The sequence below is a fragment of the Heterodontus francisci genome, chromosome 9, assembly GCF_036365525.1.
Source record: "Heterodontus francisci isolate sHetFra1 chromosome 9, sHetFra1.hap1, whole genome shotgun sequence".
Taxonomy (NCBI): domain Eukaryota; kingdom Metazoa; phylum Chordata; class Chondrichthyes; order Heterodontiformes; family Heterodontidae; genus Heterodontus; species Heterodontus francisci.
In genome coordinates, this window is record NC_090379.1 from 78880072 (window position 1) to 79024250 (window position 144179).

A 144179-nucleotide genomic window follows, 5' to 3' on the forward strand; every position below is an offset into this window, starting at 1 on the left:
TGTATTGGAAGACTATGGGTTGAATTTTGCTGTTATTGGGGATGTCCCACCATTGGGGTCAAAAGTGGGAGGTGACCGTGGTTCAGGTAGTGGCAGGACCCGGGGTGCCTTTAAAAAATGTTTTCACTGGATGTGGGCGTCGCTGGCTAGGCCAGCATTTATTGTCCATCCCTAATTGCCCTCGAGAAGGATTTGCTGCCACCAGGGCCACTGTCCAATGAAGCATGCCGGTCCGCCCCCAAGAGCTGCCAGCTCAGCAGCGCCACCACTAGCAGTGGCCATTGCTGAAGCTGCAGCTCCAGGGAGAGGGCACCTCAATGGTGGGGCACCCTCGAAGACAGATAAGTTGGGTTGGGGTATGCCGGGGCCAGGCAGACATGCTCTCGTGATCAGGGTTGAGGGGTGGTCAATGGGCGCTGGTGGCGCCATTCCTGCAAGGATGGCTATTGCCACTGGGGGTGGCCCCTCCATGGGCCATGAGGTACCAATTAAGGAGGGCCCCCCCCCCGCTCCCCACAACTGGAACCCGCTGGGAGGTCTGCCAGGTTTCATTCGGCAGTCTGCCCATGCAACAGCAGGCCCTCTTGATGCAGACAAAATGCCTGCGGAGGCAGGACGTGGCTCTTAATTGACCACTTAAGTGGCTCAATTGGCCTCTGATGGGCATCTGCACTGCCAACATTCCCACCTCTGGCAATATGGCATGGTGGTGGGAAGGCGTCAGTTCCCCTCCCGAAGCCTTACTCCGCCATTTTGCCAGCCCTCCAGTCTACCCAATAAGTGCCCAGAAAATGCAGCCCTATGCTTTTCTTAGATTTGGTCTTAGCCTCCAGTGTCAGTGAGGACCATGCCCTTGAAGTAGAGATGTTTAATTAATCTGTTATTGGAGGACAGCAATGTTCCATTTTCACTGGTTTTGACTGGAAGTAGTGTCGACATTTTTTCACTCCTCCTCTGCAATAAAAATAAATAAGGAATCTAAGGATAGGTGTCCTCTCTATTCTGGGTGCAGTGAAATTATAAATATGTTATCAAAAAAACCTTTATGATTTTCCTACAGTTAATGCACTAAGATAACTTCCCCATTGTTTCCTCCACATTGGTATGAAGTATTAAAGATTACCTTATGGTCTGCATGGTTTAGTGCTACAAAGTTTATTTTTAGCAGAGAAAATAAACTTGAAAGGGGTTATGATCTAATTATAGTGCTGAAAGGTGTGGACAACATAGAAAGAAGTGACAGCACCTCCGATTCTCACAAACATCAGAAGGACCAGAACAGCAAGATCATGGGAACAGCATCACCTACAAGTTCCCCCCATGTAACACATTCTCCTGACTTGGATGTGTGCCATTATTACATCATTGTTGCTAGATAAAAGTTCTGACACCATCATGAGAGCACCATCCTCACAAGGACTGTAGTGGTTCAAGGAGAAGGGATTGGCAGCATTGCTTACATCCCATGAACAAATACAGTTAGAATAATGTAGAATTTACAGCATAGAAATGGGCCATTTGACCCAATGGGTTTATGCTCCACATGAGCCTCCTCCCACCTTACTTCATTCACCCTGTCAACATATCCTTCTATTCCTTTCTCCCTCATGTACTTATCTTGCTTTCCCTTAAATGCATCAGTCACTCCATGTGGTAACGAGTTTCATATTGTCATCAATCTCTGAGTAAAGAAGTTTCTTCTAAATTCCCTGTTGAATATATTACTGAATAACTTATATTTATGGTACCTAGTTCTGAACACTCCCACAAGTGGAAACAATGAGCCTGGTATTTACCAGGGCAGCATTTCCAAGCTGAGGCTGGGAAGGAGTTCTGATAAACACAGTTGAGTTTTAACTCCATGGCATGCATGCTCTTTTCAATAGACCTCTTGCCCTGAAATCAGCCTGATTGGTAGGATTGGCTCCCTGTCAGGTGGGGAATGCTGTAGAAGAGGCCACAGCCCAGGAATAGGTAAATTCGTGCTGCTCGGGCTAGAGATCTCGAGGTGAGGGGTGAGTACAGTGCGTTCTGGAAGGTTGGAGAATGATTGTGAGGGGTCGGAGAGAGATCGGGGGAGAGATTGCAGGAGGGATTGGTGAGAGAATGGAAGGAGAAATTAAAGGAAGAGATGAAGGGGTTGGAGAGATTGAAGGAGAGATGGTGGGTTGGGGAGAGATTGGAGGGTCAGAGGTTGGAGAGAGAGATGGGGGGTGGGGGGGAGGCTGGAGTGGAGAGTTGGTGATTGCAGTGTGGGGGGGTGGGGGGGAGGTGGGATCCAAGTGCTGGGGTTGTTCAGGTTTGCTTTTTGGGCCGGGGGAAGCACTCCTGCTCCTCCTAGCCTATCGGGAGTGTTGGAAAAACTCTTAACTGTTCCATGCAGTGGTCCTTGTCTCACCTTAGTTGGCAGGTGGCGCAATGCCTGGGAAACCTGGCCAGCCAAAGTTAAACCTGAGACACAAATAAAATCTTCGGCATACAACCTCAACAGAATATTTAAATGAGTGACCCACTCCCTGGGAGCGGGTTGATCACTCACCCTCATCTGTCCCATCTCCATCAAAACTGGACGTGGGTTTGAGATTTTTTTTTACATTTTTACTTCCCATTCAACCTGAACCAACCCACTTTTGGGAGGGTTAAAATTTCCCCCATCTTTTCTATGGCTACTGTATCGAACCCCTTCATCTTTTTAAAGACCTCTATCAGGTCATGTTAGATTATAGACTGCAAGAAACAATACACATACATTTCCAGCCCGGTCACTCATCTCCAACAGGACATTAAATAATTATTGGGCTTGGTGGGCAAATTGATTTTTATATTTTTTTCTGATGAATAAATGTGTGCTTGATGAAGGGAATGGGACGAGTGTAGTCCTGACACTTTCAAGATTTTAAAAAGCTGGTGCATTAGGGAGTCTTCCACTGTAGTGTTTCCACAGACTGTCAAAGTTGCACACTACCTCCAGCTCTTTTGAAACATGAAGCTAAGTAATGACAATTAAATGAAAAAAAAACTGGGTGGCTTCTCTCTTATCTGTTCATAATTTAACAGTTGGGTAGTTCCTTTAATACATCTTGTCTGTTGTACCATTCACAAGTGAGACAATAGGGATCTGCCATCCTTTTACACAGGGAGACTTTGCTAAGACACATAAGCTTATGATCATAGTTCTCTCTAACAATGACAGAGAGCAACTAATGGTACTCAAGGCAATAAGATTACAAGTAAATTTACTCAATAAGCAGGCATTTTAAAAGGGGATTTGTGACCCTGCCTTATCTATAAACGTGAGCGAGTTTAACAATAGGTCCCAAGAGTGTTTTCCATGAAATATGCATCATGATTCTGTGCAATAAATTTAGCTCTGGCCTTTTACCACCAAAAACAATTGCAATTAACTCATTGTTTTTCTCAAAGTCCCTTCACAGAATTCTCCTCTGAATTGTTGTATTGCATGGTTTTGATGTTAGGTATAATGATGGGCAAGAGCAGTCACATTGGAATTTTACAGCATGATGCCCATGACCAGGAATATACAAGATCTACTGATCAGCATCAAAGTGTCTTGTGTGTCAGGTATTTTACTGTAAAGGAAGCTAGCAATTAAGGGTTGAATTTTCAGGTCATGCCGGGGGCAGGAACGGGGATGGGCAAGGGATGAAAATACCGATGCCAGCTGGCGTGCCAGTTTCCCAGTGCCGTTCCTGGCACCGGCAAATTTCAGCAGGGCGAGAGGGAGGGCAGCCCTCAGATCCCACTCAGTCCATTAACTAGGGCAATTAAGATTGTTAAAGAGCTCATTCAGGGACATGTTCTGATTTCGACAGGGGCGCACGAGCTGCACATGCTATCTGGGGCAGACCGGGTGCATGGGGATGGACACACAGCAGGGAGCCAGTCATCGCCATCCCAGGGAAATTAGCTGGGCCCCATAAAAGGGTGAATGGTGCAGAGTGGGCTCAGCCATTGGCTTGGTGTCACGGGTCCATAAGAGGAGGGGGCAAGGCTGCCAAACACAATTGGGAGACCACCTGAGCGCTCGGAAGGCAGCAGCTGGCAATGGGGGTGTGACTCTCAGATTTTGGGTCCAGTGGCAATGAGGAGCAACACCTTCTACAGGAAGGGAACAGCCGCACGCATCAGGAGGGCAGAGGAGAGTGACAAGGGGCAGGAAGGAGATGGAAGCCATACCCTCAGCATAGGATCTACTGGTGAAGAAGGAGCTGCCTTGAGGTGACCGAAAACTGCGGCACTCCAGGCAGATGCCCACAGAGATCTGCATCCTCTTTGCCAAATACCTCACACCTCGCAGAACTGCTCGCCATGCCCTGCCTGTAGCATCATAGAATCACAGAAAGTTTAAGGCACAGAAGGAGGCCACTTGGCCCAACGTGTCCGCGCCAGCTGAAAAATGAGCCACCCAGTTTCAACCCACCTTCCAGAATTTGGTCCGTGGCCCTGCAGGTTACAGCACTTGAGATGCATATCCAGACACCTTTCAAATGAGTTGAGGGCTTCTACCTCTACTACCCTTTCGGGCATTCGGGCAATGAGTTCCAGACCCCTACCACCCTCTGGGTGAAAATATTTTTCCTCATCTCCCCTCTAATCTTTTATCAATCACTTTAAATTTATGCCCCATTATCATTGACCTCTCTACTAAGGTAAATAGGCCCTTCACATCCACTCTATCCAGGCCCCTCACAATTTTGTACACTTCAATCAAATCTTCCCTCAGCCTCCTCTGTTCCAAGGCGAACAACCCCAGTCTATCCAATCTTTCCTCATAGCTGCAATTTTCTAGTCCTAGCAACATCCTCATAATTCTCCTCTGTACCCTCTCTAGTGCAATCACATCCTTCCTGTAATGAGGTGACCCGAACTGCACAGAGTACTCAAGTTGTGGCCTAAATAATGATATATACAGTTTCAGCAAAACCTCCCTGCTCTTATACTCTATACCTCAGCTAATAAAGGAAAGGATCCCATATGCCTTCTTAACCATTTTATCGAACTGGCCTGCTAACATCATGGGCCTGTAGCTATACACTCCTAGGTCCCTCACTTCTCCTACACCTCTCAGTATTCTCCCACTCATTGTATATTCCTTTGCCTTGTGCCCAAATGCATCACTTTACACTTCTCTGGGTTGAATTCCATTTGCCACTTTTCTGCCCACCCTGACCAGCCGTTGATGTCTTCCTGCAGTTTACAGCTATCCTCCTCGCCATCAACCACATAGCCAATTTTTGTGTTGTCTGCAAACTTCTTGATCATGGCCCTACATTTACATTCAAGTCGTTAATATATAGCACAAAAAACAGGGGACCTAGTACTGAGCCCTGCGGAACGCCACTGGAAACAACCTTCCAGTCGCAAAAACACCTGTCAACAATTAGCCCTTGTTTCCTGCCACTGAGCCAATTGTGTATCCAGCTTGCTACATTTCCCTGGACCACATGGGCTTTTTTTCACCAGTCTGCCATATGGGACCTTGTCAAAAGCCTTGCCAAAATCCATGTAGACCTTCATCAATCCTCCTTGTTACTTCTTCAAAAAATTCAATCAAGTTAGTCAGACAAGATGTTCCCTGAACAAATCTATGCTGACTATCCTTGATTAATCTGTGCCCTTCCATGTGACAGATTATCCTGTCGCTCAGAACTGGTTCCAATAATTTGCCCACTACTAAGGTTAGACTGACTGAACTGTAAATATTTGGTCTATCCCTTGCTCCCTTTTTAGACAAAGATGCAACATTCACAGTCCTCCAATCCCCTGGCACCACATTTGCTATTTCCTCCCTGGCTTCTTTTAACAGCCTGGGGTACATTTCATCTGGCCCTGGTTATTTATCCACTTTCAAGGATGCTAATCCCATTAATACTTCCTTTCTCCCTGTGTTTAATCACATCCAATAGTTCACACTCCTCCTAAAGTACAATATCTGCATTGTCCCCCTTTTTTGTGAAGACAGACACAAAGTATTCATTAAGAACAATACCAACATCTTCCGCCCCTGCACATAGGTTACCTTTTTGGTCTTTTATGGGCCCTACTCTTTCCTTAGTTATCCTCTTACTCTTAATGTATTGATAAAACATCTTCGGGTTTGCCTTGATATTGCTTGCCAATATTCTTTCATGCCCTCTCTTTGCTTTCCTAATTTTCTTTTTGATTTCACCCCTCCACTTTCTATACTCCTCTCAGCTTTCTGTAGTATTGAGTTCTTGGTGTCGGGCATAAGCTTTCCTTTTCTGCCTTATCTTACCTTGTAAGCTCCTTGACATCCAGGGAGCTCCAGATTTGCCTTTCCCACTCTTTTATATATGGGAACATGTTTACTCTGAACCCCTTGAATCTCCCCTTTAGATGCCTCCCACTGCTCCGACACTGATTTACCTTCAAGTAGCTGTCTCCAGTCCACTTCTGCTAAATCACTCCTCAGCTTAGTAGAATTGGCCATGCCCCAGTTGAGAACTCTAACTCCTGTTCTACCTTTGTCCTCAAGGATGTACATGCATTGGAGGCAGTACAGAGAAGGCTTACTAGACTAATACCTGGAATAGGCGGGCTGTCTTACGAAGAAAGATTGGACAGGCTAGGCTTGTATCCGCTGGAATTTAGAAGAGTAAGAGGCGACTTGATTGAAACATTCAAGATGCTCATTTAAGACAATTAAGAGATGAGAAGAAGTTTTTTCTCTCAGAGGGTCGTGAGTCTTTGGAATTTTCTCCCTCAAAAGGCGATGGAAGCAGAGTCTTTGAATATTTTTAAGGCAGAGGTAGATAGATTCTTGATAAGCAAGGGGGTGGAAGGTTATCGGCGGTGGGTGGAAATGTGGAGTAATCAGTTCAGCCATGAACTTATTGAATGGCAGAGCAGGCTCGAAGGGCCGAGTGGCCTACTCCTGCTCCTAATTTGTATGTTCGTATGTATGTTTGTATGTTTTCCATAATTATGTTGAAACTGACTGAATTATGATCACTACCACCAAAATGCTCTCCCACTGCCGCTCCTTTCACCTGCCCAACTTAATGTCCTAAATCTAAGTCCAAAACTGTGTCCTCTCTTGTTGGACTTGTTACATACTGGCCAAAAAAGTTCTCCTGAATGAACCTCAAGAATTCAGCTCCCTTAATTCCTTTCACACTAATAACTACTTGCAGGTTGATAGGTAAATTGGCCATTAGCAATTGCCCCTAGTATAGGTAGGTAGTAGGGAAATATAGGGACAGGTGGGGATGTGGCAGGGATATGGGATTAGTGTAGGCTTATTATAAATGGGTGGTTGATGGTCGGCACAGACTCGGTGGGCCGAAGGGCCTGTTTCAGTGCTGTATCTCTAAACTAAAAACTAAACTAAACTATCACAATTAATATTGGAGTAGTTAAAATCCCTACTATTACTGCCCTATTGTTTTTGCACTTCTCAGAGATTTGCCTACATATTTGCTCTTCTATCTCTCTCTGACTGTTTGGGGGTCTATAGTACACTCCCAGCAGTGTCAAATTCACTGTGGACTTGAACTTCTTTCCTTCTGGCTCTTGCAAAGAATCAGTTGCAGATCTTGGTTGTAGCTCGCAAATAGCTGCACAACACTTCATCTCGTAGGTCACTGATGCCCTATTTGCGAGAGCTGGACAAACCTTCAATTCCAAATGGATGCACCCTTGCAGACACAGAGGGCAGTGGATTTCTCCTTGATCACTGGATTCCCTCAGGTGCAGGGCATCATTGATTGCACCCATGTGGCCATGAAGGCACCCAGTGACCAGCCAGTGGCCTTCATCCACAGCAAGGGCTTCCGTTTCATCTAAATTCAACTGGCCTGCAACCACAACAAGAGTTTCCTCCATTTGTGCGCACATTTTACTCGCAGCTGCCATGACTCCATCAGCAGTAGCAGAATTGTACTCAACCACAGTCTGTAACCTCATGGCCCAGCATATCCCTCACTCTACCATTACCAGCAGCTGGGGATCCACCCTGGTTCAATGAGGAGTGCAGGAGAGCATGGCAGTAGCAGCACCACACATACCTAAAAATGATGTGCCAATGTGGTGAAGCTACAACACAGGGCTACGTGCAGGCTAAGCAGAGGAAGCAGCATGCAATAGAGCGAAGCGATCCACAACCAACTGATCAGATCAAAGCTCTGCAGTCCTGCCACATCCAGCCATGAATGATGGTGGGCAGTTAAGCAACTAACTGGAGGAGGAAGCGCCACAAACATCCCCATCCTCAATGAAGGGAGAGCCCAGCACATCAGTGCAAAAGACAAGACTGAGACATTTGCAACCATCTTCAGGTAGTAATGCTAAGTGGAAGTCAATCTGAGGTACCTGTGCTAACACATCCATTCAAGATGCAGCCTGAAACAGCTAAACTCTTATCGCCAATGAAGGACACGCATCTGCCCAGAGGCTTTGCCCTCACCATGGAGGAACCTTTGATCTCCTTCACCACCTCATACCACTTTTCTTGTCATGCCAGTAATAAAAGGAGTCTCGGACATGTGGCTTAAAGTGTCATTATTTATATCATGATAAGAAACGGAAATAGTCCGCAGGGACAGTAAGAAGACAACCCAGTGACTCATTCAGAAGGCCGAGGATGATGAAGGCGCCCCGTGAGGGATTGCACCCTCATTTTCATCGGTGACTGCCTCAGCCTTTTTCTGGTGCTCCAGATGGCTGGAGAGGAGCTCCAACTGGGGCAGAACTGGCATCCCCAACAGACATCTATATGCCATCAGCGTCAGTGACTGGTCAAGGCTACATAGTGTGGCTTGCATCTTGTGTATGTCAGTGCACTGTTCCTACACATGCTCCAAGTGTTGCCACATGTGGCTCTCCATGAGATTGGCCATGCTCTCAATGGAGAAGCTCATGCGCTCAAAGCTGTGAACCATGGTGGCGCATATGAGCTGGATGGATTCCTCCAGCAGGGCTGTTTCTGTCCTCCATTCTCTGAGGGGGACTTCCCACAGCTGCCTTTCTCACCTCCAGCACACTAGTGCTGTGCTCTTCACCCAGTACAATGCTATCTAACCATGTGTGAGGACCCACTGAGGTGACAGTATCTACGCTGGTGAAGGGTGGACTTGTAATGTGTGACAGTGCTTGTTCTAGGGTCTGCTCTGGCTTCACTTGGCCTGGTGATGGTGCAGGGGTCAGCCGTTGCTGCTGGACATTGAACCCGTGGGAGACACAAGAGAGATCATGAGAACTAGCCTTGGAGAGCAGAAGCCTCTGCAGTGCTGAGGTTTTCCAATGCTTCTGAGTCTTTGGCATGCTGTCGGATGCAGTGGAGTGAACTGTGCCCCCTTTGTGTGCACATTCCAGTTTGTATTCACCCTCTCCACTACGGATGCCCATTTTGCCTTGCCTGACTTCCTCATGGCCCATGACCCTAGCAATGTCCATAGCTCCCTCCTCCATGGTGGTGATAATGTGCAGATATGGATCCCGTCCTGCTATCTGGGCTCTCTCATGGGCATTATGACTCCATTTCTCCTGCAAGGACAAAAGAGAGTGAAATAAAGCACTGCTGTCTTCTATGGCAAATGCCAACTCCTCCTATTCATTAGAAGCTGCATGTTTCAGTGCTGACAGATCCTCAGCAGCACTATGGCTCTGAGCCATTCTGACGGGTCAGTGAATGCCCTGGGCACTTACTCCTCCCATGTTCAGAAGCAGCATGTGCCCTCAGTTGGTGTGTATACTGGAGTTTGAATACCCAGAGGCCTCCCCTGAGGGTTCAGCATTGCATTCACCTTGTCAGACCGAATAAGCTCATCGAACCTCTTCCTATACCGGACCCTATTTCTGCACACCACACTCCATCTGCTGATTGTGTCAGCTACCTCCTTCCAGGCCTGCTTGGTGTGGGAGGGTGGCCTCCTCCTGCCACCCTCTGGGAATAAGACCTTTCTCCTCTTCCCAAGGACCTCCAGGTCTCCATTCACGAATAGAGTAGCTGCCCTGCCATGGGTTCCAGACCTCTGTCTCTCCTGAGATATCTTTCCAATGGTGGATAATGCTATGAAATGGCAGCCACAGTAATGGCTGCCGTGATCTGCTTAAATCAGGCCTGCACTTGTACAGTCCTGCCTCTGTTCCCACCCCCACAGCTGCTAATTGGCCACCTATCGCATCTCTAAGCAAACAAAAGGGGTACCCCATCAAAATCAGGGCAGTGACTGATTCCCCCACCCTGGGAGCCGGAAACAGTCTTTTTCCCCTTCCCAGAAGGAAAATCTTGCCCTACGTGTGAAATCCTGTAAAGAAACTGAAAGTTTATTGAGGAAATGCCATTCTGACAAGTGAAATGGCATTTTGATTATTTTCTCATTTTTATTGCCTGTAATACGTGTATCTGGAGGAGAACTGGAAAACAATCAGTCCTATGTTTTACTGAAAATGTCTCTTTTTGTGTAGCAAATGAAATTAGTGTGAAATACTTAAAGGCATAAATCATTCTTCTAGTTCAGAGGAAGGCTCTGATTTAAAGCTTTAGCTGTCAGCCTGGTTATTCAAGTAGAACCTTTTAGCAATACTAAATGTTTTCTTTGGTTTTATATTTTGCGTTCCTAGCTCAGGTATTAAATAGCTAGGATAGTCTGCCTTTCTGGATTCTAATGAACTCTTGAAAACATTTTTAAATAAAAAATATATTCTTATTGTATGTGTGACTGGGTTTATTGAATCATAAACCACAGAACAAGGCTATTTGGCCATCATGCCTACGCTGACTATTTGAAAGAGCTAGCCAATTAGTCCCACTCCCCTAATCTTTTCCTATTGCCCTGCAAATTTTTCCTTTTAAGTATTTATCCAATTCCCTTGTGCAGGTTACTTACACCACTCTTTCAGGCAGTGAATTCCAGATCATAACGGCCCGCTATATAAAAACATTTCTCCTCATCTGCCCTCTGGTTCTTTTGCCAATTATCTTCAATCTGTGTCCTCTGGTTATTGACCTTGCAATCAGTGGAAATAGTTTCTCCCTATGTATGCTATCCAAACACCTCATAATTTTCAACATACCTATTAACTCTCCCCTTAACCTCCTCTGCTCTAATGAAAACAATCCCAGCTTCACTAGTCTCTCAATATCACTGTGGTCTCTCATCCCTGGTATCATTCTTGTAATTCTCCTCCGTACCCTCTTCAAAGCCTTGATATCCCTGAATTATTACCTGAGCCATGAGCAAATTGGTGTAGGATAAATAAGATTAGAGAGTTAAATGCGTGGCTCAAAGATTGGTGTGGGAGAAATGGGTTTTGATTCATGGGGCACTGGGAAAGTGGCAGCTGTACCGTTGGGACAGTCTTCACCTGAACCGTGGTGGGATTAGTGTTCTGGTGAGTTGTATAACTAGGGCGGTAGAGAGGGCTTTAAACTAAATATTGGGGGTGAGGCATCAAGTGAGGGAAGATGGGCGGCACAGTGGCGCAGTGGTTAGCACCGCAGCCTCACAGCTCCAGCAACCCGGGTTCAATTCTGGGTACTGCCTGTGTGGAGTTTGCAAGTTCTCCCTGTGTCTGCGTGGGTTTCCTCCGGGTGCTCCGGTTTCCTCCCACAGCCAAAAGACTTGCAGGTTGATAGGTAAATTGGCCATTATAAATTGCCCCAATTTTAGGTAGGTGGTAGGGGAATATAGGGACAGGTGAGGATGTGGTAGGAATATGGGATTAGTGTAGGATTAGTATAAATGGGTGGTTAATGGTCGGCACAGACTCGGTGGGCTGAAGGGCCTGTTTCAGTGCTGTATCTCTAAATCTAAATCTAAAAAATCTAAATGTGATAATTTAAAGAGAGAGGAGAAGGCGAGAGAGCAAGGTAGCACGAAGGGTAATGACAATCAGAGTGTGGCAGGAAGGGAGAGAACGTACAAACTTAAGAGTGCACCAGTTATTAAAGTAATAAAAAGACAGAATTAAAGGCACACTATCTGAATGCACACAGCGTTCACAACAAGTTAGATGAATTTACAGCACAAATAGAAGTAAACAGGTATGATCTAATTGCCATTACGGAGATGTGGCTGCAGGGTGACCAAGGCTGGAACTGAATGTTCAAAGGTATTTGACATTTAGGAGGGATAGGCAAAAAGGAAAAGATGGGGTAGCGCTGTTAATAAAGGATGAGATCAGTACATTAGTGATAGAGGATCTTAGATTGAAAGATCAAGATGTAGAATCAGTTTGGGTGGAGCTAAGAAATAGCATGGGGCAGCAAACATTGGTAGGAGAGAGAAAATGGGGAACTACAGACCTGTTAGCCTGACATCTGTAACCGAGAAAATGCTAGAATCTATTATAAAAGATGTGATAACTGGACACTTAGAAAATAATGGTAGGATTGGGCAGAGTCAACATGGATTTATGAAAGGGAAATCATGTTTGACAAAACTGTTAAGGTTTTTTGAGGATGTAACTAGCAGAATAGATAAGGAGGGACCAGTGGATGTGGTGTAGTTGGATTTTCAGAAGGCTTTTGATAAGGTTCCACACAGTGGTTAGGAAGCAAAATTAGAACACATGGGATTGGGGGTAATTTACTGGCATGGATTGAGAATTGGTTAACAGACAGAAGACAGGAGAGTAGGAATAAATGGGTCATTCTCAGGTTGGCAAACTGTGGCTAGTTGGGTAGTAGTTCCTAAATGGTGAGAGATTAGGATGTGTTGATGTCCAAAGGGACCTGGGTCTCCTTGGTCATAAGTCACTGAAAGCTAACATGTAGGTGCAGCAAGCAATTAGGGAGGCAAATGGTATGTTGGCCTTTATTGCAAGATGATTTGCATACAGGAGTAAAGAAGTCTTGCTGCAATTCTATAGCGCCTTGGTGAGACCGCACCTGGAGTATTGTGTACAGTTTTGGTCTCCTTACTTAAGGAAGGATATACTTGCCATAGAGGGAGTGCAACGAAGGATCACCAGACTGATTCCTGGGATGGTGTGATTGGCCTATGAGGAAAGATTAAGGAGACTGGGCTTGTTTTCAATAGAATTTAGAAGAATGAGAGGTGATCTCATTGAAGAATAAAAAATTCTTACAGGGCTTGACAGGGTTGATGCGAGAAGGATGCTTCCCCTGGCTGGGGGCTCAGAATAAGAGGTAGGCCATTTAGGACTGAGATGAGAAGCAATTTCTTTACTCAGAGGGTGGTGAATCTTCGGAATTCTCTACCCCAGAGGGCTGTGGAGGCTCAGTCAATGTATATGTTCAAGACAGAGATTGATAGAATTCTAGATATTGAAGATATCGAGAGATATGGGGATAGTGGGGAAAATGACGTTGAGGTAGAAGATCTGCCATGATTTGGTTGAATGGCAGAGCAGGCTTGTGGGGCCGAATGGCCTACTCCTGCTTCTAGTTCCTATGTTCTATCCTTCCTAAAGTATGGTGCCCAGAATTAGACACAATGGTCCAGCTGCAGCCTAACCAATGATTTAGAAAGGTTGAGCATAACTTTCTTGCTTTTGTTCTCCTTTATTTATAAAGCTCAGGATCTCATTTTTTTTTAACAGTCTGATCAAATTGCCCTGCCATTTTTAAGGATTTGCATGTGCAAACCCCCAGATCTTTCTGTTCTTGCACCCTCTTTAAAATTGTGCCATTTAATTTTCATTCTTGAAAAAAATGAGTATTTTCTAGATGTAACAGACTGCTATTCTAGCTGGGAGTACTGGCCTGACCTTGAAGAAACTACCCACTGATTCTGAAGCCCGTTTGCATGAAGGAGAGCAAGAGATGGATGTGCTTACACACTTGAAAAAAAATCAAAGAACTACTGAAACTCAACAGAATACCAATGCAGAAGACTAAGCACTCATCTTTTGAGATACAAAGTCAAAAGTTCCTTTTCCTCCAGTAGCATTGACTAAGATCAACATTGACATCAAATAAAGTTATCCAAAGCAACAGTGAGATGTGCCAAGATTATGAATGAGCATCTGCACACATGTAAAGCTAACAGCAAACACAATAGCACATAAAATACTTTCCAGGATTAACAGTAATGCATTAAAATAATTGGTAGCTCTGTGTGGTGTCATTACAGGAAAAGATCTCTGTTTGATTATAATTTCTAATGTACTAATCCTGGCAGAGATATCCCTTTTGATCAACAAGAAAGAGGGCTCTAAAATTCTGTGGGGATTCTATTAGCCTCCATTCATAGCTTGTTTTCAGCCATTTACACAGTTTCCTGGGGTTCCACTAGAATTACGTGGAAGACCAGTTGAACCCTGAAAAGTCACATGGCCAGGAGGACTAATCTTGCAGCCAATTTCAGCAAATTCGCAAGGTTAACAATTTCACCTTTGTGTGACCTGTGTCTTTTTCAGTATTCTTTATGTTGAACGTGTTTCTAACAGTTGAAATGTGCAACCAAGGTGAAGAAGAGGATTTGTATATTGTTCCAGAAATGCTTCAGTAATGTGTACTCCTTTGCATGCTTTATGGCAGAAATCTGTTGATCTTGTCATGAAATCTGCACTCTGCAGAACCCGTGGGAGAATGCATGCAAGCTATTGTCTGAACAGATAACTTGTCAAATGTTCTGTAGTGCACAGACCCTGGTTGCAAAGTTTTTTTTTTGAGAAAGACTGTGAGGAACTGAAACAGACTGTGAGAAACTGGGACGGAATGTCCTAACAGAAACTGAAACAAAAACTTCAGGTTTCTGGGGAAACTGAAACTTGCTGGAACCAGTACAAAAAGGACACAGAGCCATCAGAGCTCAGATGGTTGGAGGGGGCAGTGCAGGCAGGTTAAACAAAATGAAAGCTGGATGCAGGAGCTGTTTCTGTTACTTAGAGTAACTTATTAACCAGACCCAGCCATACAGTCCACAAGGTTGTCACTGAAAGGTTTGGATAAAGGTAGTACTGGTGGGTCCAAGCCATCAAGTCTGTCATGCACATAGCTGAACAGGTTTTGGAGAAGTGCCCCATTTTGGGTGAAGACTGTACCCGTGGTGTTAAGGCTGTCAGATGAGAATCGGTTGGAAGAAAGGAGCTAGAGATCTACCTGGGGAAGTTCAGAGCTTTGAAGAGGCTTGTGGCTGTAATTGGTGTCATATATGCTGAGTGGACTTCCCAGTAAATCTATGAGATCTATCTTTGCTGTATCCGATAGTTACGGTGTAATTTGTAATAGATATATATTGACTGTGATTTGTCTATTAATTCCTGTTTAATTTATGTTGATTTTGGTTTGATTATTAAAGCAAAAGTTATAAAAATGAAATCTTTTCCCTTTGTTTTTTTTCTATTTGGTATCGTTCAGTAAGTTTGGTTTTTTTTGTTAGTTGATCTCCACGGGGATCATAACAACCTGTTCTATTTTCTTACTGTTTGCTACTATTCAGTGGTAGGTGGAGAAGTGAAATAAAAGGAGCATCACAAGAACATTCATCATATTGTAATGTGTGAATGATACATTTAATATTTTCATTGCTGTATTTTTCCACCCCCCTGATGACTGCTACGAATAACAATGCAGCAGTATCTTTGCTCTTCCATTAATCTTGCTATGGGTAATACCATTTTCAGTTATAGTTGCAAGGTTATGGGTTATTATTGGCTCCATTTGCTCGCACTCGTTTGGGGTGGGTATCCTTACACCTTGCAATTTAAATTGCAGATGGTCAGACTGCAAAGGATGGGATGGGTTAAGTCTCCTGCTCCATTTTAACTACACCCCTCCCCACGTAGTTTCCAGCAGGCAGGGGAGTTTAAAACTGAGGCCACTGATTTTCATAATTAATGAAAAGAAAAATCGTTGAGGACTACAGACTGCAATGTTTACATCAAACTTTAATTTCATAGTTTGCCTAAAGTGTATCCGTGGAAAGCTAAAATTTTTTAATGAGGAATCTCATTTAATTGAGCTGATTGTGGCCCTGCAGCTTTTTAATATGAGGACAGCTTTGTCGAAGTATTTGTAAGAATGCTGAGGTATTCATAGGCCACTGATTGAAGCAGAACAATCGTCTGCAGACAGGATTGTTTTTGGCAATAAAGTGAACAAAGTCCTGAAACAGCATAAATTAATACAATAGTGTTCATCCCCACAAAAATACATTGAGAGAGATTTTCAATTGCATCCTGCCTGTTTATTGCCTGTAAAACTGACAGCCAGCAGTGGAAGATTGGGTTGTGGGGGTGAGGCGGGTGGGTGGGGGGGTGGGGGGGTGGTGGGGTGGAGGGTAGATATTTGATGCCCAAGGCCCACCTGATACAATTTTCAACTGGCGGAGGAGATACAAATTGGCATCCTATGCTGTTTGTAGGACGCTGTCTGCAATTTTCATCCCTATTTACCTCTATTTCTAACTCTATTCCTAACTCTTTTTCTATCTCGAACTTTAACTTTAACTCTATCTCTCACTCAAATTTCGAGAGCTACCTCTAGCTTAAAAGATTGCTTGAAGAATTTTGAGAACTAAATTCCAAAATCACTTTGCTGCTGGAGTCAGCTTACAGTTGTACTCAATCAAATTCCATTTGGACGTTTTGTTGCTGCTACATAAATATCCTGAACATGCCGATGAACTCCAGTTCAGAGACATAAAGATTAGGTGAATGGTTTATTTGCTTCAGCGTATGGGTTAGGAAGCATTATACTGACGAAAAACTGTTCCTAGCTAAAAGCAACTTTTTGCTTCATAAGAATCTGCTATTTGAATGGACTCTGTTGGATCTTTTCTTCATAAATGCAATCATTTTGATACAATAACATGGAAATGTTAGCCCTAATAACTTGAATAACAGAGATTACCCTGGCATGGTAATGACATTTTATTTCTTACCAAGGGCATTTATTGGTGGTAATGTGAATAAATAGTTGATATCGATCAAAAACTGGATGACAATTCTCACCTGTCTCCAAATTGAAATCAGGTTGTTGTTTCTCAAGTATCTAAAGCAGGGAGTGACTTTAATGACAAGTTTATTGCTGTCAGAACATTAAATACCTTTTCTTGAAGTGGCGGAAAATACATTGGCCCAGTGTCATGTGACAGCTGAATGACAGTCTTAACTAACAATAGGGAAGCTTGCTGCCCTTTCTCAAGAGCAGCAGAATGTGGGTCAAAATTAAAATAGTACAAAAAAAATTAAAAACTGATGAAGACTTTTCCACCAATGATTGCACTAGTAATATTAATATGCTGTTACACAAGAATTTTACTGAATTTTGGAGAATTATTACATTTTAGCATTTTATTTCATTTTATTTTATTATCTGTGTTTAGATGTATTGTACAACATGGTTCCATTAAATATGATACCGTTTATCTTACATTGAGGGCATACCATGAGGGTGTTAGGGCTTAATTACTCTTAACTACCCTAATGATGAGAGTAATAAAGCGATCACCCAAGCTGCATTCAGTCTGCAAGCATGACCCTGAGCTTCTGGTCGCTTGCTATTTTAATTCTACATCTCACTTCCATTAGGTCCTCTCTGTCCTTGGTCTCCTAAACTATTCCAATGAAGCTAAACGCAAGCTTCAGAAAGAGCACTTTGCCTTTCTACTTGTCACTTTCCAGCCATCCTGTCTTCAAACTGGAGTTAACAACTTTAGACCTTAAACGCAAATCCCATTTTCTCTAAGACAGCAGGTGCTAATAATGAAGGATGGCTGCACCAGAGGCATGGGAGTGCAGAATGCATGTGATGGTGGCATTATGTGCTACCTTGTCCTGCAAGAGAGAGGAAAGAATGTCATTGATTTTGTTGTATTGGGTTTGTGTGATTTGCCTGCCATAGCTGAATAGCTGGAGGTATCTGCAGGTAGCAAGAGGTCAGTGTGAGGCTGGCAGCAATGGTAGGTGTGAGGGTGAGGTGGAGTATCTGGATGTTAGGTGTGAGTCCTGAGTGCCAGGAGCTGTTGTTGGGTGAGATGGGGGTGTGGCACATTGAACAGCGTGAGAGGCTAGTGGTGTGTTGGGTAGGAGATGTCATGTGAAGAGGCATTTACTGATCTTCATCACCCCCATGAGGTCATTCAACTTCTTGTGGCACTGCTGCCAGGCCCTCAGGTCCAGAAGCTGGGAATTAACCTCCCTGGCCACCTGCTGCCACTCCCTTCTGAGTGTTGTCCTTGCGGGCCTTCTGACTCCCTGTGGAACCATAGTGTGTCTCCTCCTGCCCACCTCCAGGGCTGCATTCCTGATCCTGGAGCCCTCTGTCGGCCCTAGTGTTCCATTTTCCTTGTGTACAACTGCAGCAATTGTATTCAATAGCATCCTCCTGTCATTCAGTGCAGCTTCCCTTTAAGAGGGACAGACTATCTTTAAGAACAAAAGGCTGGCAGCGCCACATGATATTAGCTGCTTGGCCCCCTGCTGAGCACAGAGGCAGCCAACAGCATGGGAGCCTAACGCTACTATTAGGTAAATGAGGTGGCAGGACCAAATTTGCGTATTGCCTACCTCCACTGAAACCAGTGTGGGTAGGTCACGACTCGCAGCCCCTGCGTCGGATAACAGCATGAACCAATTTTTAGCCCTTTTCCTTAAACCAACAGCCACAAAATTGGGTTCCGTGGTTCCTGTAGTCTCGCCTTTGAGTGCCAAAGGGTCTTGTTTGAGTGCCAAAATGGCATTTGCACCATGCAGGCACACTTTAGGCATGGCCAAACACCACTTTGGTGAGGGCATTTGCTGGCCATTGGGAGCATATGCCAGAAGTAGGCAGAGTCAGAGATTGTGATGTCAGGCAGCATGTAGCATTGATTTGATGCCAGCATTGCCATTTTCAACCTCACTACTCCAGCTAATGCCTTCTCTTAAACACACACAGCTGAGCATGCGTTCAGCAGCAGGAAGGACCCACCAATAGCACTATTTAAAGGGACCATCAACAAATTGAAGGTTAATTGCTGATTATTAATTGCTGATTACTTTCTACTGGCTCTGTTTGTGTTTGTGGAAGGACAGGGTGTTTTAAGGAGTTGGTTACAGTTGGTGAATACTGCAGGGACCACTTGTTCCCAGTCAAGGGTGCTATGATTGCAATTCTCTGGTTGAAGCATAAGAGGGAAATGGTGCAGTGGCAATAAAGGGGACAAGCTTTTTTTTATTCATTCATGGGATGTGGGCGTCACTGGCTATGCCAGCATTTATTGCCCATCCCTAATTGCCCTTGAGAAGGTGGTGGTGAACTGCCTTCTTGAACCGCTGCAGTCCATGTGAGGTAGGTACACCCACAGTGCTGTTAGGAAGGGAGTTCCAGGATTTTGACCCCGTGACAGTGAAGGAATGGCGATATAGTTCCAAGTCAGGATGGTGTGAGACTTGGATGGGAACTTGCAGGTGGTGATGTTCCCATGCATCTGCTGCTCTTGTCCTTCGAGGTGGTAGAGGTCGCGGGTTTGGAAGGTGCTGTCTAAGGAACCTTGGTGCGTTGCTGCAGTGCATCTTGTAGTTGATACACACTGCTGCCACTGTGCGTTGGTGGTGGAGGGAGTGAATGTTTGTGCATGGTGTGCCAATCAAGTGGGCTGCTTTGTTCTGGATGGTGTCGAGCTTCTTGAGTGTTGTTGGAGCTGCACCCATCCAAGCAAGTGGAGAGTATTCCATCTCACTCCTGACTTGTGCCTTGTAGATGGTGAACAGGCTTTGGGGAGTCAGGAGATGAATTACTTGCCGCAGGATTCCTAGCCTCTGACCTGCTCTTGTAGCCATGGTATTTATATGGCTGCTTGCAGACAGAGGAGAAGGAGAGCGAGAAGTACTCTCAAAAGGAGGCCTTATCCACCCAGCGTCTTCCAGGAGCACTTCTCTTACCCCCAACTAAGCCAGGAGCAGTGTCATCTGCACTCTACAAAGGAGGTGCTCCCAAAACTCTGCCACCTCTTGGACCTGCAGCTTCACAGCAGGGCAATAACATGCTGCCAATGGTTGTGATGGTGACTGCGGCCCTACATTTCTTTGCGTCGGATCCTTCCAGGCTGGAGCAACTGACATATCTAACATCTCTCGGTTTTCCGCCCACTGCTTCGTTAGAGGTAGCAGACACTCTTTATGCCAGGAGAGGGGAGTTCATTGTGCTCTCGCTGAACAGAGAGAAGCAGGTGGAGCATGCATGTACCTTCACCAGAGTAATAGGCGTCCCCATGGTGCAGGGTGCCATTGACTGCACACACGCCTTTGTGGTCACTGCATATCAATGCTGACTAGTACCCCAACCGCAAAGGTCACGACTTGTCGAATGTGCAGTTGGTGTATGACTATGCTCAGCACATCTGGGGCTGGCAGCAGTCATGATGCTTTTATTCAGCACCAAGCCATTGTTTCCACAATCTTCAGGCACAACATCAAACCAGAGGGTGGCTGCTGAGCGAGGGCTATTTGCTTAAAACTTGGCTCATGGCTCTGCTCTGCAACCCAAACACACATGGTCAGCATGCATACAATGAGTCACACTGCCATAATAAACAATACTGAGCAGACCATTGGGATGCTGAAGCAACGGATCTGCTGCCTCGACTTCTGCAGAGGAGCCCTCCAGTATTCACCAGAGCAGATGTCCTGATTCATGGTGATCTGCTGTATCCTCCACAAGCTGGGTATCGTGATGGTACAGCCCTTGCCACCAGGGATTCAGCTCAGGAGGAGGACTAGGAGGAAGGGATGAGGCAGCAGGTACATCCACGTTCTGACTGGGTTGGCCATGAGCGTCTCATTCAACTCCAGTTTTCGTGAATACAACCTCAAATCCCCATTCACCAACAGTCCCACACCTTACCTTCCCTCTGTCACTGATCATCATATTGTGCTCTTGGCCACAATGCTGAAATAAAAGACTCTACAAAACAACCATTCCATGGCACCATCCAACAAAACATCCAATATTCCTCACAAAACTCAACTAATCACCCTTGTGCATTCTCTTAGTGCTTGTCTTACTTGTGCCTTTGCCTGTCCTAGTGCTCCTTGGCAGGGCTACACCAGTGGCTGCAGAACGGCTGGTAAAAGGCTGCTGACTTTCACTGCGGGAGACTGCAGATAGTGTTGGAAGATGCTCTCAAGCAGCTCTGGGCCTGGAAGGCCTGGCTTCGGACTGGACCACCTTGGCAAGGGCTGCAGCAAGCTGGACTGGCGAGCTGACAGGCAACAGCAAGGTCACTGGCACTGGTGAGAGCATGAATGCTGTCATCCTGAGAGAAAACAGCAGCTTTGTGCACCACCAAGCCACTGCCATTCACCCAGGTGGCGCCTCCACAATCGGAGTAATCTGTTGGAGCACAGATTGCTGGACTGCTGTGAGACCCCGAACGCCCCTTTGATCACTGGTATTTGTAGTCATGATAGCAGCAGTCTGAGCCTGCATGGCAACAAGCTGAAATTTCATGACCTCTGTCTGAACTTCTACTGCAGCACTTAGACTTTGGATGGTTTCTGCTTTTGCAACAATGGAAGCTGAGAAGATGAGTGTGAGCCTTATACAAACTTGGGTCCCTGCTTAGCTATGTAGCCAATCAACAATGTGTTTAACACTGGGCTGCATACCACTATCATTTAAATTAGCAAGCAGCACAAGATTTTTTTGCATCATGATCCGTGTGCCTGTTTTCTGGAACTGTTGAATTTTAAGTCCACAGTTCATTGGAAAGAAAGACCGTTACTTGTACCTAATGACATAATGTGTTCCAGTATCAAAGAAGTATCCTGAATTTTTCTATATAAGTCTATGTAATAACAATATCCTCAGTAATAAATCAAACTTGAATGAAATGGATGCAGTAATTGCATCCATTAAATATACAATTAAAGCCAAGATTAACTGAAATTAAAATTGGTAATCAAGAGATTAATTGTGAATAATTTTTCAATGTTTGACAGCCCTAATATATACACAAATAAAAATGTAGTGCGGACACAATATTTCAAAGACATTACATAGTGTGATAGGGCCACCTAAAGCAAAAATAGTTAACATCATAATTAATGGAGTAGAAGCCCTTATGAAGGTATTGGGCTCATCTGAAGGAGCCTGAAGTATGACATGGGTGTTGCCCTGGAATTGGGGGAATCCTGCAATGGGCCTAATCTTGCTACTTGCAGATATCCATGAAGAAAGTGTTTACTCTGGCAAGCATAGCGTCAGTCACCTGCTTAATTCAAGCATGAACTGCAGGCTGACTGAAGTTGCTGATATTCCCTCAGGCAAACTTGAAAGAACTGAAGGTAAAGCAGTGACTACAGAGGGTTACAGTGACCTTGACAGCAACAGGCAATGGTGTGCTAGCTCTTGCAGAAGGTGACATAACCCTGCCACAGATTCCCCAGAGAAGCACAATCCCCTATATCCTGCTCCTCAGAGAAATGTAGGTACATTATCCTGGGCCTTTAAATTCTGGGTGAGCAAGGATTCACTAAGATCAGTAAAGTGTTATCATCTGTTTAATGCAGTACCTTTGTCAATACTCCTATAACATTTTCCCCCAATCTTCAAGTAACTATCATATCCTTCAATCCAGTACTCATCCTACAACATCACATCACAACAGACCTCTGTGGCCCTACATGACCATGCAAATCTTAATCATCTGATTGAATAGGTCAGCATGAAATAAGTACACCCTTACCTGTATGAAATTATTACCATGAATAACAAAACATGCCATAAGTGAACATTGCTGCTGGGGAGGTGGCAACACAGACTGTAAGTGAAAAACAGAAAAAGCTCAAAATAACTCAGCAGGTCTGGCATCATCTGTGGGAGAAAAACAGAGTTAACGATTCAGGTCAATGGTCTTTTATCAGAAGTGGAAAAAGTTAGAGATGTAACTGGTTTTAAGCAAATACAGAGGCAGGGAAAGGCGTTGGGATAGAACAAAAGGGAAGGTCTGTGATAGAGTGGTGGGAAGGACAGATTCAATGACAAAAGGGGTGATGGTGCAAAGCAAAAGGAGAGGGTAAAGGAACAAGTAGAGAAACAAAAGATGGGTATAGAGGAGGTGTAAATGGGATTAGGAGAATAATTATCAACAACTGCAGTCTACAAAGATGGGTGCATATGTTATGATTTTAAATTGTTGAACTCAATTTTGAGTCTGGAAGATTATAAAGTGCCTAATTCAAAGATGAGGTGCTGTTCCTCGAGTTTATGTTGAGCTTCATTGGAACAGTGTAGGAGACCGAGGACAGAGAGGTCAGAGGGTCAGAGTGGGAGTGGGGCAGAGAATTAAATTGACAGTGACCAGAAGCTGGGAGTCATGTTTGAACGGAGGTGTTCCACAAAGCAATCATGCAATCTGCATTTGGTCTCTCCAATATAGAGGAGTCTGCAGCATGAGCAGCGAATAGTGTACACTAGATTGAAAAAAGCACAAGTAAATCGCTGTTTCACCTGGAAGGATCATTTGGGACTCTGGATGGTGGGAAGGGAGGAGGTAAAATAGCAGGTATTACATCTCCTGCAATTGGATGAGAAGGTGCCATAGGAAGGGGCGAGGGTGTTGGGAGTGATTGAGGAGTGGACCAGGGTATCGCAGAGGGAAAGGTCACTTTGGAATGCTGAAAGGGGAGGAGAAGGAAGTTGAAGATGTGTTTGTTGGTGGCCTCACACTGGACGATGGAAATGGTGGAGGATGATCTGTTGAATGTGAAGGCTAGTAGAGTGGAAGGTAATGACAAGGGGAACCCTATTGTGGTTCTGAGCGGGAGGGGAAAGGGTGAGAGCAGAAATTCAGGAAATGGAACAGACGCAGTTGAGGGCCCTGACAACTATGGTGGGGGAATCTTCATTGAAGAAAAAGAAATACAAGTTGGAAGCACTGGTGTGGAAGATGACATAATCGGAACAGATACAACGGAGATGGACAAACTGGGAAAATGGAATTCAATCTTTACAGGAAGAGGGGTGGGAGGAAGTGTAGTCAAGGTAGCTGTGGGGATCAATGGGCTTATAGTGGATATTGGTCGCTAGCCTATCCCCAGAAATGGAGACAGTGAAGTTGAGAAAGTGATAGGAAGATTCAGAGATGGACCATGTGGAGACGAGAGAAGCAAAGAAATCAGAAGCAAAGTTAGTGGAACTTTCTATCTGGGGTCAGAGGAAGCAGGAAATGGCAATGTACTAGAAAAACAGTTGAGGGAGGAGATCTGAGTCAGACTGGAACAAAGAATGTTCCACATATCCACGAAAAGGCAGGCATAGCAAGGACCCATAAGGATTCCTATAGCAACACCTTTATTTGGAGAAAGTGAGTGGAGTTGAAGGAAAAGTTGTTTAATGTGAGAACAAGAGGGTGGTGATGGATGGAAACTGGTTGGGCCTCCATTCAAGGAGAAGTGTAGAACTCTCACACCATCCTGATGGGGAGTGGAAGTGTAGAGGGATTGAACATCCATAGTGAAAAGAAGATGTTTAGGGCCAGGAAACTGGAAAATGTTAAAGTGGCAGAAAGTGTCGAAAAAGCTGTGGATGTGGTTGGATGAGACTGTACCAGGGAAGAAAAATAGATAGGAAATCAGTTCCTTGGGGCAAGAACAAGTTGAAACAATTGATATAACCAGGCAGGCCTGTTTGCAGAAGGAGAAAAAAGCAGCCTGTTCGGGGCTGGGGGACTGTGAGCCTGGGGACCGTGGAGGGAAGATCTCCAGAGGAGGTGATTTCAGCGACTGTCTTAGAAATGATGGCTTGATGTTCGGTGATGGGGTCGTAGACCAGTGGAAAGGAAGATTAGGTGTCGGAGAGTTGACGTTCAGGCTCTGGACGAAAGCAGAAAGGGTCGGCTGTGCAGGGGGAATACTCCTGGGCAATGAAGAGAACGCAGAAGAGAAGGCAATAGAAAAAGAGCTCAGCGTTGTGCCAAGCTGGAAATTTATTGAGGTGGGGGTATAAGAGGATGAAGTTGAGGCCTTAGCTGAGAATCGACATTTAGGGGTTTGTTACGGTCAAGTGAGTAGGGGTCGAAGGGCTTTCCTCTTTTCCCTCTCCTTGTTTGACCACAACTAGTTGAATTCTTTCTTAAACTGGATGTACTGGCTAGTTCAGTAGCTGTTTGATCACTTACTTGCTTTGATCATAACAAGAACCAATCAGACATGTTTTCTTGAGTTTAACAAAGAAAGAGGTTAACCTGATTGTACCTAAACCGAACTAATGAAAATAATAAACTACGCACCAATTTTCACTCACACACACATACATTAGAGATTTATATATACACAAATAAGTTACAGAGTGGGAAAAGGTAGATTGATTGAGTTAGAGTCCATAGAAAGAAGGGGTATACAGTCTGTGGGGTTTGGTGATTCGCTGGCTTCTAGCTGTATTCGGTGGTCCTGAGGTTTTTAGTTTGAAGAGTTAGATGACTGGTTTGGTGAGTTTCTTGAAGACAGCAATATGGATGATTTCCTCCAATGGGGTTTCTGATTGGAGCTGGAGTATGCAAAGGTGATCAGTCAACAGGCAGTGTTTGAAGATTGTAAGCTGAAATGGAGAGAGGGAAAGAGAAGAACCCTCCACTTGGGTCTGCACATGTCAGAGTCCAGAAGTTTCTCCTTGCTGCTGCAGAAAAACACAAGCTGGAAACTACAGATGGGAGGGCCTTGTCACATGACAGTCACCCAGTGATTCAAACATGGTAACAGTTTTTCTCTTCTTTCTAAAAAGAACAGGTAGTTCCCTTAAACTTCCTGGGTCTTGGTTTTTGCTGGGATGAGCAGCCATTTCATCTCCACCTCACAGGCCTTGCAATGAAGATTAAGTTGCAAATTAGGTAGCCATCCTAAGCTCCCAGAAAAGTCATCCTTCATCTGTTTTCTCTTAAATTTCTTCAAAAAATATAAATTCAGATTTTGAGTCAGTGGATTAAAGAAAATTATCATTCAACCAAGCAATTGGCGTGATAGGTCAGAGAGGAAAAGGTCAGTGGGGAAGATGAAAGAGATGAGATTGGAAGAAGGGACAGGATCAATGGAAAGTGAAGGAGAAGAAGGATCCGGAGGGGCATTGGTATTTAACAGTTGTTGAAGCTTGCAATGCTTGACCCCTGAAGGGAAGAAAAAAAGTTTTTTTTATTAAAGTGCAAGGTGAGGAAAAGGATGAAATGGAACTGCGGACCAGGGCAGCTTCGAGCTAGAGTCGGTGCTACTGAAACAGAGAGTGGGACCATGCGTACATCCTGTAAGATTCCAGGTTAGTGCCTCTCATAGTCAGAATGCAGTGTGAAGGATAGTTGTGCAACTATTTATTTTAGACAATGAGCAGTGTATTGCTGACTGAGTGTCTACGGAAGAAAAGGGGAAGTGTCCAGTCTGTTACTTTGCCTGTCCTGATCAAAGGATTGAATTTCTTGGTCCATGGTTTCAACTGGTAAGAGAAGTTGCACTCAATGCTGCCTCCTCCACTAATCAAATTAGTGAGACACGACCTCCCCTTCACAAAACCATGCTGCCTCTCGCTAATAAGTTTGTTTGTTTCCAAATGGGAGTAAATCCTGTCCTGAAGAATCCTCTCTAATAATTTCCCTCCCACTGACATAAGGCTCACCTGCCTATAATTTCCTGGATTATCCTTGCTACCCTTCTTAAACAAAGGAACAACATTGGCTATTCTCCAGTCCTCTGGGACCTCACCTGTAGCCAATGAGGATGCAAAGATTTCTGTCAAGGCCCCAGCAATTTCTTCCCTTGCCTCCCTTAGTATTCTGGGGTGGATCCCATCAGGTCCTGGGGACTTATCTACCTTAATGCTTTGCAAGACACCCAACACCTCCTGCTTTTTGATAATGAGATGACTGATTATCTACGCTCCCTTCCCTAGGCTCATCATCCACCAAGTCCTTCTCTTTGGTGAATACTGATGCAAAGTACTCACTTAGTACCTCGCTCATTTCCTCTGGCTCCACACGTAGTTTCCCTCCTCTGTCCTTGAGTGGGCCAACCCTTTCCCTAGTTACCCTCTTGCTGTTTATATATGTATAAAAAGCCTTGGGATTATCCTTAATCCTGTTTGCCAATGACATTTCATGACCCCTTTTAGCCCTCCTGACTCCTTGCTTGCTTGCTCATGTAACCTCATGACCTGGCATATCTACCACTCTATCATTACTATCAAGCCAGGGGACCAACCCTGGTTCAATGAAGAGTACATGCCAGGAACAGCACCAGGCATACCTCAAAATGAGGTGTCAGCCTGGTGAAGCTACAACACAGGACTACATGCATGCCAAACAGTGGAAGCAGCATGTGCATGACAGGGCTAAGCAATACCATAACCAATGGATCAGATCTAAGCTCTGCAGTCCTGCCACATCCAGTCATGAACAATTAAACAACTAACTGGAGGAGGTGGCTCCACAAATATCCCCATCCTCAACGATGGGGGAGCCCAGCACATTAGTGCAAAAGACAAGGCTGAAGCATTTGAATCCATCTTCAGCCTGAAGTGCCAAGTGGATGATTCATCTTGCCCTCCTCCTGAGGTTCCCAGCATCACAGATGCCAGTCATCAACCAATCCGATTCACTCCACGTGATATCAAGAAACAGCTGAAGGCACAGGATACTGCAAAGGCAATGGGCGCTGACAACATTCCAGTAATAGTACTGAAGACTCGTGCTCCAGAACTAGCCGTGCCTCTAGCTAAGCTGTTCCAGTACAGCTACACACTGGCATTTGCCCGGTAATGTGGAAATTTCCCAAGTATGTCCCGTACACAAAAAACAGGACATATCCAACCTGGGCAAATAATGCTCTATCAGTCTACTCTTGATCATCAGCAAAGAGATGAAAGGGGTCGTCAACAGTGCTATCAAGTGGCACTTGCTCAGCAATAACCTGCTCACTGAATCTGCCAGGGTCACTCAGCTCTTGACCTCATTGCAGCCTTGGTCCAAACATGGACAAAAGGGCTGGACTCCAGAGGTGAGGTGAGAGTGACATCAAGGCAGTATTTGACCGAGTATGCCATCAAAGAGCCCTAACAAAACTGGAGTCAATGGGAATCGGGGGGGGAAACTCTCCGCTGATTGGAGCTACACCTATTACAAAGGAAGATGGTTGTGGTTGTTGGTGGTCAATCATCTCAGTCCCAGGACATCACTGCAGGAGTTCCTCAGGGTAGTGTCCTCGGCCCAACCATCTTGAGCTGCTTCATCAATGACCTTCCCTCCATCATAAAGTCAGAAGTGGGATGTCCGGTGATGATTGCACAATGTTCAGCACCATTCATGACTCCTTATAAGCTGAAGCAGTCTGTGTCCAGATGCAGCAAGACCTGGACAACATCTAGGGTTGGGCTGATAAGTGGCAAGTAACATTCGTGCCACACAAGTGCCAGGCAATGACCATCTCAAACAAGAGAGAATCTAACCATCTCCCCTTAATGTTCAATGATGTAACCATCGTGGAATCCCCCATTATCAACATCCTTGGGATTATCATTGACCAGAAACTGAACTGGAGCAGCCACATAAGTACTGTGACTACAAGAGCAGGTCAGAGGCTGGGTATTCTGCGGTGAGTCACTCACCTCCTGGCTCCCTAATGCCTGTCCACCATCTACAAGACACATGTCAGGAGTGCGATGGAATGATCTCCACTTGTCTGGATGGATGCAGCTCCAACAACACTCCAGAAGCTCAATACCATCCAGGACAAAACTGCCTGCTTGACTGACATCTCATCCACCACCTTCAACATTCACTCCTTTCACCACCGACGTACAGTAGCAGCAGAATGTACCATCTACAAGATGCACTCCAACAGCTCACCAAGGCTCCTTTGACAGCACCTTGCAAACCCGTGAACTCTACCAACTAGAAAGACAAGGACAGCAGATGCATGGGAACACCACCACCTACAAGTTCCCCTTCAAGCTGCACACCATCCTGACTTAGAACTTTAGTTCCTTCACTGTCACTGGGTCAAAATCCTGGAACTCCCTTCCTAACAGCACTGTGGATGTACCTACCCCCAAGGACTGCAGCAGTTCAAGAAGGCAGCTCACCACCACTTTCTCAAGGGCAATTAGGGATGGGCAATAAATGCTGGCCTAGCCAGCGACAGCCACATCCCATGAACAAATAAAAAAAAACTTCCAAGGAAAACATTTGCATCAATGAAGACAGCATTTTCGATCAAACTCCAATTATTTCCAAACTTTTTAACATCTTTTGTAAGAGGTTTCTAACCCAGGGATTTTTTATTTTTTATACAACTAGGATAATTCCAAAGTCCAATTCACAGCAATCAGTTAAAATTCAAAACTGCCAATGTTATATGTGCGAGCCTTATATCCGGAATTAAAGACTCCCTCATAACATGACATGATAACTTGAATGTTCATTGTGGCCACTAATGAAATTCCAGTTTTCTGACCTGTTAACTTAACAGGTCAGTTAATCTTAATAACTTAAACTTAATTCAGATCAATACTCACTAACTATACACAGAACAGAATAGCTGTGCTTTTTTTTAAAAGAAAAGGTAAATTATGTAATTTTTCTTGTTCTTTCTTCAGGTGCCTTTTCAAATGACTGTAATAAAACTAAAAAGTTATTTAACATTCTTACAACAAACGACTTAACACCAGCCTCTTAAACAAACTTTAAACCAACACAATCTTTTCCATATCTCCTTTATTTATCCTTTGTCTCCCTTAAACCAATTTCCAATTCATGACCTTTACTACTAAAAAACAATGTGCAAGACATGTCTTTAAATTTAAACTGCAAAAAGCAATAACGATTTTAAACTTTGGTCTAATTAAAACAAAGTTTTTTTCAAATTTCAAATTGGATTTCTGCCAGACATCTTCAAGCCTTCAAGGCTGAAGCTTATCTCTTACAAAATTGTTCATTTGCCTGTCCACAATTGCAAAACCAACTTGTAAAGTAAAAATAAAACATTACACCAGCATCTTTAAATTAATATATAATTCAGTTTTTATATCCCATTTCTGAGTGCACAATCTGGAATTGAAATGAACACACTCAACAATCACATTCACACTTTTTAAATTCCAAACAACTTAGAAATATTGATTCCTGTAATGGATTATGAATTCGAAGTACCAAACATCTGTATTAAATTCCCTGTCCTGAGCCCAAGGAACACACAGGTTCAACTAGTTCACAACCAAAACATAACTCATAAATATAGAAATAATAGAACAAGTTACAGACACATGTTTTCAATATTAAAGCCAGACTACAAAGTGCTAACAACTGTTCGCTCTATATAACACAAGCTACACAGATAAGGACATTCATTTGTGGAAGCTTCCAACATTCATACAGACTCGAACAAAAGTCAGAGTAACTTGCTTTTACTCACTTTAAATTTCACTAAAAACATCTTGTTTAAGTTGTTCCTCTTTCCTCAACCTGATACCGCTCACATTCCCACTCCAGCTCTCCCCAATGTACGTTTCCATCACGTCCTCATAGAAGGCCAGGATAGTGCCTCCCACAGTTACTGCAGGCACAATTGCCTGTTGTTTCCTCAATCTTCCCTGCAGTTCCAAATCTTCTTTTAAACACTCATTCTCTTCCTTCTGTTACTTCAATTGACTTTCATTTTCCTGAGCATCAATCACGGCTGCACCACTGTTCAGGTTAGAGATATGTTGTCGTTTTAACAGAGTGGTACAGCTCCAAATCTTGAACCCGCTGGTACAGTCGCTCAACCTCTTTATCTTTATAAATAGTGGCCTCTTGGATTCGCTGAGTGCTGTAAGCCAGAAGGTATTTTTGCCTTCTCTATCCTTAACTCCTTCTGGCCTAACTAATCTTGTATGAACGCTATAACCTCCTTGTATTTCTGCTTGAAGACCCATTTAACATCTTTAGACAACATGACTTTATTTATTCTCTTCATATATTTCTCGTATAAGTGCCTTTGATCATTGGTGGATCTATGAAGATCAGATCTCCACACTCCCCAAAAGGGTTTTCACTCCCAAAACACATGTTGGCTGGTCTCAGGAACTCGAGATCCTTCCTTTCTCTCAAAAAGCATTCACAATGCGCCAAGTCCCATTTGGATTGCCAAATGTAAGATTTGATAAGATAGGTGTGTTTTATTCCCTCTTCTAAGGTGGGAACAGACTTGGCAGCACAAAGCTTGTTGTGAATCGACTTTATTGAGAAAAAGGTAAGGACAACTTTATTAAGTTTTCAGATAAACTATAGTCACAAACTCAGGCAGTGAATAATAGTCTAACACAGATATTACCCATATTAGAGACTGGACAGCAGAGCACACAACTCTTTCTCTTGCAGTTTTTGGTCTTCAAAGTTTTTGTTTGGTCTCTCTCTCTTGTCTCTTTTTGTTGTTCAAAAGTTCTCTGCTGTACAGTGTCAAAGACAAGACCTCTTTTATCCTGGCAGCGTTCCAATTAACCATCTCTTCTCCCTATCAGTGATTAGTCTTGTATTAAAGGATGCCTTTCTTAACCAACCAAGGATCATTTTGTGATGGTTGGTAACCTTTTGGATTTACATAAAGTAAGACCCTGTTCTGTTGACTACTTTATCTCAATGCTTTTACATTGCAAAGTTCCTTATCTCATTATGAGATAAATCTACACTTTGTTCTCTTGGAAGCTGTTTTCACTGTCTGTTCTCAAGGTCACTCTTTCTACTGCAAGTAAGCATTTTAAAACTTGACATAATCTCCCAGAATCCCTCTGCCTTGACATCTTGTCTGTACTGTGGTGGTGGCCACTGCTGGGGTTGCACACAGCCTGGACCGGCAGCATGGATGAGGCCCTGGAATGTAGGTAAGTGTGTGGGGTCTCGCCGGGGACAATCAGCTGGGCCGCAGCGAGACAGTGGGGGTCATTTGAGAGAGGGATGGGGGGTGGTCTAGTGGGGACGGCTTGTAACCGATCAGGAAGGGCCCCCCAAAGCCCGCAAGGAGGTCGCCAGGTTTTACTGAACAACCTTCTGAGCTATTGAACTGCCCGCCCGTCGCTGGTAATATGCCAGTGGCGGCAGGAGGAGGCCCTTAAGTGGCAATTAATTGGTCACTTAAGGGCTATAATTGGCCTGGGGTGACGTGAACAGCACCCCCAGCCTCCCACTCAATTTTACGCTATCCTTGCCTCCAGCCCGGTAGTACAGGTGCGGGGGGTGTAAAATTCTGGCCGCTGTCTTTCAGGCAAGATGTTAAACTAAGGCCCTGTCTGCCCTCTCAGGTGAATGTAAGGGAGTTAGCCTGGTGTCCTGGCAAATATTTATCCCTCAATCAACACCACAAAAAACAGATTATCTGGTCCTTATCACATTGATCTTTGTGGGAGTTTGCTGGCACAAATCAGCTGCCATGTTTCCTACATTACAACAGTGACTGCACTCCAAAAGTACTTCATTGACTGTAAAGTGCTTTGGGACATCCAGTGGTTGTGAAAGACACTATATAGTTGCAAATAATTCTTTCTTTCTGTAAAAACCCTTGAAAAACTTACACCTTGTTGAATAAGGTTTAAGCAGGTTTTTAACAGTGTACTAAATACATAGTTATTGCTAAATAGCCTTACTGGTCCTGAAAGAGTAATTTTATATTTGTTAAATGTCGAGTTTCTCCATGATAAAAAATTCTACATTTTTTAAAAGTTTGTTTAAAATATTTTAGCTTTGACCTTAATCCTATGTATATGTCCCAAACATTTATTTTGCTATTTAAAATTAAAAGTAAAGGGATTCAATGGTTTTAATTTCCTGACCATGAGAATACTTCAATGTGATTGGCTGCTTACCCTCCTTGATGTCATCACTGTTACTGTATTCCTGGTGATCCCCTTGATTTGGTGGCAGATTCAAACTGACGTCGGGAACGGGAAAATTCATGCCACAAAGATCACTAGATCTTGTGTGGGCAGCTTTTGTCCGTGTCGGCAGCAGGCGCTGTTTTGTCACCACTGACTGCAAAATCCAGCCCAGTATGTCCTCTGACTGACATTGAGCAATGTACTGAAATAAACTGCTTCATAGTACAATAATAATGTATATTTTTAACCAATGCTTATCTCAAATAATGATGTGTTAGACAACATGCTGAAGCATTCATAAAGTTGTTTCTTCATAGCGTTTTTGAAATATTTCAAATTAATTTTAATGGTACAGCAATTCTTTTATTAAATGCATGTTAGTTATTCATGGCAATGTCTTTTAGAGTGCAGCTTAATTCGTTGTTTTATATTTTTGGTATTGCAGGTTAAAAATTAAGTTATAATGAACATTTGCAATTCATAATGTTCCTGCTTTGCAGTGAATTTTAATATGCATCCATTTTAGCCTGAAATTGGGTATGAAATAAAGCAATGATATCGTCGTTGTACTGCCACAGTAAATCCAATTTGCTATTTCCACAACCTTGGGAGCAACTGTGATCTTATAACAATCCTTTTTACAAGGCCGTGGCATGAGTTCCGTTGTAGACAGTACAGCAAATGCCAAAGGTTAAGAAAATAATTAAATTTTCACCTATATACTGTATACTTGGTGTTTTGTTCACCTGGAGGTCAATTAGAATAACTAATAATTTTTCAGTAAGATATAACTTGATATAGTTTATTCCAATAACCTCTGAGGCTACATAGGATCAGGTAACAAGGAGCATTATGGAAACCAGATCAGCTAGTTGGCTGGACCATGCAACTCCCTCAGTTGGCACCATTCCAAGAGGTATGTCTGAAAGAGGAAGTGGTACATCCTCTTAAAAGAATTCATCTGAAAGAAGCAGAGAATCCATTTTAAAAAATATTTTGCTGAAGTGAGACAGCCACTTAAAGGTATTAAAAAGATAGTCACCATTCTATATACAGTATTTTTTTCCGCATTAGTAAACTGCAGTTTAATCCCACCCTGCCAATACATTATGCATTGATTAGTCTTATGTTTGATTCAGAAATCATGGCATTATGCATGAAATTTTTTTAACTCATGCTATTGATTCGGTTGCAGGTCAAAAATCGTAATTTAAATTGATGCAGTTTACTATGGAAAATATGAGCCTGACTAAAGTATGATGGGAGTTCAAGGTCCAATATTCCAATTATATGAACCAAATAAAAACAATAAAATCTTCTGAGTAATTCACAGTAAAAGACTTATGAAATATTACACAGCAGTCCCTATATACTGAGAGTAGAATCACACCATGAGTATGCAGGCTGAATGACTGTGTGGCATGAATTTGTAAAGGCTTTAATGATCTTAGTTGATGTAAAACACTTTCTGTTTAGCATTATAAATAATTTATAAAATTAACTGTGTGAAATGATGCCTGTCATTAGCAGTTTGCTCTTTTAGTTCTACTTATGGCAATCAACAGACTACTTTGAATGAATGACCGCCCTGTACTGATGTATAATTTTTATCCGGTCCACCTATCTAACTAGTGTTACTGTTTATTTTAGATATCCAGCAGCTATCCTTTCTTAATAAATCAAAGGATAAATGAACTGAGACTTCGAGTACCGGGACAGAGGCTGTAAACTTAGAAGGGGAGGGAGCTGGCATGCAAACAACGTGTCAGGTTAAAGAACCATTTTAGCTGTTAGAAGTACTAATATTCTTAAGATAATGAAACGTGTAATGCATTAAAGTGACTTGTCACGTAATTTAATTAATGTACTGATGTGCATTTTAAAAAAATCAAGTTCCATATTGTCCACTGAAGTTTAAAGGTAAACTATTAACCAGAATTTGACAAAACACAGAAAAATGCATTAAAATTACAGAACTCCAAAGAACATTTGCACAAGAAACATTTGCAAATAACACACATAGAAGAGACAAGCTAAAGAATAGTAGACTCATTTATCGCTTGATACATGTGCTACTATTGTTCAGAAGCTGAGTTATAGGTTTATTACTATTGAAAACATTACTGTATATCATGATCCAGCTATATAACTTCAACTCCAAATAGATAAATGTTGTTTTGCAATTGTTCCAGGTATTTTAAAATGAGTACTCTAAATTAGTAGAGTGCCATACTGCAGTGGTAACCCTAGTTGCACAATGTTTGACATCAGTTTAAAAGCTTTATGTAAGCTCATCAGATATAATGGCCTTGGCTTTCTGCCTGCCCCTGCTGATTTTTCAGCAGATCCGGGATAGGCAGAAGTACTCTGACATGTTATTGCTCTCCAATATTTTCCATCTGGCTTAAAATGCTCTCTCCTCACAGGAGTGGGACAGTGCCTGACTGCTGGTCTGTATTTCAATATCTCAATAGAGCAACATAAGTGATCAGTAATTTATACTGAGTTGGGTACATTCCTCAAGAAGAAGGGGAGATTCACCAAACTACCTTGGCTAAAATGTCACCATTAATGTTATCTCCCTCAGAGTGAATGGATGGATGAGGGATGTCCGAGCACAAACAGGTTGTGGTTCCCTTTATGGGTTTGAGACATGCTATAAGATCTGAATCGAAAAGTTTACGTCAGACTGTGAACATGGTAGGCAAAACAAATTAGTGGCTCTTGAACTATTTCAAGGGTCAATCACACAGCTTGGGAGGAATTTTATGCTCTGCCCCCCGTGGCGACTTTGGAGGCAGGGAGAGCATATAATCGGACGGGATAGTGGCGGGGGGGGACCCGCCACCTTCCTGCCTCCACCCAAATTAAGTCTGGGCAGGAAGGCTTGTGAACGATCTTCCCACCCCGCCGTCAATTGAGGGCCTTAAGTGGACAATTAAAGCCCAATTAAGGGCCTCATCCCGCCTCCGCTGGCATTAGTCCAGCAGCAGGCAGGCCTGTTGCCGCACAGAAGCATGGAAAGCAAACCTGAGCAGGTTGCTTACAGGCTCTGTGGGTCGGGGGGTGGGGGGGGGGGGTCCCTCATTAAAAGGCACAGTGCCTGAATGAGGGACCCAGTATTGGGAAGGGAAGGGCCCGCTGAGAGCCACCCGTAGGGCTGCTGACCCCCTGTGCCCCCTACATCCCCTCCCCCGTGACCCCCACCCCGCAAAACTCCTCCCACCCTGACTTACCTGTGGCCTGGGTCCCTTGGCGATCCACGATGACCAGTGGGTGCCTTACTGGCAGCAACCACCACCTCCGTGGCTGCGCTGCTCAGTAAAAGAGTTGCCGGCCTCTGATTGACTGGCAGCTCTCAGAGGACGGGACTTCTGTCGCCAGGATCCTTGATCCCGGGGAAGGCCCACCACTGTCCATTTAATTGCCTATTCAGCACTTGATTTGGTGGGCTTTCCCTAGAGGAGACGATGCAAGGCTTTTGCCGGCACTTTAGCCAGTGGTTGAGACACCCGTCACCCAGATAAAATCCTGGCCCATGTGTCTGTTGTTATTGTGGTTCTTTCAGCTTCCTTTACATTTATGATATCTTGAAGCCAATAATAATCTGAAATCATTCATAACTTGGTGAGTTGCCTTTTCACAATAATTCTTTGATGGGGCTTCCAGTTGAATGTTTCTAATTAGTTTTGTAATGTGGTCAAGGATAATTGGGTTCAGTGCGAAATACAACAGCAAATTAAATGACTTGTCAGCTATGATGGAACAATGGTAGCAAACAAAATTCCCTCTTCATTTGGTAAAGATGACGAATTTGCATTTATATTGCACTTTATTAGCTCCTCAGTATATTCCAAAATGCTATACTTTTCTTTGATACTGTTGATATGTAAGAAAACACAACAGCAATTTACACACAGAAAGGTTCCACAAACATGCAAATGTGAAAAAAGGGTAGGAAAAGCCCAGCTGGTCTATCGAGCTTATCCCGTCCTGGAATGGTCAACTTCCTCACACCATCATCCCCATTCCTCCCTCCAATGCAGTGAGGTAATTTTCTGGGAGAGGTTAAAAATAAGACAAAAATTGCTAGCAAAGTCCTCTTCGACACCCAAAGGTGATCAAGCAAGCTCCAAGAGACCATGATAACTTGGAGACACAACCTCCCACCCAATTTCTGTGGGCAGAGATATTCGCTACTCTCAGGAATTTTTTTCGGCTTCCTTTTCAATTCTTGTAGTGAATACCCAGTCACTGTGCAGAACTCTACAAAAAGGAGTACCTTCAAGATTCTAACCTCATTCACTGTTTTTATAACTTAGATATTATGTCCCTGTCCTGCTTAACATCTCTTGCTAAAATAACCTATCCACTTGGGCCAAGATTAATTCTATTATTAATTTAAAGACCTCAAGCTTATCATTTGAATTCTGCACTTTTCCAAAATAACAAAGCCCTACCCTCCTAATTGATAATTAAAGATCCTTAACATAGTGGCCCTCTTCTGAAACTTATCCGAGACCTACATATCCCATACCATTTGAGGGGACCAAAACTGAACACAATACACTAGATGTGGCCTGACCAAAGTCTTACAAAACAAGAAACACTGTTCATTGTACGTATATTTAATTGCCCTAGCAAAAAGTACTAACACCCGATTTACAGTCACAACAGCCTTGTGGCACTGGTTTACTGGATCATACACTAATGCCCTCAAATCCTTCTTCTGCTCAGTAGCCTTGAGAACATAGCCCTGCATAGTGTTCACATGCTTGGAGTTGCCCCCAACTCAAGTGCATCACACAATATTTGTCCATATTAAATGATATCTGGTAGATTTGAACCCATTCCCCATTGCATCTAAGATCCTCAAATGTGCATATCTTTGGGTCATCCACTAACTTGTGGATAGGCTGCTCAACATCTTCAACCTGATTGCTAATATAAATGAAGACCATTTTGTCTAAATCCATTCTCTGCAGGACTCTAATAGTGACCAGACCCAATACAGAAACTCTGCCTCCTGTCTACGCAAATGCAACCAGTTCCTTATCCAACCCAAAATCTGGCTACTAATCCTACTGGACGCAACTTGCTAATTTTGTGTTGCACTTTGTCAAAGACTTTTTGAAAATCTAGATATACAATGATATCTAGGCTTCCAATATCTAACAATTTTGTTATAGATGTTCAAAATATTTGTGCTGGGATTCCCAGTAATAACCCTATTCTTTTCAAGACGATTGTCTATCTCCACTGATACCTTTTAACAACTTGCCTCTAACTGAAGTCTAATGGGCCTAGTTTTTCTCGTTATTGCCAAATTACTGTTTTCAAATATTGGTATCACATGGGCCTCTCTTTAGTCCATGGGAACATCCCCAGAACTCAGCAAACTATTGAAATATAAGCAAGTCACTAGTAGAGGACAGCCCCAATTATATGGGTGAATGTCACTAAATCCATTTCAAAAGTACTAATTTTAACAAGAGCTATATCTGCATCAACTTTTACACATGACATTATAGCATCAAACCTAAGGTGTAATAGTAGTGAAGACCGATGTTAAAGTAGTCATTTCAAACCTCTGACATATCCTGGGACCAGTGTTCCCTTTAATTTTTTTTCCGGATTCTGCAGCTCCATTACACATCTTTGTGCAACTGTGCATGCAAGGTAATTTAAAGGGGCCGACTTGTGCGTGGCCTGCGTGGGGACTTTTGTGTTGCTGAGCAGCTGCATAGCTTAGAGGAAACATTGCCTGGGACTCTACTTGATCCTTCTTTCTGTAATTCTTCAACCTCTCTCTGACTCCTAATATATTTGAAAAAGACCTTGTTGTTCTCACCACATGTATACACTATCCTTCTCTCCAACACGTAATTACTTAAACAGAAGCAAAATACTGCTGATACTGGAAATCTGAAATAAAAACAGAAAATGCTGGAAATACTCTGTAGGTTAGGCAACATCTGTGGAGAGAGAAACAGAGTTAAGTTTTCAGGTTGCTGACCTTTCGCCAGAATCTGAAAAAAGTCAATGATGTAACAGATTTTAAGTACAGAGACAGAGAAAGGGCGAGGGGAGAAAAGAACAAAAGGAAAGGTCTGTACGGAAAGCAGGAGAGATTAAATGACAAAAGGGATGAGGACATGGTAATCGGACAAATAAAGAAACAAGAGATAGGGCTACAGCAGGTGCAAATTAGAATAAGAAAATTAATATCAACAGCTGCCATTCGAAAAGATGGGGGCAGAGGTTGTGATCTGAAACTTTGAACCTAGTGTTGAGTTGGAAAGACTGTAAAGTGTTTAATCAAAAGACGAGGTGCTGTTCATTGAGCTTGCATTGAGCTTCATTTGAACATGTAGGATGGTAAGGACAAAGAGGTCAGAGTGGGAGCGGGGTAGAGAATTAAAATGACTGGCGACTGGAAGCTCAGGGTCCTGCTTGTGGGCTGAACGGAGGTGTTCCGCAGAGAGTTACCCAATCTGCATTTGCATTGTGAGCAGTGAATACAAGATACTAAATTGAAGGAAGTACAAATAAATCACTGTTCAACCTGGAAGGATTGCTTGAGGCTATGAATGATGGGAGGGGAGGAGGTAAAAGGGCAGTGGTTGCATTTCCTGCGCTTGTAAGGGAAGGTGCATGGGAAAGGGAGGGAATGCTTGGGGGTTATAGAGGAGTTGACCAGGATGCCGCAGAGGGAATTGTCCCTTCAGAATGCTGAAAAGGAAAGGGAGGGGCAGATGTGTTTGGTGGTGGCATCACGAGGGAGGTGGGAGAAATGGTGGAGGATGATAAATTGAATACAGAGGCTGGTTGGGTGGAAGGTGAAGACAAGGGAAACCCTATCATAGTTCTGGGGGGTAGGGAGGCGAAATGGGTAAGAACAGAAGTACAAAAAATGGAACAAACATAGTTGATGGCTCTTCCAACCACGGTCGAAAGAAATCCTCAGTTGCGGAAAAAGGAAGACATATTGGAAGAACTGATATGGAAGGTGTCATCATCACAACAGATACGACAGACACGGAGAAACTGGGAGAATGGAATAGAGTAATTACAAGAAATGGGGTGTGAGGAAGTTGTTATGACCAGGTGAGAAGAGGTCTAGGGGTTCTCTTTCAGCCTTTGCCTGGTTTAACCGTAACAGGTTTTAATTTTAGAAACACCATGCTTTTAGTTCCCCCTCAGTGAATCCTTGTTCACTGCTGCAATTGTAAGGCAAAGAAATTAGACAGGTTTCCTTAGATTTAAACAAGAAAGGTGGAAGTTTATTAATCTTAAATTCTAATCTGGTTAACAACTACGACTATGCGACGGGACCACGTTAGCATGCATGCGCGATAAACACACACGCAGATAGAGAGAGAAAAAGTAGAAAAGAATAAAGGGGAAAAGTTTGAGGCAATATCTGTTAGATTTTTATTGTCCTTTGAGTTTGATGTGGAGCCTTTGGTTGCCGGTAAGTCCTGAAATTTGTTGGGGCCCACTTGATGCTTCAATTTGGTTCGATGTCGGAGTCTTTACTCTTGAGGTTCACATGTCTTCTGTGGGTCCGGTGGCTTGGGAGAAAGTCAGAGAGAGACAGCCAGGAGAGAGGCTTGTTTGTTCCAACTTCAGTTGCAAACTGCCTTCTGTTCCTTTCTCTGTGGCATAATTCAAAAAACCCAGGTTGCCCAGCAGATTAGTCATGTGACTAGCTCCTTATTTGGAACAGTCTCGCCTGCGAGGTTTGTGGATTGTATTATCTTAGCAGTCCCGGGAATGCGCTTCCTTACACCTTCAATGTCTGATGATCAAAATCCATTTGGGTTAACAAAGTGATTCCTGACAACGCAGCCAGCCACTGACGTCAGCAGGCTGCGCCAAGCTGCGCACATGCGCAGACGAGCTCCTGCTCTCTGCGCGTGCGCTGCATTCCAACTTGCCAGGACTGGTTAGCGCATGCGCCGATGACGTCATTGCGTGACGTGTGCATCTTTGGGAAATGCGCCTGGTCAGCCTCTGTGCATGCTCTTTACACGTACAGCAATGCAATGCCAACGGAAATTCATGCATGCGTCAAGCTCCGCTCCTCCCCCTCCGCTCTTTCAGCCACTCCGCGCTCCCCTCCCCCCCCTCGCTGCTCTCTCCGGCCACTCCGTCTCCCCCCTCGCTGCTCTCTCTGGCGGCTCAGCTCTTTTGGCAGCTCCGCTCCGCTCCCCCCCTCGTCCCCGGCCAGCTCAGCTCCCCTCCGGTCCGTCCCCGGCCCGCTCCACATCCCTTCGTCCCTGGCCCACTTGCCTCCTCCCCGTCCCCGGCCCACTCCGCTCCCCACCAGCCTGCTCCGCTCCCCTCCGCTCTGTCCCCGGCCCGCTCCACACCCCTCCGTCCCCGGCCCACTCTGCTCCACACCCATCCGTCCCCGGCCCGTTCCGCTCCACACCCTTCCGTCCCCGGCCCGCTTCGCTCCACACCCCTCCGTCCCCGGCCCGCTCCGCTCCCCACCGGCCTGCTCCGCTCCCCTCCGCTCCATCTCTGGCTCGCTCCACACCCCTCCGTCCCCGGCCCGCTCCGCTCCCCCACCATCCTCGGCCCGTTTGCCTCCTGCCCGTCCCAGGCCCTCTCCGCTCCCCGCCGTCCCCGACCCACTCGCCTCCCACCCCCACCATCCCCGACCCGCTCGCCTCCCCCCCCATCTCAGATGATGGTTAGTCTGTGGAAGTCTCTTCCCAAGCCGGCAGTGGAGGCAGGGTCATTGAATATTTTTAAGGCTGAGTTAGATAGATTTTTGATTGACAAGGGAGTCAAAGGGTATGGGGATAGACAGGAAAGTAGAGTTGAGGCCACAATCAGATCAGCCATGATCTTATCAAATGGCAGAGCAGCTCAAGGGGCCGAATGGCCGACTTCTGCACTTAATTTGTATGTTCGTATGTTCCCCGCCTCCATCCCACCAATAGGTCATTTTCCCAGAGATAGGATTGCTGTGGGGAGGGGGTGGGGGGTGGGGGGTTGCGGTGGTACGCAATTGAGGCACTTAAAAGCCTATTAAGGCCTATTGTCAGAGGCTGACTGGAATTTCGAGGGGGTCAGTGCAGCTGCCTGAAGGCAGCAAACCATGGGGTCTTGCTCGGCAGGCAGGTTTAAAGGCCCTCCCTTCCTTCCTGGGTTCAGCGGCAGCCACAGGCCGCCCTGTGGAGGTGTACCCACCTACAATTGTGGTCACCTGCAAAAAACATTTTTTTTGTGTTAAGTTTTAAAAAGTTGGAGAGAGGGAGCCTCCACCTTGTGGCACTCTCTCCCTCACTTACCTGCCTTGGCATTCTGCTGTTGCTTCAAAACTGGAAAGTCTCCTATTGGCCCTCCCAATTCGAGAGCCTGCCTATCGTCTTTAATTGGACAGTGAGCCCACCCTCTGACCCCTGATTGGCCAATGCAGGGAAAATCACAGGTGAGTGACTGTTCCCCACACATTGTGGGTTTCTGACCCCCATTTGAGTCTGACGATGGGGTTCTGCAGTCTGCAGGGAAAATGCTGCCCCGTGTATTTTTTACACCTATGCTAAAATTATAGCTACTGGTATGGAAAATTTTATTTTGAAGGAAAATTAGTGAAAGAAGAACAGATACAACAGTTCTTTCAACTCTCACAAGGTAAGTTAAGCTCTCGTTCTCACCCTGTACAACTTAGGTTGCTTTTTTTATGTCTATCCATTTCAATTAATGATACAGGTCCTATGGAGAACATTCTAAATATGCACCATCACTCTAATTCATGCAACTATTTAAGCAAAAGGCCAGAAAAAAATAATCTTTTGGCATTGAATTTGAAACAGACACATCATAATAAAGCATCAACAAAACACTGAGAATGTAATATCAGGATTGATGATAATAATAGTAATGTAATTTGGTTTGGATATTGTTATCACTTACTCTAAGGATCTCATTACTATTGCTCATTTCAGTTGGACTAATAATGAGTACCTCAAAGCTAGTAATCATAATGCCCCCCAAAATTAAGTCATTGCTATATTCATGACATTTCTAAGTTTATGAAATTGAAACAGTTGACATTTCCATAGTGTAAGGCTGAATATAGATCTGCCATTTAAAATTGACAGAATGATAGATCTAATCACGAATACTGGACTTCCATTGATTTTTTTTTTCACGGAACACAATCCATCACCTTAATTGGCAAGAATATTATCTAATATTTTACAATTTAATGAGCATATTATCATCTTCAAAAATGCCATTTTGCAAAATAATCTGCAATTTATTGTGAGTCACACAAAAACAATTTTTAATTTTAATTTGAAAATGTAATTTTCTTGATACCCCTGATTGTAAATACTCCATCGCTCAACTCCAGAACATTGGAGCCAGGCCCACGGTGAGGGGAGTGTTGCTTGCCTTTCCAATATTTCTATATATTTTACCTTCATATTTGTCCATAATTGAAATTAAAATTATTTTATTTTTGCAACACCCCAATGCAAATTTTTGCTTAGAAGAGTTAGTAACACTGGCAGGAGCTGTGAAGATAAAATCTAGACCTTAGTTTAAAATATCAGAAATTATGGAGTATCCACAATAACCCTCTGATGTAAATTGCCATCTAATAATTTTTTTTCTAGCAGATCCTATGAAAGCTAAATATTCTTATTGGAGTTGCTGGGTAAGATTTTCTCCATCAGAAATCTCTCTCCAATAATATTGATGAATCTGAAGTAAAATCACAAATCGACAGCAGGCCAGTAAATATCTGTAAAGAAGAACTTCTAAGAGCTGAATTATACAATGCCTGCTTTCATCATCTGGTCTTTGTCTTAGTGATTTTCTTGCCAATGAATGAACATTTGAAAAACAATAAATGTTTCCTTTCGTGAAAGGGCATGTGCAGACTTAAGAATATCGACCATACAAGTAAACATCAACAGTAACTTGTTAGGTCGTTGAATGAGTTAATGTGTTTGTTAGGTCTTTTATTGTTCTATAAACAGAAGTGACTTTATTTCTCTCCCAGGAGAACACTTAACTGAATTATCTCAAATAAAATTGACATACAACTTGTTGAAAATAGAAATATGTATTAATATAGGACAGAGACTGAGGAAATACACAGTAGAGTAGTATCAAGCATTATAATAATGTTGCCTGTTTTGTTTTCCATAAATTACCATTTCAAATGTATTCATGTATTCTCTTTGTGCAATACTGCATCCTATCCTCTTCAATACAATATATGTAATTCTATACTATTAAAGTACATCTTCGGCCTTTGGAGATGAATTTTCTGTTCTGCAGAAATGCACCCTACTTGCAATAACAATAAACTGCTGTTGTGATTTATTTGGACATCTTAGCATTCAACTTGAAGCCTTGAGTTAATTGCAGGGTATAATGGTATGGACACCAAGGGAGAACAAGCTTTGCTGGATTTACCTCCTCTTTGGACTCAATTGTAAAATAATAAATATACAACAAAAAGGAGATTTCTCAGGGACTCATTTGTTTGAATCTGTCAGTTTACAAGCAAGCACAGAATAACAAGTGTTCAAACTAATACCAAATGGAAAAAAAATTCCAAGTGTAGTTAATTTCCCAGTAGAAATAGAAATTAAATCTGTTTTAATGCATAATGCATGATAATATTAGTTAAAAAGGTGTGACATAAACTGTTCAAATCACCTTGTGCTTTGTTCGTGATGTAACCAATATAGCAAGTAATATTATAAAGAGAGAAACCTTTAAGTTGCAATGATGTGAAAGATGTTAATTTACATTAATAATAATGGGCTAGAATTTCCATAGGTATTTACCCTGGCATAACGTCAGCAGAAACCACAGAGAAATAATTGAAGTTACAGGGGAAGACCAAGAGGATACCTGTGGAAATTACAGGTGCATTTATTTATTTACTTTAATGACCATACAAATATTAGACCACCCTGAGATTTACAAGTTGTATAATTGATTTAAGTTTCAGTAGGTTGAATAAAGCTTCGCCCATTTTCAGTTTGCCACACACCATAGTATTGAGCAAAATAAAAGATGGGAATATTCATTCTACATGTCATGCCATTTACCTGTTAAGCTGTAATTTTGAATGGTCTAGAATATGCAAATCTAACACTGACCTTGAAATTAGACTATGTGGTATTGGCTGATGAATGCTTAACACGATCACATGAAATTATTGGCCCATCAATCCTTTTAATATGAATAAGTAGCACTTCCATTAACATAACAGATTTTCATATGAGCAACTGAAACATTTGTTTGCTAATAATGCACAACCAAAATTTAGGCTAAGCTTCAGGTATGAATTACTAGTTAAGGTCATTGAATAATGGAGTCATGGAGCTGCATTTTACAAGATGGCGGCCTACACACATGGGCTTTACACCACGGAACCGCCGTAATATTGAACGTGGTGGCTCATTTTCATGGCTGGTGCAGACCGCCCATCCCAATCGCGTGATTGGTGTGGGCATTCTGCCCCAGCAATGGCATCCGGCGCCACTGCGCTGTGGCTCCATAATGTGGTCCTCGCCTACTTCGGCGATGGAGTCTTAAAATGCAGCCCATTAAGTCTATATTGCCTCATCTGATCCCTTCTGCCAAAATGCAATACCTCACACATCTCTGTATTAAATTCCATCTGCCACTTGTCTGCCCATTCTGCTAGCCTATCTATGTCCTGTTGCAGGTGATTCATATCATCCTCACTGTTTGCCACTCCTCCTAGTTTGGTATCATCAGCAAATTTTTTAATTCTCCTGTGTTTTCAACTAATTTATATATGGTAAAGTGGTCCTAACACTAACCCTTGGGGAACATGACTGTCTACCACCCTCCAGTTGAAAAACAACCATTTAACATGACTCGCTGTTTTCTGTCCTTGAGACAATCTTTTATCCAATTGGACACAGATCCTCCTATTCCATGAGCCTCAATTTTGTTAACCACTCTTTTATGTGGTACTTTATCAATATATACAATATCGCATTCCCTTCATCAATCTTCTCTGTTACTTCATTTAAAAATTCAATTAGATTAGTCAGGTCTGATCTGCCTTTTACAAATCCATGCTGGCTATCCTTAATTAACTCAAACCTCTCCAAGTGCCAGTGATTTTTTTTCCTGATTATTGTTTCTGAAACCTTACCCACCACTGATGTTAAGAGAGCGGCGAAGTTTAAAAGACCGGGCCGGTGAGAGAGCAGAGCCAGAGAAACGGAGTTTAAAAAAGCAGGCCTCTGAGGGAGCAGAGCCAGAAAAACGGAGTTTAAAAGAGCGGGTCCTGTGATGGATAGTGTGTGGGTTTGGAGCTGACAAACAGCATTCTAAAGAAAATTAGGTGTGACATCAGTGGGAAACAGGTAAGTGATTGGTTGGTGAGTTTTTTTCCCCTTTTTTAAAAACTTTTTTCTCTTGAAACTCAGGTAGTCATTAGTAGAGGCAAAGTTTATTAACTAATAGATAGAGGAATGCTATGTGGGTACGCCATGACACTTCCTGTGTCCTGGATAACCATATGTGCATGAAGTATCGTCAGTTGCAAAAGAGCGAGTTCCGGGTTTCGGAACTTGAGCAACAGCTAGCATCACTGTGGCATATCCATGAGGTTGACAGCTTTGTGGATATCATGTTTATAGATGTGGTCGTCCTGCAGCTTAATTGTCTGCAGGGAAAGAAGGAATGGGTGACTGCCAGGCAGCCAAGAAGAAACAGGCAGGTAGTGCAGGAGACTCCTGAGTGCATCTCACTCTCCAAATGGTATTAATTTCTGAATACTGAGGAAAGTGATGGTTCACCTGGGGAATGCAACCAGAGCCAGGGCCATGGCACCATGGCTGGCTCAGCTGCATAGTGGGGCACAAAGAAGATTGATAGAGCAATAGTGATAGGAGATTTGAAAGTTAGGGGAATAGACAGGCATTTCTGTGGCCACAGACATGAATCCAGGATGGTGTGTTGCCTCCCTGGTGCCAGGGTCAAGGATATCATTGAATGGCTGCAGAGCACCATGAGGAGGGAGGGTAAACATCCAGCAATCGTGGTCCATATTGGTACAAGTGACATAGGTAGGAAGAGGGATGTCATCCTGCAGGCAGAGTTTAGGGATCTCAAAATTCAAAATCTCCAGATTACTCACAGGGTGATAAGAAAGGAAGGGGGAGAGTGGTAATTTTGATCAAAGAAATAATTACAGCCATGAGGAGGGATGATATGTTGTAAGGTTCATCAAATGAGGCCATATGGATTGAGCAAAGGAACAAAAAAGCGGCAATTGCACTGCTGGGAGTGTACTTTCGACCCCCAAACAGTCAGAGGGAGATAGAAGAGCAAATATGTAGGCAAATCTCTGAGAAGTGCCAGAACAATAGGGCAATAATAGTAGGGGATTTTAATTGCCCCAGTATTAACTGGGATAGTTTTAGTGTGAAAGGAATTGAGAGAACAGAATTCTTGAGCTGAATTCAGGAGAACCTTTTTGGCCAGTATCTAGCAAGTCCAACAAGAGATGGTGCAGTTTTCGACTTAGTTTTAGGAAATGAAGATGGGCAGGTGGAAGGAGGGGCAGTGGGCAAGCATTTTGGTGATAGTGATCATAATTCAGTAAGTTTTAACTTAATTACAGAAAAGGAAAAGATAGAACAGGAGTTAGAGTTCTCAATTGGGGCAAGGCCAATTTTACTAAGCTGAGGAGTCATTTAGTAAAAGTGGACTGGAAACAACTACTTGAAGGTAAATCAGTGTCATAACAGTGGGAAACATTTAAAGGGGAGATTCAAAGGGTTCAGAGTAAACATGTTCCCACAAGGAAAAAGGGTGGAACGGCCCAATTTATAGCCTCATGAATGTCAACGAGCTTACAGGGTAAGATAAGGCAGAAAAGGAAAGTTTATGTCCGACACCAAGAACTCAATACTACAGAAAGCTGAGAGGAGTATAGAAAGTGGAGGGGTGAAATCAAAAAGAAAATTAGGAAAGCAAAGAGAGGGCATGAAAGAATATTGGCAAGCAAAATCAAGGTGAACCCAAAGATGTTTTATCAATATATTAAGAGTAAGAGGTTGACGAAGGAAAGAGTAGGGCCCATAAAAGACCAAAAAGGTAACCTATGTGTCGGGGTTGAAGATGCTGGTATTGTTCTTAATGAATACTTTGTGTCTCTCTTCACAAAAGAGGGGGAGGATGCAAATATTGTAGTTAGGGAAGAGGTGTAAAGTATTGGATGTGATAAACATAGGGAGAGAGGAAGTATTAATGGGATTAGCATCCTTGAAAGTTGATAAATCACCAGGGCCGGATGAAATGTACCCCAGGCTGTTAAAAGAAGCAAGAAAGGAAATAGCAGAAGATCTGACCATCATTTTCCAGTGCTCACTAGGTACAGGTGTGGTGCTGGAGGATTGGAGAACTGCTAACATTGTACCTCTGTTTAAAAAGGGAGCGAGGGATAGACCGAATAATTACAGGCCAGTCAGTCTAACCTCAGTAGTGGGCAAATTATTGGAATCTATTCTGAGAGACAGGATAACTTAGAAGGGCACAGGTTAAGCAAGGATAGTCAGCATGGATATGTTAAGGGAACTGTTTTGGTGAAGATGGGACTTGTACAGGCCAGTTGGGTTGCACCTGAACAAAGCTGGGACAAATTTCCTTGCGGGGTGATTTGCTAGTGCTATGGGGTGGGTTTAAACTAACTTGGCAGGAATGTGGGAACCAGGAGAAAATTCAAGAGATGAACACCAAAGGTGTACAGAGAATTGGGAGAGACAGATTGCACTCGAGTATGGAATAATAAAGCATTAGATGGAGTCAGTGTAAGAGGGAAAGTAATAAAGTCTGAATCAGGGTTACTATGCATGTATGTGGAGGCACGGAGTGCGGTAAATAAGGTTGGTGAGCTGCAGGTGTATATAACCACGTGGAAGTCTGATAACGGAGACCTGGCTCAAAGAAGGGCAGGACTAAATATTTTTGAATACAAGGTGTTCAGGAAAGTTAGGTAAGGAAGGAAAGGGAAGGTATGCAATTTTGATTAAGGATAACATTGCAGTGCTGGAGGGAAAGGATGTCCCAGAAGGGTCAAGAACAGATTCTATTTGGCTGGAGCTGAGGAACAAAAAGGTGCAACTGCATTGCTTGGTGTCATATATAGGCCACCAACCAACAGGAAAAATGTAGAGAAACAAATTTGCAAGGAAATTACAGAGAGGTACAAGAATTATAAAGTGGTTATAATGAGGGACTTTTAATTATCCGAATATAGACTGGGATAGTAATAGTGTAAAGGGCAGAGAGGGGCAAGAGTTCCTAGAGTGTGTTCAGCAAAATTTTCTACAGCAGCATTTTCGCAGTCCAAAGGTTCGTGGGAATGAAATGGGCCAAGTGGATCAAGTGTCAGTCGGGGAACATTTAGGGGACAGTGATCGTTGTATCATATGGTTTAGGTTGATTATGGAAAAGGACAAGGAACAATCCAGAGTAAGAATAAATAACTGGGGGAAAACCAACTTCCCAACTGTCCCCTAAATGTTCCCCTACTGACACTTGATCCACTTAACCCACTTCATTCCCAAGAACCAGGTATAGCAGTGCCTCCTTTCTCTTTGGACTGAAAAATGCTGCTGCAGAAAATTCTCCTGAACACACGATAGGAACTCTTGCCCCTCTCTGCCCACTATTACTGTGACACATCAGGGAAGGGGAAAGTAACCTGGACACTTTGTACCAGGAGGAGGTCACACCCCTTAGGATAAGGAATTCTGATTTGGTCAGTGGTCAGGGACAGGTAGAGCTGCAGCTGAGGCAGGTAAGGGGACCCAGAGACCAGGACTGCAGGGGCCTCAGCCTTTGCGATTATCCAACACATGCGAGGTTCTGTCAGCTTGTTTGGATGAGAGTGGGAGCTGCAGGGGGATGAGCAAACTGAACATGGCACCATGGTACAAGAAGCCATTCAAATGGAGGGAGCAAAAAGAAATGTAGTGGTAATAGGGGACAATATAATTCGGGGGATTGACACTGTTCTCTGCAGGGAAGAGCAAGAGTCCAGAAGGCTGTGTTGCCTGCCCGGTGCCAGAGTTCGGGACATCTGCTCAGGACTGGACAGGAACTTACAGTGGGAGGGGAAGGATCCAGTCATCATGGTCCATGTAGGTACCAACGTAATAGGGAGGACAAGGAAAGAGGTTCTGCATTGTCAGTATGAGGAGCTAGGCACCAAATTAAGAAGCAGAACCTCACAGCTAATAATTTCTGGATTATTACCTGAGCTACATGCAAATTGGCATCGGGCAAATAGCATTAGAGAACTGAATGCGTGGCTCAAAGACTGGTGCTGTAGAAGTGGGTTCCAGTTCGTGGGGCACTGGTACCAGTACTGGAGAAAGTGGTGGTTGTAACGTTGGGACGGTCTACACCTGAACCGTGCTGGGGCTGGTGTTATAGTGAGTCGCATAACTAGGGAAGTAGAGAGGGTTTTAAGTTGAATAGTCGGGGCAAGGGATCAAATTTTGTAAGATATGGTAAATCAAGGAGTAGAGACAAGGCAAGAGAGAGAGGTATTAATATGAGAAATGATAAACAGACTGTGACAGGAAGGGACAGAGAGTACAAATCTAAGAGTAAATCAACAAATAAGGCTAGACGTTACAAAAGTAATAAAAGGACAAAACTAAAGGCTCTGTATCTGAATGCATGTAGCATTCGAAACAAAACAGATGAACTGAAAGTCCAAATAGAAATAAATAAGTAAGATCTGATAGCCATTACAGAGACATGATTACAGGATGACATAGATTGGGACCTGAATATTGAAGGGTACATGACATTTAGTAAGGATAGGAAGCTAGGAAAATGTGGAGGGGTGGCTCTGTTAATTAATGATGGTATTAGCGCAATCGAAAGGGGTGACCTAAGTTCAGGAAATCAGGATGTAGAAGCAGTTTGGGTAGAGATGAGAAATCATAAAGGCATGAAGTCACTTGTAAGAGTGGTGTACAGGCCACCTAACATTAATCACACTGCAGGACGGGGCATAAAGGATGAAATAATGGCAGCTTGTCAGAAAGGTACGGTGATAATTATGGGGGATTTTAATCTACATGTAGATTGGAAAAATCAGATGGTAAGTGGTAGCCTAGATGAGGAGTACATAGAATGTTTTTGGGATAATTTCTTGGAACAGTACGTTCTGGAGCCAATCAGAGTGCATGCTATACTAGACCTGGTATTGTGCAACGAGATAGGATTAATTCATGACTTCATAGTTAAGGCTCCCCTAGGCAGCAATGATCAAAATATGATTGAACTTTACATTCAGTTTGAGGGAGAGAAGAGTGGGTCCAAGACTAGTATTTTAAACTTAAATAAGGGCAAAAAATGAGGGCATGAAAGCAGAGCTAGCTAAAGTGAACTGGCAAATTAGGTTAAGGGATAGGTCAATAGAGATGCAGTGGCAGACATTTAAGGGGGCATTTCAGAATACACAGAATAGATGCATTCCAACAAGACAGAAAAATTCCAAGGGGGTACCCGCCATCTATGGTAAACTAAAAAAGTTAGAGATTATAGTATCAAAATTAAAGAAAAGGCATATATTTACACAAAGGTGGGTGGCAGGTCAGAAGATTGGACAGAATATAAAAAACAGCAAAGGATGACTGAAATATTGATCAGGAAGGTAAAATTAGAGTACGAGAGAAAGCTAACTAGAAATATAAAGACAGATAGTAAGAGTTTCTATAGATATTTTAAAAAGAGTTAACATAGTGAACGTTGGTCCTATAGAAAGTGAGTCTGGGGAATTAATAACGGACAATAAGGAGATAGTAGATGAATTGAACAGGTATTTTACATCGGTCTTCACCATAGAGGATACAAGTAACATCCCAGAATTAGCTGTAAGTCAGGAAATGGAAGGGAGGGAGGAACTCAAGGAAATTACAATCACCAGGGAAGTGGTACTAAGCAAATTGTTGGGCTGTGGGCTGACAAGTCCCCGGGTCCTGATGGACTTCATCCTAGGGTGTTAAAAGAAGCGGCTAGTGTGATATTTGATGCATTAGTTATAATTTTCCAAAATTCCCTAGATTCAGGGAAGGTTCCATTAGGTTGGAAAATAGCCAATGTAACTCCTTTATTCAAAAAGGGAGGGAGACAGAAAGCAGGAAACTACAGGCCAGTTAGCTTAACATCTGCCTCAGGTAAAATATTAGAAGCTATTATTAAAGACATTATAGCAGGGCACTTAGAAAAATTCAAGGTAATCAGGCGGAGTCAACATGGTTTTGTGAAAGAGAAATCATGTTTAACCAATTTATTGGAGTTCTTTGAGGGAGTTACATGTGTTGTGGATAAAGGGGAACCAGTGGATGTATTGTTCTTAGATTTTCAGAAGGCATTTGATAAGGTGCCACATCAAAGGTTATTGCAAAAAATAAAAGCTCATGGTGGAGAGGATAACGTATTGGTTTGGATAGAAGATTGGCTAGCTATCAGGAAACAGAGAGTCGCCATCAATGGGCCATTTTCTGGTTGGCAAGATGTAACGAGTGGTGTGCCACAGGGATCTGTGCTGGGGCCTCAACTTTTTACAATTTATATAAATGACTTAGATGAAGGGACCAAAGGTAGAGTTGCTAAATTTGCTGATGACACAAAGATCGGTTGAAAATAATTTGCGAAGAGGACATAAGGAGGCTACAAAGGGGTAAATATAGGTTAAGTGAGTGGGCAAAGATCTGGCAAATGGAGTATAATGTGGAAAAATGTGAAATTGTCCATTTTATTTATTTATTTTTATTTAGAGATACAGCACTGAAACAGGCCCTTCAGCCCACCGAGTCTGTGCCGACCATCAACCACCCATTTATACTAATCCTACACTAATCCCATATTCCTACCACATCCCCACATGTCCCTATATTTCCCTACCTATATTAGGGGCAATTTATAATGGCCAATTTACCTATCAACCTGCAAGTCTTTGGCATGTGGGAGGAAACCCACGCAGACACAGGGAGAACTTGCAAACTCCACACAGGCAGTACCCAGAATTGAACCCGGGCCACTGGAGCTGTGAGGCTGCGGTGCTAACCACTGCGCCACTGTGCCGCCCTATAACAGATAAAAAAAGAAGCATATTATCTAAATGGCGAGAGATTGCAGAGCTCTGAGATGCAGAGGGATCTGGGTGTCCTAGTGCATGAATCGCAAAAAGCTAGTATGCAGGTACAGCATGTAATTTGGAAAGCTAATAGAATGTTATCGTTTATCATGAGAGGAATTGAATACAAAAGTAGGGAAGTTATGCTTCAGCTACACAGGGCATTGGTGAGACCACATCTGGAGTACTGTGTACAGTATTGGTCTCCTTATTTAAGGAAGGATGAAAATGTGTTGGAAACAGTTCAGAGAAGGTTTACGAGACTAATACCAGGAATGGGCGGGCTGTCTTATGAGGAAGGATTGGACAGGCTAGGCATGTATCCGCTGGAACTTAAAAGTGTAAGAGGCCGCTTGATTGAAACATACAAGATCCTGAGGAGTCTTGACAGGGTGGACGTGGAAAGGCTGTTTCCCCTTGTGGGAGAATCTAGAACTAGGGGTCACTGTTTAAAAATAAGGGGTCGCCCATTAAAGACAGAGAAGAGGAGAAATTCTTTCTCTCAGAGGGTCGTGAGTCTTTGAAATTCTCTTCCTCAAAAGGCAGTGGAAACAGAGCCTTTAAAGATTTTTAAGGCAGAGGTAGATAGATTATTGATAAGCAAGCGGGTGGAAGGTTATCGGAGGTAGGTGGGAATATGGAGTAATCAGTTCAGGCATGAGCTTATTGAATGGCAGAGCAGGCTCAAGGGGCCGAGTGGCCTACTTCTGCTCCTAATTTGTATGCTCGTATGTTCGTAACTTCAATGGGGTAAGAATGGATCTGACCCAGATAAATTGGACTCAAAGGCTGGCAGGCAAAACGGTAACTGAAGAATGGGCTGTCTTTAAGGAAGAGATAGTTTGGGCATAGACAAGATATATTCCCACGAAGGGGAAAGGTAGGGCAAACAAATTCGGAGCTTCCCGGATGATGAAAGAGATAGTGATTAAGATGAAGAAGAAAAAGTGTGCTTATGATAGATGTCGGGTGTTTAACACAACTGAAAACCAGGCTGAATATAGAAGGTTCAGAGGGAAGGGAAAAAGCAAATAAGAGAAGCATAGAGAGTATGAAAAGAGACTAGTTGCTAATATAAAAGGGCATCCAAAAGTCTTCTATGGGCATATTAATAGTAAAAGGGTGATGAAAGGAGGAGTGGTTCTGATTAGGGACCAAAAAGGGGATTTACGCAAGAAGGCAGGGGGCATGGCTGAATTTTTAAATGAATACTTTGCATCTGTCTTTACCAAGAAAGAATGTTGATGAGGGCAATGCTATTGATGTGGTGTACATGGACTTCCAAAAAGTATTTGATAAAATGCTGTCCAACAGACTTGCGAGCAAAGTTACAGCTCATGGAATAAAAGGGACAATAACAACATGGATACAAAATTGGCTGAATGATAGGAAACAGAAAGTAGTGGTTTATGGATGTTTTTCAGACTGGAGGAAGGTTTGTAGTGAAGTTCCCCAGGGGTCTGTGTTAGGATGCCTGCTCTTCCATATATATATTATTGACCTAGACCTTGGTGTAACAGGGCACAGTTTCAAAATTTGTGGATGATATGAAACTTCAAAACATTGTGAAATGTGAGGAGGATAGTGCAGAACTTCAAAAGGACATAGACAAGTTAGTGGAACGGGCGGAGAGTTGGCAGATGAAGTTCAATGCAGAGAAGCATGAAGTGATTCATTTTGGTAAGGTGAACGTAGCGAGACAAGATAAAATAAAGGGTGCAATTCTAAAGGTGGTGCAGGAGTAGAAGAACCTGGGAGTATATGTGCATAAATCAATGAAGGTGGTGGGACAGGTTGAGACAGTGGTTAATAGAGCAAACAGCATCCTAGGTTTTATCAATAGGGGCATAGAGTACAAAGGCAGTGTTAAATTTGAATTGAACACTTGTTTGGCCTCAATTAGAGTATTGTGTCCAGTTCTGTGTGCCGCACTTTAGGAAAGATGTGAAGGCATTGGAGAGAGTGCAGAAAAGGTTCACGAGAATGGTTCCCAGTATGAAGAACTTCAGTTATAAGATGGATTGGAGAAGTTGGGACAGTTTTCCACAGAGAAGAGAAGGTTGAGAGGAGATTTGATAGAGGTGTTCAAAATCATGAGGGGGCTGGACAGAGTAGATAGGGAGAAACTGTTCCTTTTGGTGGGGGGATCAAGCACAAGTGCACAGATTTAAGTTAATCAGCAAAAGAAGCAATGGTGACATGAGCGAAAACATTTTCATGCAGCGAGTGGTTAGAATCCAAAATCCACAGCCTGAGAGTGTGGTGGAGGCAGGTTCAATTGAGGCATTCAAGAGGAAATTGGATTGTTATCTGAAAAGGAAGAATGTGCAGGGCTATGGGGAGAAGGCCAGGGAATGGCAGCAGGTAAACTGCCCTTTCAAAGAGCCAGTGCAGACACGATGGGCTAAATGGCCTTCGTCTGTACTGTAACAATTCTGTGATTCTGTGAACTGGCCTGTAGTTGCTTGGACTGTCCTTACACCCTTTCTTGAATAAGGGTGTCTCATTTGCCACTCTTCAATCCTTTGGCTCCTCCCCCCCATCTAGTGAAGATTGGGATATTATGGAAAGCTCTTCCACTAGCTCTACCCCTACTTCCTTTAGCAACCTGGGATGCAAGCCATCTGGACCAGATGACAACGTACTCTAAGTATAGCCAGCCTTTCCAGTACTTCCTCACGCAAAAGTTTTACCCTATCTATTTCCTCTACTCTCTCCGCTTCTTCTGGTATTTTGTCAGATTCCTGTTCTGCAGTAAACACTGATACAAAGCAATCATTAAGTATTCAAGCCTTGCCCGGTGCTTCTTTGTCCCTAATATGCACACTCCACCTCTTACTACCTGCCTACTATTTACATGTCGGTAGAAGATTTTTGGTTTCCCTTTTATGTTAACTGCCATTCTATTCTCATATTCTTTCTTTGCCAGTCTTACTTTCCTCTTCACCTCCCCTCTCAATTTATCATATTTGGCCTGGTTCTCACTTGTAGAATTCATCTGGCATGCATCAGACCCACGAGAGGTGGCAGCACAGTGATGTACAGTTGCCCTGGGAAACCTCAACATTGACTCTGGACCCCATGACATCTCATGGCATCAGGTCAAACATGGGCAAGGAAACTTCCTGCTGATTACACCTATCACCCTCCCTCAGCTGATGAATCAGTGTATCTCCATGTTGAACACTAATTGGAAGAAGCACTGAGGAGAGCAAGGGCACAAAATGTACTCTGGGTGGGGGACACCAACGTCCATCACCAAGAGTGGCTCAGTAGCACTACTACTGATCGCGTTGGCCTAGCCCTAAAGGACATAGCCGCTAGACTGGGTCTGTGACAGGTGGTGAGGGAACCAACAAGAGGGAAAAACATACGTGACCTCGCCCTCACCAATCTGCCTGTTGCAGATGCATCGGTCCATGATAGTATTGGTAGGAGTGACCACCGTACAGTCCTTGTGGAGATGAAGTCCCACCTTCACATTGAGGATACCCTCCATCGTTTTGTGTGCCACTACCACTATGCTAAATGGGATAGATTTTGAACAGATCTAGCAACTCAAAACTGGGAATCCATGAGGCACTGTGGACCATCAGCAGCAGCAGAACTGTATTCAACCACAATTTGTAACCTCATGGCCTGGCATATCCCCCACGCTACCATTACCATCAGGCCAGGGGACCAACCCTGATTCAATAAAGAGTGCAGGAGGGCATGCCAGAAGCAGCACCAGGCATACCTAAAAATGAGGTGTCAACCTAGTGAAGCTACAACACAGGACTACATGCATGCCAACTGTGGAAGCAGCCTGTGATAGACAGGGCTAAGTGACCCCACAACCAATGGATCAGATCTAAGCTCTGCAGTCCTAAGCATCCATTCGTGAATGGTGGAGGACTAACAGGAGGAGGAGGCTCCACAAATATCCCCATCCTCAACGATGGGCGAGCCCAGCACATCAGTGCAAAAGACAAGGCTGAAGCATTTGCATCCATCTTCAGCCAGAAGTGCCGAGTGGATGATCTATCTCGGCCTCCTGCTGAGGTGGCCAGCATCACAAATGCCAGTCTTCAGCCAATCCGATTCACTCCGCGTGATATCAAGAAACAGCTGAAGGCACTGGATACTGCAAAGATGTGGACCCTGACAACATTTGGACAATAGTTCTGAAGACTTGTGCTCCAGAACTAGCTGCGCCCCTAACCAAGCTGTTCCAGTATAGCTACAACACTGGCATCTACCCTGCAATGTGGAAAATTGCCCAGGTATGTCCTGTATACAAAAAGAGGCCAAATCCAACCCAGGAAATTACTGCCCTATCAGTCTGCACCCGATCATCACCAAAGTGATGGAAGGGGTTGTCGACAATGCTATCATGGAGCACTTGTTCAGCAATAACCTGCTCAGTGACGCTCAGTTTGGGTTCCACCAGGGCCACTCAGCTCCTGACCTTGGTTCAAACATGGACAAAAGAGCTGAACTCCAGAGGTGAGGTGAGAGTGACTTCCCTTGACATCAAGGCAGCATTTGACCGAATATGGCATCAGGAGCCCTAGCAAAACTGGAGTCAATGGGAACCAGGGGGAAAGCTATCCACTGGTTTGAGTCATTCCTAGCGCAAATGATGATGGTAGTGGTTGTTGGAGTCAATCATCTCAGTCCCAGGACATTACTACAGGAGTTCCTCAGCGGAGTGTCCTAGGCCCAACCATCTTCAACTGCTTCATCAATGACCTTCCCTCCATCATAAGGTCAGAAATGGGGATGTTTGCTGATGATTGCACAATGTGCAGGACCATTTGCAACTCCTCAGATAATGAAGCAGTCTGTGTCCATGTGCAGCAAGACCTGGACAACAATCATGCTCGGACTGATAAGTGGCAAGTAACATTCGAGCCACACAAGTGCCAGGCAATGACCATCTCAAACAAGAGAGAATCTAACCATCTCCCCTTGACATTCAATGGCATTACCATCACGGAATCCCCCACTATCAACATCCTGGGGTTACCATTGACCAGAAACTGAACTGGAGCAGCCACATAAACACTGTGGCTACAAAAGCAGGTCAGAGGCTGGGAATTCTGTGGCAAGTAACTCATCTCCTGACTCCCCAATGCCTATCCACCATCTACAAGGCACACGAGTGTGATGGAATATTCTCCACTTGACTGGATGGGTGCAGCTTCAAGAACACTCAAGAAGCTTGCAACATCCAGGACAAAGCAGCCCTCTTGACTGGCACCCCATCCACCACTTTCAACATTCACTCTCTTCACTACCGATGCACATTGGCAGCAATGTGTACCATCTACAAGATGTATTGCAGCATCTCACTAAGACTGCTTCGACAGCATCTTCCAAACCCATGACCTCTACCACCTATAAGGACAAGGGTAGCAGATGTATGAGAACCCCACCACCTGCAAGTTCCCCTCCAAGCCACACACCATCCTGACTTCAAACTATATCGCTGTTCCTTCACTGTCACTGGGTCAAAATCCTGGAACTCCCTTCCTAACAGCACTGTGGGTGTACCTACTTCCCAAGGACTGTAATGGTTTAAGGAGGCAGCTCACCCACCACCTTCCCATGGGAAATTAGGGATGAGCAATAAATGTTGGCCTAGCCAGCAATGCGCACATTCCATGAATGAATAAATAAAAAATAATACATCCTCATTTTCTGTTTCATCATAATTTCTATCTGCCTCGTCATCCAAGGAGCCCTGTTTTTGGTTCCCCTACCTTTCGCCCTCATTGGAATGTACCTAAGGCATCTCTTCCTTAAAGGTAATCCGTTGTTCTGTTACAGTTTTCCTGTCAGACTTTGGTTCCATTTTATCCTGGATAGATCCCTTCTCATTGCATTGAAACTAGCCCTCTTCCAATCTAGCCATCCTACCTTATATCATACCTTGCTTTTCTGCATGACGAGTCCAAACCTTATGATACGATGATCACTCTTACCTGAGTGCCCCCCCCCATCCCCCCCAGACACTTTGTCCACTTGGCCCACCTCCTTTCCTAGCACTAGATCCATCAATGCCTCCTTTCTAGTTGGGTTGAGAACATACTGATTAAGGAAGTTCTCCTGAACACATTTCTGAAATTCCTCCCCCTCCATTCTTTTTACTCTAAATTTATCCCAATCGATATTTGGGTAATTAAAGTCCCCCAGTATCACCACACTATAATTCTTACACATGTCTGTGATTATGCTGAGATTTGCTCCCCTATCTTTCTCTCACTATTTGGAGGCTTATAGAATACCCCTAGTAGCGTGATGATACACTTTTTGCTTCTCAACTCTAACGAAATGGATTCTGTCCTGCCCCCTCAACGACATCCCCTCTTTCCAACACTACAATGTCTTCTATAATCAGTACTGCCATTCTACTATGGTGCTTTCCCGCCGCTGACATAATCCAGAACTGACGTCACAACATCGGGATTCTGGGCGGACGGGTCCGATGTGATTCTTTGTCTGCCCATGTCCCCATTCCTGCTTTTAATAGCGGCTTTAAATACTTCTCCTGGAGATTAATCTTTCATTCCTGGAGACTCCAGGACAATCCTGGGGGGGTTGGCAACCTTACTCCTAAATGCCTCCATTGTTTTTCTGATATATGATTACAGTGCAGCATTGGTAGGGGCTGGCCTGCCTATCCTGTTACTTGGGGAGTACTACATGAGAACCTTACTAAAGAGAACAACATGCTCTCAAATGGGGAACGAGGGCTGATGCCTATAAAAACCTTGAACGGTAAAACATCTGCAGCTGTTTATTGTAACCAGTCCAGATTTCGTTACTTATAGGAAGACATGTTTGTAATTCTTGGTGGTCATTTTTCCATTTAGAGAAAAGCATGTATTTGCATAGTTTGTGGAAGCCCTTTTGCTTCAAACTGTGAAAAATAATGATTCTCAGAATAACTGTAGTAGAGTTCATGAATAAAATCTTTGAGACCTTCTCACACAGCATGTGGCTTAAGATAAGCTAGGCAGCTTTTGGATTTAGCAGTGTAACTGATCAATTCCACTTTGTAGCACTGGAATTCAAATTAAGTTAAATTTATAAATTAAACTATGTAGCATTATTCTGATGGCAGAACACAATTTCCCTTTTGATTAAATATTAACATTATTTGTCCTCTGCAACAGATTATATAATAGAAGCAAAAACAAAATGTAAATTAATGACTCAATATGGTTACAGTAAATTGTGGAAATTACGATCAATTGCAAATTATATGATTCTGATTCAGTTTGATAAGTTTTGCCAATACATGTTTGAAGCTGAGTTTTCAACCCTATGTCTGATCTATTGCTAGGGCTGCCACAATCTGCTGGCAGAACTTTGTTCACTGGAACTCCCACTACACCTGCTGAAACTATTCTCCATACCTTCATTGTCTGAAGAATTGATTTCTTAATGCTTTCTTTGCTGCCATTTACTGCTCCATAAGGTTCAGCTAATTTCGAACTCTATGGCCACTGAAATTTCCTGATCAAAGTCCTGGATACCTATCACCCCTTTCTCTACAAATTATGCCAACTCTCTGTGTCATAGGGCTGCATTTCGAGGAGGAGGTGGGGCTCCTGCCACCGGGCTGAAAAGGCGGAGGGAACACCATCTCGGCCTTGCTCTTGAATTCTGCTCTGAAATCTTACAACCTCTTTCTCTTCTTCAAAAATCTCTAAATAACATATCTCCCCAAACCCACCCCTGTCATGATTGCATGTGTGGGCTTCAATATTAGAGAGTATATGGTTCATGGAAGAGAAACTGGAAGTAACTTTGTGTTTTCGGGAAAGCACCTGACCTGGGGGTTGCTGTGAGATCACATAGGCATATGTAGCAGCAGTGAACAGAACGTTTTGTTAAATACATGTTAAATCTTTGTTAAAGTTAAATCTGTGACTTCAAGTGTGATTCTTTGAGCCTGAGATGTGACATTGGTGAAGAGGATATAAAGAGATACAATACAGAGGTAAATTCTGAGATAATCAGCTGATTGTCTGTGGTCCGGGGAATTCAACTGTTTGATGCCAGTTCCGTCAGTGTGAAGTGGTAAGCGTGGCTGGAGGAGTTTGAAGCATATGCTGATAGTCGCAGTTTGTTTTTGGATGGGTCGGCAGAGATGCAGAAAGCGCAGCAATGGGCCTTATTGCTGTTCAATGCGGGTGTGTCAGTGTTACGACCAGGTGAGAAAGAGGTCTAGGGTTCCCTTTCAGTCTTCACCTGGTCTTACTGTAACAGGGTTTAATTTTAAACACACCATGTTTTTAGCTCCCCCTTGGTGAATCCTTGTTCACTGTTTTCCAATTATAAGGCAAAGAAAACAGCACAACAGGTTTATTCAGGTTTAAAGAAGAAAAGTGAAATTTATTAAACTTAAACTTAAACTCTAATTCAGTTAACGCCTACGGATTCATGATGTGCCCATGCTAGCATGCATACGCACATGCAGATAGGGACAAAAAGATCAGAAGAAAAATAAAGTGGAGAAGTTTGAAGCAATCTCTGAAGAGGGTTTTTTGTTACTGTGCTTCGAGCTTGCTGTAGACTCCTTGATTGTAGGTTGATCTTCTTTTCATTGGGGCCCAGTATTCTTCTTAAACGTTGTTCACTGTCGGAGACTTTTCTCTCTTGGGGTTCATGTGTCTTCAGTGGATTTTGGCATTCCGTGAGAAAGAGATGGGAGCAGACAGGAGAGGTCTTTTCAGTCCAGGAGCAAACAGCTTTCTGCAGCCTCTCAGTTCAAACTGTACAATTCTGAAAAAAACTCAGACAGCACAGTAGGTTAGTCATGTGATCCACATCTGTGTGTGGATTGTATTGGAGCAGGGGATAGCTCCTTTGTTCCAAACACTGTCTGTTAATATGCAAAAATGTCTTTCCAGCCAGGGGCCTGGCAACCCCTTGTCTTCTCTTCTTCCCAACAACAATTTGAAATTTCATGTTCATGTGGCAAAATTAATGTGCCTCATTCTTAACTGGTGGAGGCCAGCATGACACCTAGGGGAATGAAATACGATTTGAGAAATGTGCACTTCATTAAAAGGGTTGAGAGAAAATATAAGATACAGAAAAGAACCATGCATTACTCTCATTCATTTCCATTCATTCATAAATCCTAAAGCTTATTAATATTGCCAGTCTTTTCTTGGTGCCATAGCTGCTTTAAATGCCATCTTTTTGGGACTTTCTCTCTGTGCTTTGCTGAGTCATGCAAAGGCTTTTGACTATAGCAGGATGAGTGGTTTTCTTTTTTCTGACTGCGGGGGAGGATTCTTTGCTAATCTCCCCTATGTCCTCTTGGACACTCCTGACTGCAGGTATTTGTGCAGGCTCTACTGCAGTCCCCTGTGGCACTTTGACTAGGTGAGGCATCACCCTCATGGTTTCTATGTCCCCTAGAGGTCTTTCTTTGTCTCTGCATGTTCCTGTAAATGCTGTTAGCAACTCTGGTGGGGTGCTTCTAGTCTCTGTATTTACATAGGAGGATGTGGAGTCTAACTTCTCACATTTTTCATGGTTGGCTGACCGGAAAGTAGGGGCATTCATTTGGGATTCCTCCTGGACTTCCTTTAACCTGCCCTCTGGGTCCCTTTTTCCTCTTCCCTGTCTAACCTTTTGCTAGCCTTGTGCCTGGCTGTCCCTTTTTGTTCTCGGCGGGGATCCCTTACAGTTCACCAGCCCTCTGCTGGAGGGTCCTCCTAACAGGGCTTAAGGGTGCAGGTTTCACTGTCGGTTGGTGCTTCCACTCAACCTGGCACATGTGGCAACTCCTGCAGTACTCCACCACATCTTTGTGGAGTTTTGGCCAGTCAAACTGCTGTCTTATGCGGGCTTTGGTCATTCGTATACTGGCATGTACAGTCACTGTAGTCCCGTGGGCCCTTCTTAATATTTCTTTCTAGTACCTCTGTGGCACCACTTGCTGGTGAATTACTGTCTACCACTTGTTCTCAGATCTGTGAGGAGAACTCCACTTCCTCATCAGTACCTCATTCTTAAAACAGTAGCAATCAGGGACTCCCTCTGCTTCACTTTCAGACTGGGCAGCCTGTGCTAACTCTCACAATACTGGGTCGGCTTGTTGAGCCTCCCCTAGGGAAACTCTATTTAATTCATTCCCTGGGTCTCCTAACTTTCCAAAGAAAGTCTTGGACAGACAGACCTCATGGTCATCTGCCTGCAGTGTCAATGCAGTCTCCTCTGGGGGAGCTGGTTTGATCATGGCCTGATCCACTACACATTCAGGATACTGCAGGGGTCCGTCTCCCAACACTTCCCTATCTCTCTGTCCTACTGTGTTCTTTCTTTCACTACTGGTGGGGGGGGGGCGGGGGGAGCTACCATATTCACACCTGCCAGATCATTACCTAGGAGCAGGTCAACTCGTCCAAAGGCAAACTAGAGACTATCCCTACGGTCACTGGACCCAAAACTAGGTCGCACTCCATGTGCATCCAGTGTACAAGTGCAGGCATACACGGCCCTCCAATACTATTCACCACCATTTTGGTGTTCATTGCACTCTCTGGGGAAAAGGTCAGACCTTATCCCAGTAAAAGGGATCTAGTGGTCCCTGTGTCCCTGGGAATCATTATGGGCTTGCTTGGCCCACTTGAGGGGTATGCAGCTACTTTCCCTTCGGACACAAAACCCTGATAGACTTCAGGAATCCTATTAAATTTTCCTGCACTTGCAGTAGTAAGCTTCTTGGATTTCACTCTTACTGCAGTTAAAGCCATAGCTTGTTCTGCTGTGCTTTCCATCAGTTTCACTTCTTCACTGAGCAGGTGTTCCCTGATTAACACTACAGGTTTTCCCTTTAGTTTCCAGCAGTCAGCTTTTAAATGTCCTGCTTTATTACAATAGAAGCACACAGGTCTCCGGGTCTCACTCTTGCTAACAGCACCTTCCTTTTTTGGCTAGAGGAGGGCCCCCTGTGTCTTCTGCTTTCCTTTCTCTCCCAGGACTGCTTGGGCTCCTATCACCTTCCCACCCTTCATCCTTTACATAGTTGTGGGAGTGATTAGGAAAGGTTCTCCCCTGGGAAACCGACTTATAAATTAAAGCAAACTCATCGGCCAGGACAGCCCTTTACCGGGCTCGCTAAACCCACTGCTCCTCTACATGGGTCTTTATGGAGAGTGGAAGAGAGTGTTTAAATTCCTCTAACAGAATTACTTCTCTGAGATTTTCATAGCTGAGCTGTATTTTAAGATTCCTCAGTCACTGGTCAAAAGCGAGCTGCTTACTTCTTTCAAACTCCAGATAAGTTTGATTAGCTTGCTTCTTGAGGGTTCTAGCTGCCTTGACAGTTTCTCAAAGGACACAAAAAATTCTTCTAAATCTTCCTCATTGAATTTTGGAATTAATTAAGCTAGTTTTAACAATTCTGTACCCAGCCCTGAATTATGCTCCTCCATATTGGCCATGCTTTCACTGGGGTTACTATGTCACCCACTACTTAACTCAAGCTGCTTCAGTTCTCTTTATTCACATTCCTTCTGGAATATGCTTTCTCTCTCCCTCTCCTGCCTTTCATTTTCTTCACGTTCCTTCTGGAAGGCTCTCTCTCCCTCTCTCTTTCCATAATTCAAGTTTCCTCTGTTCCAACTGTATCTTTGGTAGCAATACCCTGTCGGAGTCTGCTTTTAACCCTGTTTCTGCTTCTTCAGATTCAAGGGAAAAACGGCTGGCCACTAGTCTTAGGAGTTCAGACTTCCTAGTCTTGCCACGTACAGTGATCCCACACTGTACAGCCATTTTCCTCAGCTCCTCCATAGACAGTGCTTTTAACTTATCCCAAGTTACTTCAACCTGGATTGGGGAGATACTAGCTTCAGTTGCAGACATTCAAGCACACAGAACCACAAGAAAACCAGTATTGAAATCTTGCTCTTTTTTTTGATTGGGAACAATTTGGCTTTCCACTTCCAATTTCTCTATTTTGTCAATTCTGCTAGCACCCAAATTTCTGTTGCGACCTGGTGAGAAAGGTGTCTTGGGTTCCCTTTCAGCCTTCACCTGGTCTTACCGTAACAGGGTTTCATTTTAAACGCACCATGTTTTTAGCTCCCCGTTGGTGAATCCTTGTTCACCACATTCCAAGTATAAGGCAAAGCAGAAACAGGTTTTCTTAGGTTCAAAGAAGAAAAGTTGAAATTTATTAAACTTGAATTGCAACTCTAACTCAGTTGACGCCTATGCGCCCACACTAGCATGCATACGCGATACACACATGAAAATTGAGACAGAACAGAGCAGAAGAAAAACAAAGTGGAAAGGTTTGAGGCAATATCTGAAGAGTTTTTGTTGCAGTTCTTCGAGCTCACTGTAGAGTCCTTGATTGTAGGTAGATCTTGCTTTTCGTTGGGGCCCAGTATTATTCTTTAACCTTGTTCGCTGTAGGAGACTTTATTCTCTTGGGGTTCATGTGTCTTCAGTGGATTCAGAGGCTTTTGAGAAAGAGATGGGAGCAGACAGGAGAGAGATCTTCTCAGTCCAGGAGCAAACAGCTTTCTGCCTAAACTGTTTGTACAAATTCAAAAAACTCAGGCTGCCCAGCAGGTTAGTTATGTGACTAGCTAGTTTGACCATGTCCATTTGTGTATTCGGCCATCTTAGCAGTCAACCTGGAATGCGAGCTCCCCCACCTTCAAAAGTCCATTGTGGGTTGAATGTGTCAGGGAATGGCTGCTTTTTCCTTCCAAAAACTGTCTATTAATATGCAAATGTCTCTTCCAGGCTGATCTGTTTAACATGTCCTTTCTTCACTCCAGTAACAGTTTAAAATCAATGTTCATGACAAAATTAAGGTGCCTCATCCTTGGCAGGTGGGGGCCTAGCATGACAGTCGATGAGAGAGTCTTTCAAGATGTTGCCTGACACGGGAGAAAAGGCAGATTATGAACGTGCAGTGCAAGCTTTGAAGGACCTTTTATTGTTGACGCCAAATGCCACATTCCAAATGCATGTTTTCCATCAAATGAGACAAAAAGAGGGGGAAACAGTAGCCCAATGTGTTACTTGTTTAAGGAAGGCAGCAGATGGATGCAATTATGTTGTGACGGATCTGAATAACCAGATAATGAATCAGGTGGTCCATCATTGTAAGTCTGATAAGTTGAGGTGTAAGCTGCTGGAAAGAGGAGGTGAGTTAACATTGGACGACACTTGGAAAATAGCAGCTGCATTGGAAGCAGTGGAGGGATAAGTTCACAGCATGAAACTTGGTCCCAATTCTGGCACTGGCACGACAAAATCTGAGGTTAATCGAGTGACACAATGGAATCCAGGTACATGTAAAAGTAAACAACAAAAGTCTGAGAGCGAGTGTTTCAGATGTGGCAACTTGGGGCACTCTGGAAGAGATGTTGCTGCCCTGCCAAGGGAAAGATATGCAGAAAATGTGGGGGCAGAAACCATTTTGCCAAGAAGTGCAGAAGCAAAGCTGAACAGAGTGGGAAGCCTGGCAAAACATGTAAAGGAAAGAGAGATGGAAGTAGTACAACAGTTGAAGAAGATACAATGAGTGAGGAGATGAATAGCAATCGTGGATACATGTTTTCTGTCAATGGAAGCAACCATGAGAAAGTTCCAGTGATTGTTGGGGGTGCTGAAGTGAGCATTATTGTAGATTCAGGCAGTGACAGTAATGTCATCAGCAGAGTACTGTGGGAGGAACTGAAGACAAAAAGAATCAAGTGCACATCTCGAAAATGTGTCAAAAAGCTTTATTCTTATACATTTAAAACCCCACTTCAAACTGTTGGATGCTTCACTGGAGTGTGAGAGCTGGAGATCAGAATGTGAAGGCAGAATTCGTAGTGATTGAGGAGGATGGTGAGCCTCTTCTGAGAAGAGAAACTGGCCAAGCCTCGGGGGTGCTACACATTGGATTGAAGTGAATTCTGTGAAATCCTATGTGGAGTTTGGAGAGGAGTTTGGACCAGTGTTTCAAGGAATTGGGACGTTGCACAATCGCCAAGTGAGATTAACAATTGATGAGAACGTGAAGCCTGTAGCTCAGCTTGTACACAGAACACCTTTTGGTCTGAGAGAGAAAGTTTAGGCAAAGATCAAGGAACTGATTGACCAAAACATCATAGAGCCAGTTGAAGGACAAACACACAGATCTTCACTAGAGAAGGAAGCTGAATCATTCGTGCAGTTTGTGGCAGTTCATGGTACACCCAGAGCAATGACAACTAGAGAGATTGAAAGAGAGTCCGACAAAGATCCAGAATTAAATGACATCAGATAGAGAATCCAAGCTGGAATTTGGGAGAATTGCCCATTCAGAGCATACATTTTTAGGTGAGATGAACTGTGCACAACTGAGAAGTGTATTCTCTGAGGTATACGATTTAGAACCTTACTTATAATTTGTCCTTGGACCAGACAATAAGAATTTGAACAAGGAGACACCTAATGTTGTGATATCAGGATCACTGTGGCACAGTGGCGCAGTGGTTAGCACCTCAGCCTCATAGCTCCAGCGACCCGGTTTCAGTTCTGGGTACTGCCTGTGCAGAGTTTGCAAGTTCTCCCTGTGACCATGTGGGTTTCTGCTGGGTGCTCTGGTTTCCTCCCACAGCCAAAGACTTGCAGGTTGATACGTAAATTGGCCATTGTAAATTGCCCCTGGTGTAGGTAGGTGGTAGGAGAATGGGTGGGGATGTAGTAAGGAATATGGGATTAATGTAGGATTAGTATAAATGGGTGGTTGTTGGTCGGCACAGACTCGGTGGGCCGAAAGGCCTGTTTCAGTGCTGTATCTCTAAATAAATAAATTTATTAAGGCTAAAAGCAATACCAAACAAATCCAAGGCAGTCGATAAACTAGTCCAGATGGCCTTTACTCTCCACCGGCTCTAGTGGCACAGATGGCTCATGACTCCTCTTCTCTTGTCTCTCCCTCTGTCATCTTCAAATTTGTGCACTGAACCTCTCCAGATCTGTTCCTTTATTCTTTGTAGCCAGTGGCTCCTCCTGTGCACTGATTGGTTGGTTCATACATATCGCTGTTTCGATTGGTCCTGCCATTTCGTTTGTACATTAATCATGATCACATGCACAAAACAATGTGTACAAACAGTCCATTATAACCTTGAGATCCATTAGATCATACACTTCCAGCAAGACTCATCCGGCTTTTCTGTCACAACCAGTTACATAGTTTTCGACATCTTTTTTCCCTTTATCTGTTTGTTATTGGTCTGTATCACAAAATAATTTTGGTTGGCTCAAAGTGTGTAGGCAGCATTTTGTCCAGTAAGATACACAGCTAAAGTTAATTCATTTTACCAAGAGCTTGGACAAAACATATTTGGAAAGTACATAAAATACATAATACAAAAAAAGGCCAGTAAAAATGACAGAAGCCACTCTTCTTACAAAGGTAACAGACTTGTCGTGCCGCAAAAGCTTAGGCCTAGACTGATTATGTGAGCTCATGAGGATCACTTGGGAGTGGTTGACACTAAGCAAAACTTATGCACCAAAATATGGTGGCCAGGGATGGTGAAAGATGTGGAGAAGTTTGTCAAAACATGTCATATCATGGATGTCAAATTGTCAGTAGACCCAATCCACCAGAACCAGTACGCAGCACACTGTTACTGGCTGGACCATGGAGGATGTAGCAGTCGACTTCTTAGGCCCACTTCCATCAGGAAAGTCCATACTAGTGATACTTGACTATTCCAGCCATTATTATGAGTATGTGGTAATGAAGTCGACAACAGCAGAGAAAACGGTATTTGCATTGACTGAAATATTTGCATTGCATGGTCTACCAGTCACTTTGTATTCAGACAGTGGGCCACAATTCATTTCACAGGCCTTACCAGATTACATGTAAGTCACAGGCATTCACCATCACAGAGTAACACCTAAATGGCCACAGACAAATGGGGTAGTGGAAAGACAAAACCAATCCTTAGAGAAATGGATGAGGATTGCTCAGGCTGAGGGTAAAGACTGGAAGGAGATGTTGTTGTCATATGTGGCCATGTATAGAGCAACTACACACATAACAACGGTAAAGAGCCCAGCTGAGTTGTAATTTGGATGCAAAATACACACCAAGATACCAGAGCTGAGGGACATTAGAGTTGATCAGGAGGTTCGAGATCAGGACTCTGAGAAAAAGAGTGCTGCAAAGTTTTATGCAGACCACAGAAGGAGAGCTAGGTAGTCTGATGTGATGCCAGGTGATGAAATATTGCTGAGATGGGAGAGTCCGAGTAAGATGGATACACAATATTATTCCAAGCCGTACACGATTATTGCCAAGAAGGGAAACAGTGTGACTGTGCGGTCACCAGAAGGAGTACGGTATGACAGAAATTCTTCATGCATCAAAAGTATCATGGTGACAAAGACACAGCAGCAGGTGAACCAGATGTAAGACCTGAGGTGACGCTGACATTCAGCAATTCAGAAGTCCAAGCCAGTGATACTATTGGTAGGCAGACAGCTTGCTATCCAGAGGGAGAAACATCAGTTCCAGAGGGTCTGACAGCATTTCCTAATCCTGACGTGGTGGCCAGAATTCTTGAGACAATAGGCAGACTACGGCATGAGAGGAGACGACCAAAGCGATATGAAGATTTTGTGTTGTGATTATGTTCAAAACAAAAAGGGTGTACACTGAATGCTGCCCTTGAAAGCAAATGTAATTGAAGAAATTCCTTTACTCAGTGAGTTAGGAAAATAATGATTTGTTAAGTTTGGTTACAAATCAAATTGAAAGAGAAGGCATACAAAGTGGCCAAAAACAGCATGAAACTAGAAGATTGGGAAAACTTTAAAGGTCAACAGAAAGCCACAAAAAGAGCTATAAAGAAAAGTAAGATAGAACATGAGAAAAAACTAGCACAGAATATAAAGACAGATAGCAAAAGTTTCTATAAATATATAAAACGAAAAAGAGTGGCTAAAGTAAACGTTGGTCCTTTAGAGGATGAGAAGGGGAATTTAGTTATGGGATATGATGAAATGGCCGAGGCATTGCACAGGTATTTTGTATTGGTCTTCACAGTGGAGGACATTAATAACATGGCAGTAATTGACAAAGAGACGAACGTAGGTGAGGACCTGGAAACAGTCATTATTACGGAAGAGGTAGTGTTGGGCAAGCTAATGGAGCTAAGGATTGATAAGTCTCCTGGCCCTGATGGAATGCATCCCAGGATACTAAAAGAGATAGCAGGAGAAATAGCAGGTGCACTGGCGGTAATTTTCCAAAATTCACTGGACTCTGGGGTAGTCCCAGCAGATTGGAAAACAGCAGATGTGACGCCACTGTTTAAAAAGGGAGGTAGACAAAAGATAGGGAATTATAGACCGGTTAGCTTAACCTCTGTAGTGGGGAAGATGCTTGAGTCTATTATCAAGGAAGAAATAGCAGGGCATCTCGATAGAAATTGTCCCGTTGGGCAGACGCAGCATGGGTTCATGAAAGGCAGGTCATGCTTGACAAATCTTTTGGAATTCTATGATGACATTACGAGCAAGGTGGACAATGGGGACCCAGTGGATGTGGTGTACCTAGATTTCTAAAAGGCCTTCGACAAGGTGCCACACAAGAGGCTGCTGCATAAGATAAGGATGCATGGCGTTAGGGGTAAAGTATTAGCATGGATAGAGGATTGGTTGACTAACAGGAAGCAGAGAGTGGGGATAAATGAGTGCTATTCTGGTTGGCAATCAGTCACTAGTGGTGTGCCTCAGGGATCGGTGTTGGGACCGCAATTATTTACAATTTATATAGATGATTTGGAGTTGGGGACCACGTGTAGGTTGTCAAAGTTTGCAGATGACACTAAGATGAGTGGCAGAGCAAAGTGTGCAGATGACTGTGAAACTTTGCAGAGGAACATAGATACATTGAGTGAGTGGGCAAAGGTCTGGCAGATGGAATACAATGTTAATAAATGTGAAGTCATTCATTTCGGTAGGAGTAACAGTAAAAAGGATTATTACTTGAATGGTAAAAAGTTGCAGCATGCTGCTATGCAGAGGGACCTGGGTGGCCTTGTGCATGAATAGCAGAAGGTTGGTCTGCAGGTACAGCAACTAATTAGGAAGGCAAATGGAATTTTGTCCTTCATTGCTAAAGGGATTGAGTTTAAAAGCAGAGAGGTTATGTTGCAGCTGTATAAGGTACTGGTGAGGCCGCACCTGGAGTACTGTGTGCAGTTTTGGTCTCCTAACTTGAGAAAGGATATACTGGCACTGGAGAGGGTGCAGAGGAGGTTCACTAGGTTGATTCCGGCGTTGAGGGGGTTGGCTTATGAGGAGAGACTGAGTAGATTGGGATTATATTCATTGGAATTCAGAAGAATGAGGGGGGATCTTATAGAAACATATAAAATTATGAAGGGAATAGATAAGATACAAGTAGAGAGGATGTTTCCACTGGCAGGTGAAGCTAGGACAAGAGGGCATAGCCTCAAGATTAGAGGGAGCAGATTTAGGACTGAATTAAGAAGGAACTTCTTCACCCAGAGGGTTGTTAATCTATGGAATTCCTTGCCCAGTGAAGTAGTTGACGCTTCTTCAGTAAACGTTTTTAAAGCTAAGGTAGATATCTTTTTGAACAATAAAGGAATTAAGGGATATGGTGAGAGCGCGGGTAAGTGGATCTGAGTCCACGAAAAGATCAGCCATGATCTTATTGAATGGCGGAGCAGGCTCGAGGGGCCGGACGGCCTACTCCTGCTCCTAGTTCTTATGATATGATCTTATGATCTTATGAAAATTTATTACAGTATGTTTGGTAAGAGATAGAATTTAAGCAACATACGCTAATCAGGAAAATTATGGACATGTTTTAGTCTGATAAGTGTTACGACCAAGGCGAGAGTAATGCACTGTTAATTCAGTCCCACTACTCCACAGGTCATAGCATATCAAATGAAGTTTTCAACCAACCAAAGACTATCCAAATTAAACACTGTATTTCCCCCCCAGAATGAAGCACACCAAACCAGCTTTCTTTAAACAACAACAACATTAACTATTTATTAGAAAATAAATAATAGGTCTTAACTACCAACGAGATAAATCTATACATGAAAAAAACTTATTCCTTTAACTCTCAAGCACACACACATACATTCAAAAAGAAACAGTAAACTGGTTTCAAAAGGGAGTTTTGGATTATAACTGTTTCTTAGGAATAGAAAGGATAATGAAAAATAATTGAGATTCACGTTCTAGTTGGATGTTTTCAGTACGGTGAGGTGTCCCAGAGTCGAATAGTTGGATGCCACTCGAAGTCTCTCCAGGTGGGGTTGATGAACAGTCTGTGATGGGTAGGTGTTCATGGCAATTTAACTGCAGCAGGTGTCACATAGGTCTTCCATCAGGGGGTGTAGCAACAGGTCTGCTTGGGTTTTGAAGCAGCAGTCTAGCAGCAGAAGACTTCTTCAGATTTCAGGATTTTCTTAGAACACAGGAGGCAGCAGGAACCTCACTGGATGCAGAAATTCTTCAGAGACCAGAGGCAACAGGAATCTGATACCTTTCAAATGCAGAATTCCTTTTCAAGAGATGCGAGTCTCCGTTATTGAGAGAGGTAACACCTTTCTGGGTCTTGTCTCTCTAGCTCCAGGCAGGTCAAGCAAAGATTTCAAATGCCTGCTCTTTGTCCAATTCACAGGCTTTTAAAGGGTCCAAAGTGAAAAAAGCACCTTCCTGAACATGGTCACATGTCTAGACACAGTGTCTCCCCCTTCACTCAAGCTGCTCTGAAGAAAGGTCAAATCCCTGTTATTTCCTTGAAACTGTTGACCTTCCTGCCCTTTTACAAGTTTAACTTCCTTTCAAAACACCCATGAATTCAACTCTTTGTTCTGAACTTCCTTTCAAAACATAGCTGGAATTCCAATTATTTTTGCAGGTGTCCTTCACTGAGCAAAATCCTTCCTTTTTTTGAAACATATAGAAGTCCAAGATTTTAGCACAAAAAATAAAACCTTTTGTGACATAAGGGAGGAATGTCCTAATTGTATGTGTGGGCTTGAGTATTAGAGACTGTAGGGTACTTGGAAGAGAAACTGAAAGTAACTTTGTATTTTGGGGAAAACACCTTACTTGGGGGTTGTTGTTAGATCAGATAGACATATGTAGCAGCAGCAGACAGAACTTTTTATTAAACATTTGTTAAATCTTTGTTAAAGTTAAATCTGTGATTTCAAGTGTGATTCTTTGAGCCTGAGATGTGACAATCCCTAAATTCCTTCAGTTCCTGCTGAGAATGCTTCTAATTCTTCCTTCCTTGTAATATGCTTCCAGATGTTTACATATTTGAGGAGCAGTTTACAATTATAAAATGCTGTTGTGTTGAATTAAATTTTCACCATTCGTTTCTATACAAGTACATTCCCCATAAGAACAAACTGTGATACTAATGTACCTTTTTTTTAGTTGCAGTGTTCTGTCATCAATCCAACATGACCGTTTGCCCTTTTGTCCTGCAGCACGGACCATTAAGCAACTGTGAATTACTTTTAGTCACAGAACAAAAGAATGTAATAAATAATGTGTTTCCTAGATCTAAATGGGGCAAACAGCTGATCAGATAATACCATTCCAAATCAAGAGGACCTCATCAGCATACAGGAACACAGTTAAATTATCATTACCTTCCTGTAAATCAGGAGCATGCCATTAAAAATCTTTTACTGGTACCAAGAATAATACAAAAGGAGGGGGGTAGTGAAAGTTAAGAAGAAACTGAAAATTAATTGATAACAACAAAAAGCTATTAACAAAGCCTTCAATTTGCCAACTCAATTTCATGGTTGTTTATTTAAGGGTACAATGAAGAGCTTATTTAAATTATTACTACAGCAACTTGTGCATAGAGGTAAAAGCATTTTGTCCATAAATTACTAGCTATGTGGAACAGATTCCCAGCAGGAGTAGCTGAGGTTGAGCTGATGTTGCCTTTGAAAAAGAGGCTTGGTCAAAAGGTGGTTAAGAATAGCAATGAAACTGGTGGTAATAGGGTTTGGCCTAGATTGAGGTGGTCAAACGCTGTGTGGCATACAATCATTCTTGTGTTGTTCGGGCAGGAGCTGGGAGAGGTGAAAGATAAGGCAACGTTCAGCAAGGGATATCAGGCCAGGATTGAATAGTACAGATATAAAGATGGATGAATTCTGGAGATTTCCCTCACTATTAGTAACTTGAGACATGGCCTGTGGTAAGTGTAGAATACTTGAGAGGAAAATGGTGGCATTGAACTTATGGTTTCCAAAGCTCTCCACCATTGGGATTTTCCTCATCCCATTCTAATTGATAGATGATGATTGCTTTGATGAGCCAACAACTCTATTAGCGCCGTGTCGTGCAGCTATCAGGATGGTAGAATGCACATGAAATGGACCTTGGCCTTTTACCAGCTAGCAATTCCTATATTCCCATCACTGGGGAGTTGGAGAGTTTCTACACTGAACTTTTCCTTAGGAAATTAAATGGATTAAATTAGATCTATGATGCAGTAGATTGTAAATATGTTGTAGAAGGAGGGGACTTATATAGCCAGCTAGGCCTTATCTCATTCTATAATTTCTAATATTTCAGGATTGCAATGGCCTGGAAAACTAGTTTACATACTTGTACGCAATGGCTATCAATCTTTGAGTGCTCAGCCATTGGAAATTAAAACCATGGCTCTCAGTTTTACCTTTGCCGATCAGGTGCATTAGAGTTTATAGGAATAATTACAAAAGATTTCAAGTTGTTGCTTCTGGCAAGGCTTTTTTTAATAAGTGAAAATGTTCACTTGTTTTTCTGAATTAAACACAAAATAGATGCTTACCAGGGAAAGGAAGAGGTGGACAGTCCGTGACACAGCAGGTAGTTAGTATCCAATAAATGGATGGATTTTTAAATGGAATTTGATTTTCCTTTAAACAGCAGACTGCCAAATGAACTATTTCAATTTCAATACATTCTTCAAAGTAATAATCACACTGCATGACTGCATTAAAGTCTTTCAGTTTGCTTCAGCTACATTTTCATATGAAATCTATGCCTTAAAGAGGTAGTGTCATAACAGTAAAATCTGTTCAATGTGCTTCACCAGATTTATATATGGTGAATGGTGTGACAATGTATTTAATGTCATAAGGATATGCTCAAAGCACTACAAATATATTTTTTAAATCAAAATTAAAACATGGAAAGATGAATATTTGTTGAGATACACTTGTTGAGAGAATATTTGTTCGAGATTTCTGCTTTCTGTCGCAGTCCAAAAGCTGTGTCTTACCTCACAGTCTTAGTGATGCTGGTGATCAAATACACATTGTGTCCAAAGGAAATGGGCCAGTTGATGTGGGTGGCTCTTTGTGCTGGGCTCCCTGAGCTTCTCTGATGTTTATAAATGTTACAATTGGCGTGGGTGTCATTATTGTTTTTATAATTAATACTAATAACTTCATAGCCTCGTAGAAACTTGCTTGTTTTTCCTTATGCAATGTTTGGATTCCTTTACTGCAGACTCCAATTATAACCACCAGAGGAAGCAAAATCAGTTGATATTTAGAATGTTAATAAACCTGTTTGAGATCTTCAACCAACTGAACCCCACGCATCTCATTTATGTTGCATCAGACAACATAAAAAAAATTCTCATTACAGAAGGAAGATTATTTTTATTTCCCACAGGACTGACATAAAACCATGGCCTGCATTTTACAGTTTAGTGACAAACTACACTTGCCAATCATTACACTTATTAGTTACCCACAGACTTACTGTAATTAGAAATCTGAAAATGGGACCTGTGTTATTAGGGGAAGGAATGTTGTGTCCCCTTAACCAATCAGATTGATTACTGAGACATGCAAGGAAGGGTTTTAGCCCAGAGGAGCACATGGGTGAGGGGTCAATTGTGCAAATATGCTCGTGTGTCGGGAAGCTAGCTCAAACCCACCATGTTAAATTTCCAAGTTTAACTCAAGCTTGTTAGACTAGTTGCTCACAACCCCTGGGAAGAAGTGGATTGTCTATTAATGTATGGCAACTGCAGAAATAAAGTGATATGCCAAGATAGGCAAGAGGACAATGGCAATGGAGGAGGCTGATTAAAACTCATGAATACAGCAATAAATACGCAGTACTCATAGCTGCAGTCTTATTTCCCACTCATAGGTAAGAGGTTTTGTTCACAATACTTTTGCTTACAGTTGACTTTTTAGACTTTGGAGGTTTTATAAATCACAGTGGCTGCATTAGATTAAACCTCGGACAAAAAGCAATATGAACAGCATCAGGAGCAGCAGGCTGCTGGTCAGAGACCTACAGCTGGACTTCAGAAGGCAGCAACAGAGAGGGAGCATCAGAGAGGGAATGGCAGAGAGGAGAGCAGCAGAGAGGAGAGCAGCAGAGAGGAGAGCAGCAGAGAGGGAATGGCAGAGAAGAGAGCAGCAGAGAGGGAGCAGCAGAGATGGATCCAGAGAGGGAGCAGCAGAGTGGGGAGCAGCAGAGAGGGGAGTGGCAGAGAGGGAGCAGCAGAGTGGGAGCAGCAGAGAGTGGAGTGGCAGAGAGGGAGCGGCAGAGAGAGGAGCAGCAGAGATGGAGCCAGAGAGGGAGCAGCATATAGGGAGCAGCAGAGAAGGAGCGGCAGAGAGGGAGCAGCAGAGACGGAGCGGCAGAGAGGGGGAGGCAGAGAGGGAGCAGCAAAGAGGGAGCAGCAGAGAAGGAGCGGCAGAGAGGGAGCAGCAGAGAGGGAGCAGCAGAGAGGGAGTGGCAGAGAGGGAGCAGCAGAGAAGCAGCGGCAAAGAGGGGGAGGCAGAGAGGAGAGCAGCAGAGAGGGAGTGGCAGAGAGGGAGCAGCAGAGAGGGAGCAGCAGAGAGGAGAGCGGCAGAGAGGGAGCAGCAGAGAGGGAGCAGCGGAGAAGGAAAGCAACAGAGAGGGAGTGGCAGAGAGGGAGCAGCAGAGTGGGGAGCAGCAGAGAGGGAGCAGCAGAGAGGGAGCAGCAGAGGAGGAGCATCAGAAAAGGAGTGGCAGAGAGGGAGCAGCAGAGTGGGGAGCAGCAGAGAGGGAGCAGCAGAGTGGGAGCAGCAGAGAGGGAGCAGCAGAGAGGGAGCAGCAGAGAGGGAGTGGCAGAGAGGGAGTGGCAGAGTGGGGAGCAGCAGAGAAGGAGCGGCAGAGAGGGAGCACCAGAGAAGGAGCGCCAAAGAGGGAGTGGCAGAGAGGGGAGCAGCAGAGAGGGAGTGGCAGAGAGGGAGTGGCAGAGAGGGAGTGGCAGAGAGGGAGCAGCAGAGAAGGAGCGGCAAAGAGGGGGAGGCAGAGAGGAGAGCAGCAGAGAGGGAGTGGCAGAGAGGGAGCAGCAGAGAGGGAGCAGCAGAGAGGAGAGCGGCAGAGAGGGAGCAGCAGAGAGGGAGCAGCGGAGAAGGAAAGCAACAGAGAGGGAGTGGCAGAGAGGGAGCAGCAGAGTGGGGAGCAGCAGAGAGGGAGCAGCAGAGAGGGAGTGGCAGAGAGGGAGCAGCAGAGAAGGAGCGGCAAAGAGGGGGAGGCAGAGAGGAGAGCAGCAGAGAGGGAGTGGCAGAGAGGGAGCAGCAGAGAGGGAGCAGCAGAGAGGAGAGCGGCAGAGAGGGAGCAGCAGAGAGGGAGCAGCGGAGAAGGAAAGCAACAGAGAGGGAGTGGCAGAGAGGGAGCAGCAGAGTGGGGAGCAGCAGAGAGGGAGCAGCAGAGAGGGAGCAGCAGAGGAGGAGCATCAGAAAGGGAGTGGCAGAGAGGGAGCAGCAGAGTGGGGAGCAGCAGAGAGGGAGCGGCAGAGAGGGAGCACCAGAGAAGGAGTGCCAAAGAGGGAGTGGCAGAGAGGGGAGCAGCAGAGAGGGAGTGGCAGAGAGGCAGAGAGGGAGCAGCAGAGAGGGAGCAGCAGAGAGGCAGCGGCAGAGAGGGGAGTGGCAGAGAGGGAGCAGCAGAGAGGGGAGCAGCAGAGATGGAGCCAGAGAGGGAGCAGCAGAGGTGGGAGCAGCAGAGTGGGGAGCAGCAGAGAGGGAGCAGCATATAGGGAGCAGCAGAGAAGGAGCGGCAGAGAGGGAGCAGCAGAGAAGGAGCGGCAGAGAGGGGGAGGCAGAGAGGGGAGCAGCAGAGAGGGAGTGGCAGAGAGGGGAGCAGCAGAGAGGGAGCAGCAAAGAGGGAGCAGCAGAGAAGGAGCGGCAGAGAGGGAGCAGCAGAGAGGGAGCAGCAGAGAGGGAGTGGCAGAGAGGGAGTGGCAGAGTGGGGAGCAGCAGAGAAGGAGCGGCAGAGAGGGAGCACCAGAGAAGGAGCGCCAAAGAGGGAGTGGCAGAGAGGGGAGGAGCAGAGAGGGAGTGGAAGAGAGGGAGCAGCAGAGAGGGAGCAGCAGAGAGGGAGCAGCAGAGAGGGAGCAGCAGAGAGGGAGTGGCAGAGAGGGAGAGGGAGAGAGGGGAGCAGCAGAGAGGGAGTGGCAGAGAAGTAGCAGCAGAGAGGGAGCAGCAGAGAAGGAGCGGCAAAGAGGGAGAGCCAGAGAGGGGAGCAGCAGAGAGGGAGTGGTCGAGAGGGAGCAGCAGAGAAGGAGCGGCAACGAGGGAGTGGCAGAGAGGGAGCAGCAAAGAGGGAGCAGCAGAGAAGGAGCGGCAAAGAGTGACAGGCAGAGAGGAAAGCAACAGAGAGGGAGTGGCAGAGAGGAAAGCAACAGAGAGGGAAGCAGCAGAGAGGAGAGCAGCAGAGAGGGAGCAGCAGAGAGGGAGCGGCAGAGAAGGAGCAGCAGAGAAAGAGCGGCAGAGAGGGATTGACAGAGAGGGAGCAGCAGAAAGGAAAGCAACAGAGAGGGAGCAGCAGAGACAGGAGCAGCAGAGAGGGAGCAGCAGAGAGGGAGCAGCAGAGACAGGAGCAGCAGAGAGGGAGCAGCAGAGAGGGAGCAGCAGAGAGGGAACAGCAGAGAAAGAGCGGCAGAGAGGGAGAAGCAGAAAGGAAAGCAACAGAGAGGGGAGCAGCAGAGAGGGAGCAGCAGAGAGGGAGCAGCAGAGGCAGGAGCAGAAGAGAGGGAGCAGCAGAGACAGGAGCAGCAGAGAAGGAGCGGCAAAGAGGGAGAGGCAGAAAGGAAAGCAACATAGAGGGGAGCAGCAGAGAGGGAGCAGCAGAGAGGGAGCAGCAGAGACAGGAGCAGCAGAGAGGGAGCAGCAGAGACAGGAGCAGAAGAGAGGGATTGGCAGAGAGGGAGCAGCAGAAAGGAAAGCAACAGAGAGGGAGTGGCAGAGAGCAGAAGCAGAGAGGGAGCAGCAGAGGGAGTGGCAGAGAGGGAGCAGCAGAGGGAGTGGCAGAGAGGGAGCAGCAGAGAGGGAGCAGCAGAGAGGGAGCAGCAGAGAGGGAACAGCAGAGAAAGAGCGGCAGAGAGGGATTGGCAGAGAGGGAGCAGCAGAAAGGAAAGCAACAGCTAGGGAGCAGCAGAGACAGGAGCAGCAGAGAGGGAGCAGCAGAGAGGGAGCAGCAGATAGGGAGCGGCAGAGAAGGAGCGGCAGAGAGGAAGAGGCAGAGAGGGGAGCAGCAGAGAGGGGAGTGGCCGAGTGGAAAGCAACAGGGAGGGGAGCAGCAAAGAGGGAGCAGCAGAGAGGAGAGCAGCAGAGAGGAGCAGCAGAGAGGAAGAGGCAGAGAGGGGAGCAGCAGAGAAGGAGCAGCAGAGAGGAAGAGGCAGAGAGGGGAGCAGCAGAGAGGGGAGTGGCCGAGTGGAAAGCAACAGGGAGGGGAGCAGCAAAGAGGGAGCAGCAGAGAGGAGAGCAGCAGAGAGGAGCAGCAGAGAAGGAGAGGGGAGCAGCAGAGAGGGAGCAGCAGAGAGGGAGCAGCAGAGAGGAGAGCAGCAGAGAGGAGCAGCAGAGAAGGAGAGGGGAGCAGCAGAGAGGGAGCAGCAGAGGGGAGAGTGCCAGAGAGGGGAGCAACAGAGAGGGAGCAGCAGAGTAGGGAGCAGCAGAGATGGAGCAGTGGAGAAGGAAAGCAACAGAGAGGGAGTGGCAGAGAGGAAAGCAACAGAGAGGGAGTGGCAGAGAGGGAGCAGCAGAGTAGGGAGCAGCAGAGAGGGAGCAGCAGAGAGGGAGCAACAGAGAGGGAGCAGCAGAGTAGGGAGCAGCAGAGATGGAGCAGCGGAGAAGGAAAGCAACAGAGAGGGAGTGGCAGAGAGGAAAGCAACAGAGAGGGAGTGGCAGAGAGGAAAGCAACAGAGAGGGAGTGGCAGATAGGAAAGCAACAGAGAGGGGAGCAGCAGAGAGACGAGCAGCAGAGAGGAGAGCAGCAGAGAGGGAGCAGCAGAGAGGGAGCGGCAGAGAGGGGAGCAGCAGAGAGGGAGCAGCAGAGAAGGAGCGGCAGAGAGGAAGAGGCAGAGTGGAAAGCAACAGAGAGGGGAGCAGCAGAGAGGGAGCAGCAGAGAAGGAATGGCAGAGAGGGAAGTGGCAGAGTGGAAGAGGCAGAGAGGGGAGCAGCAGAGAGGAGAGCAGCAAAGAGGAGCAGCAGAGAGGGAGCAGCAAAGAGGAGAGCAGCAGAGAGGAGCAGCAGAGAAGCAGAGGGGAGCAGCAGAGAGGAGAGCAGCAGAGAGGACAGAGGCAAAGAGGGAGTGGCGGAGAGGGGAGCAACAGAAAGGAGAGCAAAAGAGAGGGAGGAGTAGAGAGGGAGTGGCAGAGAGGAGAGCAACAAAGAGGGAGCAGTGGAGAGGGAGGAGCAGAGTGGAGAGAAACAAAGGGGGAGCAGTGGAGAGGGAGGAGCAGAGAGGGGGCAGAAGAGAGGGAGCAGCAGAGAGGGGAGCAGCAGAGAGGAGAGTGGCAGAGAGGGAGTGGCAGAGAGGAAAGCAGCAGAGAGGGAGCAGCAGATAGGGTGCGGCGGAGAAGGAGCGGCAGAGAGGAAGAGGCAGAGAGGGGAGCAGCAGAGAAGGAGCAGCAGAGAGGAAGAGGCAGAGAGGGGAGCAGCAGAGAGGAGTGTGGCCGAGTGGAAAGCAACAGGGAGGGGAGCAGCAAAGAGGGAGCAGCAGAGAGGAGAGCAGCAGAGAGGAGCAGCAGAGAAGGAGGGGAGCAGCAGAGAGGGAGCAGCAGAGAGGGGAGCAGCAGAGAGGTGAGCAGCAGAGAGGAGCAGCAGAGAAGGAGAGGGGAGCAGCAGAGATGGAGCAGCAGAGAGGGAGCAGCAGAGAGGAGAGCAGCAGAGAGGAGCAGCAGAGAAGGAGAGGGGAGCAGCAGAGAGGGAGCAGCAGAGGGGAGAGTGCCAGAGAGGGGAGCAACAGAGAGGGGAGCAGCAGAAAGGAGAGCAACAGAGAGGGAGCAGCAGAGAGGGGAGCAGCAGGGAGGGGTGCAGCAGGGAGGGGTGCAGCAGAGAGGAGATCAACAGAGAGGGGAGCAACAGAGAGGAGCAACTTGCAGGAGGCACTGCCCACAACACAGGGTGTACGGGCAGAGGCTGTGTTCCCTTAACATGTTGAGCAGCAGTGCTTCTGGAGGCCCAGTTTGGCACCGCCGTTGGTGGTGGGCACCGAGAAGAAGACCTGGACTTCTGATGGCCATGCTTTATCAGTGGCTGTCAAAGTCACCACCACCTCAACCTTTTGGCCTCTGGTTCCTTCCAGGGCTCTGCTGCAGTCATTTCCAGGATCTCCCAGTTGGCGGCCCACAAATGCACAAGAAAGTGCTGCCAATTGTGTCAACTTTGCCTGTGATTATGCCAGTCAGAATGAATGGGTGCTCAGGTCTGGACCTCTGGCTGGCTTCTCTAAGGTGCAGAGTGTCATCGACTGCATACGCTAGTAAATCTGCGCATCCCAGATCAACCAGGAGTATCCAAGAACCGTTACGTTCCATCAATGTGCACTTGATGTACAACCTTAAAAAGATATTGCTGTAGATGTGTGCAAGATTCCCAAGGAGTTCCCTGATGCCTTTGGACCTGGAAGCAGACTTAAGGGGACAAACGATACTCCCTTCAAACTTGTCTGATGACACCCATCATGAAACCCAACCAAGAAGCCCACAGCACTCCAATGAATGCCATATAACCACCAACTGTGTGATCGTACATACCATCAGCATGCTGAAGATGTGTTTTAGTTCCTAGATAGATCCTGAGGCACCCTTCAGTATGCACCAGTCAGGGTGTTGAAAATGGTCATGGTACTCGGTGCTCGGCACAGCTGTGAAGCTTGGACTTGCAGGAGGACCTAGGCACAGATCACAAATCATCTACAAACAGTTCTGTGGAGGAGGAAGTGGAAGAAGACAAGGAGGTGGAAGGTGATGCAGACACCATCAGCTGCTTACTTTGCTGGTCAGGATGCCAGTGATGTCCTGATTAATGCAAAGTTCACTTAGATTGCACCAGTGGTCCAATGTCGGAAGCACATGCAACAGCCAATCGTCCCATCACCCCACATCCCATGATGCCATTTACACAAAGCAGTCCTGCAAATAACCAACCACCCAGTGCACATTCCCGCATTGGTCCCCGTCAATTTATGTCATCATCAAACAAGTTAAAATGCGACTTGGCACCCAGCAACCAAAAATAGGCAAGATGAGAAAGTGGTGCAAAGAATAAAATTAGTATGATTCTACTAAAGAATAGAAACTTAACAGCAAAACATTTTCTCAAACACTCATTCATAACTTTTTACAACTACAAATCTTTACTCTTCCTTTTCAAACCACTTTTATGTGGTGCAACCCCTGTGGCTTGAGCAGAGGTAGAGGTAGGCTCTTCAGATCCCACCTCTGACTGGTCAGATGCTCTTGGCCAATGAGTTTTAGAGGGCATGAGGTCCCTGTCAAAGACTGTGCACCTGCACCTGTAAAGGGGCAGTCTCAGTGATCTGGACACGAGGCATCATGCCGGGTATTTACTGAGGGGAGTGGGTGTCAATGGATGAGAAGTGGAAGTGCTTTTGAGTGGAATTCCCACTCCCATGTCCAGTATCACCATCATCCTTCTCATGGGCCAGCCACAACTCACTGCGACCACTCTGCTGGAGAGCACATATGTGCAGATCAGTGACATACTGTACATCCAGTTATCCTATTCAAGATGACAGACATCTTGGCAGCTAGAGTGACTACAGCCATGGTCTAGTTGTGCATGGACTAATTTAATAACTGTCTTTCATATTCCACGGAGTTGGCCGATCTATCCATGGAAGAACACATCATTGTTATGTCCTGTGATAACAACCCACTCAAACTTAAGGCAACTTGCTCCATTCTCTCTGCAGTTGTGATCATTGTGCTTGGAAAGCCTGTCAGCACATTCTCTGCTGCTGCTGACTGATTATCCCGTTGGTTGATGGCCCCAAGGGAACAGCTTCTGTGTCCAGCTGAGCAGAACTTGGAGAGGGCTGTACCCTCCGACGTTGACTCTCCACTGCTGTTCCTGCCACCATTGTCTGCTCTTGTTCACTTGGGAAGTGGGAGTCACAGGTTATAACCCAACGATCTGTCGACTGGGCACACTGAAGTACGAGTTTCTGGGCTGCTGCATTGTATGCATGAATTCTGTGATGGTGCATCCACAGAAAGAATCAACTCCTCTGAGGATTCGTCATTGGTAAGGTCCATGGACTCCTGCTGCATGTGTGAAGGCCCTGGCAGAGAGAAAATATGTGAAGTAGCATTGGCAAGATAAGTATGTTGCAACCTATCATTATGAAGATAGCCAGTGTTCATTTGCTGTTGAAATCAAGTCAACATAACTGAATGTTGTATGACATGTGGGTTGCTGGTATTTAATTGTGTCACTGGGTAGCTGGGAGGTCCCCATTTCTCCATCTCCAATGACCAGGGATACCAAGATGTCCACTGATCTTCATCACTTCCTCCTGTGCAGTTGTTAGCTGGGAAAACTGTGGAGGACCACCTCCTATTCTGTTCCTCTGCCTAGTGATCTGTGCTCCCTTTTCCAAAGAACAGACCTATGATTGACTGTAATGGCATGTGCTCATACGATGCTTGTAGTGCATTTGGTGAGGATGATTATCGTGGGAGGCTCTCTACACCTCCATCCCCCACCAGGACAGTTTGAGGGCTCTCTGTTTCTTCCTTGAACAGAGGCCCAACCCAGTCCCCATCCACCACCACCCTCCTCCGCCTGGCTGAACGTGTTCTCACATTGAACAACTTCTCCTTCAACTCCACTCACTTCCTTCAAGTGAAAGGTGTTGCTATGGCTACCCGTATGGGTCCTAGTTATGCCTGTCTTTTTGTGGGATATGTTGAACATTCCTTGTTCCAGTCCTACTCGGGCCCCCTCCCCCAAGTCTTTTTCTGGTACATTGATGACTGTATCAGTGCTGTTTCCTGCTCCCGCCCCGAACTGGAAAACTTTATCAACTTTGCTTCTAATTTCCACCCTTCTTTCACCTTTACATGGTCCATCTCCGACCCTTCCCTTCCTCGACTTCTCTATCTCCATCTCTGGGGATAGGCTGTCTACTAATATCCATTATAAACCCACTGACTCCCACAGCTACCTCGACTACACTTCTTCACACCCTGCCTCCTGTAAGGACTCCATTCCATTCTCCCAGTTTCTCCGTCTCCGACACATCTGTTCTGATGATGCTACCTTCCATGACAGTGCTTCTGATATGTCTTCCTTTTTCCTCAACTGAGGATTCCCCCCCACTGTGGTTGACAGGGCCCTCAACCGTGTCCGGTCCATTTCCCGCACCTCTATCCTCACCCCTTCCCCTCACTCCCAGAACCGCGACAGGGTTCCCCTTGTCCTCACTTTCCACCCCATCAGCCTCCATATCCAAAGGATCATCCTCCGCCATTTCCGCCACCTCCAGCGTGATGCCACTACTAAATGCATCTTCCCCTCCCTTCCCCTGTCAGTAGTCCAAAGGGATGGTTCCCTCCGTGACACCCTGGTTCACTCCTCCATTACCCCCACCACCTTGTCCCCTTCCCATGGCACCTTCCCCTGCAATCGTAAGAGGTGTAATACCTGCCCATTTACCTCCTCTCTCCTCACTATCCCAGGCCCCAAACACTCCTTTCAGGTGAAGCAGCGATTTACTTCTTTCAATGTAGTATACTGTATTCGCTGCTCACAATGTGGTCTCCTCTACATTAGGAAGATCAAACGCAGACTGGGTGACCGCTTTGCAGAACACCTCCACTCAGTCCACAAGCAGGACCCCGAGCTTCCGGTTGCTTGCCATTTCAACACTCCCTTCTGCTCTCATGCTCACATCTCTGTCCTGGGATTGCTGCAGTGTTCCAGTGAACATTAACACAAGCTCGAGAAACAGCATCTCATTTACCAATTAGGCACACTACAGCCTGCTGGACTGAACGGCCCCCCATTTTACTTTTATTTTTAGTTATTTTTTTCTTTTTTCTTTTTTTTTATATGTATATTTCTTTGTGTTTATTTTATTTTATTTCATCTTAGTTTGTTCAGTTTGCTTACCCACTGTTTTTTTTTCATGTTTGTACTTGCTGCTGTTCAATTTTCAGTCCGTTAACATGCTATCTGTACTAATGCTTTGTCTTTCAACACACCATTAACATATTGTTTGCCTTTGCTCTACGACCTTCTGGTCAGCTATTCTGTGACCTTGTCCTAGCTACAAGCCAAAAAACTTGCAGGTTGGTAGGTAAATTGGCCATTATAAATTGCCCCTAGTATAGGTAGGTGGTAGGGAAATATAGGGACAGGTGGGGATGTGGTAGGAATATGGAATTAGTGTAGAATTAGTATAAATGGATGGTTGATGGTCGGCACAGACTCGGTGGGCCGAAGAGCCTGTTTCAGTGCTGTATCTCTAAACTAAACTAAACTACACCTCCTTTGTTATCTCTTGCCCCACCCCCGCTTTACTTGCTTATGACCTTTCACATTTCTAATATTTGCCAGTTCTGAAGAAGGGTCACTGACCTGAAACGTTAACTCTCCTTCTCTCTCCACAGATGCTGCCAGACCTGCTGAGTATTTCCAGCATTTCTTGTTTTTATTTCAGATTTCCAGCATCCGCAGTATTTTGCTTTTATGAAATTGCTTAAGGATAAGGATGAGTGGGAGTAGTGGATGGATAGATGGGAATGTGAGGAAATGTGTAGCTAGAGAAGGATGGGTGTGCTTGCAAGGTAAGTGGGTGTGAGGAGTGATGTAATGATGTTCTGGAGTAGGCTTGAGAAAGCAGAGTGAGGGGGTAGGGTTATGCGCATAGCAAGATGTAGGTAATATGCAACTGTATTGACCTTTCCTAACATGGTTAGGTGATTAAAGCATTTTAGAACATAGAACATAGAACAGTACAGCACAGTATAGGCCCTTCAGCCCACGATGTTGTGCTGACCCTTTAACCTACTCTAAGATCAAACTACCTACATACCCTTCATTCTACTATCATCCATGTACCTATCCAAGAGTCGCTTAAATGTCCCTAATGTATCTGCTTCTACTACCACCGCTGGCAGTGCATTCCATGCACCCACCACTCTCTGTGTAAAGAACCTACCTCTGACATCTCCCCTGACAACCTCCTCTGACATTTTCTGCACTGAATCCAGGAGTGAGGCACAATGCCGCTGTTGCTAACCTCCAGCAGGCATGTGGCTCCTGTCGGAGACCTTGGAATGTGTTCCAATGCAAATTGTGGTGGCCATCTTGACCGCCAGCTTTTTTTAAAGTTAACTGGAGGATTGTTTTTCCATTAAAAGTTTAATGTAAGTTTCTAACCATTGAAGTAAATTTCCTCATTTGACATATCGTGTTTTCTTGACACTATGAAACTATTTCTAGGTTCTAACGGATCCTTGTGCATTTCCAGTATTTTCTGCTTTTATTATAGAACCCAATAAAAACATAAAGGTCTGGATCTTGCACTGTCACTGTCCACATGTGCACAGTTAAATGTGGAAATCAAAAAGTTGCTGTCTGAGTTCACCTGCTCCATCAGAAACTTCACTACTCTTGTGTTTCACTGGGAGACTAGGCAATCAAGCACATGTTACAGCGTGAAGTTGCAGATCTTACGTAATTGATACCCATTAAACTCATCAGAAAAGTTTGGGCTTGTTCATTCCAGTGTAAGTTAATTCTAAATGATGTGGTAAGTCTTAATTCTTGACAAAAACCTCTCTGGCAATGAAAATTAACTTTTATAAGTGTGCAGTCTCATTCTATCACATTTTAATTATTGTTGGAGACTTTTTAAAAAAAACTTAAAATAAAACTTTAACTTTCTTTCTGCCTCATTTATCTCTCTCTCTCTCTTAATCACACCATTCTTTCCCACTCTTTATATAGCTTTCTGAACATGATTGGATTGAATTACATATTCTAACTTACACTTCTGGTTTAGACTCTTTGGCCCCAGTGTTAAATTGGAGATGCATTGGGAGCCAGGAAATCTGAAGTTGCATGGGAAACCCAAAGATCAGTTCAGCTCATCTCTCAGTGGCATTTTAAAGTAGCCAGCTCATTATCATTTTGCTTCCAGTTTGACATCAATTGTGCAGCAGTGGGCATGATGAGGAACCCACATGACTCAAAGTCAACTCCAGTATTTAAAGGGACAATCCAAAGATGAAATTTGGAAGAGTTTGGTGCTGGAAGCAAGAGAAGGAAAGGTATAGCAATGGATTCAGGAAGATCGAAAGTTGGAGCCTGCTTCAATAGCACCCCCTCATGTACTGCTGGGGGCTGTGAGGAGTCAGAGAGAGATACTCTTCCCCAGAAATAGGACGAAGAAACCTGTTGCTGCCCCAAAGAAGGTGTAGCAGGAGCCACATGTCTGATGAGCCTGTACCCAAAACGAGGCCTTGCTCTAGTGATTGAATTATCTAAGATTACTTTCATTAGCGTGACATCCAAGCCCATCCTGACACATTGACTGTGAAAGAGCAAACCCTTCCAAGTGTAAATATTGGCATCCTCAGGCCTGAGGAGATGGAAACTCCTAACCTTGAATCTCATTCAACGGTTCCAGAGAATACATTTAGGCAGATATGTGACTGTCTGTTCATCTCTGTAAAAGCTGGAAGTTGCCTTTAGACAAAGCCAGTCAAGCCAGTGACTCATTCTGTGCAGAAGTCAGAAGGGGTGTGTCTCTCTCTCTCTGTCTTGTTCTCTTTTGCCAGAAGACCTCTTGCAAAGCCTAGCTGCTGGTTGCTGGATCCAAGACATAGACACCAGGGGAAGAAAGCCACCTACAATTCTGCCGACAAGAAAAGCCTAAACCAGGTGGGCCAACCACAACTGCACATTTACCAGCCAAAGACTTCAAGAACATAACTTCTGCCAGAAGACAACGGAATCATCCAACCCCACAGACTGTGTATCAATTTTTATTTGTTCTGAACTCTAATCCAACCACAAATCTACCCCTCCGCACTCTGTAATCTATTCGTGGGTGTGTGATTCTCATGTGAGTGTGTGCGTGAACGTGTTGCGTATTTTATTATTTTATTTAGATCAGGTTTAGATTGTTAAGTATAATAAACTTACCTCTTTCTTGTTTAAACTCAAGAAAACCTGTCTGATTGGTTCTTTTATGATCACCACAAAGGTAAAAGGTAAAACATTCACTGAAGTGGTAAGCACAACCATTATTTAAAAAGGAATAAACTCTGTTGCAGTCAAGTAAGAGGAAGGACAAGAGGGTGGGCCTTGCAATCTCTCCTCACCTGGCTGTAACAATAGTTTGAAGGAATCTTAATCCTCCTCCCAAACCTCACACCATGACTGGACTGAGAGGGTCGGAGAGTGGGTGGCAGATAAAAATGGAAAATAATTGAAACCCAAACCAACCTCGTTATGAACACTCCTACTTCCAGTTTAACCACGGTGGGTTTAGGTCTGTCAGAGTAATTCACTCTGGAAGGCTGGGTCCATTAGTAGAATATGTTAATAAGGCCCTGCTCCTCTGATTTTGCCTGTTGTTTGGACAGCTGGGTTTCCCAGGCTTTGGGAAACCTGGCAGCTAAAGGCAGGCAGGAGATTACAGTTCGAGAGTTAAGTGCTTTTTAGAGCACTGCTTGTGGGCTAGGAGAAGCAAGCATGCTTCCCCTCAAGAAAATCTTCCACCACAAGCTTCCTCTCTCTCCATTATCAGCATCAATCTCCTCAATCTCTCCCATCCTGATCTACAAATAACCTCACAATCTGTTGACAACCCAACGATCTGCCTCTCTCTCCATCATCAACCCCTCTCCCCATAATCTTCCTCTCTCCCCGTGATCTGCCTCTCTCCCATGATCTGCCTCTCTCCCGTGATCAGCCTCTATCCCTGTGACCATGTTAGAAATAGTCATTAACTGATTTTTTTGTTGTGAATTGAATTAAAGGACAAGTTTCACAAATATGTCAAAGATCAGTAACTGCAATTTGCATCATTTACTAACCAGTTTGAGGCAGATGACATGAGTGGCCAATATCATTTGAAAGTTGTCTGTATCATACAAATACATCACGTTGAAAGTGCACCTTTGCTGACAAGTAAGAGATTTGGCTTGGACATAAATTGGTTAGTCTGGAGTAGAGTCTTACAGGTAGTGACTAAACATTTTGTAATTGAATAATACATGTAGTAACAACGGCTTAACGTTTTGCAGAAAAGCTTTTTCTTAATAATTATCTTGTCAGAGTTGAATTGGAATTGACAGTGATAGACTGAGAAATAGACAGAAGTGAATTTAACAGAATTGCTTTATTGGAGGAACTGAAGGGCTCTCTTAATTTGAAATTGTGTTTATCTAATTTTGTCGCTCGCTTTGGTGAGTAAATAACATTTTGTCCTTGAGAAATTCTGTTGTTCCTGTATTTTAGAATCCAGGACCTAGTTTAACAGCTTGTCAAGATGAATAAACTAGTCTTGGCTACTTACCGTTAATCTCTCTGTCCCTTCCTGTCCCGTTTTGCTTTTCTGTTTTACATGACTCTTCTGAAGTACTGTCTGCTCCATCCTATAAAATTCTCCTGATTTGGAGATCACTGCCCTTTTGCTGGCTGCCCTGTCTTCAGACGCATATTACAAGCAGGTGGAGAAGTTGCACAAACATTGACCATCATGGGTTAAATTGTCCTGTGATAACAGCAGAGTGAGAAATGGTCCGTTTCCTATTGCTGATTGTTCTACTGCCTCACCTCAATAGCCACAATAACAATCCTCTCCTTGAGTTTTATGGTTTATTGGATGAATTTCACTCCTGACACAGTGTGAATACACAGAGGTCATCCGATAAGGTCCATCGACCACCCCGTGATCTGGTGTAGCTAGCTCTATTCAGTCAACAAAAGTAATTTGCATTGGCATTGCATATTATTTTGCTTACTAACTAACTAATGCAGTTGTGCTGCTCTCCATTGATGTTTGTACGCTTAGCTACTTTATTTAAAGGCAGAAATGTGTTTTAAATTGGATTCCTGTTACGACCAGGTGCGAAAGAGGTTTAGGGTTCCTTTTCAGCCTTCACCTGGTCTTATTATAACAGGGTTTAATTTTTAAACACACAGTGTTTTAGCTCCCCCTTGGTGAATCCTTGTTTACTGCTTTCCAATTATAAGGCAAAGCAACCAGCACAAGCAGGCTTTCTTAGGTTTAAAGAAGAAAAATTTAAATTTATTAAATTTAAACTCTAATTTGGTTGATGCCTACAGATACACGATGTGCCCACGCTAGCATGTATACACGATACACACATGCCAATAGAGACAGAAAAGAGAAGAAAAATAAAGTGCAAAGGTTTGAGGCAATATCTGAAGAGTTTTTGTTACGGTTCTTCGAGCCTCACTGTAGAGTCCTTGATTGTAGTTAGATCTTGCTTTTAGTTGGGGCCCAGTTTTCTTCTTAAATCTTGTTCACTGTAGGAGAATTTTCTCTCTTGGGGCTCATGTGTGTTTTAGTTATTTTTTCTTCCTTGTTTTTACATTCTTTTTTACATTTTTTACAATCTTTTTTTGCATTTATTTCATTTCATCTTAGTTTGTTCAGTTTGCTTACCCACTTTTTTTTTAGGTTTGCACTTGCTGCTGTTCAATATTCAGTGTATTAACACCTAATCTGTACTAATGCTTTGTCTTTCAACACACCATTAACATATTGTTTGCCTTTGCTCCGTGACCTTTTGGTCAGCTATGTGGCCTGGTCCAATCTAGACCTCCTTTGTTATCTCTTGCCCCACCCCCACCTCACTTCTTATAACCTGTGACTTTTCTAATATTTGTCAGTTCCGAAGAAGGGTCACTGACCCGAAACGTTAACTCTGCTTCTCTTTTCACAGATGCTGCCAGACCTGCTGAGTGGTTCCAGCATTTCTTGTTTTTATTTCAGATTGCCAGCATCCGCAATATTTTGCTTTTACTCATGTGTCTTCAGTGTATTCAGAGGCTTGTGAGAAAGAGCTGGGAGCAGACAGGAGTGATCTTCTCAGTCCAGGAGCTGAGTTCAAACTGTTTGGACAATTCAGAAAAACCCAGGTTGCCCAGTAGGTTAGACATGTGACAAACTGGTCTGACCATGTTTTGGATTGTATCACCTTAGCAGTCTCTAGACTGCTCCTCTTACACACAATACCTGGTTATCAAGGTCCATTGTGGATTGAATGTGTCAGGGAATGGTCCTTTGTCCTTCCAATCATCGTCTGTTAATATGCAAATGTCTTTTCCAGCCACGGATGATCTGTTTAACAAGTCCTTTCTTCACTCCAGTAACAGTTTAAAATCAATGTTCATGACAAAATCAAGGGGCGCTCATTCTTGGCAGGTGGGGGCCTAGCATGACATTGCATTTTGAATGCATTAGATTGGCTTTACTCTTTATATTCAGATTAATTGCCCCCATGTCTATGGCTGAGTCAATCATTTTGACAAATGTCCATGATACAACATGTAGGTACCTATCCCTCATGATCTGTCTCTCTCCCTGTAATCTGCCTCTCTCCCCATGACCTGCCTCTCTCCCTGTAACCTGCCTCTCTCCCCATGATCTGCCTCTCTCCCTGTAATTTGCCTCTCTCCCCATGATCTGCCTCTCTCCCTGTAATCTACCTCTCTCCCCATGGTCTGTCTTTCTCCCCGTGATCTGCCTCTCACCCCATGATCTACCTGTCTCCCCATGATCTGCCACTCTGTCTGCAATTTACCTTTCTCTGTGATCTGCCTTTCTCTCCATGATCTGCCTCTCTCCCTGTAATCTGCCTCCCTCCCCATGGTCTACCTCTCTCCCCGTGATCTGCTTCTCTCCCCATGATCTGCCTTTCTCCCCGTGAGCTGCCTCCCTCCCCATGGTCTACCTCTCTCCCCGTGATCTGTCTCTCTCCCGATGATCTACCTCTCTCCCCGTGATCTGCCTCTCTCCCCATGATCTACCTCTCACCCCATGATCTGCTTCTCTCCCCATGATCTACCTCTCTCCCCGTGATCTGCCTCTCTCCCCGTGATCTGCCTCTCTCCCCATGATATGCCTCTCTCCTCGTGATCTGCCTCTCTCCCCATGATCTACCTCTCACCCCATGATCTGCTTCTCTCCCCGTGATCTGCCTCTCTCCCCGTGATCTGCCTCTCTCCCGATGATGTGCCTCTCCGTGATCTACCTCTCTCCCCGTGATCTGCCTTTCCACCCGTGATCTGCCTCTCACCCCATGATCTGCCTCTTTCCCCATGGTCTACCTCTCTCCCTGTAATCTGCCTCTCTCCCCATGACCTGCCTCTCTCCCTGTAACCTGCCTCTCTCCCCATGATCTGCCTCTCTCCCTGTAATTTGCCTCTCTCCCCATGATCTGCCTCTCTCCCTGTAATCTACCTCTCTCCCCATGGTCTGTCTTTCTCCCCGTGATCTGCCTCTCACCCCATGATCTACCTGTCTCCCCATGATCTGCCACTCTGTCTGCAATTTACCTTTCTCTGTGATCTGCCTCTCTCTCCATGATCTGCCTCTCTCCCTGTAATCTGCCTCCCTCCCCATGGTCTACCTCTCTCCCCGTGATCTGCTTCTCTCCCCATGATCTGCCTTTCTCCCCGTGATCTGCCTCTCTCCCGATGATCTACCTCTCTCCCCATGATCTACCTCTCACCCCATGATCTGCTTCTCTCCCCATGATCTACCTCTCTCCCCGTGATCTGCCTCTCTCCCTGTGATCTGCCTCTCTCCCCATGATATGCCTCTCTCCCCGTGATCTGCCTCTCTCCCCATGATCTACCTCTCACCCCATGATCTGCTTCTCTCCCCGAGATCTGCCTCTCTCCCCGTGATCTGCCTCTCTCCCGATGATCTGCCTCTCCGTGATCTGCCTCACTCCCCCTGATCTGCCTCCCTCCCCATGGTCTACCTCTCTCCCCGTGATCTGCCTTTCCACCCGTGATCTGCCTCTCACCCCATGATCTGCCTCTTTCCCCATGGTCTACCTCTCTCCCTGTAATCTGCCTCCCTCCCCATGGTCTGTCTTTCTCCCCGTGATCTGCCTCTCTCCCCATGATCTGCCACTCTGTCTGTGATGTGCCTCTCTCAATGTATTCTGCCTCTCTCCCCATGATCTGCCTCTCTCCTCATGATCTACTTCTCTCCCCATGATCTGCCACTGTCTGTAATCTTCCTCTCTCCCCATGATCTGCCTCTCTGCTCATGATCTGCCTCTCTCCCCATGATCTGTTTCTCTTCCCCGATCTGCCTCTCTCCTTGTAATCTGCCTCTTTCTCTACGATCTTCCTCCCACCTCATGATCTATCTCTCTCCCCTCAATCAGCCTTTCTCCCTGAAATCTGCATCTTTCCCAGTGATTTGCCAATCCACACCACTCATGTTATTCCTTGATCTTTCCCTCTCATACTCCATCCTTGTTGCTGAACTTCGTGTCCCCACACCATTCCTGATCTTTTCGATTGCCAGGGAGTGTTCCCAGTGGTCCTCGGCTGTGCACTCTTTCCCTCACTCTCTCAATCTGGCTGGCTGCCAGGTGGGGAAAGAAGTAAAAAAAAATTCTAATGAGTTTCTGCTGTTAAATTGAAAGCATTTCTGGGATTTCTCCCCATCCCCTCCGCAACAAACTCGTGCCTACTATATTTGCATATTTTCTTTTTAATTTACAGATTTCTGCTGCTTTTTTAAAAATACAAATTGATGTTTTTAAGAGAAACTGATTGTAATTGCGTGTGATAAACCAATCAATGTGAGGTTGGTATTGCTTTTACAGATGAATCCCTTGTTCAAATGTAAAAACAAAAACAAATTCTTAAATGCAATGTTGGTCTTTTATTACCCAAGCAAGCGACATACGTATGGGTTTAAAAGACTCACACAAGGTGAGTTTTAATTTAATGCACTGTTAGATCATCACTACACAAAAGACCAGGAGCAGGAGAGAGTTTCATTTAAGTGATGAATTAATAATGCGTTTAACTATTCCGTTTATTATTACAGTAATGGACTGTTTGATTCCCCAAATAGGTAATTAAGGCGTGATGATATTTAAGAATTGCCAAATCAGCATCTGAGCTAACTGCCTATGTTATGGAAGCTTCAGAGGACAGATGCCACATTTCAGGATAACTGCTTGACTTCCAGAAAAATGTGTTTTCCACTAATTAACGTAGACCATGTTATAAGACCCAGTAAGACTACAATTTATACTGAGTGTCATGCAGGCCCCCACCTTCCAAGAATGAGACATATTAATTTCGCCACATGGACATTAAATTTCAAATTGTTGCTGGGAAGAAGAGAAGGCCTGTTACAAGGACTGCCAGACCTTGGCTGAAAGAAAACATTTACATACTAACAGACATTGAAGTGCATTCCATTCCCTGCTAAGATGATACAATATACAGAGCCAAGACATGGTCAGACCAGTTAGTCACATGACTAGATGATAGCATAAAATTGCAAAGAGATATTGACAGGCTAGGTGAGTGGGTAACACTGTAGCAGATGGATTTCAATGTGGGCAAGTGTGAGATTATCCATTTTGGACCAAAAAAGGATAGAACAGGGTACTTTCTAAATGGGAAGAGGTTAAGTACAGTGGGTGTCCAAAGAGACTTGGGGGTTCAGGTGCATAGATCTTTAAAATGCCACGAGCAAGTGCAGAAAATAATCAAAAAGGCTAAAGGAATGCTAGCCTTTATATCTAGAGGATTGGAGTATAAAGACACAGAGGTTATGCTGCAGCTGTACAAAACCCTGTTAGACCCCACTTGGAGTACTGTGAGCAGTTCTGGGCACCACACCTTAGGAAGGATATATTGGCCTTGGAGGGAGTGCAATGTAGGTTTCCAAGAATGATACCTGGACTACAGGGGTTAAGTTACAAGGAGAGATTATACAAATTAGGCCTGTTTTCACTAGAATTTAGAAGGTTAAGGGGTGATCTGATCGAAGTCTTCAAGATATTAACAGGAAAAGACAGGCTAGATAAAGATAAACTATTTCCACTGGTTGGAGATTCTAAAACTAGGGGACATAGTCTAAAAATTAGGACCAGACCGTTCAGGAGAGATGTTAGGAAGCACTTCTTCATGCAAAAGGTGGTAGAGGTTTGGAACTCTCTCCCACAAACAGCAGTTGAAGCTAGAACAGTTGTTAATTTTAAATCTGAGATAGATAGATTTTTGTTAAGCAAAGATATTAAGGTATATGGGCCAAAGGCAGGTATATGGACTTAGGCCGCGGATCAGCCATGATCTCATTGAATGGCAGGACAGGCTTGAGGGGCTGAATGGCCTAGTCCTGTTCCTATCTTCCTATCTTCCTATAATCTGCTTGGAAACCTGGGGGGGGGGGGGGGTTTGAATTGTACAGTTTCAACTGAGAGCCTGCAGAAAGCAACATGTTCCTAGACTGAAGAAGACCTCCTGTCTGTCTCTCTGCTCCCATTTCTTTCTCACAAGCCTCTGAATACACACGAACCCCAAGAGGGAAAAGTCTCCTACAACGAACAAGGTTTAAGAAGAATACTGGGCCCCAACAAAAAGCAAGATCTACCTACAATCAAGGACTCTACAGTGAGCTCGAAGAACCGAAACAAAAACTCTTCACATATTGCCTCAAACTTTTCCACTTTGCTTTTCTTCTGCTCTTTTCTGTCTCTATTTGCATGTGTGTATCACGTATGCATGCTAGCATGGACGCAGCGTGTATCTGTGGGGGTCAACCGAATTAGAGTTTAAGTTCAAGTTTAATAAATTTCAACTTTTCTTCTTTACACCTAAGAAAACCTGTTTGTGCTGGTTTTTTTGCCTTATAATTGGAAAGCAGTGAACAAGGATTCACCAAAGGGGAGCTAAAAACACAGTGTGTTTAAAATGAAACCCTGTTACGGTAAGACCAGGTGACGCCTGAAAGGGAACCCTAGACCTCTTTCTCACTGGGTTGTAACATCAGTGAAAGGTAACAATCACCCTGTGCTGTTACTTCATGGCTAATGTATGTTTAGTGATGCCAGCTGCAAAAATTGGAAGAGTTCAGTTCTAAATTGATGTAGTGAGTTAAACTGTTTGCAGATCAGTGTCTTGCGTTGCTGTATATAGCTTCTTGCTGAAATTTTTATTATTCATTTAATTTTTACAGGTTTATGGTTTATATTGTTGCCTTGAACAATGAAATTCTATTTTTTTTATTTTCAATAACTTGCTTTTAATTGAACTATTTGAAGATAATCCCAATTTGGAAGACAAAGGTCAGCTTTCTCAACGTTGATGACCCCAATGACCATTGTAATTTGAATAATATAGATTTTGAGGGACTATTTGTTGTAATGACATACTCATGACTTTCAAGACTGTCCCTTCTGGGGTTCTTGGTTCTGTGGTGCATACATATAATATTTTTATTAAGCATTGGATTGCACATTACTTCTGTCGAGCAGAGAAGCATTTTAAAGCCTGTTTTTCCTCGGTGTTGGAATTGGCTGGTGATTGGACCTAGAGCACTAAATCAATGCTTCCACTTCCAGTGATAACTAAAGTGAATGTTTAAATGACTGAGGGCTTCAGTTCTACAAATGTTGATTGGTCTAATATGATGAAAAGGTGGAAGCTGAAATGTTGCTAATTGAACCGACAGATAATGTCGTACAGGAACATAAAATGAGGAAAAGCTGGTAAATTTGCAAGTTCAGCATTACCCAGATAAGACATCCTGTTGAAAGTGATAGGAACTCACTGTCAAGAGTCATATTGTTAGCGTGAAGTCTGACAACCTAATTACATAAAACTGCATGGCAACATTCAGAAATATCACATAGACCTTTGAGAATGACCTAAGGTTTTCCAGAAGAAATACTTTGTATGGTTTAAAATCTGTCAGACAATTGGAAAAACCTGTATGAAACTTTCAGGATCCTGTAAGATTTTGAATAGGATCTCTCATACTTCGATAAGGAACAAAATGGAGAGGAAACCTGTGTACCAAACATAGTCAATGATTTCAACTTACTTGAGTAATCTTTGAATAAGAATGATTGTGGCAGACAATCTGGGCTATATTTTTAGCATTTTAAATGAAGTATCATATTGTTGCTCATGCACTCGAGGGTATCTTTATACCACAGCTACTGGTCTGAGAGTGGTTGCTGCAGAATCATCTGAAGCCAGGCAATACCTTATTTATATTTCCTCAAGCAGAACTGACATCTCATGGTAGAGTTTCCGCTTTGGGCACAATCAGCAAATTGTACCCAAACTGTGCCTACATATGAGCTGGCTAGATTACAATTTAAGTTTCTATAAATATTTATTTTGCTATGATAGGCCCCCACCTGCCAAGAATGAGGCATATTAATTTTGTCATGAACATTGATTTTTAAACTGTTACTGGAGTGAAGAAAGGACTTGTTAAACAGATCAGCCATGGCTGGAAAAGACATTTGCATATTAACAGATTGTGATTGGAAGGACAAAGAACCATTCCCTGACATATTCAACCCACAATGGACCTTGATCACCAGGTATTGTGTGAAAGAGGAGCATTCCAGAGACTGCTAAGGTGATACAATCCAAGACATGGTCAGACCATTTAGACTAACCTGCTTGGCAAACTGCATTTTTCTGAAACAGTTTTGCTCCTGGACTGAGAAGATCTCTGCTGTCAGTTCCCATCTCTGTCTCACAAGCCTCTGAATCCACTGAAGATACATGAATCCCAAGAGAAAAAAGTATTTTACAGCAAGCAAGGTTTAAGAAGAATACTGGACCCCAACGAAAAGCAAGATCTACCTACAATCAAGGACTCTATAGTGAGCTCGAAGAACCGTAACAAAAACTCTTCAGATATTGCCTCAAATTGTTCACTTTATTTTTTCTTCTGCTCTTTTCTGTCTCTATTTGCATATGTGTATCGTTTATGCACGCTGGTGTGGGCGCGTCATGTATCTGTAGGCATCAACTGAATTAGAGTTTAAGTTTAATAAATTTCAACTTTTCTTCTTCAAACCTAAGAAAGCCTGTTTAAGCTGGTTTCTTTGCCTTATAATTGGAAAGCAGTGAACAAGGATTCACCAAGGGTGAGCTAAAAACACAGTGTGTTTAAAATAAAACCCTGTTATGGTAAGACCTGGTGAAGACTGAGAGGGAACCCTAGACACCTTTCTTACCTGGTCGTAACAATTTGCATAATCACAATCATAAAATCTTCAATGAACCAATGCAATTAGGAGCATAAATAAAATCCAATCTTGTTTTTTCTTTCTAAAATCAGCTTATCATCAAAAATAAGGATTTTTAATGAATGTGTCCAGTCTTCCACCTGTGACTAAGCTGAATTAAAATCACTGATAATTATTTTAAAAACCCATACTGGATGATTTAATAGCTTCATTGGTGTACACTAGTCAGTTTCATAGTAAATTAAATACTTTTTGATATGCCTGTGTGCCTAAGAAATTGAGTGCATTTTGAAGAATCTTCCTGAACCACAGCAATTGACGGAATCTTGTAATTTCGACCTGAGGACATGGTCAGTTATGTGGGTGGGGACTGATATGGCAAATTGAATCTTAAATCAGCATAAAAGATGGCATAAAAAATGAACATAAGTGGTTTGTACATAACTCGCATTTCAAATTCCCTGATCTTTCCTGTTGGTTAGGCTGGCACTCCCAGATTGAACTGATGTCACTTGTGCATTTGTGTTAACAAGCAGAAACTCTGTCTCCATATGTTTTGTGAGCATAGGTGAGAATTCCACAATCTGAAACTATTGCAGGAACTTGGTTTAAGTTAATCAATTGTCCAGGAGTTACCAGGATCAAGCTGATATCTGATATCTAGCTCAAGCAGTGTAACATTGGTTCCCCCAAGGGGATTTCACATCATTCCATTCTGTATTCAGGGTAGGATCTGATCCTAATGACCCCAATAAGACTGATCCTAACTACAGCAGAGGACTGCTACAATGAGGCACATGTCTCCACTAGACTGATCATCAAGCCAACAATCAGTCTGCGAAAAACATGTTTTTGCTGCCTGGACAGGCTGCGAGAGACACTGCAGCATTCTCCAGTTTGGGTGTTAAGAGAATAATTTGAGACTGCTGTACCCTTTACAGTTTTGCATTTGAGGAACCTCAGGAATTTGATACTGTTGTCAAGGAAGCTCTTGCTCAGTTGGAACAAGATCTACGTGGAACATACCATCACACTGACCAGCACTCAGAGCACCCCTCAGTGACTGCTCCCAGACCAACACTGAAATCTAATACAGTCCACATTTAACGTCAAAGACTTAACTCCTTCTTCATTATTTGTAGGTCAAGGAAATTCACTCAAATCACTGCCCATCCTATCACATGAAAACACACCAGCTCTCGTGGCCCCTACACCACCATGCCACTAACCATTACTTGAATAAGTCAGCACTAAATGAGTACAGCCTTCCCTGTATGACTGTAACCTTCATGAATAACAAAGTGGCATGTCAGTGCACATTCTATTTTAATATAATTGCAAAGTGCACACAATGACCATACTCCTTCAGAATATTATGCCTCCCTTGGATGCATACATGTGCCTGTCACCTACTCTAGTGTGTTTGTAAGTGCCCTCTAAAAGGTAGGAATACAGGAGGGTGGCTGGCTGTTCATGTTATACAGAAGAGTAAAGGGACTGTGGTGGCTCTTACTGAGAGGGAAACTGGGTATCCAAATTGCAAGATGCCAAGTTACAGCTCCCCTAAGCAAAATGCATTGTGAAGGATATCCCTCCCCATACTGTCACTTCGTCACTTTGAAGCATAAAATTGGCAATATAACCGTCTCCAAAACACTGAGAATCACACAGGCAGAGTAACTAGTGAACATAGGAATTGCGAGATGAAAAAAAACCAATGAGCTTCTAATTTACCTTTCACCATCCTGGTAGTCCTATGAAAAAAATGATAATGGAGTTGTAGACTAATAATAGCAATCAATCTTTATCATTAATCTACAAGGGGGAGGTGGTGGCGTAGTGGTATTGTCACTGTACTAGTAACCCAGAGACCCTGGTTATTGCTCTGGGGAAATGTGTTCGAATCCCACCACAGCAAAAGGTGGAATTTGAATTCAATTAATAAATCTGGAATTAAAAGCTATGAAACCATTGTCGATTGTTGTTAAAAACCCATCTGGTTCACTAATGTCCTTAAGGGAAGGAAATTTGCTGTCTTTACCTGGTCTGGCCTACATGTGACTCCAGACCCACAACAATGTGGTTGACTCTTATATGCCCTCTAAAATTGCCTAGCAAACCATTCAGTTGTATCTAACCACTACAAAGTCAATTAAAAAATGAAACCGGATGGATCACCCGGCATCGACCTAGGCATCGGAAACGACAATGGCAAACCCAGCCCTGTCGACCCTGTAAAGTCCTCCTTACTAACATCTGGGGGCTTGTGCAAAAGTTGAGAGAGCTGTCCCACAGACTAGTCAAGCCTGACATAGTCATAATCACGGAATCATACCTTACAGACAATGTCCCCACCATCACCATCCCCGGGTATGTCCTGTCCCACCAGCAGGACAGACCCAACAGAGGTGGCGGCACAGTGATATACAGTTGGGAGGGAGTTGCCCTGGGAGTCCTCAACATCGACTGCGGACCCCATGAAGTCTCACGACATCAGGTCAAATATGGGCAAGGAAACCTCCTGCTGATTACCACCTACCGCCCTCCCTTAGCTGATGAGTCAGTACTCCTCCATGTTGAACACGCCTTGGAGGAAGCACTGAGGGTGGCAAGGGCACAAAATGTACTCTGGGTGGAGGACTTCAATGTCCATCACCAAGAGTGGCTCAGTAGCACCACTACTGACCGAGCTGGCTGAGTCCTAAAGGACATAGCTGCTAGACTGGGTCTGCGGCAAGTGGTGAAGGAACCAACAAGAGGGAAAAACAAATTTGACCTCATCCTCATCAATCTGCCTGCTGCAGATGCAGCTGTCCATGACAGTATTGGTAGGAGTGACCACTGCACAGTCCTTGCGGAGACGTAGTCCCGCCTTCACATTGAGGATACCCTCAATCGTGTTGTGTGACACAACCACCGTGCTAAATGGGATAGATTTCAAACAGATATAGCAATGCAAAACTGGGCATCCATGAGACGCTGCGGAGCATCAGCAGCAGCAGAATTGTACTCAACCAGAATCTATAACCTCAGGGCCCAGCATATTCCCCACTCTATCATTACCATCAGGCCTGGAGACCAACCCTGGTTCAATGAAGATTGCAGGAGGGCATGCAAGGAACAGCACCAGGCAAACCTCAACATGAGGTGTCAACCTGGTGAAGCTACATCACAGGACTACTTGCGTTCCAAACTGCGTAAGCCGCATGTAATAGACAGAGCTAAGCGATGCCATAACCAATGGATCAGATCTAAGCTCTGCAGTTCTGACACATCCAGTCGTGAATGGTGGTGGACAATTAAACAACTAACTGGAGGAGGTGGCTCCACAAATATCCCCATCCTCAATGATGGGGGAGCCCAGCACATCAGTGCGAAAGATAAGGCTGAAGCATTTGCAACAATCTTCAGCCAGAAGTGCCGAGTTGGTGATCCATCTCGGCCTCCTCCTGAAGTCCCCAGCATCTCAGATGCCAGACTTCAACCAATTCGATTCACTCCGCGTGATATCAAGAAACGATTGAAGGCACTGGATACTGCAGAAGCTCTGAGCCTTGACAATATTCCGGCAATAGTACTGAAGACCTGTGCTCCAGAACGTGCCACGCCCCTAGCCAAGCTGTTCCAGTACAGCTACAACACTGACATCTACCATGCAAAGTGGAAAATTGCCCAGGTATGTCCTGTACACAAAAAGCAGGACAGGTCCAACCCGACCAATTCCTGCCCCTTCAGTCTACTTTCAATCATCAGCGAAGTGATGGAAGGTGTCATCAACAGTGCCATCAAGCGGCACTTGCTGAGCAATAACCTGCTCAGTGACGCTCAGTTTGGGTTCTGCCAGGGCCACTCAGCTCCTGACCTCATTACAGCCTTCGTTCAAACATGGACAAAAGAGCTGAACTCAAGAGGTGAGGTGAGAGTGACTGCCATTGACATCAAGGCAGGATTTGACCGAGTATCAAGGAGCCCTGGCACAATTGAAGTCAATGGGAATCAGGGGGTAAACCCTCCATTGTTTGGAGTCATACCTAGCGCAAAGGCTGATGGTTGTGGTTGTTGGAGGTCAATCATGTGGGCTCCAGGACATCATTGCAGGAGTTCCTCAGGGTAGTGTCCTAGGCCCAACCGTCTTGAGCTGCTTCATCAATGACCTTCTTTCAATCATAAGGCCAGAAGTGGGGATGTTCGCTGATGATTGCACAATGTTCAGCACCATTCGCGACTCCTCAGATGCTGAAGCAGTCCATGTAGAAATGCAGCAAGACCTGGACAATATCCAGGCTTGGGCTGATAAGTGGCAAGTAACATTCGCGCCACACAAGTGCCAGGCAATGACCATCTCCAACAAGAGAGAATTTAACCATCTCCCCTTAACATTCAATGGCATTACCATCGCTGAAGCCCCCACTATCAACATGCTAGGGGCTAGCATTGACCAGAAACTGAACTGGAGTAGCCATATAAATACCATGGCTACAAGTGCTGGTCAGAGGCTAGGAATCCTGCGCCGAGTAACTCACCTCCAGACTCCCCAATGCCTGTCCACCATCTACAAGGTACAAGCCAGGAGTGTGATGGAATACTCTCCACCTGCCTGGATTGGTGCCGCTTGAACAACACTTAAGAAGCTCCACACTATCCAGGACAAAGCAGCCCGCTTGATTGGCACCCCATGCACAAACATTCACTCCCTTCACCACCGACACACAGTGGCAGCAGTGTCTACCATCTACAAGATGCAGTGCAGCAACCCACCAAGGCTCCGTAGACAGCACCTTCCAAACCCGTGACCTCTACCAACTAGAAGGACAAGGGCAGCAAATGCATGGGAACACCACCACCTGCAATTCCCCTCCAAGTCTCACACCATCCTGACTTGGAACTCTATCGCCGTTCCTTCAATGTTGCTGGGTCAAAATCCTGGAACTCCCTTCCTAACATCATTGTGGGTAGACCTACCTCACATGGACTGCAGCGGTTCAAGAAGGCAGCTCACCACCACCTTCTCAAGGGCAATTAGGGATTGTCAATAAATACTGGGCTAGCTAGTGACACCCACATCCCATGAATGAATTAAAAAAAAGACCCAGACATGAGGCAAGAAAAAGTCCCAGTGGTGGAGAGCTTTGGGAACTGTAAGCCCAATGCCACCTATTTCCTCTCAAACATGCTACACTTAGCAAATATCGTATCTCAAATTACTCATATACTGTATCCCAAAGTATAGTGAAGGGAAGGCATCACAGGATGGGATGTGAGCCTTTCTGCAGATATATTATTGACAACAAGATTTTTTTTGCTGGCTTAAGTACTAAGTAATAATTTAACAAATCAAATAATGTTCACACTAATCTCTTGAAGATTATTTTCAATTTCATGCCATGTGGCTGATCATATTGATTAAACCATAGCATGCAAGTTGTGTTGGACATCTGTTAAATCAATCAGATAGTTAAGGATAATGTATATTTCTGCTGGGCTCTGATCCTTGCAGGTATACACTTAGACTTGACGTTTGGACATAAAAATAATTTGTGTGTTTTTTTTATTGGCTATAAAATAAAGTTCAGTTTTAGAATTTTAGAGGCAGAGTTGAACATTTGGGAATGTTATACTTTGCAACTCATAGCACCATAGTTATTACAGCTTGGAGAGAAACAGAGGACCTAATACAATATTTAATAGATCTATTATTTTCCCTCTTATGTTGTTTTTCTTCGACCATGCATAGTGTATAAATAATTTATTTAAGTTCATTCCAAAATGTAGCTCATGAAATACAATGATAGTTAAACAGGCAATATGGGACAGGAGTCAAAATGAAAATCAGCACAATCTGCAACTGTTGGATTACAATACCAGAGGAAGCTTCCACATTCTGATAGAATTCTCGATAACTTTGTGTCCAAATATGAACACATGCCTGGTAACACAAAATTACAGCTCACTGATATCGCAACAAGTTGTTGCTGCCTTAAGATGGTTTGTCCAGAACAGGACAGATGCAACACAAAGGTGGGGGTGGGTAGCGGAAATCATTTCAGCTTTAATAAAAACAGAAAGTGCTGGAAATACTCAGCAGGTCTGGCAGCATCTGTGGAGAGAGAAGCAGAGTTAACATTTCAGGTCTGTGACCTTTCATCAGAACTGGAAGGATGAAATGAAACTGCAGAGCAGAACAGCTTTGAGATAAGGTGAGGCGGTGCTTCGGAAGAGAGAGGTCAAGTGTCTACATGTGGCGGCTCATGGCACTGAGTGTGGATCTCAGGATGAGGCTAGAGCAGCAATGCGAGGAACATTGTATTTCTGGGAAATACCTGTAATCCTGGATGGATTCAAAACATGAAGAATGGAACTTCAGTTGGAATCCATGTGGAATACGTCAGAGCTGGAGACGGTCTGTGGCTGTGAAAACGAGTTTTGGTAGACACCTTATCAAACACCAGGAGGGAAATAGAAAGCAATGAGAATGAACAAGGTAAAAGAGACAAACAGAAATCCTGTCGGAGAGAAGAACAGAACTTCTTTAAGGTAGGCATTCCTGGAAGAGAAGTGGCAGTCATTTCAGCTTTTCCTCAGTACCACATTCGGAAATCTCCTAATGAGCTCACAGCTCACTTCAATCAGTCGCAAAATGATTACAAAATTCTACTTTTGTTGGAATTAAGTTGGGTACAGACTTCACAGCATTGCCAGTTCATAAAAAAATTTAATAGCTACATTTGGCTGCTGCCCACAGGTTCCTAGGTAAGCTCCAGATCATTCAGACTTGCCTGCCTCGGGCACGGTTAACTCCTTCTCAAATTGGCTACTTTACAGGGCATTGGGACTGAAGGAGAAAGTTCCCAATATCGAGGACTGATATCAGTTGGCACATCAGGCCTGAAGGAGCATTCATAGTGGAAGGTGACCTATGAAGAAAAATTCTCTTTGGAACACAGTACCGATTAAGTGAAATGGATTTCTGTTGAGTTAATGACGGACTCTGTACTTTCCTCAGGGAATGGCTGTCACGGTTTTCCTCTCGCACATAGCAGTAGAGTAATTCCTGCTTTGCAGGTGTTTCATACTGATAACAAGAGCACTGCAATCCTCTCAGAACTTAATTTCTTCATGTATTTTCATTGAAACAAAAATATGTTAGAAGCAGTTAATAAAAATGGAAAATTCTTCACAGATACCGCAACTGTATTTGCCGAGGAATGTAAGGGGAATTGATTCATTCTGCTCAAATCTTTATGCAGAGTGAATTGTGGCCAATTATCAGAAGTATACATTATATTTAATATTTTTAATTGAGAATACTTCAAATTAGTAGGGGTGGCAGGCATGATATTGAGCCAATCAGCTCCCTCTCCACCACATACTGCATGACAAACTGATTTAGGCCATAAGTGCACAGATGTGATCACACAGTAATGCTGAAAATGGCAGCATTTATATAACTGCTGGTGTGCTTGAAATTAATTTGCCAAAAAAAAGGACTTCTTTTTATGAAGTATTTTTAGCATGCTGATGGCTGAAAGTCAGTACTAATGAATGCAGCACCAGCAGTGACACAACTGATAGAAAACCTGTGTGTTACCTATTATTTTAATCAAAGATTGAAGGAAACCACAGTAAACAGATTGCCAGTTGTTTTCACATTTACTGTTTAACATGCTGGTATGCGACAGTAGTTCATTATAAACTCTTTGTGCATTAACGGAGGTTTTTAAAATTCTTTTTACAAATTATTTCATAGGCATACATTTCAACTTTAGCAAGTCACAATTCTGTATATTAAGCATATTTTTTTGAATATTTAGAATTTGATCAGCAAAAAAATCTTTTCTCACTTTTTTCCTAAACAAATTAAAATTCTGTCAAAATACATGGTATATAGTTCAAAATCTGTTTGCTTTAGTCTCTTTCAAGCCGTTACATATAAATGTATGAAAGGTTTTACAGAACCAAGATAATTCAAGGGGATAAAAACAGAAAGTGTTGGAAATACTCAGCAGGTCTGGCAGCATCTGTGGAGAGAGAAACTGACTTAACGTTTCAGGTCAGTGAACGTTCATCAGAACTGGGAAAAGTTAGAAATATAATGAGGGGGAAGAAGAACAAAAGGGAGGGTCTGTGATAGGGTGGAGGGCAGGAGAGATTAAATGGCAAAAGGTTTCATGTTGCAAAGCCGAAATGAGTGGTAATGGGACAAGTAAATGCCAGTCTTCCCAATCCTGAATAGCTGCAATGCAAAGGAAAAAAAATGGAAATAAGAGAGAAATAGGAGAGAAAAACAAACAAACCAGCAAAGAAAAATGAAACAAAATGGGGCCAAATGTTATGGTTTGAAATTTTTGAACTCAATGTTGAGTCCAGAAGGCTGTAAAGTGCCCAGTCAAAAGATGAGGTGCTGTTCCTTGAGCTTGCTTTGAGTTTCATTGGGACACTGCAGTAGGCCAAGGACTGAAAGGTCAGAGTGGGGATAAAGTGGAAAATAAAAATGACGGGCAACAGAAATTCAGGGTCATGCTTGTGGACTGAAAGGAGCTGTTCCGCAAAGCAGGCACCCAGTCTGTGTTTGGTTTCCCCACTGTAGAGCAGACCACATTGTGAGCAACGAATACAGTATATTAAATTGAAAGGAGTACACATAAATCACTGTTTCACCTGGAAGAAGCGTTTGGAGTTCTTGGTGAGAAGGGTGGAGGTAAAAGGGCAGGTTTTGCATCTCCTGCGCTTGCAAGGAAAGGTGACATAGGAAAGGGATGGGATGTTGGAGGTGACTGAGGAGTGGACTAGGGTATCACAGAAGGAACATTCCCTTTGGAATGCTGAAGGTGGAGCAGGGGAAAAATGTGTTTGGTGGTGGCAACACACTGGGTGTGGCAGAAATGGTGGAGGATGATCCGTTGAATATGGAGGCTGGTGGGGTGGAAGGTGAGGAGAAGGGGAACTCTATCGTGGTTCTGGGAGGGAGGGGAAGGGGTGAGAGAAGAAGTGTGTGAAATGGGACCAACACCATCAGCGATCCAATCAACCACAGTGGGGTAGAATGTCCAGCTGAGATAAAGGAATACATATCGGAAGCGCTAGTTTGTAAGGTTGCATCATCCAAACATATGCAACAGAGATGGAGAAACTGGGAGAATGGAACAGAGTCCTTTCAGGAAGCAGCGTATGAGAAAGTGTTGTCAAGATAGCTGTGGGATTCAGCAAGATTATGGTGAATATTGGTTGATAGCCTTTCCCCAGAAATGGAGACAGAGAAGTCAAGAGCCAGAAATGGACCATGTGAAGGTGAGAGAAGAGTGGAAGTTGGAAGCAAAGCCAATGACGTTTTCGAGTTCAGGGAGAGAGCAGGAAATGGAACTGATAACAGTCATCAATGTACTGGAAAAAGAGATGAGAGTGAGGGCCTGAGTAGATTTGGAACAAACAGTGTTCCTTGAGCACAAAAAGGCAGGCTTAGCTAGCACCCATGCAGGTACCCATAGCAACACCTTTTATTTGGTGGAAATGAATGGAATTGAAGGAGAACTTGTTCACTGTAAGAACAAGTTCAGCCAGGTGGAGGAGGCTGGTGATGGATGGGGACTGGTTGGGCTTCTATTCAAGAAAGAAACAAAGAACCCTCAGAATGTCCTGGTGGGGATGGAGCTGCAGAGAGATTGGACATCCATAGTAAAAAGGAGATGGATAGGTCCAGGAAACCGGAAACTATTAAAATGATTGAGGACATTGGAAGAGTCATGGACGTAAGTTGGAAGAGACTGGACATATAATAGAGTCACGATAGGAAGAAAAAGGTTCAGTGACGAAAGAACAGGCTGAAAGGATGGGTCTACCAGGACAGTCTTGTTTGTGGATTTTGGGAAGGAGGTATAGTGTGTTGTTCAGGGCTGGGGGACTATATGGTTGCGGGCTGTGGAGAGAAGATCGCCAGTGACAGTCCTGGAAACAATGGCTTGACGTTCGGTGGTGGGGTCCTGGTCCAGGGAGAGACCAGGAAATGGGATATGTTCCACTCAGGCCCCGTCCCTCGCCTCTTTTTTCCAGTACACTGATGGCTGTATCGATTCCATTTCATTGTAGGGGGACATGTGAGAAATTTGGCATTCAGCCTCTGTTAGGAAGAGGTCAGACAACAAGAGCACTACCCTTGTCATCAGGATAGATGGCAATGTTAGGGTTGGACCTGAGAGAACAGAATGCTGCAAGTTCAAAGGGAGACAGGTTAGAGTGAGTGAGGGGAGCAGATGAAGTGATTTATAACTTTAACCCCTTATAGGGACTAAACCAGATCAGGAGTACATCCCTATGAATCTTTCTTGATTAAGTTCAAACTAGACATATCCTTATAGACACGTATTTGGGTCACACTGGCAGTTTTCAATGGAAAGATCTAGAGAGGGTAAGAGGCCCAAGGGAGGGGTCCAGGTGGAGGAACAATACTAGAGATAGGTAAAAGGGTCCACTGTGCTGGGGGAGGACTCCTGGGGCATAATGGGTTGACGCTCAGGCTTTTGCTAAAGACAGGTCATTCAGGGTCAGAGAGGGGAAGGTCGGTGGGTATTGTGAATACATGGCAATGGTTGAGATTGGAAGAAGGGATTGCCTCAGAGGGAAGTGAAGGGAAAGAAAGATCGAGAAGAGTGTTGGTACCCGTGAGTTGTTGAAGCTTGTGATCCTCCACACCTGAAAGGAAGAATAAAATTTTTTTCCTAAAGCACTGGTTGAGACGAAGGATGAAATGAAGCTGTGGACCAGGACAATTTTGAGATAGACTAAGTCAGAGCTGCTGACAGAGAGGTCGAGAGTGTGCAGGTGGCGGCACATGGCACTGAGTGTGGATCTCAGGATGTGGCAAGGACACAAGTTTGAGGAATGCTGAATGTCTAGGAGATATTCAAGGAGATATCTGACTTACTAATCATGATACCCTATGAATCTTGATAATTAACCTCCACCCAACGATGAATTCCAAAATTAGCATTAAAAATACAAACTGTAAAATAAGAGCCAATGTCTACATAATGTTGTTCTGATCTGACACAAACAGCTGATCATTCCATTTGCCACTGCAATCCTTCAGCTTCTCTCCAAATAGATAGGCAGTATTGAACTTCTATCATTTGTTTCACATACAGATGATAGAATCATATAATCATACAGCACAGAAGGAAGCCATTCAGCCCATAGTGCCTGTTCCAGCTCCTTGGCAGAGCTATCCGATTAGTCCCACTCCCTGCTCCTTCCATAAAGCTCTGAAAATTTACCTCTTCTAGTATTTACCCAATTTTGATTTGATTTTGAAAGTTATTATTGAATTTTCTCCCACCAGATTTTCAGGCAATGCATTCCAGATCATAACAAGTTGCTGCATAAAAAAATATTCACCTCATCTTCCCTCGGGTTCTTTTGCCAATTGCCTTAGATCTGAGTCCTCTGGTTAGTGACTATCCTGTCAGTGGAAACAATTTTTCCTTATTTTCTGTATAAAACCCCTAATAATTTTGGAAACCTCCGTACAATCTCTCCTTAATCTTTTCTGCTCTAAAAAGAACAATCCCACTTCTCCAGTCTCTCGATATTACTGAAGTCTTTCATCACTGGTACCGTTACAGTAAATCTCCTCTATACCATCTCCAAGGCCTTGACATCCTTCTTAAAGTGTAGTGCCCTGTATTGGGACACAATATTCCAGCTGAGGCCAAAACAGGGATTTATAAAGTTTTAGTATAATTTCCTTCCTTCAAATGTCCAAACAGAGCTCCACGAGGGAGGAAGTGCTGAGAAGGCAGCAACTAATTTGCAACAATTCCTTTTTAGCATAATACCTTGTGAAGAAAATTGTTAGCATTTATTATTTCAATTATTTTAGTTGTTCCGTCCAAGCTTGCTTTGTTGATTAATAGAACACCTATCTGTTTTCAGCTCATCACTTGATTATAACCTGAATTCAGAAAAAGCTAAAAAAAAAATTAGAAAGCTTGACAATGAAAAATATGCACAAAATGTAAATGCTGATAAGGAACTATATTTTTGGTGCAATATGACAAACAAAAGAAGGTTTTCCGAAATAAAAACAGAAAATGCTGGAAATACTCAGCAGGTCTGGCAGCATCTGTGGAGAGAGAAGCAGAGTTAACGTTTCAGGTCGATGACCCTTCATCAGAACCTGAGGGGTTGGTGGGGGGGTGCAAAAATCAGGTGGGAGGTGAGGGGGGATGCGGGCAGTGCCATGCCTGTCGCCTACTTGATCCCGCTGCTATTTTACCAGCGGCAGGGGAGGTGGCAAACGGCCCACCCACCCTTAGGTCACTTAAGGACCTCTTCCCGCCACCGCTGGCGCTGCGGCACCTGAAGTGGCTGCCTCGTAATACGTGACGGCCTCGTTGCGGGCTGGGGGGTCCCTTCTGATCAGGCATCCTATGCCTCATGCAGGCTCCCCCCCAGAAGCACGAGCTGCCTCACTAAAACAACCTCTCCCACCCTACATTCCGACCACCATTCCCCACCTCACTGGGGCCTTGCTAATTGTCCCGGGCGAGGCCTGACCCCCCCCCCCACTTACCTTTTTGGAGGCTGATGTCCATGGCCGTCTTCTTGATAGGTGCATTCCCAGCAGTGGCCACTGCTCCCAGTGGTACTACTGGGACTGAAGAGCTATCAGCTCTCTGACTGGCTGGCAGCTCTTGGAGGCAGCTCTTCCTGTATCAGAGGGGCAGAAGGCCTGACTGAAGCCAATTAAGGGCCTGAGCCACTGCTAAAATAGCAATATGGCTTTTGGCTCCCTCCACCAGCTTTTCAGTCGATGGGCGGGGCCATTGCCTCTGTTAAATTCCAGATTATATCTCGGTTTTTGTTTGCACAGATGCTGCCAGACCCACAGAGTATTTCCAGCATTTTCTGTTTTTATTTCAGATTTCCAGCATCAGCAGCATTTTGCTTATATATTAGGGGTTTCCGATATGTTTACCCTTCAGTCAGTCTATGTGGTGACACAGTAAGGTGGTGTGATGAGTATTGCCAGCAGCAACTGTATCCACAGAATTTTGACTGCAAGATTCAATAATCCCAAAAACAGGCGTGCAGATCATGATACAGGATTAACCTGTGTCTGTTGCTTCCTTCATGCAAAATTCATGCTGCCTACTAATTTAAATGATTGTTGCATGCAGCGGGCTCCTACTGCGCTGTTGAGTGGCTGTGTGCCTGAGTATGGAAGGTGGCAAAATAGTGAGACACGAGCATGAGTTAAAGTTAGCCTGTACTTCTTGAAGCCAGCCTGAATATTTTAAAGTGGAGGTGCATTTTGGCTGGAGCAGGTGTTCAAAGTCATTGTAAAAGTAAGTTTGACGTGGGAAAGAGACAAGAACAGCACAATATGGCAGGGAGCAGCCTCCAAGAATTTCCGATGCTGCACTGCAAACCTTGGTGCAGGAGGTGAAGAGGAGGTGAGATGTGTACCAACATTGGCTGGAGGCTCTCCAGAAAACTCTCAGGAGGTAGTGGGACCAGATAGCCATGACAGTCAATGCCAGGAGTCTAGCCCCGATGACCTGGATGCAGTGCCACATAATAGTCCCAGCTCCAACCTGGATGGAAGCAGATACATTAAAGTTGATCGCCACAGTCACCTACACAGCCACTGACAATGTCGTCTTCACCCTTTTCTGAGGCTGCCGTGGTGGCTGCAGTGATTGGCTGATTTCAGTGAGGCATCCTAAGTAAAGTGAGATTTCTGACACTGTTCCTCGCTGAAGTTCAGGTAGGAAAATTGCTCTCCAAGCACTCTGGGTCTATTGCTGAGAACCCTTCTCCCCATCCTCCTCTTCCGTCTTCCAGCAGCTTGTATCACCTTTGCTCATCCTCTCTGTCATGGTGCAGGCCAAGGGGGATACAAACTACAGGCCTCATGACTGGGAGAAATGGCTTGTGCAAAATCCTTGAAGTCAGGACAAAGTCCTTCAGCACGTGCCACACCATTCCCTGTAGATTACAGCAACTTCAAACAACTCTGAAAACCACAAAACACTTCTACAATAGCAGCAAGAGGCAGAAGAAATCAGCAACTAACCTAAAAGTAGTTGATGATCCTTTTAAATAGAGCTGGTGGAGGGTCCTTCCTGCTGCTGAATGCATGTTCAACTGTGCAAGATTAAGATAGGGCATTCGTTGGAGCATTGAGGTTGAAAATTGGAACGCTGGCACCAAATCAGTGTTACACACTGATTGATGTCATGATCTGCCTACCCTGCATACTGCTGAAAGACACTGTCTGTGCATGTGCTAACAACATCATCATAATGACATCCAGCACAGTTCACACCAGAAGTGCACTGCATGCCAGAGTCCCCCTTTTAGTACATAAGAATGTAAGAAATAACAGCCCCATCGAGTCCGCTCCACCATTCTGTAAGATCATGTCTGATCTTTTACATCAACTCCAATTTCCTGCCTGATTCCCATTATAAGAACATAAGAAATAGGAGCAAGAGTAGGCCATTCAGCCCCTCGAGTCTGCTCTGTCATTCAATAAGATCACGACTGATCTGATAGTGGCCTTAACTCCACTTTCCTGTCTTCCCCCCATAAGCCTTGATTCCCTTTTAGATCAAAAATGTGTCTAGCTCAGCCTTGAATATATTTAATGATCCAGCCTCCACTGCTCGCCGGCGAAGAGAATTCCAAAGATTAATGACCACCTGAGAAAAGAAATTCCTCCTCAACTTCGTCTTAATAGGGAGGTCTCTTATTTTGAAACTTTGCCCCTCGTTCTAGTTTCCCCCATGAAGGGAAACATCCTCTCAGCATCTACCCTGTCAAGGCTCCTCGGAATCTTATATGTTTCAATAAGTTCACCTCTCATTCTTCTAAGCTCCAATGAGTATAGGCCTAACCTGCTCAACCTCTCCTCATAAGACAACCCCTTCACCCAGGAATCAATCTAGTGAACTTTCTCTGAACTGCTTCCAATGCAAGTATATCCCTCCTTAAGGAAGGAGACCAAAACTGTACACAGTACTCTAGGAGCGGTCTCATCAATGCCCTAAACAGTTGTAGCAAGACTTCCCTACTTTTATACTCTTTTCTCCTTGTAATAAATGCAAACATTTCATTTGCCTTCCTAATTACCCACTGTACCTGTATACTGACTTTTTGTGATTCATCGACAAGGACACCCAGCTCCCTCTGTCCTGCAGCATTCTGCAGTCTATCTCCATGTAAATAATAGCCTGCTTTCCCATTCTTCATGCCAAAGTCGACAACTTCACATTTTCCCACATTATGCTCCAACTGCCAATTTTTTTCCCACTCACTTAACCTATTTATGTCTTTTGCAGACACATTGTGTCCTCCTCACAACTTGTTTTCCTATCTATCTTTGTATTGTCTGCAAATTTGGCTACAAGACACTCGGTCCCTTCATTCAAGTCATTAATATTGTCATGCTAGGCCTCCACCTGCCAAGAATGAGGCACATTAATTTTGTCATGAACATTGATGTTAAACTTTTGTTGGAGCGAAGAAATGACTTGTTAAACAGATCAGCCATGCCTGGAAAAAAACATTTACATACCAACAGACATCAAAGCGGAGGAAGCACAGTCCAGGGCCTGCTAAGGAGGATACAATCCACAAGGGCTAGGACTGGTTAGACCAGCTGGTCACATGACTAACTGGCTGTTCCAGGGTTTTATTTTGAACTGGCCACAGAGAGTTTGAACTCAGAAAGACTGTTTGCTCCTGAACTGAGAAGATCTCTCCTGTCTGCTCCCATCTCTTTCTCACAAGCCTCTGAATCCACTGAAGACACAGGAACCCCAAGAGAGAAAAGTCTCCTACAGCAAACAAGGTTTAAAAAGAATAAAAGCAAGATCTACCTACAATCAAGGACTCTACAGTGAGCTTGAAGAAGCGTAACAAAAACTCTTCAGATATTGCCTCAAATTTTTCCACTTTATTTTTCTTCTGCGCTTTTCTGCCTCTATTTGCATGTGTCTATCACGTATGCATGCTAGCGTGGGCGTGTCGTGTATCCGTAGGTGTCAACCGAATTAGAATTTAAGTTCAAGTTTAATAAATTTCAACTTTTCTTCTTTAAACCTAAGAAAACCTGTTTGTGCTGGTTTCTTTGCCTTATAATTGGAAAGCAGTGAACAAGGATTCACCAAGGGGGAGCTAAAAACATGGTGTGTTTAAAATTAAACCCTGTTACAGTAAGACCAGGTGAAGGCTGAGAGGGATCCCTAGACACCTTTCTCACCGGGTCGTAACAGAAATTTGGGTGCTAGGGTCTGGGATTGACCCATAGACAAACAAGAGAAATTGGAAGTGGGAAGCCAAATTGTTCCCAATCAAAACAAAGAGCAAGATTTCAATACAGGTTTTTTTGTGGTTGTGTGTGCTTGAGTCCTAACATGTCCGCAGCTGAAGCTAGTAGCTCCCCAAGCCAGGGTGAAGTAACTTGGGATAAGTTAAAAGCACTGTCTATGGAGGAGCTGAGAAAAATGGCTGTGGGGGATCACTGTACTTGGCAAGGCTAGGAAGTCTGAACTCCTAAGACTAGTGGCCAAACATTGTTCCCTTGAATCTAAAGAAGCAGAAACAGGGTTAGAAGTAGACCAGACAGGATGTTGCTAACAAAGATACAGATGGAACAAAGGAAACTTGAATTTGAAGACAGGGACAGAGAAAGAGAAAAAGAGAGACAGGAGAGGGAGAAAGAGAGGCAGGAGAGGGAGCAAGAAAGAGCCTTCCAGAAGGACCGTGAAGAAAAAGAAAGACAGGAGAAGGAGCGAGAGAGAGAGAGGAGGGAGAGAGAGAACGATTATTCTGGAAGGAATGTGAAGAAAGGGCACTAAGACAGCTTGAGTTAACTATGGGGCGACAGAGTAACCTCAGTGAAAGCATGGCATAAATGGAGGAGCATTAATTCTGGGCTGGGTACAGAATTGTTAAAACTAGCTCAACTAATTCCAAGATTCAATGAGGAGGATGTAGAAGCATTTTTTATATCTTTTGTGAAACTGGTAAGGCAGCTAAAATGGCCAGTTGAGACCTGGCCTCTTTCTGCAAAGCAAGCTAACTGGAAAAACCTATGAGGTTTATTCGCTGTTGCCAGATGAGAGTTCATCGATTTATGAACTGACAAAAAGTGCAATCCTTGGGGCATATGAATTAGTACCCGAAGCCAAAAGTTTAGAACCCTCAAGAAGCAAGCTAATCAAACTTATCTGGAGTTTGAAAGAAGTAAGCAGTTGGCTTTTGACCAGTGGCTAAGGGCTGTTAAAGTACAGCTCAGCTATGAGAATCTCAGAGAAGTAATTCTGTTAGAAGAATTTAAACACTCTCTCCCACTGTCCATAAAGACCCATGTAGAGGAACAGCGCGTTCAGAGGGCCTGGCATGTGGCCGTGCTAGCTGACGAGTTTGCTTTCATTTATAAATCGGTTTCCAAGGAGAGAACCTTTCCTAGTCACCTCCACAAATCTGAAAAGGTCAAAGGGTGGGAAGATGATAGGAGCCCAAGCAGTCCTGGCAGAGACAGGAAAGCAGGAGACACAGGGGTTAAGGCTTACATGGGTCTGCAAATGAAACCTGACCTGAGTCCGACAGAACAAAATCCAACCCGAGCCCGACCCGACCCGAGTCCTTTCATATTTTTCTGACCACCGGAATATAATCAACTTTATTGAAGAGGTTGTGTTCTACCTTGGATGGAATCGGTCACTGCAGACTAGTGCAGAGTGCTTCCCGCCTTGATGTCCTGGTTGTCACTGTGTCCGATTCAGCCCGACCCAACCTGAGCCTGAATACCGGACGCGGAAGAGTGACCTGACCCAAACTGAACCTGACACATGTCGTCGGGTCCCGTTGGGTTCAGGTCAGGTAACCATGCTCTAACAGGGAGCCCTCCTCTAGCGAAAAAGGAAGGTGCTATGAGCAAGAGTGAGACCCGGAGACCTGTGTGCTTCCATTGGAATAAAGCAGAGCATTTAAAAACTGACTGCTCTAAAGTAAAGGGAAAACCTGTAGGTTAATCAGGGCGCATCCGCTCGGTGAAGACGGAACCCTAATGGAAAGCACAGCAGAACAAGCTGTGGCTTTCACTGCAGTAAGAGTGCAAACCAGGAAGCTTACAGCTGCAAGTGCAGGAAAATAGGATTCCTGAAGGTTATTAGGGTTTTGTGTCTGAAGGGAAAGTAACCCCATACCCCTCGAGTGGGCCAAGCAAGCCCGTAGTGAATCTCAGGGACACAGGGGCCACTAGATCCCTTTTACTGGGAAAAGAACTGACCTTTCCCCCAGAGATTGCAGTGAACACCAGAATGGTGGTAAATGGTATTGGAGGGCAGTGTATGCCTATACCTGTACCTGGTGCACCTGGTGTGCGATCTAGTTTTGGGACCGGTGACCATAGGGATTGTGCCTAGTTTACCTGTGGACGGCAATGATCTGGCGGGGGCGAAGGTGATAGTCTCCCCAGTAGTGAAAGAATGACCACAGGACATCAGAGAGACAGAGCCATGGCAGGAGATGGACCCCTGCAGTTTCCCTGAATGTGTAGTGGATCAGGCCATGATCAAACTAGCTCCCCCAGAGGAGACTGAATTAGCACTGCAGGCAGATGACCAGGTCTGTCTGTCTGAGACTTTCTTTGGAAAGTTAGGAGACCCAGGGAATGAACTGAATAACTTTTCCCTAGCTGAGGCTCAGCGAGCCGACCCAGTATCGCGAGAGTTAGCACAGGCTGCCCAGTCTGAAAGTGAAGCAGAGGGAGTCCCTGATTGCTACTATTTAAAGAATGAGGTAATGATGAGGAAGTTGAGTTCTTCTCACAGGCCAAATTTGCAGATGACATTAAAATAGGTGGGATAGTAAGTTGCAATAAAGAAATAAGAAATTTATAAATGGATATAGATAGGTTAGGTGAATGGGCCAAAATTTGGCAGATGGAGTTTAACGTGATGAGTGTGAGGTTATCCATTTTGGTCGGAAGAATAGAAAGGAAAATTATTATCTAAATGGAGAGAAACTTCAGAGTGCTTCAGTGCAGAGGGATTCGGGTGTCCTCGTGCATGGATCACAGAAAACTAGTATGCAGGTACAGCAGGTAATAAGGAAGGCAAATGGAATTTTGGCATTTATTGCTAAAGGAATAGAGTATAAAAGTAGGGAAGTGTTGCTGTAACTGTACAAGGCATTAGTGAGACCACATGTGGAGTATTGCATACAGTTTTGGCCCCCTTACTTGAGGAGGGATGTAGTTGCATTGGAGACAGTTTAGAGGAGGTTCACCAGATTGATTCCAGAGATGAGGGGTTTGTCTTATGAAGAGAGATTGAGCAGTTTAGGCCTTTTAATTAGTAATGGGTTGAAGGGTTATGGGAATGGGCAGGAAAGTGGAGTTGAGGCCGAGATGAGATCAGCCATGATCGTATTGAATGGTGGAGCAGGCTCAAGGGTCTGAATTGCCTACTCCTGCTCCTAGTTCTTATGTTCTTATGTTGTTATCGAATGCCTTTTGAAAATCCAAATATACCACATCCACTGGTTCCTCTTTATCTACTCTGCTGATTACATCCTCAAAAACTCTAGTGAATTTGTCAAATAGGATTACCCTTTCACAAAACAATGTCGACGCTGCTTTAATTATATTCTGATTTTCTAAGCGTTCTGTAACCACTTCCTTAATAATGGATTCCAGCATTTTCCCGATGATTGATATCAGGCTAAATGGCTTGTAGTTTACTATTTTCTCTCTTCCTCCTTTCTTACATAACACCCGGGTTCAATTCTGGGTACTGCCTGTGTGGAGTTTGCAAGTTCTCCCTGTGTCTGCGTGGGTTTTCTCCGGGTGCTCCGGTTTCCTCCCACAAGCCAAAAGACTTGCAGGTTGGTAGGCAAATTGGCCATTATAAATTGCCCCTAGTATAGGTAGGTGGTAGGGAAATAGAGGGACAGGTGGGGATGTGGTAGGAATATGGGATTAGTGTAGGATTAGTATAATTGGGTGGTTGATGGTCGGCACAGACTCGGTGGGCCGAAGGGCCTGTTTCAGTGCTGTATCTCTAAACTAAACTAAAAACACTCTTACATTTGCTACCTTCCAATCCACTTGGACTGTTCCAGAATCTAGGAAATTTTGGAAGATCACAATCAGTGTATCCACTATCTCCGCAGTGACCTCTTTTAGAACCCTAGGACGTAAGCCATTAGGTCCAGGGAACTTGTTGTCTTTTAGTCCCATTAATGTCTCCATTACTTCTTCGTTGCTAATATTAATTACTTTATGTTCCTCACTCTCATTAGACTCTTGGTTCTCTACTATTTCTGGTATGATTTTGTGTCTTCTACTGTGAAGACAGACACAAAATATTTGTTTAACATCTTTGCCATTTTCTTATTCCTTTTATAATTTCTCCTGTCTCAGCCTCAAAGGGACCCTCACTTACTTCTGCTACTGTCTTCCATTTTTATATTTCTAGAAGCTCTTACAAGCTGTTTTCTGTTACTTGCTAGTTTGCTCTCATATTCTATTTTCTCCCTATTCATTAATTTTTGGTCATCCTTTGCTACTTTCTAAAACTCTCCCAATCCTCAGGCTTACTGCTCTTCTTGGCAATATTATAAGTCTCTTCTTTTAATCTGCTACTACCTTTAACCTCTTTAGTTAGCCAGGGACCAATCACTTTTCCTGTGGAGCTTTTATTTCTCAATGGAATGTATATTCATTGAGAATTACAAAATATTTATTTAAATATTCACCATTGCTGATCTGCCATCAGTTATACAGGGCCTTGGTGAGACCACATCTGGAGTATTGTGTGCAGTTTTGGTTTCCTTATCTGAGGAAGGATGTTCTTGCCATGGAGGGAGTGCAAAGAAGATTTACTAGACCGCCTCCGGGCTCACTTCTTTGACCAGGAGTCCTCCCCCCGACCAGCAGATCCATTCACCCGCCTCCAGCATTCTCCCTCTACCTGGACCCCTCCCCCTGGCCTCTTACCCGCTCTTGATCTCTTCATTGAAAACTGTCGGCGAGACATTGGTCATCTCAATTTCTCTGCCCCCCTCACTCACTCTAACCTGTCCCCTTCTGAACTTGAGGCACTCCGTTCTCTCAGGTCTAACCCCAACATGGTCATCAAACCTGCAGACAAGGGTGGTGCTGTTGTCGTATGGCGTCCCGACCTCTACCTTGCAGAAGCTCAACGCCAACTCACGGACACTTCTTCCTACCTCCCTCTGGACCATGACCCTACCACCGAACATCAAGCCACCGTCCAAAGGACTGTCACTGACCTCATCTCCTCCGGAGATCTTCCCTCCACAGCTTCCAACCTCATAGTCCCACAACCCCGGACAGCCCGCTTCTACCTCCTTCCCAAAATCCACAGAAGGGACTGTCCCGGCAGACCCATTGTGTCAGCCTGCTCCTGCCCCACTGAACTTATTTCTTCCTATCTAGACTCTATCTTTTCTCCGCTGGTCCAGTCTCTTCCCACCTACATCAGTGACTCTTCTGACGCCCTACGTCATTTTGACAATTTCCAGTTTCCTGGTCCCAACCGCCTCCTCTTCACTATGGACGTCCAATCGCTCTACACCTCCATCCCCCACCAGGATGGTTTGAGGGCTCTCCGCTTCTTCCTGGAACAGAGGCCCAACCAGTCCCCATCCACCACCACCCTCCTCCGCCTGGCTGAACTTGTTCTCACATTGAACAACTTCTCCTTCAACTCCACGCACTTCTTTCAAGTAAAAGGTGTCGCTATGGGTACCCACATGGGTCCTAGTTATGCCTGTCTTTTTGTGGGATATGTCGAGCATTCTTTGTTCCAGTCCTACTCAGGCCCCCTCCCCCAACTCTTTTTCCGGTACATTGATGACTGTATCGGTGGCGTTTCCTGCTCCCGCCCCGAACTGGAAAACTTTATCAACTTTGCTTCCAATTTCCACCCTTCTCTCACCTTTACATGGTCCATCTCTGACACTTCCCTTCCCTTCTTCGACTTCTCTGTCTCCATCTCTGGGGATAGGTTGTCTACTAATATCCATTATAAGCCCACCGACTCCCACAGCTACCTCAACTACACTTCTTCACACCCTGCCTCCTGTAAGGACTCCATTCCATTCTCCCAGTTTCTCTGTCTCCGACGCATCTGCTCTGATGATGCTACCTTCCATGACGGTGCTTCTGATATGACCTCCTTTTTCCTCAACCGAGGATTTCCCCCCACTGTGGTTGACAGGGCCCTCAACCGTGTCCGGCTCATTCCCCGCACCTCTACCCTCACCTCTTCCCCTCCCTCCCAGAACCGTGATAGGGTTCCCCTTGTCCTCACTTTTCACCCCATCAGTCTCCATTTCCAAAGGATCATCCTCCGCCATTTCCGCCACCTCCAGCGTGATGCCACTACCAGTCGCATCTTCCCCTCCCTTCCCCTGTCAGCATTCCGAAGGGATCGTTCCTTCAGCGACATCCTGGTCCACTCCTCCATTACCCCCACCACCTCGTCCCCGTCCCATGGCACCTTCCCCTGCAATCGCAGGAGGTGTAATACCTGCCTATTTACCTCCTCTCTCCTCACTATCCCAGGCCCCAAACACTCCTTTCAGCTGAAGCAGCGATTTACTTGTACTTCTTTCAATGTAGTATACTGTATTCGCTGCTCACAGTGTGGTCTCCTCTACATTGGGGAGACCAAGCGCAGACTGGGTGACCGCTTTGCGGAACATCTCCGCTCAGTCCGCAAGCAGGACCCTGAGCTTCCGGTTGTTTGCCATTTCAACACTCCCCCCTGCTCTCATGCTCACATCTCTGTCCTGGGATTGCTGCAGTGTTCCAGTGAACATCAACGCAAGCTCGAGGAACAGCATCTCATCTACCGATTAGGCACACTACAGCCTGCCGGACTGAACATTGAGTTCAATAATTTCAGAGCATGACAGCCCCCCATTTTACTTTCATTTTTAGTTATTTTTTCTTCCTTTTTTTTACATTATTTTTTACATTTTTTACAATTTTTTTTTTGCATTTATTTCATTTCATCTTAGTTTGTTCAGTTTGCTTACCCACTGTTTTTTTTTCAGGTTTGCACTTGCTGCTGTTCAATATTCAGTGTATTAACACCTAATCTGTACTAATGCTTTGTCTTTCAACACACCATTAACATATTGTTTGCCTTTGCTCCGTGACCTTTTGGTCAGTTATGTGGCCTGGTCCAATCTCGACCTCCTTTGTTATCTCTTGCCCCACCCCCACCTCACTTGCTTATAACCTGTGACTTTTCTAATATTTGTCAGTTCCGAAGAAGGGTCACTGACTCGAAATGTTAACTCTGCTTCTCTGCCAGACCTGCTGAGTGATTCCAGCATTTCTTGTTTTTATTTCCTAGACTGATTCCTGGGATGACAGGATTGACATATTAGGAGAGATTGGGTCAACTAGGCTTTTATTAACTGGAGCTTAGAAGAATGAGAGGGGATCTCATAGAAACCTATAACATTCTAACAGGACGAGGCAGGCTAGATGCAGGGAGGATGTTCCCGAAGGGTGGGGAATCCAGAACCAGGGTCACAGTCTCAAGATATGGGCTATGCCATTTAGAACCAAGATAAGGAGAAATTTCTTCACTCAGAGGGAGGTGAACCTGTGGAATTCTCTACTGCAGAGGCAGTGGAGGCCAAGTCATTAAATATATTCAAGAAGGAGATAGATATATTTTTTAATACCAAAGGGGTCAAGGGATTTGGGGAGAAAGCGGGCACAGGCTACTGAATTAGACGATCAGCCATGATCTTATTTGAATGGCGGAGCAGGCCCGAATGGCCGAATGGCCTCTCCTGGTCCTATTTTCTATGTTTCTATGTTTCTATCATATCTCTTACCTAATTTCCCAATCCGCCTTTGCCAACTTGCCCCTCATACCTACATAATTGGCTTTGTTTAACTTTAATGCTCTAGTTTCAGACTTACATCTGTCACTCTCAAACTCAATATGAAATTCTATCAGATTATGATCACTCTTCCCCCAAACGATCCTTTACTATGAGATTACTAATTAACCATGCCTCTTTACACAAGTAAAGATCTAAAACAGCCTCTTCCCTGGTTGGTTCCACAACATATTGTTCTAGGAAACTGTCTTGAATGCATTCCATGAACTCATCCTCCAAACTACTTATGTCTATTTAATTTGTCCAGTTTATATGAAGATTAATGTCCCCCATGATTATTCCATTGTCTTCGTTACAAGCCCTTCTTATTTCTTGATTAATACTCAGTCCAACAGTATAGCTACTCTTAGGGTTATGTTAGTGGTAACTAGTAATTCAGAGGTCTGGACTTATGGTCTGGAGACACGAATTCAAACCATGGCAGCAGGGGAATTAAAATTCAACTAATTAAATCAATCTGAAACATAGATAGTGTTGACCATGAAACTACTGGATTGTTTGGTTCACTAATGCCCTTTAGGGAAGGATATGTGCTATCCTTAACCTGTCTGGCCTACATGTAACTCCAGCACCACAGCAATGTGTTGACTCTTAACTGCCCTCGGAAATGGCCTAGCAAGCCACTCAGTTGTATTCATGAAAGTAGCTCATCGCCATCTTCTCAAGGGCAATTGGTGATGGACAATAAATGCTGACTTTGCCAACGATGCCCACATCCCAAGAAAGAAGGGAATAAAGGGCCTATAATCTACTCCACCAGTATTTTCTGCCCCTTGTTAATTCGTATTTCTACCCATACTGATTCTACTTCCTGCTTTTCTGAGCCAAGATCCTTCAACACTACTGTCCTTATCCCATCATTTATCATCAGTGTTACCTCCACTCCTCCTTTTCCAGTTTGTCTGTCTTTTCAAAATGTCAAGTATCCTGGAATATTTAGTTCCCAACCTTGGTCACTATGCAACAAAGGTCGGAATTTTACGCCATTCCAACGAGCTGGATGATGGGTGGTGGGGGGGGTGGGGAAGGGCTGGAGTAAAATGAAGCGGGAGGCTCTGGGAGGCTTTCCCAACCTGCTCCTGCCACTGCCCCCATTTACGTAGGGCGGGGGGGAGATAAATGGCCCGCCCACCACAGGCCTTTCAAGGTTCTTAAGTGGTCACATAACGGCCACTTCAGGGTCTTCGCTTGCCTCCACACAGATTTTATGTGTGGCAAGCGGACGTTCTGGAGCTGGGAAAAGCAGGCAGCTTCCGATCGTCTCGGGGGGTGGGCCCTGTTTATTGGGAACAGGGTGCCCGATCAAGGGCTGGCCCCGCTACACCAACCACCTCCAAGACTCAACATGCCCCCCCTTCCCCCAAATGACCACACTTGCCTCACTGGAGCCCGACTGATTACCCCTGGCGATGGCAACCGAAACGTACCTGGACTCCCGGCTCCATGTCTTCCTTTTGGATCGGCTGGGCTGCAGTCCCAGCAGTGGCCACCGCTGATTGGTCGGCAGCTCAATGAGGCGGGACTTCCTCCTTCAAGCAGGTGGAAGTCCCGCCTTGGAACAATTAAAGCCTGGAGACCTATAAAATGCAGGTCAGATCCCCAGGCGAGGCGAAAGCGGGTTCGCCACCGACATTTTAGTCGGTGGCCAGCTCCAGTCTGCCCAACGTGAAATACTAGCCAATGACTCTGTAATGGCTATTACATCAAACCAATTTATCTCTATTTGTGACATTCATTTGTCTATCTTGTTATGAATGCATAATGTATTCAGAAAATCACCTTTAATTTTAACTTTTTACCATTTTCCCTGATTTGACCTTATTCACTGATGCACTATTACCACTAAACTTTTTGTCTCATCCTGTCATACTCTGATTAGCTTTCCCCAAATTGCCACACTGTTGTATGGCCTTGACTTTTCTCTTTAAATTTATAAATTTACCCTCACCTAAACCTTTACCCCGTTTTTTAGTTAAAAGCCCTATCTACAGCCCTAGTTATATGATTTGCCAGGAAACTGATCCCAGCCCAGTTTAAGTGGAGCCTGTCCCAACAGAACAGCTCCTTTTTTCCCCAGTACTGATGCCAGTACCCCATAAATCTAAACCACCGTATTCCACACCACTCCTTGGGCCACATCTATTTGAACCTATGCCAATTTGCACATGACTCAGATAACAAGCCAGAGATTATTACTTTTGAGGTTTTGCTTTTTAATTTCGATCCTAGCTTCTCCAACTCCCTCAGCACAACCTCATTCCTAGTTCTACCTATATTGTTGGTTGCAATGTGGACCACGACAACTGGATCCTTCTCCTTTCACTCCAAGTTCTTCTCCAGCCGCAAGGAGATGGCTTTAACCCAGGCACTGGGCAGGCAACACAACCTTCAGAACTCCTGGTCATGGTTGCAAAGAACAGTGCCTGACTATACTGTCCCCTACCACTATCAGATTCCTTTATGCTCCCCCCATGTGAATTAACTCCTGCATCCTGGTGCCCTGGTCAGTTTGCTCATCCACCCTGCAGAATTTTCCCTCATCCACACAGGCAGCAAGAATCTCATACCTGTTGCATAAGGCTAAAAGCTGAGGCTCCTCCAGCACTGCACTTGGGCCCCTCTTACCTACCTGACTGGCAATCAGATGCTCCTGTCCATAATCATTAACAAGACCTATGCCACTTCCTAGCCTAAGAAGTGTCGAGGTAACTCTCCCACTTTAGGGCAGCACAGTGGCGCAGTGGTTAGCACCGCAGCCTCACAGCTCCAGCGACCCGGGTTCAATTCTGGGTACTGCCTGTGTGGAGTTTGCAAGTTCTCCCTGTGACCGCGTGGGTATTCGCCGGGTGCTCCAGCTTCCTCCCACAAGCCAAAAGACTTGCAGGTTGGTAGGTAAATTGGCCATTATAAATTGCCCCTAGTATAGGTAGGTGGTAGGGAAATACAGGGACAGGTGGGGATGTGGTAGGAATATGGGATTAGTGTAGGATTAGTATAAATGGGTGGTTGATGGTCGGCACAGACTCGGTGGGCCGAAGGGCCTGTTTCAGTGCTGTAAACAAACTAAACTTTCTGATGCCCCTCAATGTCTACAGCTCAGATTCCGGCTTAACAACGCTAAGTTCAAAATGCAGATGTGGCTGCCCAGGATCACACTAGCCACAAACTCCCACATGCTGAAGTTGTGGCACATCTCCTACACTGCCATCCCCATCTAACCTTGTTTTATTCATTTAATTAATTAAAGTTTTTGAACATAATCAACTTAGCTTATAGCTATGGAGCCAATTTTCACAGCCATACGCTGGCCACAACTCATACACTGGCATACAAGGAATATACATTGGTATCTAACTAATGTACAGAGATGTATTCTTGGTCTATTTGAAAATATAGTTCTCAAGATATTCAAAGACTCTGAATAAAATTGCACGACAAGCCCACTTATTGCTTATCCTGTGTTGGTCCACTCTTCACCCTGCTAGCCTTCAATGCTTTTTATATAAGTATATAATGCTGGTAAGAAAGGTGTTTTCACTTTCCCATGTGCTACACGAATGTGAGGTATCAGCTTGATAGCCATTATTTGACTAATTATGTTTTTAGATACAGTTTCCACAAGTGGGCATACTCTCCTTCTCTGAGTTGAACGATATGAGCTTTTAAAAAAAAATGCCTTCTTTACATCTTAGCACCATTTAATCATGGAGACCACATTAGTTTTATTGTGAATATTGTTCCAAAGCAGGTCTCGGTGATTTGATTCATCTGGCCACGGTTATTCAGGAGCATGGTTACAATTTCTAAATGCATTTTAAAAGCCTCATTATCTCAACAACAATTGTTGGCCCCACTGATGCTATAACTACCTCAAAGGTTTTTTTGACTGTGCTATTGCAGTGGAGTTTTGCAGTGAGCTCTGTGCTGGCTTAGTCCATCAGCCTTGTATCTTGCAAAGCAGCTCAGCTGTCTGTTCAATACAACGCCATCTTACGAATTTGTCCGAGGAGTATTGGTCTATGCAGTAAGGGATATTCAAAGCAAGAATTATCAATAAAAGATTTAGTCTTAAAAATCATAATTGTTGACCTGACATTTACATCACGATTTTAACTCAGGGTGAGAGGTCGACGGGGGCTTATGGGGTGATTGGCAGGCTCCCCTGTACTCACTAATGTGAGGCCTGGGCTATTGTAACATACCCCAGCCGAACTTCTACCTGAAGCTGGAGCAATGATCTGGAGGGTTACAAATGGAAATGTGCGAGTATGGCAGGAGGCCATTACCGGGGACTATAGGAAATTTTCCCCTACAGTTAGGTAAGTGCCCCAGGTGTGAGCCAGATGAGATCTCTATTGTGGGAAGGGGGAAGCAAGTAATTCTGCTCCTCCAGCCCTACAAGGAAACTTAAAAAAAAATTAATTCATCTACATTCTCTTCTCAGTCTCCTGCTCCTTAATGCCTGGTGTTCCTGGCGAGGCTGTTACCAGGTGATAAAATGGTGTTGATGTTTGAATGACATCATTAAAACCCTGACTTTTGCACTTTAATGAAGCCCTCACCTGTCTGTGGTGAGGGCCTCAGAGGCATCCCTGAACCCAGGAGTAAAATACCAGCCACCATGAGTACAGTGGAGAGAAGGACAGTGCCACTATTTTAACCACTGCACGCCACGTTCTCATTGTGTAGGGGATTAAAATTGACCCTTCAGTCTTCCATTAGCGAATACTGTATTTTTACCTGCTATACAATGAAAATTTGGTTTAAATATTTTTCCTCTTATCTTTTAATAACATTAGCTACTACATAAAGCAGAGGTTTGGACAACAAAAGTAAGTGTGTTCAATCTGATTCATGTTAGTTATCACCTATCAGTTTTGCGGAATTAAAAAGCCACTTGGAAATTCTGGTTAAAATGGTGCTGCAGTAAGATTGGTAAACTGGGATAACATAAATCAGAAAGTTTAAGATTACAATGCACAATTATAGCTCAGGCAGGAGAGATCTCATGTTGCTGTAAAATCTAATTATTAGCATGAAACGTTTGACTTTCCAGACCTGTCATCTTGCCAAAGCCCTGCAGTGAAATATCCTGCAGCTGTTTATCTGTGCTTGTCTGCAGTGTGGTGCTGCTGTCAAAATGTACAGTTGGACTGGTTATGATAGATGGCAAATCTTGCTCAAGGAATGGTTGCACCTGATGGAACAATTGTACGACTGTGAACAAATGGCATGAAGATTTATGATGCAATAAGGAACAAAAAATGCCCGGCAGAAGGATGAACAATTGCAAACCAAATTGTGTGTGTGAATGACTTGATGTGGTTCTGCCAAAACATTTTCCGTGGCTGCCATTGTGAAAAACATACAGAAGGAAAATGAATGGTCCTGAAGGTTTTGCAGACCATGATTCTGGCACATGCATTGGGATTGCACCTGCTGGCGCCCTCTAGTGCTGGCCTCTCCAGAGTTTGCAGGATCATTTGGAGGGCAACTAATTTGCATGGGCCCGGGGGCGCTCCCGTCACTATGGATGCGTCTCCAGTAGCCACCTTGCCTTTGCAGCTGGAAAGTCCAGGCCTTCCCACCATAGCAAAGATGGCGAAGGTGCCACCGCCAGGCCTCATTGAGTGTCCTCTGTTGCCTGGGTAAGGAGCCCACCTGGATGCCAGTACACTTCACCTCTGTTGGCATACCTGCCTCCAGTCCTATGTCAGGTCTTAGCTAAGGTGGAGAAGTGGGAGATCTGAGTGCAGGGAGGTTCCATTTCTCAGCTCCAGCCTAGTACCACTGTCTATGCCTTATAAGGGGCAGTTAGAGGTTGCAGGGAGTGGTGAGGATCCTGCACAAGTGGCTGTCTTCTGATGACTGTTGCTCTTTTCCAAATTATTATCCAATTTATGACTGACATAATGGTAAATATACCAGAAAAGCAGCTGTAAATAAAACAGATGGAAGTTGTTAACGTTATCTTCTGTTATTTTCTCTATTCAGACTCTTGCTCTCATGCTAAAATGTTTGTTGAGGCCGTTAATCTTTGTTAATCTTTGTTAAAGGGGATTCAGGAGAAACCCTTGTAATCTTTCTCAGGGTAAGATGAATAAGACGATTAATTTCATTTCTCACAGTCAAACCTGTGAATTAGTTTAAGAAAGGAAGGGCGAGATAGGAAAGATTCAACCCTATATCATGGGTGCAGCAGTCATCAGGGTTTTTATATAATACAATGGAAGGATAGGGCAGCTTTTGAGAGCAGAGGACATTGAAGGTGCTCCATTTGCAGAACAAAGTACTCAAGGGAGAGGATGTATAACATCAGCCACTGCTACCTGGGCCTTATAGCAACTCAGTAGGGGTACTGTCACTGAGTTTGGCCATCTGTTTGTAATAACCTAGAGGGACAGTCAACCATCTGCAAAGCATTCTCAGGTCTTAGTGTTTATGCCACAGTATCCTTCAGGCACCAACTGCGAACTATATAGGAGTCAGTTGCAATGCTCTCCTTTGTTCCATGAAGCTTTGATTCACCAATCACCCACCTAGATGCACTTCGGCAGGGACTACAAGCAGCAGCAGCACAATTTTACGAGATTGCCTGCTTCCCGAAAGGAGGCATAGATAGGGTAGATAGCCAGAGTCTGTTTCCCATGGTAAGGGTGACTAAAACTAGAGGGTATAGATTTAAGGTGAGAGGGAGGAGGTTTAAAGGGGATCAAAGGGGTAAATTTTTCACACAAAGAATAGTGGGTATCTGGAATGAGCTGCCAGAGGAGGTGGTGGAGGCAGGAACAGTCGCAATATTTAAGAGGCATCTGAACAGGTACTTAAATGAGCAAGGCATAGAGGGATATGGAATTAATGCAGGCAGGTGGGATTAGTATAGATAGGCATTATGGTTGGCATGGACGCGGTGGGCCGAAGGGCCTGTTTCTATGCTGTACGACTCTATGACTCTATGACTTAGATGAAGAACAAGCTTCAAAATCTCCCAAACTATCTAACTAGCTATGCTTTGCCCATTTTATTAGTTTATTCTCAAGTTTATTGGGAGCCATGAAAATTGCACAGTCATGAGGACTTCTGCTTTGAGTTCTGTTACAAAACTGTTCTGTGGCCTTTATTTCATTGTGCAATCTATTCATAAAGTCTATTCACGGCACAGAAAGAGGCCATTTGGCCCATTGAGTCCAAGCTAGCTACGTGTTCCAATTTTGTGTCTGCAGGGACTACTACTGTGAGATCGCCCTCTTGTATTATTGAAGGTGTTTCTTCTGGTATGTGATTGTTTTCTGATGCAAGAGTCACTTCTGCACTCATTGCACTTTCTTACTCACCACTCTTTCACCCCATTCTGCCAGTCTATTCACCTCACTTCTTGAATATCAGCCTGAACATTTACCCAATATTTAAACTTGCAAGTAGTTTTTCCTGCACATCCCACAATTGTCTCATCCCTCTATTCACCAGACCCCTAAGGAATATATCACCCGCGTATCTGGGCAATTGGCCTTTAGATGTGATAGCTCTGTCATGCATGCCATAATCACTCACATTACCACTATCCAGCCCTTGATTTACTGCATTCTGTTCCTCAGGACCCTCATCACAAAACACATAAGCATCTGAAGTTCAAGGTGCCTCATTTACTTCTACCAGCAGCTCACAGTCGAGATTTTGTAATTAATTCTAATTAATTGTGAGGAATGAACCTTAGCAGTTTTATTACCATGTTTGATAAGTATTTTCTTACCATCATGACCTATTACCTTAGCAGGACCCTTCCATTCACTGTGATCCTCTCTTTTATAGTATACTAAATCTCCTGAATTGAAGTCTGTCTCAGGTGGTCTTGAATGATACCTCAGTGATCTCTCAATTGTCTCAGAGACCTCAGCCTTGATAAAACCCTGTCTCCATGCATGTATAGTATTCAAATGTGCAGAAGAAAAGAAAGTAATTGTAGTATCCACTAGAGCAGGAGGACTATCGCACATCACAGAAAGCAATTTGGGATTTCACCAATACACTAATTGATAGAACCTATACTGTCTAATCATGTGGAGTGAATTCTTTGCATGAACCACCCATATTAGGGTAGTTGCCAACTTGCTGTCTAGTTGATCAGCTAAAATTGCAGCTTTTCATCGATCCTTTCACAAAGTCCATTGCTGAAAGGACTTTCAGCTACAGTATTCATGGCCATGATGTTCATATTTTTTCGCATGTCTCTGAACTTGTCATTGGCAAATTGCCCTCCATTATAGAAACATAGAAACATAGAAAAATAGGAGCAGGAGTAGGCCATTTGGCCCTTTGAGCCTGCTCCGCCATTCAATACGATCATGGCTGATCATTTAAACTCAGTACCCTGTTCCGACTTTCTCCCCGTATCCCTTGATCCCATTAGCCCTAAGAACTATATCTAACTCGTTCTTGAATATATTTAATAATTTGGCCTCAACTGCTTTCCGTGGTAGAGAATTCCACAGGTTCACCACTCTCTGGGTGAAGAAATCTCTCCTCATCTCAGTCCTAAATGACTTACTCCTTATCCTTAGACTGTGACCCTTGGTCCTGGACTCCCCCGCCATCGGGAACATCCTTCCTGCATCTAATCTGTCTAGTCCTGTTAGAATTTTGTAGGTTTCTATGAGATCCCCTCTCATTCTTCTAAACGCTGGCGAATACAAGCCTAATTGACCCAATCTCTCTGTCAGAAACTTCACTGGTGTCTCAAGTCTGGTCCCTATCTCTCCATGGCTTTGTTTATAATAGCCCTCTTGTCCTTATTAAGTATAACTGTAGAAAGACTAAATCGGGTCACCAGGTCTATAAAATGTAGCATGAAAATATTTCTGTCTTTGTCCCATACCTTTAGATCCATGGTAACTACCTTGTTAAAGTCACGTGCCAGTAGAAGGCTTACAATGGGACTTGGTGGCATCCTCCGATACTTTTTACAGATTTCACATCTCTCAATAATCTCTTCTATTAGCCTTGTATATTCTTTATCAACCACATCTACCATCTTTTAGCAGGATTTTACACCTTTGACAAGTAGGGTGAACAAATTGTCCATGTAACTTTAAGACAATTTTAAAAAAATCTCTCTGTTACTTACCATCTGATGCCAGTAATACTTGTCTAACACTTCGATGAGAAACATTAGGTTTTGTTAAGGGGATACAGTAATGCCCTGGTTGGGTAAACAGCTGATCAACTGACCTTCCAAAAATAATCACCTTATCAAACACCATGTCAAGTTTCATTTATGCCTTTAGATTTATGCCTTGAGGTTCACTCAGTAACATAGGTACTTCAGTGGAGATTACATGAGTACTTATCAAATGGCTTACTCCAGCTATTTTACATTGAATTACAATTCTATTTAGTGACCTCAATGTGTTGTCATTACCAAGTACTAAAGCAAGTAATACTTTTATACCCCTTAATCTTGTGTTGATCTCCATTACTTAGTGAATCAAGATAATATTTTAACCAAGTTGTTCCACATACTGTTGAAGTACAAGCACTACCTAGTACTGCATAGTTAAAGGTGTCCACATCTAACACATTCGTCACAGGATTAAAACTCCTTGTGTCCAATATATTTTGTTCAGATTAATCATTATCTTCATCCTCTTCCTCAGAATTCTCTTTGTCATGTGTCATTTTGGCGACCCTACCTCTTTTCTTTGGACAGCTCACCACATCATGATACTTTGAGTCACACCGAAAGCACCTATTAACTGTACTTTGGGCATTCCTGGGATTTATCTGCCTATTATTGTTATTCCAATTTTGACTTCAGCTGTAATAGCCAGTTATTCCAAAGGTGCTTTCATCCTCATTTTGCCTGTGTTTAACCCTGACAGCTGACAGCTGCATCCAGTTTCTGGACTATTTCAAAATCTGGCAATCATTGAGTCTTCTGCTCTTTGTGTCACCATGGAATGTCGCATTTGTGCCATGAAGGATGAAGGAAATGATTGTTTCTCCGGGGATTTTTTTTAAGGCAGCAGACTTTTGATCAAACAGGGTCTTCTTCAAGAAAAGAACACCAATTAGAACCAGTAGCCTGTCCATACAAGACACCTTAGCACAATCCAGCAATTTAAATGCTAGTACCCGTTCAGGGATCCCCTATTTGAATGTTGTCAATCTTTTAAACAATCTGTTAAAGTCTGATATATTCTTGCATGGAATAACCATGTTTTCCAAAATCTATCAAGTTTTGACTATGCCTCATAGATCATCTTTCTTGTAGATTTCATCCAAGAACTCTAATAGAAGGTCCATACCATCATCACCAACTGACGGGCATCCATCACACAAAATACTTTACTTCTGATTTCACTTCTTGTAGGAAGCAATATGCCAAGGCCATACCTTGCTTTCTCTTTGCTAAGGATGGAGCCTGTATCTACATATCCATTACATTCTTCCACTGATTATATGGTTCAGACTTTGAGAATATTGGAGGGTAATCATACCCTAATAACTTACACTTGCCTTCTGCAATTTTCCACAATGGCCAATAGAATTTCAGTTTTCTGTCTGAAAAAAAAATTCTTAGTTTCCAACCTTTACCTTTAGGCAGCCACCACTGCTACCATATTATATTCCAGAAAGCCAGGTGGTAAAGGATGGAACTGGAACCGAACTTTACACACTTTTATAAGTATTTATTTACAGATATACACATGACAAACATGCACCTCCTCACCCAACAACCATAGTTTCAGTTTGTTCCTTTTTATAAGATCAAACCAGTTAATGTCCACCAGCTGCATACAATTAAATACAGTGAATATACAATTAACAGAGAGGTCATTAAAATTATGAAGGACTTTGAGAGGATAGAAAATGCTTCTGCTTGTGGGGGAATCCAGAACTTAGGGTCATAAATAAAATCACTAATAAATTCAATAAGGAAATCAGAAGAATCTTCTTTACCCAGAGAACGGTTACAATTTGAAACCTGCTACCAAATGGAGTAGTTGAGGCCAATACCAAAGATGCATTCAAGAGGAAGCTAGGTAAGTATATTAGGGAGCAAGGAATAAGAACATAAGAAGTAAGGGTAGGCTATATGGTTCTTTGATCTGCTCTGCCATTCAATGCGATCATGGCTGATCTTCTGCCTGAACTCCACTTTCCTGCCCTCTCCCCACCCCTAATTCCCTGAGACCCCAAAAATCTGTTTATCCCAGCCTTCAATATACTCAACAAATAGAGCATCCACAACCCTCTGGGGTAGAAAATTCCAAAGAGTCACAAACTCTGCATGAAGAAATTTCTCCTCATCACAGTTCTAAATAATTGACCCTTTATCCTGAGACTGTTCCCTCGTGTTCTAGATTCCTCAGCCAGGAGAAACAACCTCTCAGTCTCTGCTCTGTCAAAACCCTTCAGAATCTTGTATGTTTCAATGATATCACCTCTCATTCTTCTAAACTCCAGAGAGTTGAAGCCAAGTTTACTTAACCTCTTACCATAGGACAACACACTCATCACAGGAACCAATCTAGTGAACCTTTGCTGTACTGTCTCCAAGGCAAGTATATCCTTCCTTAGATATGGAGACCAAAGCTGTGCACAGTACTCTGGGTGTGGGCTCGCCAAAGCACTACACAATTGTAATAAGACTTTCTTGTTCTTGTACTCCAATCCCCATGCAATAAAGGCCAACATGCTATTTGCCTTTCTAATTGCTTCCTGCACCTGCATGCTAACTTTTTGTGTTCCTTGTATGAGCACACCCAAATTTCACTCAACATCTACATTTTAAAGTTTTACACTTTTAAAAAATATTCTGCTTTGCTATTCTTATTATCAAAGTGAATAACTTCACACTTCCCCATATTATATTCCTTCTCCCACCTTGTTGCTCAAAGACTTAACCTATCTGTATCTCTTTGCAGCCTCTTTGTGTCCTCCTCACAGCTTATATTCCCACCTAGTTTTGTGTTGTCAGCAAACTTAGAAACATTATTATTGGTCTCTTCATCTAAGTCAGGGGTCACCAACCTTTACTTTAGTAACAGCTACTTCTGATAAACAAAAAATATCACAAGCCACTTAAACATATATTGAAAAAATATGGATAGATAAAAATAAACTAAATAAGTAGCTATTATAATTACATTATAATATTATATTTAATATAAAGGAAAACTGACCTTAACATTATTTCAATGTGATACTTGACAATGCATGCTGTCCAACAGTCCTGTGAAATTCAGTTTGTAATTGGAGAGGGCAACCTGATGGAATTGTTCAGAGGCTCGTTGGTCAGTCGGGTTCGAAATTTCAGCATCCATGATTTGAATGTACTGTGATGGAAATCACACCTGCCAAATGGAAACATATTAATTTTGTCATATGGGACACTACTTGAAACTTTTTACTGCACATTGCAAAGATCTTGTTTAAAAAAAACAGAATTGAGCGGCTGAAAACATAGTTGCACATTTCCATTCTGAGAGACATGAATAGAGAGATAATGGGGGTGCTCCTTGATTCAATTAACAAGGTTGGTCTGGACAATAGTGATGATCAAAAGACACCAACAGCCTTTGACTTTGTCTCCATCCCCCCACTGAGTATGTCTGGGAGGCTCTGAAATCCAACCACCCTCCAAGAAGTGGCTGTTTCAAACAAGGAGGTAGTCACATGACCCAGCTGCTGGTAAGACTGGAGCTTTTTGAATTGTGTCACACAGAAAGTAAACAGACTGCAATTTGAAAACCAAGGAGAAGATCTCACTCTCTCTCTCTCTCTATCTCTCTCTCCAGCAAAGTCCCAGGGAACCCACGGTGGCGGTGTAAACTGCAAGACTACAGACAAAGCATATCTTCGGCCTTCTGGTACCAGAGAAGCAAGTCTGAAATTGTGCACCAGGTCCCAACGTTACCTCCAAGACCTTAATCAAGGATATTACATCAAAGACACAAAAGACAGTACCTGTATTCCATTTATTGCCAACTCTACTTCAACCCTGCCCCAAACTCTTTCTTCCCTTCTGTATCTATTTGTGTGTGTGTCTCTCTCGTATGCGTGCAAGCATGGCTGCGTCGGGAGTTTTAGTAACTTTAACCAGGTTAGACTGATAAGGCTAATAAACTTACATCTTTATTGTTTAAACCGAAGAAAACCTGTCTGATTGGTTCATTTGCAATTACAAATTGGAGTGTAGTGAGCAAGGGCTCCCTGAGGGGGTAGGCTAAAAAAATCACTGTGTTTTAAAAGATGAACCCTGTTACTGCCAAACCAGGAAAGGGGCAAGAGTGGAGCATGAGACCCCTTCCTCACCTGGTCGTAACAGAAATGTAGGGGCTCTAATCCAAGATTGGACCCAATGACAAACGATAAATTGCAAATGGAAAAACAAATTGATCCCAATCAAAAAGAGAAAAAACTTCAATACATGTTTTCCTGTGGTTTGTGTGCTAGAATGCTAACATGTCCGTGACCGAAGCCAGTACCTCCCCAAGCCAGGGTGAAGTAACTTTCAATAAATTAAAGGCCCTATCTATGGAGGAATTGAGGAATATGACTGAGCAGTGTGGGATCACTTTCCATGCTAAAGCTGGGAAATTGGAACTCCTTAAACTAGTGGCCAACAATTTTTCCCTCAAATCTGAAGAATCAGAGGCAGGGTTAGAATAAGAGTCAGACAGGTTAATATTAGCAAAGATACAATTGGAACAGAGGAAAATTGAATTAGAAGACAGGGAAAGAGAGAGAGAAAGGGAGAGAGGAAAAGAAAGATAAAGAGAGAGAAAGAGAGAGCGGGGGAAAGAAAGACATGAGAGGGAGAGAGAAAGAATTTTCCAGAAGGAACAGGAGGAAAGGGAACTGAGATGGCTTGAATTAACTAGGGGGCGACAGAGTAATCCTAGTGAAAGCATGGCCAATATGGAGAATACAAGTAATTTGGGGCTGTGCGCTGAGCTTTTGAAATTTTCCCAATTGATTCCAAAGTTCAATGAGGGAGACGTGGAAGCATTTTTTGTAACTTTTAAAAAGCTCGCAAGGTAATTAAACTGACTGGCTGAGAGCTGGACCCTCCTGCTGCAAAGCAAGTTAACAGGAAAAGCCCATGAGGTTTATTCCCTGTTGCCAGACGAGAGTTCATCAGATTATGAACCCACTAAAAATGCTATCCTTGGGGTATATGAGTTCCTACCGGAAGCTTACCACCAGAGGTTCCGAACCCTCCGGAAACAAGCTGATCTAACTTACTTGGAGTTTGAGAGGAGTAAGCAATTGTCTTTTGATCAGTGGCTGAGGACTCTTAAATTGCAGCTCACCAATGAAAACCTCAGAGAGATGATTTTATTAAAGGAATTTAAAAACTCTTTCGCCCTCTGCATAAAGACCCATGTGGAGGAATAAAAAGTACATAGAGCGAGGCAAGCCGCAGTCCTGGCTGATGAATATACAAGTCGTTTTCCCCAGGGAAAACCTTTTCTAGTCACCCCCACAAATCCGAAAAGGACAAAGGATGGTAAAGTAATAGGAGCCAAAGCAGTCCTGGGAAAGAAAGAAAATTTAGACACACAGGGGGCCCTGCTCCAGCCAAAAAAGATAGTGCTGAAAGTAGGAGTGAGACCAGGAGGCCTGTGTGCTTCCATTGTAATGAGGCAGAGCTGACTGCTGTAAACTACAGGGAAAGCCTGTAGGGTTAATCAGGGCACACCCGCTCAATGAGGAAGAAAAAACCCTGCGGGAAAGCACAGCTGAGCAGGCTCTGGCTTTGAGTGCAGCCACAGTAAGACCTAGGAAAAATACTGCTGTGGGTGCAGGACAAATTTAAGAAGATCCTGAAGGTTAACAAGATTTTGTATCTGAACGGAGACTTACCCTATACCCCTCGAGTGGGGCAAGCAGGCCCATAGTTATCCTCAGGGATGCAGGGGCCACCAGATCTCTTTTGCCTGGAGAAGGTATGACCTTTCCCCCAGAGAGTGTAGTCAATACCAGAATGGTGGTAAGTGGAATTGGAGGGCAGTGTACGCCCGTACCTTTACACCGGGTGCACTTGGAGTGCGACCTAGTTTCGGGACCGGTGACCATAGGGATTGTCCCTAGTTTGCCTGTGGACAGGGTTGACCTAGATCATGATCTGGCAGGGGCGAAGGTAGTAGCCTCCCCAGTAGTGAAAGAAAGAACGCAGGAGGCCAGAGAGACAAGGCAGTGGCAGGAGGTAGTCCCCTGCAGTTTCCCTGCATGTGTAGGGAATCAGGCCATGATCAAACTAGCTCCCCCAGAGGAGACTGAAATAGCACAGCAGGCAGATAACCATGCTGGCTGTCTGTCTGTCTGAAACTTTCTTTGGAAAGTTAGAGGATGCAGGGAATGAATTAAATGGATCTTCCCTAGCTGAGGGTCAGTGAGCCGATCCAGTATTGAGAAAGTTAGCACAGGCTGCCCAATCTGTAATTAAAGCAGAGGGAGTCCCTGATTGCTACTACATGCAGAATGAGGTGCTGATGAGGAAATGGAGTTCTTCTCACAGACCTGAGGACAAAGAGTGGACAGTGATGCTGCAGAGGTACCAGAGAGAAATATTAAGAATGACCCATGAGCTTACAGTGGTTGTACATGTCGGTATACGAGAAACCAAAGTCAAATAAGACTGACCAAAAGTCCACAATGATGTGTGGGAGTACTATAGGAGTTGCCACATGCGCCAGGTTGTGGGGAATCCCCAACCTGTAGTGAAATCTGCACCCCTAAGTCCTGTATCGGTGTTTGGAGGATCCTCCAACATAGGGCTGGTGAACTGTAGGGGACCCCTGCCGAGAACAAAAGGGGATAGACAGGCACATGTCTGGCAGACAGCTAGTGAGGAAGGGGACAAAAAGGACAAAGAGGACAAGTTATAAGAGGTGCGGGAAGATTCCCACATGAAATCCCTTACGGTCCGGTCAGCCAATCCTGAAATGTTGGAATAACTAGACCCCACATCCTCCTATGTAAATGCAGACAACAGAAACACCCTACTAGGGCTGCTAACAGCATTTGCAAAAACATGCAGGGACAAAGAAAGTCTTCAAGAGGGCAGAGAAACCATGAGGGCGATGCCTCACCTAGTCGAGGTGTCGCAGGGGAGTGCAGTGAAATTTGAACAAATACCTTCTGAGCAGGAGTGTTCCAGAGGACATAGGGAAGATTAGTAAATAATCCTCCCTCTCAGTCAAGAGGAAAGGGAACCAACAATGCCCTGAAGTGAGCAGCATTTGCATGACTCATCAAAGCACTGAAAGTGAGATCAGAGTGCATCCACCCACTGCAGACTCCCATGATCAGAGCTCAAACTCAGTGCTAATCTAACAATCTCCCAGTAGATCCCAACAGGAACAAAGGTACCCTCGACAATTAAGGAAATGTACAAACATCAAACCTCCCCAAAAATCATATGTGTATTGGGATGCCCATTCCCAACTGATTGCAAGCTGATATTGAAGAAACTTTAAGCCCCTTGGGTGACAAATAACTATCTTAGACCCAGCTCAAGAGAAAAGGGGCAGTTTAAAGCAGCACTGCTCCAAAGAAAAGGACAGGCTGGAACTATTTTTTAAGATTTCTGAATGGATGAGAATGAATGAGAGAAATGCATGTGTGCTTTCCTGTATTTTCTATTCCTTTTAACTTATAATGAAATGCTCCCAATATCGCATTTTATTCGGCAAGGGGTGGAGGTGTGACAGAAATCACACCTGCCAAATGGAAACATATTAATTTCGTCATATGGGACACTACTTGAAACTTTTCACTGAACATTGCAAAGATATTGTTTAAAAAAAAAGAACTGAGCAGCTGAAAACATGGTTGCACATTTGCATTCTGAGACACATGAATGGAGAGCCAATGGGGGTGCTCCATGATTCAATTAACAAGATTGGTCTGGACAATAGTGATGATCAAAAGATACCGACAGCTTTTGACTTTGTAAGAGACAAAACTCCACCCCCCACCGAGTATGTCTGGGAGGCTCTGAAATCCAACCACCCTCCAAGAAGTGGCTGTTTCAAACAAAGAAATGGTCACATGGCTTACCTGCTGGTAAGCCTGGGGCTTTTTGGATTGTGCCACACAGAAAATAAACAGACTACAATTTGAAAACCAAGGAGAAGATCTCTCTGTCTCTGTCTCACTCTCCACCAAAATTCCAGGGAACCCACGGTGGCAGCATAAACTGCAAGACGACAGACAAAGCATATCTTTGGCCTTCTGGTACCAGAAAAGCAAGTCTGAAATTGTGCACCAAGCCCCAGTGAGACCTCCAAGACCTTAACTTCAATCAAGGACATTACATCAAAGACACAAAAGACAGTACCTGTATTCCATTTATTGCCAACTCTACTTCAACACCTCCCTCCAACTCTTTCTTCCCTTCTGTATCTATTTGTGTGTGTGTGTCTCTAGTGTGCGTGCAAGTGTGGTTGCGTTGGGTGTTTTAGTAATTTTAACCAGGTTAGAGTGATAAGGCTAATAAATTTCCATCTTTCTTGTATCAACCTAGGAAAATCTGTGTGATTGGTTCATTTGCAATTACAATTAGAGTGCAGTGAGCAAGGGCTCACTGAGGGCATAAGCTAAAATCACTGTGTTTTCAAAGATAAATCCTGTTACCGCCAAACCAGGAAAGGGGCAAGAGTGGAGCCTGAGACCCCTTCCTCACCTGGTCGTAACAGTACAGTAACCTTTTCCCATGAAAATGATTAGCTAGCTAGCTGCCCCCTTCCCTACGTATGCCTGCTCCCTCCAGGTACAGACTCTTCCCCAGGTCCAGTTGCTCCCTCCAGGTACAGACTCTTCCCCAGGTCCAGTTGCTCCCTCCAGGTACAGACTCTTCCCCAGGTCCAGTTGCTCCCTCCAGGTACAAACTCTTTCCCGGGTCCAGCTGCTCCCTCCAGCACAGACACTTCTTCGGGTCGGGCTGCTCGTTCTAGGTATGGACTGTTATCCGAAGACGTGCTCAGCTGGGCCTTGCTAAGAAACAACGTGTCTAATTGGTTTGCCCTGACACCACCGGATGTAAGGTCTGCTGTGATTGGTTGAAGAGCACAGGGCAGTTGGAACGGTGCTCAGTGTGAGCCAATTAGAATCAAAACAAGTGGCACGAGGACAGCGTCAGGTGCAGTGTCCAGGCCAGGTATAGGTCAAAGAGCAGTGACACATCAAATATTCTCCATTATACAGAGGGGGGCATTGTAATATACTACTGATAGATTCTACATTTGCTCACGTGTAGATTTTTTTTCTTTTTTCAAAGGAAACCTTTCTTTTTGAGTGCAATTTTTCAAAGCTTTATGCAAGCTACTCAAAGACCAACAGTGAACTATCAGTAGTTCATGATCAATATGTTGGCAACCCCTGATCTAAGTCATTCATATAAATTGCTAATAGCTGAGGCCCCAGTGCTGATGCTTACTGCACTCCACTAGTTACAGCCTGCCAACTTGAAAATGCCCTGTTTATCCCTACTCTCTGCTTCATGTCTGTTAACCAATCCTCAATCCATGCTAATGTAGTACCCCCTACTCTATAAGCCCTTATCTTGCATATTAGCCTTTTGTGCGGTACCTATCACATGTCTTTTGGAAATCCAAGTATATTACATTGACCAGCTCCCCTCTATCTACCTTACTAGTTACATCCTCAAAAAGCTCTAATAAATTTTGCAAGCACAATTTCCTCTCATAAAACCATGTTGACATTATCTGAACATACTATGATTTTCTAAGTGCATTGTAAATTCCTTCAAAATTGATTCCAGCATTTTCCCAACAACTGATGTCAGGCTAACTGACCTGTAGTTCTGTTTTCTCTTTCCCTCCTTTCTTAAAGGCAGTGTTACATTTACTGACTTCCAATCTGCTGGGACCATTCTAGAATCTAGGGAATTTTGGAAAAACATAACTAATGCATCCACTATCTCTGCTGCTACCCTTTATAGAACCCTAGGATGTAGGCCATCAGGTCCTGGGGCTTGTTAGCTTTTGGTTCCTTAAGTTTCTCTAATATTTTTTCGCTGCTGGTATTAATTACATAAAAGTTCCTCACTTTTATTAGCCCCTTGGTTATCCTCTATTTCTGATATGTAATTTGCAAATATGTTGTGAAAAAAACACAAAATATTTGTTCAATATCTCTGCCATTTCCTCTTTCTTTTTATTCATTTCATGGGATGAGGGGGTCGCTGGCAAGGTCAGCATTTGTTTCCCATCCCTAATTGCTCTTGAGAAGGTGGAGATGAGCTGCCTTCTTGAACTGCTGCAGTCCATCTGTGCTGCTAGGGAGGGAATTCCAGGCATTTGATCCAACGGCAGTGAAGGAACGGCAATATGTTTCCAGGTCAGGATGGTGTGTGGCTTGGAGTGGAACTTGCAGATGGTGTTGTTCCCATGCATCTGCTGCCTTTGTCTTTCTAGGTGGAAGAGGTCATGGGTTTGGAAGGTGCTGTCAAAGGAGCCGTGGTGAGTTGCTGCAGTGCATCTTGTATATGGTACACACTGCTGCCACTGTGCATCTGTGATGGAGAGAGTAAATGTTTAAGGTGGTGGATGGGGTGCCGATCAAGCGGACTGCTTTGTCCTGGATGGTGTTGAGCTTCCTTTCCCCATAAGAATTTGATGAATAGAATGAATAGAAGGTTATGCTGATAAGGTTAGGTGAAGTAGGGTGGGAGGAGGCTTATGTGGAGCATAAACACTGACATAGACCTTTTGAGCTAAATGACATCCTTCTATGCTGTAAATTCTATGTAATTCCATTCCTCTATCGCAAATGTGATATTCCGTTGTTAGTAACGGCTTCCTGCACTGTTGTATTTCTACAGAAAAATATTTGTCTTATTGAACTTCTTTATTTTTGTGCATTGGTATTGTTCCAGCTCTTGAATTTGTTGTGTAAATTTTATGTTTTTGAACCATCAAACAATACTGATTGAAGTAGTGGGAGGCAAACTACAAAACATCAGCATGTTGCAGTGGACTGTTGCTAGGAGCTGAAGTGAGGTGGCTGCACACAGTGTAGAGAAAACAAATTACTTAACACGGAGGAGATGAGAACAATAGGTTCAGTGCAGACAAGATGGAAAGGAACAGAAAAAAAGGATCAAAATTGGATTATCGTATACGCTTCAAAGGAAGTGGAAATGTAATAAAGCAGATCTCTCTCAGACTATTTGGAATAGTGGCATCATTTAGTTTTAGTATTAGTATGATTAGTATTGGGTTTTTTAAAGGCCACCACATATTACTGTTTATATGTGTTGAGGAAACAAAACACAGAAAGTTATCGGCCCAGAATTTGCAGCGGTAATGATGGCCAAATAGTCAGTGTTCGCCATCATTACTCCACTGAAATGGACAGTAATTTCTGGAGTCTGCACGTGTGCAGAATAATGTGGAAATCCAGAAGTAGCTGTCAGTGATTCCTTGATTCTCCGCATGGTGTGCTGTTGAGGCACACCCAGATTACAATTGATGGAAAATCTTATGAATAGAAGAGAACTTCCACTCTTATGCTATTAATTTTGTTTTAAAAACCATTTAAAAAGTTATATCTTGTTGAATGAGGTGTAACTGGGTTTTAAATGCATATTAAGTTCATAATTATTGCTAATAATCACCACAGGCCCCCTAATTTTATATTTGCTGAACATCAAATTTCTCGATAATGATGGAAAAGTCTACATATTTAAATCTTTTTATAAAGATTTGTTTAATGTTATTTTAGCTTCTATCTCACTCCAATCATAATCACTTAGTTCACTTTCTTAAAATATAAATTAAAAGTGATGGATATTAAGTGCTTTTACCTTGTCAGTTTGCTGTGAATATTTCAATGTGATTGGCTGCTTACCTCTCGCTGACATCACTGATGCAGCATGCCAAGACATCCTTTTCACTTGCAGCCAGATTTAAACTGCCATCGGGAAAGGGAAAGTCCCAGCCACAGAGATCACTAGATCTTTGTGGACAGCTTTCTTCGCAGTCAGTGATAAGTGCCATTGCTTCACTGCTGACCGCAAAATCGGGGTCATTACAAACATCTTGACAATTCATTCTTCTAATTAGTCAAAAGGTCTGCTGTATAGTAATGATGTACAGCCTGCCCGTGCAGGCTGCATGTCGCGAAGCTGCTGCAATCTTCCGTGCGGTGGCTCAATTGAATAGCTGGGGCAGGCTTCCCCACAACCCCCCGATCGTGCATGTGTGCAGGCACTGACGCCATTTTTAAAGGGCTCTCAGCCCTAGCAGGAAATTTAAATATTTAAAGGGAAAAGGAATTAAAATAAATAAATACATCTCTTTTGCCCCTCTCCCACTCCCCAATAAAAATTCAATTAATTACTTGCCTTTTCCCCCCAAAACACTCACCTTTACCATCTGACCTTCCCTTCCCCAAACTGCACACCATCCTCTACATCCATGACGCTAATTTGACCCCATTCCCACCCCCCCACACTGATAAACTTACCTCCTCCCCCCCTCCCCACAAGTGTTCCACCTCGTCTCCCTGGATGGGGATCCGAAGGGAGTGCTGGCTGCTAGCTAAAGAATGCGGCGGGACATCAGAAGGCAACGTGAGATTAATTAATTAACTTATTTAAATTTATTTAAATAGTTAAATTGTGGTCCCGTTGCCGAGCAGCGGGGGGACCGCCAAGAGGCCTTGCCGC